Genomic DNA, 139,551 nt, shown 5'->3' with positions numbered 1-139,551 from the left:
GGGTGTGCCTCCCTGCTTGGGACATCTCTCCATTCGCCCCCACCTAGCCTTCTGACTCAAGTCAGTGCAGCTTCTCTGCTCCGCTTCTAGAAATTGTCACCGGCATGAAGTTCACCTATGACTGCCGTCACTTGATCACAGTATCCGGAGACAGGTGGGAAAGGCCTAGAGGCTGCCCCTGACTGGCCTCCCTTTGGGAGTGGGTGGGACCTGCACTGTGGGGAGAGCAGGGACTTAGAGACTGGGAACACCGGCCTCACAACCTGCCTGTGCAGAGCGCTTCCAAGGGCAGCTTTCTCTCTCTTTGGACAGCATGCACCTTGGTGTCACACCCAACCCTGAGTTCAAGTCCCAGACCTGTCACTTACTTATTTGTGACCTCAAGTGGGTCATTTCCCCTCTCTGAGCCTTCATTTGCGCCTTTGTAAGAGAGTTGCTACCATCTACCTTGAAAATTATATGATGAGAATCAAATGAGATGATCATATGTCATTGTGATATATTTCTTTATATAAATTATATAATATAATAAATAAAAATAAATTTCTTAGCACGTAGTTGGTACCCAAGGAATTCCCTTTAGTCACTCCCTTCAACTTACTACAGTCTTCCCTCACATTTCCCTTGAGGACAGGCTCTGGTTTTCTGGGGTGCCCTGGAGCCCACCCCGGGTGTAGACCTGACATGGTCTGGAGCCCCTGCACGAAGCCGATGGCTGTGTTTTCTGGGAGGTGCCAGGAAATGTGGTCTTGGCTGGACTGACCCAAGTGGTTTCAGAGTCAGATGACACCCATGTCACTGTTCTCCTTCCACATCTTTCTGGCCTCTACAGCTGTGTGTTCATCTGGCACCTGGGCCCAGAGATCACCAACTGCATGAAGCAGCACTTGCTGGAAATTGACCATCGGGAGCAGCAGCAGCAGAACACAAAGGATGGGAAGTGGAGCAGCCACCCCAGGTCCTAGCAGCCAGCTGTACACCCCCCCATCTGTCCGTCCCCAGAGGAAGATTATCCTGCCCTAGACCCCAAGATGTGTGATGTGAGGGACAGAGCCGTAGCCAAGACAGCCCTGGGCCCTGCCTTTTGTGCACTCACAGCCTAGGCTGGGAGATGGACTTGGAATACAGAGTTACAATAACACATGAGAAGGGTTTTGGAGAGGAAAAGCAAAATACTTGGAGAGGCTATGAGCACTGGTGTGGGGAGCCCAGGAGGCTCTGGGGGTGGGAGTGGGGGTCAGAGAAGGTTCCGGTGGCATTGAGATGTCTTCTTACTCTTTAAAGTTTTTATGCTGTAAGACCACTTTTATTTGGAGTGAATTCAGGCTCTAGTTTTTTATTTGGGATTTAGGTTTGGAAGTCTCAGTTTTATTGGGAGATTGTGGGATTTTTTCTCTCTCCTGCCCCTGGAGCTGTTCCTGCCTGTCTGTCTTAAAGCTTTATCATTGCCTCCCTGTGGGAACCAGGCCTTGACAGATGATGCCTGTCCTACAGTGGCTCCTGGTTTTGAATCTCACACCCCACCCTGGAGCGGAGCAGCGTCCTGGCTCCAGTGCCCACCTCGCGTCAAGCATGTTTTAGTCTTCTGTACTCCAAAGGAGCTAAAATCCTGTTACCCCACTCCTTTCCAAAACAGAATCCAGCAGCTCAGTACTCAAATCCCACTATCTGCTTTGTTGTTGTTTTTTATCCTCACCCAAGGACATTTTTCCATTTTTTGTTCAGATAGAGTGGGAGGAAGAGAGAGAGAGAGAGAGAAACATTGATGTGAAAGGGACATATCAAGCGGTTGCCACCCGCACGACCCAACCAGGGCCAGGGACAAACTGCAACCGAGGTACGTGCCCTTACCAGGAACTGAACCCGGGTCTCTCTGGACTACAGGCCGACGCTCTAACTGCTGAGCCAAACCTGCCAGGGCTGCTTTGCTTTTCAAAGATCCCATTGTTGTGGCCCTTGGAGAGTTTCTTATTTTTGGAGCCCAGACTTCCTTTTATTTCATTTATTATGTTGATATATTTCTAGCAGAGTGGGTGTGGCAAGTGAGACCTCCCAGCACCATCTTGACCAGAAGTCAGTAATATGTTCATGTGGAACCTACCTAGCCCAGGGCCCTGGCCCTAGGCAGGTCCCTCTAGCACCCCAATTACCTATTTCCCTCCTTGATTTCTTCATTCCTGGCTTCAGGCAGGACACATATGCATCATCGCCCAGCAAGATTTGTTCCCTAAGCCCTGGAGAGCAGACAGAGGATGAGCTGGAGGAAGAGTGTGAACCTGAAGAATTGTTGAAGACACCATCCAAAGAGAGCTTGGATCCAGGTTGGGAAAGGTGCCCACCCAAAGAAGCCCTCTTGACCTCTGTTAGTGTAGGAGCCATTGCTGTTTTCAGCCACTACTTTGTTTGCATGCCTGGCACATATTGATAGCAACCTGGCTGTCATTGCTTCAGCTGGATAGAGAATGTATTGGTTCATGTACTTGAAAATTTGAGAGGATTGGCTTCAGGCTTAGCTGGATACAGGTAGTCAGGTGGTTCAAGGATGTATTTTTCTCTCTCTCTTGGATCTACTTTTCTCCATATTGGCTTTGCCATCAGGCAGACTCTTCCTTTCCTGGGAGAGGGGTAAAAAGAGAATTTTCCAGAAAAAAACAGAGCATGTTAACCAGAAAACAGAACAGATTTGGTAGTTCAGGCAAAAGGGAGAGTAGTAGCGTAATGACTTTATAGAAGACCAGGCTCTCTATAAATTTCTGCCTCTCTGCATATTGCCTTAGCATAGGCCCTCATGGTTGCAAGATGGCTGCTTACTCCCAGGCATCAGAAGCATGGTTAAATAGGACATTTCCTCCTAGAATCCCTTTTAGAAAGGAACCTTTTCCCAGAAGCCCCTGACAGAATCCTCTCAGGTCCTTCTAGCCATGATTGCTCCAGCTTTGAGAGAGGCTGGGAACAGTGATTAGCAGTAGGTGCTTTTAGTGTGGGTGGTGGGCTCCAGCAACAAGGGCCAACAGGCACAGGCCAACTGGATGGCTGATGGGTAGGCAACGGCAGTACAGAAATTCAACCTTAGGGAAATCAGGATAAGTTAATTTTCTTTGTCACCACTGTCACTCCTGATCTGTGTCCTCTCCAGGTGTGAATCCTGAATGGCCTTTTCATGAACATTAATATACATATGTACATATCCATACAAAACATATTTATGTCCATAAGTTGTATTATACTACAGATATCATTCTGTATATTTTTCCTCTCAAAAGTATCTTAATCCACCTGTATGTTGGTGGGTGCAAAGCAGAAGCCTCCCTCTTTTAACCAGTAGTATAGTAAGGTATTTTAAGTAGTTATTCTCTCTGGGTGGGCTTTTAGGCTTTTTCTAACTTTATACTGTTGTAAAGGAGACTGCTGACCGGTCCTAGGCCTCCTCCTTGGGCATGTGTGAGAGATTCTCCAGGACGGAGGCCGAGGGCTGGTACTGCTGGGCCCTAGGGTTAGTACACTTTTTTTTTTTTTAATTAAAAAAAAATATATATATATATATTTTTTTTTATGGATTTTAGAGAAAGAGGAAGTGAGAGGGAGAGAGAGAGAGAAACATTGATGAGAAAGAACATCGATTGGCTGCCTCCTGCATGCCCCTCACTGGGGACTGGGCCCACAACCTGAACATGTGTCCTGACCGGGAATCGAACCAGTGACCTCTTGGTGCATGGGTCGACACTTAACCACTGAGTAACACCAGCCGGACAGTACACTTTTTCTTTTAAAAGAGAACCCCAGCCCTGGCCAGTTTTTCTCAGTGGTTAGAGCGTCGGCCTGCAGTCCAGAGAGACCCGGGTTCAGTTCCCGCTAAGGGCACGTACCTCAGTTGCAGTTTGTCCCTGGCCCTGGTTGGTTGTGCGGTTGGTGGCCTCTCGATGTGTCCCTTTCACATCGATGTTTCTCTCTCTCTCTCTCTCTCTCTCTCTCTCTCTCTCTCTCCCTCTCCCTCTCCCTCTCCCTCTCCCTCTCCCTCTCCCTCCCTCCCACTCTATCTGAACAAAAAATGGAAAAATGTCCTCAGGTGAGGATAAAAAAATAAAAGGGAACCCCTGCTCAGCCGGTGTGGCTCAGTGGTTGAGTATCGACCCATGCACCAAGAAGTCACTGGTTTCATTGTGGGCCTTCCTCTCTCTAAAAATCAGTAAAGAAAAAAATAAAGAGAACCCCAAGAGCCCTCTAAATCCAGTACTGCCTCACCCAGCAGTCAGTATTAAATCCTTCCTTCCCCCATGCTTTTGCCAGCAATTGATTGTATGAAGCATTTTAATTTTGGTCAAATCTTAAGGGTAAAACTATCCCATTGTGTAAAAGTGCGTTTCCCTGAGTTAGTGAGGTTGAGCATCTTTTGACATGTCTGTGGGCTTTATATTATCTGTTTGGAGAATTGCCTGTTTATGTATGCTGCCTATTTGTCTTTTGGGTTGTTTATTCTCTCTTCATGGATTCTATGTGTCTTTTCAGATCCTCAGTGCCTGCTGACCAATGGCAAGCTGCCACTCTGGGCAAAGCGGCTGGTGAGTCAGCTTGGAGACTGATGCCTAAGGGCTGGCAAAGTAGGGGTACCCTCCTCCATGCTCTTGTTTCTTTTAGGAGCCTTTTGACCTCTCCATTTTTCTCTTTTCCCTGGAGAACCCCATCACCCTTCTAGTCTTAGCTTACATAGCCCTTTATGCAACATGTATTTATTAAGCACCTACTGTCTGCTAGGCATTGTTCTGGCCATTAGACACAGCAGTGAACAAGGCAGACAAAATCTCTGCCTTCACAAGCTCATTTTCTTGTGTGGGAGATGGACAACATCCACAGCAAACTATTTTGGGAGCTATGGAGGGAAAAAATTGCGAAGGAAAATAATAGAGTTGAATGAATGATTGTTATCTTGGACTAGGACCTGGTGGGTTAGAAGCTGGTAGCAGAATCTTAAACCCTACATTGGAGGGTTTATTTCAGGAACAACATCAGACCTCAGATCAAAGCATGCAGGGAAACACCCCCTGCCATCCCCTTCTCTGAGCCCAGGTCAGGACATCTGGCCCCCAAGCTTCCCCTTATCAGTGTATATTACAATGGGAATTACATTCAACAAAAAATCACTGTACACTTAACTCTTGCAGGCTTTGTTCTAAGTCTTTTACATGAATTATCTCATTTAATTCTCATTGAGGTAGGGGCTTTCCTTTTCCCCATTTCACAAATAGGGAAAATGAGGCCCAGAGAGTTTAAATAACTTGTTCAGGGTCACACAGCTAGGAATGAAAGGACATGGGATCGACCCTAGGCAGGCTGGCTCCAGACGCTGAGTTCTCAATCATCCACCCTCCACTGTCTCTCGAGCAGTAGTCTTGGTAGTAGGTGGCAGTGGGCTGGACCAGGGTTGGAGGGGAAGTGGCCGTATCTTGGATGTATGGATGGCAAAGCCGACAGATTTTGCTGAAGAAATGCAATGTGGAGTATGAGGGACAGAATAAGAGAGAGGAATGAGCCTGGCCAGTATGGCTCAGTGGCTGAACACCAACCCGTGCACCAAGAGGTCGCCGGTTCGATTCCCGGTCAGGGCACATGCCCAGGTTGTGGGCCAAAATCCCAGTAGGGGGCATGCAGGAGGCGGCCAGTTGATGTTCTGTTTCATCGATGTTTCTGTCTCCCTCTCCTTTCCTCTCTCTCTAAAATCAATAAAGAAAAAAAAAATTTTTTTTAAGAAGAGGAATAAAAGATAACCTTAAGGTTTGGGGCCTGAGCAATTGGAAAGAATAGCTGAGATAGAGAAGGCTTAGGAAAAGCAGGTTTGGGGGAAGATCAGTTTTCAACATGTTCGCTTTGACATACCCACTAAACATCCACGTGGAGCTGTAGAGCAGTTGCACGTACACTTCTAAAGTTTAAGAGCAAGGCTTAGGCTAGAGATCGAAGTGTGGAAGTTATTTCTGAGTAGTGTTTAAAGCCCAGAGACTGGATGAGGTCCATGCAGTGTCCCTGGCCCTTGTTGGAGTTGGTGATCACTTGGCTGGCTGCCTGACCATCTCATCACCCTCAGCTAGGAGATGATGATGTGGTGGATGGCTCAGCCTTCCGCACCAAGCACAGCTACCAGCCACACGGCCGCTGGGCGGAGCGGGCTGACCAGGAGCCCCTCAAGACCATCCTCGATGTCCGTGACCTGGACTGCTACTTTACCCCTTTGAAGTCTGACAGCCTGGAGGACTCTGTTCTGGATACAGTGGAGCCGCAGAGCCTGGCAGGCCTGCTGAATGAGGTAAGGACTTCCTGCCTCAGCACTCTCATTTTGAAAATAGGGTTGACTGTCCCACTCCAGGGATGCGGGAGGATTACCTGAGATGGTAGAGGGCAGGAGGGTGAGCCCCAGGCCTGGTGCACAGTGAGACTTCCTAGGGCAGACCAGGAATCTAGGAAGTGGGTCACTTTGGAGCCCAGCCCTACCTCTTCCCAGCTGTGTGAATTAGAGCAAGGCTTGCCTCTCTGGCCTTCCATCTTTAAAAATATATAGATGTTCTTTTAAAAAGATGACCAAAAAGATCTCTAAAAATGGTTATTTTAAAATAGCCCTCAGGCCCTGTCCAGTTTGGCTCAATGGTTAGAGCGTTGGCCTGCAGATCAATGAGTCCTGGGTTCAGTTTCAGCCAAGCACACGTACCTCTGGGTGTGATTCGTCCCTGGTCCTGGTCGGGGTCGTGTGGGAGGCAACCAGTCAATGTTTCTCTCTCTCACTCTCTCCCTCCCTCCTTCCCACTCTCTCTAAAAATAAATGGGAAAATGTCATTGGTTGAGGATTTTTTAAAAGCCCTCAGAGCCCGGCTGGTGTGGCTCAGTGGATTGAGCGTTGGTCCCTGGACTGAGAGGTCCCGGTTCAATTCCTAGTCAGGGCACATGCCCAGGTTGTGGGCTCGATTCCCAGTAGGGGGTATGCAGTAGGCAGCCAATTGATGCTTCTTTCTCTCTCTTCCTTTTTCTCTAAAAAAAAGTATAAATAAATAAATAGCCCTCAGAGGCCAGGCCAGAGTGGCTCAGTTGATTGAGCGTCATCCTGTGCACAAAAAGTTGCTGGTACAATTCCCGGTCAAGGCACATTCCTGGGTTGTGGGTTTGATTCCCCAGTCGAACATACGGAAGGCAACCGATTGATGTTACTCTCTCACATCGATGTTTCTCTCTCCGTCTCTGTTTCTGTCTCTCTCTCTAAGCATGTCCATGGGTGAATATTAAAGAGAAAAAAAATAGCCCTGGCCGGTTTTGCTCAGTGGTTAGAGCATCGGCCTGCGGTCCAGAGAGACCTGGGTTTAGTTCCCGCTAAGGGCATGTACCTTGGTTACAGTTTGTCCCCGGCCCTGGTTGTCGTGCGGGTGGCAACCACTCGATGTGTCCCTTTCACGTCAATGTTTCTCTCTCTCTCTTCCTCTCTCTCCCTCCCACTCTATCTGAACAAAAGTTTAAAAATGTCCTCGGGTGAGGATAAAAAAAAATAGCTGGCCAGTGTGCCTCTGGTTGAGCATCGACCCATGCACCAAGAGGTCACCAGTTCGATCCCCAGTCAGGGCACATGCACAGGTTTTGGGCCCGATCCCCAGGGGGGGCATGCAGGAGGCAGCCAATTGGTGTTTCTATCTCTGTCTCCCTCTCTCTCTCTCTCTCTAAAATCAATAAAGAAAAAATATATATTTTTAAAAAATCCCTCAGAGGACTTTTACAGGAATCCAGTGCTAAGAATAGGGCCTGGGTTCCCTTAAAGGTGCTGAAGCAATTTTAGCTCTTATTTTCCAAATAAAATTCTTCTTTATCCTATAATAATTTTTTTTTATTGTAGCATAATATACATGCAGTTGTGTGTACAGATGTTAGGTAAATAGCTTGATGAGCCCTGGCCAGTTTGGCTCAGCGGTTAGAGCGTCGGCCTGCGGTCCGGAAAGACCCGGGTTCGGTTCCCGCTAAGGGCACGTACTTCGGTTGCAGTTTGTCCCCAGCCTTGGTTGGTCGTGCTGGTGGCAGCCACTCGATGTGTCCCTTCACGTCGATGTTTCTCTCTCTCTCTCCCTTCCTCTCCCTCCCTCCCACTCTATCTGTACAAAAAAAAAAAAGGAAAAAATGTCCTCGGGTGAGGATTAAAAAAAAGTAAATAGCTTGATGAATTGTTACCTATGAATATATATATGCAAATGCATCACGAAGGTAAAAATATAGAGCATTTTCTACCTCCAGGAAGACCCCTGTGCCCCTCCAGTCTGTACTTCCACCCAAGGTAACCAGCATTCTGACCTCTCGCACCATGGACTGGTTTGCCTGTTTTTGAACTTCACCTGAATAGATGCTTAGAGGGTTGGAGCCATACCTTTTCCTTATTTGTAAAGTGGCTGACGATAATACAGTTGGGCACGGAGTGAGCTCATGGTGAACAGAAGGCTTGGGCCCAGGCCCTGGTGCACAGTGAGCATCCAACAAAGGGGGCTGCCATTATCTCTGACTTTTATTTATTTATTTATTTATTTACTTACGATTTTTATCCTCACCTGATCTCTGACTTCTATTTATTTATTTATTTATTTATTTATTTATGATTTTTATCCTCACCTGAGGACATTTTCTGTTTTTGGTTCAGGTATAGTGGGAGAGAGGTGAGAGGAAGAGAGAGAGAGAAACATCGATGTGAAAGGGACACATCGAGTGGCTGCCACCTGCACGACCAACCAGGGCTGGGGACAAACTGCAACCAAGGTACGCACCCCTAGCGGGAACCAAACCCAGGTCTCTCTGGACCGCAGGCCTACGCTCTAACCTCAGAGCCAAACTGGCCTGGGCTTTATTTTTAATGTATTGATTTTTTTAGAGAGAGAAGAAGAGAGAGATAAAAACATCGATGTGAGAGAAAAACATCAATTGGCCGCCTCCTGCATGGCCCCTACTGGGAATTGAGCCCACAATCTGAGCGTGTGCCCTGACCAGGAATTGAACCAGGACCTCTCAGTCCATGGGACAATGCTTAATCCACTGAGTGCACACTGGCCAGGCCCCGACTTCTTTACTGTAACACTTAGAAGCTTGCAAGGGTCCTGGTTGCCACAGCTGCCTCAGATGGCTGTGCCTCTTCAGCCCACTGTCAGAAAGTCCCCAGGAAGATAGCTATAGGAATCCCTCCTTCCTGTCCCTTCAGGAGTCCTCTGAAGCCAGAGAGGCGGAGTTAACAGTCCTAGGGACAGACAGGTGAGTGTCCTTTGCACCAAGGGGAGCCTTAGTTGGAGAGAAGAAGCCTCAGCTGATAGGCACACTCTGGAAGAACTCTCCCAGTGGGCCTGTGGGAGTGGGGAGAAAGGGGTATGGCCCAGATGGAGCAGGAGCCCAGCTCTATAGCCTGTTTCCACTGTTCCAGGTGGAAATGCAGGGGACTCCTGGGGGAAGGGAGTTCTTGGAGGGGGTAGGGGAGGCGGGGGCAGATGCCTCAGGGTTCTGGGTAGGGACCACTTGTTTACTAACTAGTATGTTCTGGTTCCCTTGCCCCGCCCCTGTGGGCACTGCAGCAAGTATGGCTCAGAAGAGGTGGAGGTGGAGTCTGGAGACCAGCAAAGTGACTGCTATCTCAGAGTCTCCTCCATGGACTTGAAGGATCAGAGCAAACTTGAGGGTGAGTGATGGCCAGACAAGGACCCTGCTGTAGTCTGTTTGTCCTGCTAAGCCTCTTTCTGGGCACTGATGATGACCTTGACCCAGTCTTCCTGAAACTCAAGAGTCTGTCACAAAAGACAGACATGGTCCTTGATGTTACCAGAGGATTCTGGAGCCCAGCTGCCCACTGATAGTGGCCCAGCTCTGGCACTTCCTCCATGTGTAACCTTGTTGGTCCATAAAAATAGGGAGTGGGTATTATCATCCCCATTCTCCAGATGAGGAAACTGGAGCCCAGAGAAACTGAGCCACTTACCTGACCCACTCAAAAAGGGCCTGGCTGTGGGCTCCTGACTCCCCCTACTTCTCCTTTAGATTCAGGGGATTCGGAGGCCTACTTGGAGTGTACTTTCGCCACCATCCATTCCTCCCCTCCACAGCTGGACCCAGACCCTCGGTTTGACAGGACAATGACCCCCATACCAGGTAAGCGGGCCAAATGCAAGGAAAGGAAATGTATGGTCTGGCTTATGGGATGGTCATAATACATCAACACTGGCCCGACATCAGTCCTACATTTGGTGCCCACTGCACCTCACCTGGAAGACAGTCATTAGTTTCAGCCTGGTGACAACAGGGTGTGTGCCGGGCAAGTCCCGCTGTCTCCATTAAGTGCCTGGCATCTTTGTCAGGGTGTCTGCCATGACTAACAGGGTGGAAGGTTCTTTCCTGCCTGCCCCCTCTGCTTCTCCACAGAATGCCCAGGAACCGCAGAAGAGTTGTCTCGGCCTGAGGTGGCAAGCATATCCAGTGGCTCCCTGCCCCAGACCCCTGAGCAAGAGAAGTTTCTTCGGTACCACTTTGAGACGCTTACTGACACACACCCTGATGGTAGGGCCCTCCCCCTCTCGGCCTACCTGGGTGGGCCATCCAGTGCTAGGCACAGTGTGGGTATCTCTGGATTAGGGCTTTCCCCAGCAGGGCTGGTAAGGGTGGTTGGAGGGCATGTTTTATCTTAAGGACTGAGATGCACCGTTTTTTATTTATTTATTTATTTATTTTTGTCTTTATTAATTTTTAGAGGAACAGAGAGGGAGAGAGATAGAAACATCGATGAGAGAGAACATTGATTGGTTGCCTCCTGCATGCTCCCCACTGGGGATCAGGCCCACAACCTGGGCATGTGCCCTGACTGGGAATCAAACCGGCGACCTCTTGGTGCATGGGTCCATGCTCAACCACTGAGCCACACCAGCTAGGCTGAGCTGCACAGTTTTCTCTTCCTGCTCCACTTGCTCTGTGTTGTTTATTGACGGGGGTTTCTGAGGCTCTGCCTGCTGCTCTATGGGTCTGCTCAGACCTAGATCCTACATTTGGCATGTACCTAGGATGGCTAGAGGGATTCTGAGGTCTCCCTTGGCATCTCCCCCCAGAGCCCTTTCACAGATCTCTACGAGATGTGACGGCCTCTGCGGATGAGGACTTTTTTAATCCCCGGCTTAGCATCTCAGCCCAGTTCCTCTCACGCCTCCAGAAGACATCCAGGTAGGAGTTGGTGAACTAGTGAATCTTCCCGCTTTCTGTATTCCCCCAGCATGGGGCTGTGTATCTCAAGCACACCCAGGGCAGACACAACTGCCTGGTTTCCTCCCCACAGGCTCAACCACACCTCTTCCCAGCTGCCCCTGCACCTTGTGGAGTCCCCAGAGGTCGAACTCACGGACCTCGGGGGGAAACAGCCCAGAGCAGAGCCCCTGAGAGCAGGTACTGGCTGCGCCTTCCCAGGCAGGACCAACGTGAGTACTTGGACCACCTCCTTGGGACATAGTGCTGGGAGCCAGGAGGCCTCGTCCTCACCTCATGGCTTTGCTTGCAGGTCCTCTCTGGGGGGAAAGCGAAAGAGTCCCCTGACACCCCGGAGGCCTGGTGCCCACTGAGTAAGTGTCACCATCCCTAGTAAACAGCCCTGGGTTTCTCAGCAAATGGCCTTGGGTGCCCAGCTGAACCATGGGTGGGGATGGACAGGGTCCACTCAGACCTTGCAGCCGTCCTGGGGTGGGGCCCTGTCTGTCAGTTCTGTGGCTTGGATGTGAAAGTGAATACGCTGCTTCCTTTATAACCCCCTGCCTCACAGGTCTGGCTTCCTGTGTCGCCCCCTCCTCAGCGCTGCCCACAGACAGGAAACCTCAGCCACCCTCAGCCCTGCCCACTCCAGGCCTCCACTCCCCCTCTACCGGCTCCTGCATGGAGGCCACTGCCAGCTCCCGTGCCAAGATGTCACACAGCATCTCCCTTGAGGACAGTGAGGACTCTGTCCTAGCAGAGTTGAGCAGACCTCTCTGTAGGCCCTCATCCTTGGGGAAGCTGGCCTCCCTGGACCAGGAGCTTCAGCCTATCACCACGACGGCAGCACCCAACTCTGACAGCAAGGGCCAAGAGCCCGCCCTGCCCTCCCGGGGCAAACATGAAGCTCGGGCCAGCCTCAGACAGACTCTGTCAAGTGTCTGTAACAGGCTGCTACTGCTCCCACCCCCCGTGGAACCACCCACTTCTTGTGTCTGGTCCCAGGAACCTGTGGCCACCCAGCCCAATATCACGGTCACAACAGCTAGCGTCCTGGCTCCCAGTCCCGCAGATGTGAGCCCCCTGAGGCTCCAGAACTCCACCTTTCTTCCAAGGCTCCTGACCCCTGAGCCCCTCAAAACCCCTACTCACCCCAACAGCCCCCCACTTCCAGAGGCCATGTCTGGCAACATCACCTCCCTCCTGGAGCTCACCCCTGGTGAGTATGACCCTTGGGATAAGGGGTTGTCTCCTAAGCTCATCGCATGTAACAGCTGCAAAGGTAGGCACTTGACCTGGCCACAGGGGCTGTGCCATTCATTTATTCTTTACCAGACTATTTTGTGAGCACTTTGTATATGTTGGGCTTTTAGTTCTAGGCCCTGAGGACATGGATGCGATGAGGTAGTAAACAAGATGTCAGAGAACTGACACCATAACTGACCCCAAACTAAATCTATGAGGAAAGTGTTAAGTGATATGTGCTGAAGAGAAAAATGAAGAGAAAGGGTTTAGGGAGTGAGAAGTGGGGGCAATTACTACAGTTTAAAACAGGATGATGAGAAAAGGCTTCAGAGAGAAGGTGGTATTTGAGCAGAGACCTGTAGGAGGGGAGGGAAGGGAGCCTTGGAGACCGAGCCTTGCCAGGCAGAGGGACAACAGTTGGGATCATCCCAGCCACCCTGGCCTCTCTTAGACCAGTTATAAAGTAGAGGTGTCTTTCTCATTTTCTCCCCTCTACCCATAGATGCGCTCGGTGTGGTCCGGGACAGCCCTGGACACTGGCGGGAGCCTGGGCTGCCAGCCAGGATCCTGTCCCCAGCTGTTCCCCTTGAGCTGAGCAGTGTGGGGACCATTGTGCACAAACTGCAGACTGCCTTCCAAGAAGCCTTGGACCTTTACCACCTGGTAAGCCAAGCCCTAAAGTCAGGGGAAAGGGCTGAGGGTGCCTTGGGACTGCCTGGCCTGGGTGGGTCCTAACAAGGTTGGCACCCCTTGCAGATGGTCTCCAGTGATCAGCTGAGTACCAAGCATCGGCAGGCACAGACTGAGCTGGCCTCCACCTTCCTTTGGATCCACAGCCAGTTAGAGGCCAATGACTGGCTAGTTGGGAGTGATGTGGCCCCAGCCCAGGCCCTGCCCAGCCCTGGTCTCCCCTCCCCACCCACATTGTGCCCCCTGGCCAGCCCAGATTTGCGTGCCCTGCTGGAACACTACTCGGAGCTGCTGGTGCAGGCCGTGCGGAAGAAGGCACAGGGGGACTGAGGGCCAGCAGCCCTGCTGTTTTCTGATGCAACAGCTATTTTAAGCAAATAAACTGACAACTTAGAGGAATGGTTCCTGTGCCTGTCCCGGCACACTCACAAAGCCCCCTTCAGGTGAAGCAGGGAGGGAGGAAGGAGAGCAATGCTCTGGTGGACCAGCCCAGAGAACTCGTGTAAGCCCTGGTGCTGGGCCCTGTTCTCACAGTGTCAGTGGGGACACGGGACCAACATTTTTGGAACTGCAGTGATGATGATCCCAGCACCTTGTTCCCATGTCACTTATCCCTAGCCCACTGAGCTGCTGAGGGATCACTTGTGGTCCTTGCCCAGTGGGGCCCAACTGCACCAGAGAGGGACCAGTCTTTCTTTCATACTTTCTACTGATGTCCAAGAACGCACTGGAGCTGCTGTGGTCACCATGTGCCAGACCCTGAGCACCGCTGCACATATTTTCACACCACTGGTCCCTGGGCCAGGCCCATGCTGGTCCTCTGAGGTCCAGGCTTTTGTCCCCATCTGCAGCAGGGGAAATGAGGAGAGACAAATAGGCTTATTCACTGGACAATCCTGGCAGCATGCCCAGGCCACCCAGAAACTGGGACAGTCGTTCTTTCCTCAGCAGGAGGACTGTCCAGCTTCAGTGTCGCATGAGCTCCCAGTACTGACACCAGCTTCTCCAGGCAGCGGGCATCTAGCCACGTAGCATGTCTTCTGAGAGGGCCACCCTTGTGACTATAAAAGCCCCCACTGTCCCAAGTGTATAAAAAGGAAGCCAGCAGGGGTGGGCCTTCTAAAGCACTGTCCTACCATGTGGCTGCTGTGGCTTGCACCCCCACTTGCCTGGGTACCTCCCTGTTCTGTTTGATGGTCATAGCCCACCAGAACAGGCTAGAGAGAACCAGTGTCTTGCCCAGGGTCCCATAGAGCTGAGACTCTCAACCTAGGCTTCCTTGGTGGCGGAGCCAGACCCTACAACACAAGGACATGGCCCACTGTTGCCTCCCTAAACATTGATAGACATCAGAACCAGTCATGCAGTTAAAAAGAAATCCTGCCCTGGCCAGTTTGCTTAGTGGTTAGAGCATCAGCCTGCGGTCCACAGAGACCCGGGTTCGGTTCCCGCTAAGGGCATGTACCTTGGCTGCAGTTTGTCCCCAGCCCTGGTTGGGTTGTGTGGGTGGCGGCCACTCGATGTGTCCCTTTCACGTCGATGTTTCTCTCCATTTTTCCTTCCCACTCTATCTGAACCAAAAATGGAAAAATGTCCTCGGGTGAGGATTTAAAAAAAAAAAAGAAATCCTGCCGGCGCCCAGGTTCCTATCACTGTTCTACATGTTAGGGGTAGAGTGAGGAACAGGAAAAGTGAAGCATCTGCCCTTATGGCATTCACCTTCTAGAAAGCAAAACACAAAAATTAAAACGATGACTGTGTAACGAATAAGCTGAGGGAATTCACCGCGCTGGTGGAAGTGTCAGAGAAGCCTTTCTGAGTGACATTTGAGCTGAGGCTTGGTGGAGGGCACAGGCCATGTGGACATCTCAGGAAAGTGTCTAGGCAGACAGAACAGCTAGTGCAAAGGCCCCATGGGAGGACCAAAGGTACATGTAGGAATAACGACAAAGCCAGGCCAGCTGGAATAGAGTGAGCGGGGGGAGAGGCAGTGGGAGGAAGGATGGGATCGCTCTAGGCAGAGCCTTGTTGCTTCACGTTTAAATCCAAGAAACATCCACGACGCAACCCCCCCCCCAATAAAGTTCCTCTTCCTGCCTTAGTGAGCCCAAGTGGTCCAGGGCTCGTAACTGGACTGCACCTCTGCCAGGAGGCTCTTTGTCCAGGCCCATAGGCCACCCCTAAAAGACTGGAGATCCATTCTTGCTTCTGCCTAGCTTGGCAACAGTCAACCTAAGATCCCTGAGGCAAGGTTTGGCATCCAGGCCCCTGGACACCTAGGAGACCAACTTGAGGCTCTATCCTTCGTGAAAATTACCCACTTTTACCCTGTATTACAGTTAAGCCTTCAACTCCATGGAGCAAACACCTGGCTTATGGGGGAGTAAGCTTAGGGACACTTGTTACTCTTGATTATGTTTGTGCTCTATCACCCTGGATGAGCCTGAGTTTCACCCTCCAGCTTATGCCCTCACAATTGCAACATGTCTGCCACGCACTCAGCAGTTTACCCCTACCCGCCAGCAGCAAAGGCATGAGGCAAGGCAGCTGCCAGGGTGGTGGGGAAAAATGTGCAAAGCCTTCCTAGAGGCCTTCCCCTCAGAGCAGTCACCGGCAGTGGGAATGGAGATTGCTTTTATTTGCTGGGACCAGCTATCTCGCCTGTGCTGGACACGCCGCTTAAACAAAATTGCGTTCTCAGTGCAAAAGGAGGTGGGCTGGTAGTTCGAGAATCCAGTATGTCTGCCACTCTCCACTTTCTAATGCCAGGCCCTTTAGCCCTAGAAGGACCAGACTTTCTCTTGGTTAAGAAACTATTGCTGCCCTGGCCGGTTTGGCTCAGCGGTTGGAGCGTTGGCCTGCAGTACAGAGAGACCCGGGTTCGGTTCCCGCTAAGGGCACGTACCTCGGTTGCAGTTTGTCCCCGGCCCTGGTTGGTCGTGCGGGTGGCAGCCACTCGATGTGTCCCTTCACATTGATGCTTCTCTCTCTCTCTCTTCCTCTCTCTCCCTCCTGCTCTATCTGAACAAAAAATGGAAAAATGTCCTCGGGTGAGGATAAAAAAAAAAACAAAACTGCTGATGAATGTGTATGCAGGCAGTTTATGGACCAACAGGATCTCAGCGGGAAGAGCCAGCATGTTCACGTGGGATATTTCAGAGTTTAGTGAAGGAATAATTGGCAAAGGAGTGGGCAGTCCTGGTACCAGAGGAGAGCTGTCACACACCCCCACCCTAGACCACGAGGCACAAGGACATGAAACCCAGAAGAGCAAATCCAGGAGAGAGGGCTGCCCTGAGGGGAGGGCAACCCCACAGGAAGGAAATTGGAATTCCTTCCTACATCTGCAGGGCTTTCCATTGTTACACCCTCCTGGAAGCCAGAGGGCAGAAGAGCCCAGGTGATGCTGCCCACCCAGGTTGGTTTTGCGGGTGGCAGCCACTCGATGTGTCCCTTTCACATCGATGTTTCCCTCTCTCTCTTCCTCTCTCTCCCTCCCACTCTGTACAAAAAATGTCCTCGGGTGAGGATAAAAAAAAAAAGAGAGACGTGTTGGGCATGGAGAACTGGGCACCTGAGCAGAAACAAAATGGCTCCCTCATTCACCAGCTCATTCTTTAGTGCAACCAGCTCATTTTTTAGTGCAACCTGGCCCCTGCACTTTGCATCGGACAGCTCCGAGATCCTGGGCTGCCAGGCATACTAGTCATGGCCACGTGAAATCTCAACAATTGTGAGATGGTGACACAAAACCCCAGTGGAATACTATACAGCTGTAAAAATAGGGGGAAGGAACTCACCCTTTGCAACAGCATGGATGGGCCTAGAGATTATTATGCTAAACGAAATAAGCCAGTCAGAAAAAAAAACAAATACTATACGTGGAATCCACAAAATAAATTGAGGAACAAATTAGAACCAGAGGCATGGATACATGTAACAGATTGACACATCGCAGAGGGAAGGGGGTTGGGCAACTGGATAAAAGAAGGTGAAGAGATTAGCCAAAGGATATATATGCATAGCCCATGGACATAGACAACAGGGTGGTGATGGCTGGGGGAAGGGGAGGAAGGAGCTGGGTGGAGGTGGGCAAAGGGAGGGAAAATGGGGGACATCTGTAACAGTGTCAACAATTTAAAAACATTTCACAGATGGGTCCATTGAAACTAAGATGCTTGCCTAGCCACCCCACTCCTCAAGATCCCCTAACAACTCCTCTGCTGATAATGTCTGCTGCATGCCAGGTCCCAGGCTCAGCATTCTCTCCACATGATCTGCATGGATCTTCAACACAAACCAGAGACAGGGAGTCTCATTAGTCCCAGATCCTGCAGAGATAGAGTAGCAAAGCTCTGGGCTAGCAGACTCGGTGCTTCTGCCTTCCCCAAATGAGTCAGCAGGACTCTCGGGAATGTGAAGAAATACTGCTGCTTTCACCTCTAAGCCTTTGTCCAGTAGACTGTTCTGCCTGGAACCTCTCCCTTTCCCCCAACCCTCTTCCTACAGGGCTCATACCCAAGAAGTCAGCCCTCAACCCTTAGGCAGGATCAGGACACCCCCACCCCCCGGGTTCTCCCCATCACAGTTTGGATCACTCTGCCTGTGCCTCCTGCAATATGCCATGATCATGCTGGGCAGTCACTGGTGTGTCTTCTCCAAGGACTAAGCTTTGTGTTTATTTTCAGTGTTGAGTTAGACCTGGTCTATAATTGGAGTTCAGAGAATTGTTGACTGAATAAATAAGTGAAAGTAACTGCATGAGAAATGTTCAAAATCCTTAATCCCTCCTTAAAAGGCCAAAGACCAATCTAGAACACAGCCTGGCCAGAGTGCCAAGATAAGGTCCTTGGAGCCCCCAGCTGTTTCTAGAATGTGGGAGATGGGGAGAAGTGTCCCAGGCAGTCACCAGGAGCTGCACTATCAACAGACCAGTATTTTAATATCTGCTACACCTGAACAGTGTGCTTCTGGCTGAACATCAGTTCTGGACATCCAAGGACCAGAGAGGTGGATCTCCTGCTTGAAGATGCGCAGCCTGGATCTTCTTCACTCTGTCCTTCTTAGACCCTGTTGTCCCTCCGTCCGCTGGAGCAAGTAATCACAGTCACTCCCTCCCTTGTTTCCTTAGACAGCTGCTGTGATTTGAATAACCAAGCAGGCTGCTGGATGCCCAGTAGTGACTGATTTGCCTGGCAAATAGACCCTTAGGTCCTTCGCTGTTAGTACTATGGGAAGACACTCCTGGGGTCTCTGTGTCCTCTCCCAAACCCCAAAAGCTGCCTAGGCTGCAGCCTTGCCCTTGCTTGACCTCCTTGGGGAATCCTAGAGCTCGTCTACCCCTGGAGGCTGGAGAGTGCCCTCAGGAACCTGTCAGAGGGGGAGGAATGGTGGGCCCCAAGGCAGAGGTAACTGGAGCCAGCTAAATCTGCTCTCTGGGCCTGTCATGAAATTTGCATGGAGAAAATGAGGCTACTTCATGGCTGCCCCTCCCTTTCCACCTGGGATAGTCATCCTGGGCTAACAGCAGGTGGAGGAGGCAGCCCCAGTGTGTATGTGTGTGTGTGTGTGGTGTATCTTACAGTTCCTGGAGGTGATGCCCCGTGCCTTCCTGGTCAGGAGTAGGCGTCTGGAACCACCCAATTGGGGCCACCTGCCTGACCAGCTCCGGGGAGACACTTATGTCCCAGGTGGGCCCATCACTAGGCCTGGAGGTAAGGGGAAGTGAAGACACAAAGCATCACCATCTGGCTTCTCTTCTCAGACTGCAGCAGCCTGGAGGGGCCATCGGCACACCAATCTTCCGGCCCTGGGAACTCTTGGGCAGCGGTGAGTCTGCAGGTGGTCCACAGACCCTGCTCAGCCTCAACAGAACCTGACTGCCCCTTACTCCTCCAGCCTCAGGATTTCTCCACCCATTCTTTCTTTCCTTTCTTAGTAGTGAGCTGTTAAGCCTCATCCCAAGCACAGTTTCCTACCCTCAGGGATCTCTCTGTCCTGTGGGGCAGAACAGAATTCAAGCCAACAAGTGGATGTTGATTTGCTTTATGTCAGAGGATCAGGCAAAGTGACAAGGAGCAGGATGTGAAGGGGGATGAGACTGGGGCCTTTCAGAAGGGATATTCTGTGCATGCACTGGAGGACAGCGCTGACCAAATGTAAATGCACTCAAGGTTACTTCAGTATTTACTGAGAGCCAGGAACTGTTCTAGGCAATGGGTATTTAGCAGGGGTGACAAAAATTCCTTCCTTCCTGGAGTTTATAATCTGGTGGGGCTGTAAGTATAAACAGTAAAATTAGAAAAATGTGTCGGAAGATAGTATGTACTATGAAGAAATAAAAGTAAGGTAAGGGCGCCCTGACCGGTTTGGCTCAGCGGTTAGAGCATTGGCCTGTGGTCCAGACAGAACTGGGTTCGGTTCCCGTTAAGGGCCCGTACCTCAGTTGCAGTTTGTCCCCAGCCCTGGTTAGTCATGCAGGTGGCAGCCACTTGATGCCTCCCTTTCACATCGATGTTTCTCTCTCTCCCTCCCACTCTATCTGAACAAAAAATGGAAAAAATGTCCTCAGATGAGGATAAAAAAAAAAAGGTAGGGCAATGGGGCCTGGCCAGGGAAGACCTTGGAGAAAGTATGGCATTTGCACAAATAGTCTCTAGCCTTCCCAGACTTCCCTAGTTCCAAGTTCTAGGCACTGCGTTTGCTTATGTATGTGTGTGTGTGTGTGTCTAACTCCAATGTCCCTCCCACAGCCCATGAAGGACACTTTGGTCACCACTCCCAGGGACCCTGGGATGCTCAGCTGCCCGTTCTGCCCCAAGGCTTTCCCGCTGCAGCGCATGCTGACAAGGCACCTCAAGTGCCATAGCCCTGTGCGTCGCCACATGTGCTGCTGTTGTGGCAAAGGCTTTCATGACGCCTTTGACCTCAAGCGCCACATGAGGACTCACACTGGTGAGCAGTGGCAAGGACATGGAGGGGCTCCTGGGCTCGCAGTGGGGATGGAACAAAATGGAGGAAGGTGTTCTATGGGTCGAGTTCTCGTTTGTGTTTGTGGGGCAGAGACTCAGCTTGGAACACCACGTACGGAAGGAGCTGGGTGTAAGGCAGCGCTGGGGTAGGGGTGCAGAGTGAAGACAGGTGCTGGTTACAGAATTCAGGTCCCAGATTGAAAGGTACAAGGGAAAGCCTCCCTCCACCCTCTTGGCTCCAGGGGAACGAACATCCTAGTGAGAATAAGGACACAGGTGTCTGGCCCATGAATGCACTGAGGCTGCAGATGGCGGGATGTCGGCAGAGTATGCAAAACTTGGAATAGGAATGGAGGAATGCTCACAGGGCAAGGTGGGTTGGCTCTGGTCGGGGTCATTGCCCTGTCTGTCCTTTCTGCCTCCATCTCTTTGCCTAGGGATCCGCCCATTCCACTGTGGAGCTTGCAGAAAAGCATTTACACAGCGCTGCTCACTTGAAACGCATCTTGCCAAGGTGCATGGGCAGCCAGCCAGCTACACTTACCGTGAGCGCCGTGAGAAGTTGCACGTGTGTGAAGACTGTGGCTTCACCAGCTCAAGGCCTGATACTTACCTGCAGCACTGTGCCCTGCACCGCTCTGCTTAAGACAGTGCACCCTGTGTCCAACCCACGAGAAGCAAATAAACACAGGACATGCACACACAAAACAGAGCATTTATTACACTTGGGGTAGGGTGGTTCACTCGGTCCAGCGGTGGCCGCAATGAGGGGCCGTGCACACGTAGTACAAGCGCATGGCATCCTGGCAGAAAGGATGCATGGTTAGGAAGGGTCTATCCCCTAGAGAGGGCCCAACATGGAACCTCCATCCAACAGAGCCTCACCCCCCAAAAAACAGACAAGGAGGCCTTCCCCATTGGTAAGGGCCCAACTGAGGACACCAGGAAGGGCAGACTCCCCTCAATATTGGTATCCCTGCCCCTAGGAAGGACCAAACACAGGATATCCAGAAAGTTCTTCATGCCACTCACCTCTGCACGGGCACTGTGCGACTGGAAGAATACTGCCTCCTTGTGGCCGCACCTGAGGGAACAGTCAGCTACTCAGGCTATCATACCTTCCCTCTTGCTCCTCCACTCTCTGCCGGGTGAGGACGAGCCACTCTCCCTCCCGAATACAGGTGCGCGCTCACTTTTGGCACGGGTGGTCCTCGGTCCTCGGCAACGTGGGGTCTTGGGACACGTCAGCGATGATCTGGGTTAGTTCGCTGAGGGAGAAGAGAATGAACAATTATGCTCTGATAGGGGGGTCCTACAACCCTGTCCCTAGAGTCGGGTCCTACACTTACTCTACTTCGTGCGTGATTTTGTTGACATAGATGCAGCTGTTGTCGGCTTCCTGCTGGTAATCACAATTCCGGCACTGCGGGAGGGCGAACGTGGCAGGAAGGGGGTCACGAGAGATCCCCGATGGGACTGGGAAGGCAGGGTCTCCCCCGAAGAGGGTGATTAGGGGATGGAGTCTCGAGGTGGGGACAATGAGGTGCATGGGGAATCACCTCGGGGCAGGGAAAGACGGGGAAGTCGGATTCATTTCAGGACAGAAGAGACCAGGGCCAGTCGAGGCGGAACGGGGAGTAGGGGTCACGTGGAGTAGGACAGGGCCACGATGGGAACGGGTTGACCTGTGGGGAAGACCGGACCACCCGCGGGCTCACCGCGTAGAGCAGAATGCGGTTCTCCTTGTCCTCCTTGGGGTAAAGCATGTTGTTACTGTGGGGTGGGGGAGGTCAGAGGTCAGTCCTGGGGCCATTACATGCTCCCCTGGCACCTCTGTGGACCCGGCCTCACCATTCCTGGCAGAAGCGAATACCCACAAAGCCCGGCTCGTAGGTCCCGTCCGGTTCCATAGTCCGCCACAACTCGCCCAGCTTTCCTCGTTTGCTCCGCCTCACGACGGATCGCGGGAAGGGTCAGTTCTAGTGGCTTCGCCTAAAGAGGGGCGGAGCGCACCTAAGTAATGGCTGCTAGCGGCTTTGTGCTCGGCTCTCTGCGCTGAGATTTGATTCAATTTTTTTGTAGCATAAATTAATTGCTTCCGACCTGTGGGCCTCGCTCCCCCAATTTATAGAATAGTATAGTACGAGAGCCGGGACTAGGACGCGTCATGTAACTCAAACAAGCACTGCGCATAAATGAAGAAGCCATTGCTATGGGGGGGGGGAGCCAGTGCACATGCGCGAGTTTACCCTCCGCGGCGTGTGTAACTCCTGCCAGTCGTTCCTCTCGGCTTCAGCCTTCACCAGCCCGATCCGTCTCCCGGACTGCTATTGGAAGGACTGCACCAAGTCAGGCCTCTCAGGATTGGCTGGACCTCCCTAAGAATACGGGGGAGTTTCCGGCGGTGAGCAGGCAGCGGAGATTGGCGAACCCACCCTGCAGGAAAGCGAGGATTGGCTATTTCGGGAGCAGGGGGTGGGGGCTAATAGTCCAGAAGCGGTAGCGGCGGCGGCGGCGGCGACAGAGCCGGTGTGAGGTGGAAAAGTGGGCTGCAGACCCAGCCGGAGCGCGGCAAGATGGAGGTGACCGGGCTCTCGGCGCCCACAGTGACCGTTTTCATCAGCAGCTCTCTAAACACCTTTCGCTCCGAGAAGCGGTACAGTCGCAGCCTCACGATAGCTGAATTCAAGGTGTGACCGTGGGGCGGGGTCCGGAGGGGCGGGGCAAAGAAGAAATGGAGGGGCTTCTGGATTGCAGGGAGAGAGGCCAGAAATAAACCGAGGTTGCCGAGATTGGGGGCCCGACCACAGCAGGGTGGGTCCAGAGGGAGCCGGAGGTTCCAGAGAAGGGGCCAGAGCCTGGGAAAATCAGAGCTTTCAGAGGACGGGAACCAGAGCAGAGGGGGCAGGGCCACGATAACCAATTGAATCCTAAAATGATGGATTTGTTAGAGGAGCGAAGATGGAGGGATGGTTATTGATACAAGGGGCGGAGAGTCAGGGCAGACAGCCTTCCTCCTCTCCAACCTCTCCCCATCCCTTACTCCTCGCAGTGTAAGCTAGAGCTGGTGGTGGGCAGCCCTGCCTCTTGCATGGAACTGGAGCTGTACGGAGCTGACGAGAAGTTGTATGGGAAGCTGGATCAAGAGGATGCACTACTGGGCTCCTACCCCGTTGATGACGGCTGCCGCATCCATGTGAGACCTCCCGACCTGGGATCCCTCCTCTCCATTTATTTATTATTAACAGATGCTTGCCACACTTTGCCCTATGTGATAACCAAGAGAGGTCCCCATGGAGCCTCGAGTTCAGTATGGAGAGAGACAGACCCGTCACTGGACAGTATCAGCCAGAGTGGTTTGGCTGGGGCAAGCCCAGGGTACTGGGGACCATCTGGGATTATCAGAAGGGGCTTTCTGAAAGAAGAGATGCCTAAGCTGAGACGTGAAGGATGAGGAAAGGACGACTCAGGAGAAGAGGTGGGAAGGGCATGCCAGCTGGAGGAAGCAGAGTGTACAGAGGCCTAGAGTGTGAGGTGGGTCAGGGTGAACGCAGAGATGTGGTGGGAGAAGCTAGAACACAAAGGACCTCAGCATGCATCAGCTCACATCATCTCTGTCCGCAATCCTCCCCCTACTCTGCTTCCTGCCATAGTCCTCAGATGTCTCGGCAGATCAGCCCTGCATGTACTATCCCCTATACCTGAATGGTTCTTTCTCTATGCTCACATGGCTCACTCCTTCCTTCCAATCTTTACTTAAATGTCAACTTTGGAGTGTGAGGCCTTCACTGGCTCCAGTGTAACCTTTAAACCTCTTCCTCTTTCTCTTTATTTGATTTTTGTCCTTAGCTCTCATCATCCTGTGATGTACTGCATTTTTTCTTAGCACCTGGAACGATGCCTGGCACTGTTGGATAATGAGTTGAGTCCGTAAAATCAGATTTGGAAGATAGTGTAAATAACCCTATTTTGCAGAAGAGAAAACTTAGCTTTAAGATGGAATTTACTCTCCTAAGGAGGAACTATAGCTGGAATTTTTTTTTTCTCACCCAAGGACATTTTTGCATCTATCTTCAGACAGAGCAGGAGGGAGAGAGGTGGGAAGAGAGAGAGAGAAACATCGACGTGAGAAAGACACATCGAGTGGTCGCCACCCACACGACCCCAACCAGGGCCGGGGACAAACTGCAACCGAGGTATGCACCCCCAGCAGGAACCAAACCCAGGACCCTCTGGTCCACAGGCTGACACTGTAACCGCTGAGCCAAACTGTCCAGGGTTATAGCTGGAATTTTTACCTCAGTATGCATGTCTCCAGAAGTCATTGTGCCGAGAGATCTGGTTCTTTTATTTTTTGTCTCTTTCATTTATTTAGTAACTGTTCATTGGGCATCTGTGTTACACCAGGGTTATAGCCGTGAACCAAGTCTAAGAAGGTCTCTATTTAGCTCTGTCCTGTGTGAGATAGATGTGAGCTAACTATTCACAAGAACAAATAGGGTCATGAGATGAAGACCATGTAGGAGACCGAGGAATTGGAGGGACATGACCCATCGGTGAGGACTTCGTAGAGGGGGTGCTGCCTTAGCAGAGCCCTGAAGGATAGGAAGAGTTAACAGAAGAAAGGAAGAGAGTGCTCCAGGAGAAGGGCACAGCATGTGCAAACGCTCTGAGATGGGAGGGAGCATGGTGGGTACAAAGGACTGAAGAGTGGCCGCTCCTATGGCAGAGGGAAGTGGGAGCCAAGGGAGGACTCAGTCCGGAGAGCCCTGGTCTGAGTGAAGTGTTCACAGGCTCTCATGACGTGTGGGGAACAGACTGTAGCAGACTGTGGAGGGTAAAAGGAGTAGGGAGGCGAGGGAGGGGGCAGCTTCCATAGTCCAGATGATGTGGTAGGGTCAGGAATGTGGGTCAGCATTATATGGATAGACCACAGCACTGAAACTGGGCTGCCCTGGGCAGCCTCAGCCTAGGGGTGCTGGAGGGCCAGGCATGGACAGTGGCATCCTCAAACGGGTGGTTTTCCTTTATGGCTTCAGGTATAGACAGACCTCTTACTTCTGAGGCTATTCAAGGAAGGTTTCCCAGAGGTGGAGCCTCTGGGGAATTTTTATTTGTTCTAAAACTTTTTCTGTTTATAAATATTACTTGTATTTATAGCTTAAAATGACAGCATCCTCAAACTTACAAAAATCCTTAATAAAGAAAGTAGAAATTCTTAGTGATCCTTCATCAGAGATAAGAGCCATTTCTCTTTTGGTATGTTAGCTCAGTGGTTCAGGCCAAACACCTCTAGTTGTATCCACTGCCCCACTCGGGCCCAGCCTCCATCCTCTCCTTCCTGGATATCAAAACCGCCTCTGTCTCCTGCTCCCATTCCGGCCCCCACACTCTGTTCTCCACACACAGCCAGAGGGAGCCTATGAACTGGGGTCAGGTCAAGCCCTCCTGGCTGAGCCTCCCTGACTGTATCTCATTCCAGCTGAAAGCAAAACCTATTGATCTGTTATGTCTCCCACTCTCCGTGGTATTTCTCTATATCGAACTTTGTTATTGTTTGTGTCTAATATACATACCTGTGTATTTGTTTATGGTTGGTCTCCCACCAGGCGTTTATCTATTTTTGCACTGCATCCCTAGCAGCCAGCATAGAGCCAACTGGGTGCCTTGAAAGAGCTCAGCAAGCAATGAGTTAATGAACCTTGAGGGTGGTACAGGAAGAAATGTTCCATGGTCTGGACGTTGAGGGCAGCTTAAGAGGATCTCAGAGGCCCAGAGAGAACATGTACACTGCCTATTTGGTTCGTGAGCAAGACCGAGCTCAGCGATGTTGATGCCAGCGTGTGGGGCAGATCGAGCCTTCAGGGTTTGAATAGGGGAGAGGAAAGGGAGATGACTACTGTAGACACCTGCTCTCCTCCCTTCTGCCGGTCTCGGGATGAGAGGAGGCTGGGGTAAAGTGAGGGGAGAATGTAGTTTTCTTTAGACGGGAGAGACTTAAGTCTATGGATGCTCCAATGTGCAACTGTATCACCACCCTAGCACCCCAAGCCTCCCTGACCAGATCCTGATCCCCTCTGACCGCTCCTGTCATTCCAGGTCATTGACCACAGCGGTGCTTGCCTTGGGGAGTATGAGGATGTATCCAAGGTGGAGAAATACCAGATCTCACAAGAAGCCTATGACCAGAGGCAAGGTATGGGGCACATGGGGATAAATGAGGGCTTGTGGAGGCCAAAAGGAGTGTGTGCAAGTAGGTGGATGGTGGTGTTGGGGGGCAGAAATCGACAGGGACATTGGGGGGAAATGGGTGGTGGGAGCAGATAGGCAGGGGAGGGGGGGTGAGGTTGGTGGGACAGATGAGGGTATAGGAGAGCAGTAGGTGTGGAAAGGGCATAGGGTGCTAATGAGAGCTGGGAGGTGTGAGGGACTGTGGGCAGGAGACAGATGCACAGGAAAGTGGAGGGGGCATTAGAGGGAGGTCGGAGGTGTGAGGGATCAGGTGTGAGGAGAGTGCTCAGGGTCACATGGGACAGAGCATGGGAGAATATGTGGAGTAGACAGGGCAGTGTGGTGATCAGTACAGACACGAGGAAGATGAGGAGGGACTCGGGATGGATGGAGGTGAATGTGATACTGAAGGGATGTGGGAAGATGGGGTGATGTGAGACTGGAGACACGAATCTTCCCTTTAGTTTCTGGGTTATGGGGAGGCACCAGGGAGCCTTGGGAGAGGCCAGGGCTGTGGTGGGAGATTTAGGGGGCTTGGATGACAGCCCTTTGACACCTAGAACAGAAGAGTTTCTCCATGATTGTTAGCCCTGTGTGAGTGGAAGGTTATCTCATTAGGCCAGAGGCCCTACCAGGGAGACTAAGTCTGACCCCCATCACCCAACCCACTCACAGACACAGTCCGCTCCTTCCTGAAGCGCAGCAAGCTAGGCCGATACAATGAAGAGGAGCGGGCACAGCAAGAGGCTGAGACCACCCAGCGCCTCGAGGAGGAGAAGGCCCAGGCCAGTGCCATCCCCGTGGGTAGCCGCTGCGAGGTGCGGGCGCCTGGGCAGCCCTCTCGCCGGGGCATCGTCATGTATGTAGGTATGTGGCCCACTGAGGTCTTATGCCCTGCCCTGCCTTGCCTGATGGGGGCAATGCTGGGGAGACTGGGAAGCAGGGGCAGAATGATCTGGGTTGTGTTAGAGCAGTGGTTCTCAACCTGTGGGTCACGACCCCTTTGGGGGTCGAACGACCCTTTCACAGGGGTCACCTAAGACATAACAGTAGCAGAATTACAGTTATGAAGTAGCAACCAAAATAATTTTATGGTTGGGGGTCACCACAACATGAGGAACTGTATTAAAGAGTCGTGGCATTAGGAAGATTGAGAAGCACTGTGATAGAGGAAGTGGAGGCCAGAGTGGTTAATTCTGAGGCAAAAGTAGTCAGAGCTAGGCTGGGGAAACACAGGATTTTTAGGGCTGCGATGGGGAAAGCACGGGTCGGAGTGATCAGGGCAGGGATGAAGGAAGCGTAGGAGACTGAGCTGAGAGGAAGTACCAGACCTCCGCGAGAGTAATCCAGAGTGCTTCCTGGGGCAAGGACTATGAAGGAAAGACAGAAGTGAGCCAGGTGAGAAGGGGGGATGAGTGTTCCAGCCAGAGGCAGCAGTGAGTTCAAAAGCTGTGAGCAGGAACTAACTCGACCTGTTGAGTTAGGAATCAGCATGGCCAGTAGGAAGTGAGCGAGGGGACGGTAAGAAGTGAGGTCAGGAGCATGCTCAGGGCTGCACCATGCATGGCTTTGTAGACAGTAAAGAGTGGGCTTTATTTATTAAATTAAAAAAATTTTTTTTAATTTATTGATTTCAGAGAGAGAGAAAAAGGGAGAGGGAGATAGAAACATCAATGAGAGAAAACATGGATTGGCTGCCTCCTGCATGCCCCCCACTGGGGATTTGGCTCACAACCTGGGCATGTGCCCTGACCGGGAATTGAACCGGCGACCTCTTGGTGCATGGGTCAACGCTCAACCACTGAGCCACACCGGCCGGGCAGGGTTTTATCTTTTATAACAACGTTGTTGAGTTATATAATTCATATATCATAAAACTCACCCATTTAAATAATACATTATTCATTCATTGGTTTTTAGTGTGTTCACAGAATTGTACAAACACCACAGTCAATTTTAGAACATTTTCATCACCCCAAAAAGAAACCTCGTTACCACTAGCTGCCACTCCTCATTTCTGAAACCCCATCTCCCCTAGTTCTAGGCAGCCACTGTGGAGTTGCCTATTCTGGATGTTTTGTGTAAATGGATTCATACTATATCATGTGGTCTCTGTGACTGCCTTCTTTCACTTAGCATAATGTTTTCAAGGTTCGTTCATGTTGTAGCATGTATCAGTACTTCATTTCTTTTTATTGCCAAACAATCGCATTGCATGGATAGACCACGTTTTATTTATTGATTCATCACAGTTGACGGACATTTGAGTCTTTTCCATTTTTATTTTATTTTTTATCCTCACCTGAGGACATTTTACCATTTTTGCTCAGACAGAGTGGGAGGGAGAGAGAGAGGAAGAGAGAAACATCGACGTGGAAGGAGCACATCTAGTGGCTGCCTCTCGCACAACCCCAACCGGGGCCGGGGACAAACTGCAAGCGAGGTACGTGCCCTAACCGCTGAGCCAAACTGGCCAGGGCGAGTCTTTTCCACTTTTTGACTCTTACAACTAATGTTGCTGTGTACATTCTTGTATAAGTTTTTGTGTGGACATATATTTTCCTTTCTCTATACCTAAGAGTGGAATTGCTGGGTCAAATGGGGACTCTCTGTTTGACCTTTGAGAAACTGCCACCCTGTTTTCTACAACGGCTGCAATTTCTCCACATCCTCTCCAACACTTACTATTTTTTGATGATAGTTATTCTAATGGGTATGAAGTGGTAAAGCATTATGGGTTTGACTTGCAATTCTTTGATAGCTAATGATGTTGAGCATCTATTCATGTACTTAATTATAATCAGTCTATCTTTAGAGAAATATATATTCAGATCCTTTTTGTCTGTTTTTAAATTGTGTTGTTTGTCTTTTTGTGGTTGAGCTGTGTATTAGTTTGCTGGGACTGCCATAACAAAGTATCACACACTTATCCGGCTGGTGTGGCTCAGTGGTTGAGCATCAACCCATGCACCAAGAGGTCGCCGGTTCGAGTCCCGGTCAGGACACATGCCCAGGTTGTGGGCCAAATCTCCAGTGGGGAGCATGCGGGAGGCAGCCAGTTGATGTTCTTTCTCATTGATGTTTCTCTCTCACTTCCTCTCTCTCTAAAATCAATAAAGGAAAAAGAAATTAAAAACAAACAAAAAAAGTGTCACATACTGGATCACTTAAACAACAGAAATTTATTTCTCACAGTTCTGGAGGCTGAAAGTCCAAGATCAAGGCCTTGGCAGGTTTGGTTTCTCCCAAGGCCTATCTTTGGCTTGTAGAAGACCACCTCCTCGCTGTATCTTCACATGGTCTTTCCTCTGTGTGCATGCCTATCTCTGGTGTCTCTCTGTGTCCAGATTTCTTCCTATAAGGACACCAGTCAGATTTAACCTAATCACATAATAACTTAATCATTTTAACTTTATCACTTCTTTAAAGGCCCTACCTCCAAATATAGTCATTTTCTGAGGTACAGGGGTTGGGCTTCAACATGTGAATTTTGGGGGACACAATTCAGCCCATGACAGGTTTTAAAAGTTCTTTATATATTCTAGATACAATTCCCTTATTAAATAGATGATTCACAAACGTTTTCTCCCATTCTGTGGGTTGGTTGTCTTTTTACTTTCTTGATAGTGTCCTTTGAAGCACAATATTTTTTTCTTTTTATGAAGTTCAGTTTATATGTTTTTTCTTTTGTTGCTTGTGCTTTTGGTATTATAGCTAAGAAACCAATGCCTAACACAAGTCACAAAGATTTACGTCTATATTTTCTCCTAAGAGTTTTATTTATTTGTTTTTTCAAATCTCAGCTGATTTTTTTCTTCATTTTTTTCATTACCATTTATCCCCTTGTACACCTTCCCTCCTCCTCCTCCCCCCTTTCTAAGAGTGTTATAGTGTTACATCTTACACTTAGGTCTCGGATGACCATTTTGTGTTAATTTTTGTGTATAGTGTGAGGTAGGAGTCCAGCTTCATTCTCTTGCATGTGGGTATCTATTTGTCCCAGCATTATTTGTTGAAAAGACTATTATTTTCTCATTGAATTGTCTTGGTACCCTTGTCAGAAATCATTTGACCATAAGCAGTGTGGATTTTGTGCTGAGTGGGATGAGCGGCCTTTGAGGAATTTGGGTCAAGGTAATGGTGCTATTTCCCTTTGATTTTTACAAAGACCCCTTTGGCTGGGAGCGTCGAATGAATAGGGGGTCAGGGATAGGAGCAGGGAGACCAGTGAAGGGGGCTACCATGTCAGTCTGGGCAGGAGCTGGCGGTGTTCCGAGTAAGGAGTGGTTTCGCCAAGACGGGCTTTAGATTCAGTGGGCAGGCAGGAGTCTGGGATGAGCTGCGTCTGGAGGTTTCATTGGAATTTCTCCCCTGGGCAGGACTCACAGATTTCAAGCCTGGCTACTGGATCGGCGTCCGCTTCGATGAACCACTAGGGAAAAACGATGGCAGGTAATAAGTCTTCCCACTCCGGCGTCTGTGTGAATGTCTGTGGGCATGTTGTGTAAGTGCCTGCATGTACTACTGAGTGAGCCTGTCCATCCTGGCATCTGGGGAGGGAGCCATATTGGGAGCCCTCTGACCTCTGCCTTTTCCGTTGTGTCCGGCAGTGTGAATGGGAAACGCTACTTCGAATGCCAGCCCAAGTATGGTGCCTTCTTCAAGCCGTCAGTTGTGACCGTGGGGGATTTCCCTGAGGAGGACTATGGGTTGGATGAGATGTGATGCTCAAGGAAGGGCATCCTCTTGATCCAGCTAACTCGCCCACTTATTTGCCCCTCCCTTTGTATGCCCATGGCTCCCTTCCCCTGACCCTGTTTTTATTTTATTCACTTTGTACTTGCCATGGATTTTTGAGACTTGTGTATTAAATTTGCCAGACCTAGCCCTGGCCGAGTAGCTCAGTTGGTTAGAGGGCCATTCCCATATACCAAGGTTGTGGGTTTGATCACCAGTCAAGGCACATACAGGGGTCAACCAATGAATACATGAATAAGTGGAACAGCAAATCGACGTTTCTCTCTCTTCCCCTCTCCCTTCCTTCCTCTCTCTCTCAAATAATAAATAATTTTTAAAAACTTTTTTTTCAATCGCTAAACCTGGGAAGCCTTTGGCGGACTCAGTGATCCTAGGAAGGGCTGGGGGCAGTTGGGTAGGCGAGGGTGAAATGGGGGGCTGAGCAAAGTAGAGGTTGGGCAGGCTGAGGCTTTATCCCCTGGCTGGTAGCTGGAGGTCCATGAGACTCCTCTTCGTCCTTTACTGGCTAACATAATATTCTGCTGCTATGACAAATAGGTCCAAAATAATAGTGGCTTTCACAAGATTGAAGTTTATTTTTCTCCATGTAAAATCTTATGTGATCATGAGAGCTAATATGGTGGCCCTTCCATGTCAGAGGCCAGTCTTCATCTCCATGTATCCTGTTGCTCTCCCATCCCTCCTCATGAGTCCCACCCATCTGCTCCTGGCACCAAGATCAGGGAGGAGGGGATACCCCTTGCCTTTAGAAATATATATGTACAACCCAAAACTTGTTCCTATTTCATTGGCCAGAATTTTGTGTCATGGCCCTTGTAACTGTAAAGGAGGCTGGGAAATGTTTTTATTCTGGCAGCCATGTTCCTAGCTAAATATCAGAAGTTCCTATACTATAGAAGCTGGGGAGAAGGGATGTTGGGGGTCAGCAAGTAGTTCTACCATAGTCCCTATGGGTGGGAGAACCTTACCTGTTCACTTAATACAGTTGACCCTTGAACAACAAGGGTCTGACCTGTGCAGATCTTTTTCAATAAATACTGTAAATGATTTTCTCTTCCTTATTACTTTCTTAACATTTTTCTTTTTCTAGCTTTATTATAAGAAAACAGCATATGATACATATATAAAATGTGCGTTGCCTGGCTGGAGGGCTCAGTTGGTTGTGCTTTATCCTGTGCACCGAAAGGTTGCTGGTTTGATTCCGGGTCAGGGCAACGTAAGAAGCATTCAAACCTGTAGATAATTGTTATGAGTTTATTTGAGCCAAACTGAGGATAGTTGCCGGGAAGTAAAATCTCAACAGATTGGGAAAATGGCCGTTTTGCACCTTATTTTATACATTACAATGAAAAGAGGAGGCATAAGTGGGTTACATGAAATCCTTTGGTGATAGATTAGGGAGGCAGGAGAAAGCAAAGGGTGGGGGAAACTCTGGGATTGGATAAAAAGTAAAATAGACACATACTTTTTACATAGGTGGGTCCAGGATGGTTAACAGTCAACAATTAAGTTGGCAACAATAACAATGAGGATTTTTGGTCTCCACCTTGTTATGCCAGTGGGTTCTGGAAAAAGAGACGTTACCTTGACATTCATTCTAAAGGTATGTTAGCATTCATGCAAAAAAAAACAATAGACAAGCTGAATTAAGGTCAAGATTGACTTTTGTGAGGAATGATTCTAGCCTAAGACATGACTATCTGCCATGAACTGCTTTTAGTTAAAATGTTTTTGGTTCTTTTTGTTTCTATTCCTCACCCAAGGATATTTTTCTATTTTATCATCAGATAGAGTGGGAGGAAAGGAAGGAGAGCGGACAGAAAGAAACATCAACGTGATAGAGCCACATCGGCTGGTTGCCTCCCACACGACCTGACCAGGGCCGGGGACAAATCACATCTAAGGTATGTGCCCTTGACCGGAACCAGACCTGCGACTCTGGTCCGAGGGCTGACACTAACCACTGAGCCAAATCAGCCAGGGCAGTTAAAATGGTTTAATTTCAGACCATCCTGTTGGGGGCCACGGGAACAGCACCAGGTGTTAGACTGGTGGGGTCAGACTAGACCTGGGTTCAGCAACCTTGGCACTTGAGTTCTGGCTAGGAAAGAATTCAGAGCCAAGACTCAAAGTATATGAGAACATTTATTTGGAAAGTCATAGAGATAGAAGATGTAATTTATAGAAGAAATGGGTTTAGGAAACAAGTTATAGAGGTAAAGAAAGGGCTCTTGGAGCTTGGGAGTGAGAAGGGGGGGGGGGGGGGGCGGGCGCTGGACATGCTCCCTGGAGGGAGAGGGTGCTGCTGGGTCCTCTGTTGTAAAGGTTTTAAGGGAGGAGATTTTAGGGGTGTCCCAGGGGAAGATCTCAATAGAATATTCAGCAGCTTTCTAGATGTGTCCTTTGGGGAGGGGGCAGGGTAGTGTCTCCACTGATTGATTGGTCAGGGCCAAGGCAGGGGGTCATTGTTCAATGTGGCTAGTCCTGAGGTCAGCACGGAGTTGCTTGTTTGGTTTTGCTGCTTTTCTAAGCAAGGATATGAAATACAACTGAGGCCCCTAAGGAGGAAAAGTCTGGGGTTCCAAACCACAAGACCAAGGATATGCTAGGGGAAGAAAGGTCACCCTGGGGTCGAGGTCCCACCCTACAGTTGTCCTGTGCTAGGCACCCGGGGCTTTCCTCCCGGGTGACCTTCTGTACCTGACCATTGTCCTTGCTCTGCTCATGTCTAACTGCCGACCACAATCCTGTTTGGTTACTTCAGGTCTCCGAGTTTGTAAGGCTGCCACACAGGCCTCCCCTGAACTTGTCAGGTTTAGTTTGTGGCCCCTTTTCATCCACAGAAACTGACACCTGCTGTGTGAAAGTTGACCACAGTTGGGGATTACAGACTCACTTTACAGAATGACCTAGCGCTTAATCTTTACGGTATCAGGGAGCCCAGAAGGGGACAGTGGTCAGTGTGTTAACAGTAATACCATCTGCTATAACAAATACCCCCTCTCGCACAGTCTGGTGTAGGGGTTCTGGTTGATTGGCAGCAACCTCCAGTGTTGCTTCACACACCCAGACTTTGTCCCGGGGCCCCATCATTTCCACGTGCTCAGAATTATCTGCTTCCAGCTAGCAGAGGACAGTGCGGAGAAAGTTCATCGTGCTATTTCATAGCCTGTTGTACACATTTCACTTCTGCTCATACTGTGTCCACCCTAGATGAAAAGTGCGCTTAGGAACATACTCCTAGTTTTTTCCCACTATGAAAAAAGACCGTGGGCCTGGCCGGTTTGGCACAGAGATTAGAGCATCGGCCGGTGGACCAGACAGGCCCGGGTTCGGTTCCCACTAGGGGCACAAACCTCCGTTGCAGTTTGTCCCCGGCCCCCGGTTGGGGTTGTGTGGGTGGCAACTACCTCGATGTGTCTCTCTTACATCGATGTTTCTCTCTCTCCTCCTCCCTCTCTCCCTCCCACTCTATCTGAGGATAAATACAAAAATGTCCTCGGGTGAGGATTTAAAAAAAAGAGACGATGGATTTTGGTGGGCCCAGCCTTGACTACACTCTACCTGTCACCAGATCTATGACTTCGGGGGAAGCAGCAGGAAGAGGTGGGATTTCCTTCCACTGGACCCATTAAATCCTGGCCCCCAACAACTGCCCTTACCTAACCTGCACCCTCCACCACCCTCTCCTTAATCCTCAGCTCAGTGCAGATAGAAGACTGAATGTCCAACCCGCCCTACAGTTTTTGAGCCCCTGTTGTATGTCAGGCCTGGTGCTGAGAACACACTCATGAATTGGACATGGTCCTTTACTTGGGAGTTGAAGGCAGACTAACATAATTTCCGAATGTTGCCTATTTATTTATTATGTATTTACTTCTGGCTGTTATTTCATTATGAGTAAAATTGCTGGCAGTGGGGGAGGGAGAACAAAACCACCAAATCTGCGGGATGGTGCTGGTACTAAGGGATGAGTGTGGGAGACATGTGAATAGGAGTCACAGGAACAAAAGGGCTTTGTAGGTCTGCAGTAATCCTTTCCATGATTCCTGCCAGCAGAAACTTGATCCCTGTGCTAAACACAAATTTAGGCTGAATGCAATCTTTGCCCTGGAGCTGGGCTAAATCGCCAGCTCAGACAAACTAATGGCCCACTTAAGTTGATTCAGGTACCAATTTACACACTTGGGATGTCATTAGGTTAAGAGGTGATGTAACCTTAGCGAAGACAGCGCACGCTCTGAAACTGGACAGCCTGCTCAGGTCAAACCCCAGCTCTGTCACTCGCCAGCTGGCAGACAGAACAAGTAAGTATTCTTTTTGGATTTCAGCTTTATTCCTACAAATGGGGGCAGATAATAGTACTTACCTCAAATGATTGTTGTGAGCATTAAAGAGCTAATAAATATAAAGTGCTTAAATTCAGAGCCAGGCACATAGGTAAATGCTTCCCCAGTATTAGCTGTAGGTATGAAAATGATTATATATTACAGTCCACAGTTACTAGGCTGGCTTTCATTTAATCCTCACAGCGGGCGCTGCACCCGATTTCTTCACCGTTTCCCCTCCCATCCCACCTTTCCTGGCTCAGGTCCCAGGTCTGGTCACCCTCGCGGAAAGGGAGTCTCTTATAGACCACGGAGGGCACTAGCCTTCCAAGTCCTTGACACCTCCACGTTCCCAGCCTCTGCAGTCTCAGCTGCCACATGGGGGAGCCCTCGACCCCGGTGCATTGTCTTGCATAGGGCGGTGGCTCCAGCCAGGCACCTGATTGAATTTTCTAGAAATCCCTGTGATACCCTCAGCCTCACCTGGTTCAAGTTTAGAAGCAGAGGTTTTGCCTCCCTCCCTGAGGCGCTGGGAACTGTGGGGTGAAGGGATCTGGCTCCCAGGCCGAGGGTGGGGGGCCGCCGGCACTGCTGTCAGCCAGCAACTCCATCAGAGAGTGGGAACGGATGTTTTGTTTGTCAGGGTTCTATCTAGATATTTACCGCATTCGAAATTAAAAATATAAACCATTACATAAATAAAGCTAACATTAACTTAAAAAAAAATAAAGTGACTTTAAGAGGAAAAAGTTAACTTGAAAATAGAAGAATGGCATTTTTTTACATTTTCAAAATCTTTGTAATGTCTGGCTTAAGAGAAGATAGTTGAATTCTCATATCTGCTTCTGCATACGAACTACTGAATATTTTCATGTAGCCTCTGGAAAACTCTGCACCCTCGTGAAAGAATGAGAGTAAAAAAGGAAAAGAAGTCTGTCTTGCTGTTATGAAAATAGTTTTAACTTCAAAGACACCCTGACAGGTTGCAAGGACTCCAGTGTTTGAATAGCCAGACATTCCCCGTGACACTCCTGATTTCTTTCTGGTTTCTGCCGTGTTAGGACATATGAGAACACAGAGCCCACTTCTCTACTTGGGTCCAGTGGACTGGATCTGCTGGACCTGTCAGGACCTGACTGGGATGCAGAAACCACTCCTATATTAGAACAGAGGGACATTCACACGTGGAGGTGGTTATGCGGTAGATGGAGGAGCTGAGGGGCCAAACAGGAGCTGGTGAAACAACTGGAAATTAGCAGTGGGAAGCTGCTGCCACTTGGCTGGAGGAACAAAGGTAGGTGGTAGTGTCACCAGAGCCCAGAGATGGGATCATCTGGTACAAACTGGAAACACAATGGGATTGTCTGGCTAGGGGGAACCGGAACTGTGGAAGAGCCACAACCAAAGGGAGAAAGAGGAGAATTACTCTGGCCTCTTCCTCCCAGTTTCCCATTGGCTAAACCCCAGGTGGATGCAGATGGAGGGAGAGGATGCAGCCAGAAAGGGGAGGGCGTAGAACAGGCCTGGGTGTAAATACAACCCACAGCAACAGAGCATGATTCCCCAGTTCACCCGAGTTCCCACCCTGCCCTGTTGTCCCACACCAGGTCCGGCTCACTGATTTACATTACATATCTGGCTGCTTTAGGATTAGAGTTAGGAGTTCAATTTGCAACCCCTGTTGTGGTTTTATTTTATTTATTTATTTTTTTATCCTCACCCGAGGACATTTTTCCATATTTTGTTCAGATAGAGTGGGAGGGAGGGAGAGAGAAACATCGACGTGAAAGGGACACATCGAGTGGTTGCCACCCTCATAACCCAACCAGGGCTGGGGACAAACTGCAACCGAGGTACATGCCCTTAGCGGGAACCGAACCCGGGTCTCTCTGTACCGCAGGCCGATGCTCTAACCTATGAGCCAAACCAGCCAGGGCCCTGTTGTAGTTTTAAAATATGTCCACAGCCCTGGCTGGTTTGGCTCAGCAGTGGAGTGTCAGCCTGCGGGTTGAAGGGTCAAAAGGTCGAGGGTTGGATTCCTAGCCAAGGGCACATGCCTGGGTTTCAGGTTTGATCTCCGTCCCAGGGTCAGGGGTCATGCTGGAGACAGCCAATCAGTATGTCTCTCTCATGGCAATGTTTCCCTCCCTCCTTCCCACTCTATCTAAAAATCAGTGGAGAGCCCTGGCCAGTTTGGCTCAGCGGTTAGAGCATCGGCCTGCAGTCCGGAGAGACCCGGGTTCGGTTCCCGCTGAGGGCACGTACTTCGGTTGCAGTTTGTCCCCGGCCCTGGTTGGTCGTGTGGGTGGCAGCTACTCGATGTGTCCCTTCACGTCGATGTTTCTCTCTCTCTCTCCTTCCTCTCTCTCCCTCCCACTCTATCTGTACAAAAAATGGAAAAATATCCTCGGGTGAGGATAAAAATAAATAAAAAAATAAAAAAAAATCAGTGGAGAAAATACCCTCGGATGAGGATTAACAACAACCACAAAATATATATGCCCACAAATTCTTTGACACATCTCTGTTTAAGAGCCCTCCCCTTGAATGTGGGCTGGACTTAGTGCCTTGCTTCTAATGAATAGAACATGGCAGAAGTAATGGTGTATGACTTCTAAGACCAGGTCATAAAAGGCATTGCATCTTTATCCTTGATGTCTCTCTTGGATCACTTGCTCTGAGGAAAGCCAGCTTCCCCTTTTGTGGTTACACTCAAGCAGCTCTATAGAGAAGTCCACATGGTGAGAAACTGAGGCCCGCCAAGTCGGCAAGGCCTCCTGCCAACAGCCTGTGAATGGGCCAGCTTGAAGACTGATCCTCCAACCCTAGTCAAGCCATGAGGTGACTGCCTCCTGACCAAAACCTTGACTGCATCCTCATGAGAGATCCTGAACCAGAACCACGCAGTTAGGCCATTCCTGAATTCCAGAGCCACAGAAAATGTGAGGTAAGTATTATTTTTTAAAATATGTTTTTATTGATATTTTAGAGAAGAAGGGAAAGAGATAGAAACATCGATATGAGAGATACATCGATTGATTGCCTCCTGCACGCCCCCTACTGGGAATCAAGCCCACAACCTGGGCATTTGCCCGGACTAGGAATTGAATGGGGACCTCTCAGTCCATGGGATGACACTCAATCCACTGAGCCACACTGGCTGGGCGAGGTATTATTTTAAGCTGATGAGGAATTTGGGAAGGGCTTGGCTTGGGATCTCTCTCATGTGTTTCAGCCAGAAGTTGGCTGTGGTTGGAGTCATCTCAAGGCTTGACTAGGCTGGATATCTAAAGTGACTCAGCAACTTGGTGGGCTATTGGCTGGGAGCTCAGTCAGGACTTTAATTAGAGCATGTCTCATGGCCTTTCCAGCAAGGCAGTCTCAGGGTAATTGGATTTTGTACGTGATAGCCAGCTTCCTCCAAAATGAATGTTCTAGGAGAACCGGGCAAAAGCTGCATGGCCTTTTCTGACCCAGCCTTGGAAGTCACATAATATCACTTCTGCTGCTGTCTATTGATCACAGTGATCACAAACCCACCCAAGTCAAGAGGAGGCTATATAAATCCCAATTCTTGATTGAATGTCAAATCCTTGATGGTCCCACCACAGCCCTGGCCAGTTTGGTTCAGTGGTTGGAGCATCGGCCTCTGGACCAGAGTCCCAGGTTTGGTTCCCGCTAGGGGCATGTACCAGAAAAAAACAACACACACAGAAAAACAGTCCCACCTTGCTGTACAGAACATTCCTTAAGGCACTAACTTGGGTCCTTTCCTCTCCTCATTACACACATTCTTCTCTGATCTATTCTTGTGACTGATACAGGATTAAGGAAATGTTTTCTGGCTACCTCTGTGCTTTGCAGAAGAAGGGACTACCTGATTTTCACAATATAAACAGTCATAATGCTAGCATGGGGTCTGGCACATTGTATTCATTCACCCATTCATTCAGTCGTTCATTCATTCATGCATTCAACATATTTACTGAGATCCTGCCACATGCCAGGCACCTCTCTAGGTACTGTGGCTACAGCCATGACCCAAACAGACAAAATCCCTGTTTTCATGGAGCTTATGTAAAGTGTGGTTTTAGTGTAAGAACAATCTACTGGATAATGTAACAGAAAAGTTGGCCAGACTAGAAAATGTAAGAATTTACAATAGGATAGAAGCACTGTGTCATATCACTTCGATTGATCTCTCACCTATTTGGAGGAAAATATCAATTTGGAACCTCATCTTACACGATATACCAAAATAAATTTAAGTTGTATTAGAATAATATGTGTGTGGGGCGGGGGGAATAGAGTGGGAGGAAGAGAGAGAGAGAGAGAGAGAAACATCAACTTGAAAGGGACACATTGAGTGGTTGCCACCCACATGACCCAACCAGGGCTGAGGACAAACTGCAACTGAGGTACGTGCCCTTAGCGGGAACTGAACCGGGTCTCTCCAGACCGCAGGCCGATGCTCTAACCACTGAGCAAAACCAGCCAGGGCAAAAAGCTAAAGATTAAAAAAATTTTTTTTTCTTTGATTTTTATTGATTTTTTAAAATATGTTTTCATTGCTTTTTTGTTTTAGAGAGAGGATGGGGGAGAGAGAGAGGCACATCGTTGTGAGAGACAAACATTGATCAGCTGCCTCCTGCACGTCCCCCACCGGGGATTGGGCCCACAACCTGGGCATATGCCCTGACCAGGAATCAAACCAGCAACCTCTTGGTGCATGGGTTGATGCGCAACCACTAAGCAACACTGGATGCGCAAAAGCTAAAGGTTTTCACCAGCAAATATGGAATGACCTCTGTATAGGGAAATATTTTCTGAATTTCAATGTAGTGGGGAAACAAACCACCAAGAAAAAGATTGATGAATTTGGCCTGTACAAAAACCAGAATATTTTTTAGGTTTTGTTGATTTGATTTGATTTTTAATGATTTTTTTTTTTAATCCTCACCTGAGGATATTTTTCCATTGATTTTTAGATAGAGTGGTAGGGAGGGAAGGAGAGAAGGAAAGAGAGAGAAAGAGAAACATCGATGTGAGAGACACACATTGATTGGTTGCCTTCTGCATCAGTGACCCTGACTGGGGCTGGGGATGGAAACTGCAACCCAGGTACGTGCCCTTGACTGGGAATTGAACCCAACACCCTTTGGTCCACGGTTCCACGCTCTAAAACCACTGAGCCAAACCAGCCAGGGTTGGACCGGGATTTAAACCATTGCCTTTCCTGGACCTCCAGCTTGCAGACAGCTGATTGTGTGACTTCTCAACCAACATAATCACCTGAGCCATTTCATTATAGTAAATCTCTTTCTCTGTCTTTCACTATAGCCTGTGGTTCTTTATCTGAAGAACCCTGAGTAATATATACCATCTAAGGGAGGGCAGTAATCCAGATTAGTCATCACATAACTATTTAGCATCAACCATGCTTGGGTTTGGAACTGCCTCTACCATCTCCTCGGGCAATTGACTCCACCTCGCTGAACCTCCACTTCCTCTCATGTTAATTCCTTTCTCAGGGTTGTGAGAGGCCTTGCAACACATACCTGTAAAGCAGTTATCCCAGCCTGTTCCCATCAAGCCCTTGGGTTTATTAATTGGCAAGGGTTTATTAATTGGTAGGGTTGCAAAATTAACATCACTGAGGCAGAAAATTATGAGGATTAGAAGCACGAGCTACAATGCCAGGCTTCCTGGATCTGAATCTTGGCTCTGGCACTTACTAGCTGTGTGATTTTGGACAACTAATTCCATGTCTCTAGTTTCCTCATGGGCATCATAATAACTCAGTGGTTGTCAACCTTCCTAATGCTGCCACCCTTTAATACAGTTCCTCATGTTGTGATGACTGCCAACCACAAAATTACTTTCGTTGCTACTTCATAACTGTAATTTTGCTAATGTTATGTTTTAGGCGACCCCTGTGAAAGGGTCATTCAACCCCCAAAGGGGTCGTGACCCACAGGTTGAGAACCGCTGTAATAACTTATACCTGCATCAGTCAGAATAGGCTAGGTTAAACTGTGGTTAGGCCAGTAGATCTTAGTGGACCAACACCTCAAAATTTATTTCTTGCTCATAAAACAGGCACATGTCCACCATGTCATGGCTCATTGTTCCAGCTAGCTTCCTTCGTGTGCCACCTCTACACTTGCATAGCTCCCAAGGCTGTCTAGGCAGGGAATGAGCATCCTGCACTGGCTTTTAAATGCTACTACTAGAAAGTGACACCACCAACATTTCCATTCACATTTTATTGGCCAAAGCAAGTCACATTAACCATGCCCGAGTTCAAGGAGTCTGGAAGATGGTGGAAGACTGGTAATGCTTGTTGTACTATCTCGTTGATGGCGCTAAAAATTCGATGAGAAATTCCACACAAAACATTTCATTCATTCAACAAATGTTTGTGTACCTAAGACGTGCTGAGCATTGTTCTAGGAATTGGGTAGATAGCAATGAACAAGACATACAGAAATCCCTGCCCTGGAGGAGCTCACATTCTAGTGGGTGAGAGACAAGAAACTAGGGTGGTGAGTTGGGAAATGTGGGGGTTAAATCGGAGATCTGAGAGGACCTCCCTGAGATCACTAAATGTATAGATTTGAGGCCGTGAGGTGGGGCTAGAGAGGGCCTCAGTAATGGAGTAATGGCTCGCAAGTGTGCCGGGAAAGGGGCTGCTGAGATATTGCTGTGTTTGCAGAGCCTCTTACTCTTGTCTGTGTTCCACTGGGAACATCCAGGTCAAGCTGGTCATTTTTTTTTTCTTTATTGAATTTTTAGAGAGAGAAAGGGAGAGGGAGAGAGAGAAACATGGATGAGAGAGAACATCAATTGGCTGCCTCCTACATGCCCCCCACTGGTGATTGGGCCCACAACCTGGGCATGTGCCCTGACCAGGAATTGAACTGGCGACCTCTTGGTGTATGGGTCAATGCTCAACCATTGAGCCACACTGGCCGGCAGGCTTCTCATTTTCTTAAGAGGGTAGAGATAAAAGCAGAGGTGAGAGGACAGCAAACTAGGGACTTGGTGCACATGGTGAGAACTTTGACTTATATCTGAATCTGGAGTGAGGTGGAGTCACAGGAGGGCTGAGCTCATAGGACCCTGATCACAGGCCCCCTCTTGCTGCATGTGGGAAGCCGACTGTCCAGCAGAGACAGGAGCAGATGGGGAGGAGGTTACTGTGATATCCAAGAAGGAGGATGGAGGCTGGGCCAGGGTGGGGCAGAGGAGGGGGAGAAGAGTTTAGATTCTGCAGGTAGACTCAAAGAGGTTTGCTGACAGGTTGGAGTGGATGTGAAAGAGAGGTCAAGGACAACCCTGCGGTGTTTGGCTTCAGTCACTGGAAAGACAGAGGTGCCATTAACCTAGATGGGGAAGGAAGAGTGAGCAGGTTTGGGAAGGTCAGTTTACAATGTGTGAAGCTTGAGACACCTCTAAGACCCCTATGGAGATAGTGAGTAGGATGCAGAAGCCTGGAGATGTCTGGGCTGAAGATAGAAATTTGGATATTGATAGCCTAAAGATGGAATTTAAGCCATGCATGTGAAGGAGATGCCAGGGTTAAGAGGGCAGGCAGGCAGACCTGGATGACAGTATGATTGTAATATGATTGAGAAAGTACAAGTTACAAGCATATTAACTGGAAGCTGCCCTAGTCTCACATGGGGGTGGAGACAGGGAGGGCTCCCAGAAGAGGTGACTCCTGACACCCAAAACCTGCGTAACTACAAACCAGGCAAAAGAAGTGAGGTGGAGTGTTCTAGGGAGAGGGCACAGCCCATGTGAAGGCCTGGCAGCAAGTGAACCCGGGAGAGGGCACAGAACAGAAGTTGCTCAGTCTGGCAGGGATGGGGTGTGTCAAGAAGGAAATCTGGATTAGTCATCACCATAAGTTTAGGCAAGCCAAGCCCAGGTTCAGACCTGGTCCTGACACCCTCTGTGACCTCAGGCAAGTTACCCTGCCTTCAGATCTTCCATTGTCTCTCCTGTTAGTTCCTGCTCCACACACAAGGTTTGCCTAGCAGTTTCTTGCCTTGGTCCCAGCAAGCTCTTGGTAGCATTGGCCTTGACTATAGGTTTTATCTGTTTTGATCTTGTTACCTAAACTATTATCATATTAATTATATGATTGAAGAATCAGTGCATTAGATTAGTAGTTAAGAGTACAAGCTAGAGCCCTGGCCGGTTTGGCTCAGCGGTTAGAGCACCAGCCCACAGAAGAGAAAGTCCTGGGTTCGGTTACCGCTAAGGGGATGTACCTTGGTTGTAGTTAGTCCCGGGCCTGGTTGGGGTCATGTGGGTGGCAGCCAGTCCATATGTCTCTCTCACGTCGATATGTCTCTCTCACGTCGATGTTTCTCTCTTTCTCTCTTCCCCCCTCTCTCCCTTTCACTCTATCTGAACATAAATGCAAAAATGCCCTCAGGTGAGGATTAAAAAAAAGTACAAGCTAGGGAAGTTTAACCTCAGTCAGTTTACTTATTTGTAAAATGGAGACAATATATAGACCCTTATGAAGACATATGAGCTGATATATGTAGAGCTTAGGAGAGTTTTTGTTTGTTTTTTATCCTCACCTGAGGACATTTTTTTCCATTTTTTGTTCAGATAGAGTGGGAGGGAGAGAGAGGAAGAGAGAGAGAGAGAAACATCGACGTGAAAGGGACAATCGAGTGGCTGCCACCCGCATGACCCAACCAGGGCCGGGGACAAACTGCAACCGAGGTACGAGCCCTTAGCGGGAACCAAACCCAATAAGGGTCTCTCTGGACCACAGGCTGATGCTCTAACCGCTGAGCCAAACCAGCCAGGGCAGGAGAGTTATTTTGAACAGTATTATCTAAGAATGGACAAGAGTCAGCCACATGAGGAATCCAGGTGGGCTCCAGGAGAAGGAACAGCATGGGTATAGACACAGCATAAGAGCTACTAAGCCTTAATCAATTATAATAGGGGCTTAGTGAGGGGGTCATGGGCACCTTTGTTCCCATTTTACAAATTAGAAAATCATCGCTCAGAGATTTCAAGTCCCTGTTTGGGTATGCCACAGCTAACAAGAGCAGGGTGTTACAGTGGGATCACGAAAGAGGACAGACGGATCAGGTACAGTAATTAAACTGAATTAGCAGAGGACTCAGCACTCTCTCGATGCTGAGCCCCAGCCAGTATTCTACAGCATATTTATTGAGTAAAGTTACAATGCAGGCATTCAGTCAATCACTAAAGAAGTTAAATACCTTTGCAATAACAATCCCTCCAGGACTACCTGTTCTATTCATAACTCAACCATTTATATAAAGAATAGCAGTTCCCGGGGCCAGGCAATACCACCTGTTCTTGGCAGTTTACCTCCAAGGAGTCTATGTGCTCACGTGCAAGCTCCAGCAGACCCAGGTGTCCGGCCCTGCCTTCTCCAAGGAACTCCTCCACCCTGTTCTTGTTTACCATGAGTTAATGACCCAGTTCAAACCAAGTCCTGTCCTGAGTTCACCACAGCAGAGTCTGGATTCAACCTCAAGCCAATCCAGCCTCCAGGGAGAGGTTAAGGGCCAGACAAGCCAAACTGCCTGGAAGCTAGACTTAGCTCCTTGTGAAGAGCCTGAAAGCCCGGCCGGTGTAGCTCACTGGTTCAGCGAAGACCCAGACACCAAGAGGTCGCCAGTTACATTCCTGGTCAGGGCACATGCCCAGGTTGTGGGCCCGATCCCTGGTGGGGGGCATGCAGAACGTGGCCAACCGATGTCACCAATGTTTCTGTCTCTCTCTCCCTCTCCCTTTCTCTCTCTCTAGAATCAATAAAGAAAAAATATTTTAAAAAGTAAAGAAAAGCCCCCCAAAATACTGGGTGTGCACAGGTTGGAGACTGGAACCAGAGAGCAAGGGAAAGGGCTCAAAGGCCGCTGGAGTTGTGACTTTTCCTCCGAGTTTCGTCATTCCCCACCCACCACCCAACCAGGCCTAGTCCAGTGGACTGTTTCTATGTCCAGGCCCGTCTAGAGACGGGACACTGAGGTGACACTTTGGCGACCCTGACTGAGAGGGTAAAGGAATGCGGATGCAGGAGGCCAAGTCCTACCCAGTATGTGCGCCCTCCTGCTGCTGCAAGGTCCTGGGAAACCTAGTCTAGCCTAAGACAGACCCGGGCACTTGTCCCCGGATCGCGAACCAAATAAAATCCGGGTTCTCCAGATGCTGTCGCGACAAGGCCAGGATAGGGGCCGAGAGCCAAGAGTCCCGTTTGGAGCGGGCCGAAAACCCTATCCGTAGCCGGGTCGAGACCGGCTTCGGGGAGAAAATTCAAACAACCTACGAGGTCACCTTGGAGTTATTGTCCCCGCACGTGTTCACCCAGCTTGGATTGGTGTTGGGAGACCTCAAACCAATGAAATCGGCGCCGGGCCTCAGTTGGCGGCGCCGGAAGCATGCTGGACGAGGCCGGAGCGGCCACGGCCAGTTAACAGGGACGAGCCCGCGCGCGCAGGCGCAGTGTGCAGGCGGCGGTAGGACCGCGCGGACGCCGGCTGGGTGGCCCGCCGAGGTTATCCGGGTGGAAGCCGCCTGAGTCACGAGCCCCGCCCTAGGGAGCCGGACGCAGCCAGAAGCCCCGGAGCAGCATAGAGCAGCGGACCGGCGGACCTGTGAGAGGCGGTGAGCGCCCAGGCCAGACCACCCCTTGCTTGTACTTCGTAATCCCGGCCTTCACGGCCCCAGACCCGACGAGATCCTAAAGTCCCGGCTTCAGGGGTCCTCCAGACTTACGATCTGAGATTCGAACCTCCAGACCTGTCCTGCCTCCACTCTCGGTTTCATTAAAATACGAGCCCACGGATTTGAGAGGTACCCTGTAAATTGTGCCCTGGGGGGAGGGTATTCCAGAACCACGATCCTAGGTCCGTGTTCCCAGTTCTAATGGGGAACCCCGTTATCCCAGGCCCGGGTCATACACCTGCGATCACAGACCCAGCAGCGACACTGTCCCCCGCTGCTGGGGGTATCTAGACTCTCAAGCCCACAGCCTGAATTTCCAAAACCCTGTCCCGGGGCCTCCAGGCCGAGAATCTGTTCCGTCGCGTTCCTGACCCGCCCAAGACCTATAGTCCAGTCCTGGGGCTCCGATTCGAGTGCCCAGACACATGAAGGATGTCTTACACTAACGTGGGGTCCCCTAGGGCCCCACCAGACTGCACCCCTGCCCTTCATGATACCTATGTGTAGACTCAATCTAGGGTCACTCAAGCCTAACTGGGGGGGACACTTTGAATCCCGAGGGCGTTTCCTCTGTCCCTATCGCGGCCACCCAAGAACTGCCCTCCCCCAGAAGCCCAGGCCCCCTCCCGGAGGCCTCACGTCCAGCTGGAGGCCCCACGTCCAGCTGCCTGCAATTTTTATATTAATGGGGAGGAGGTGGGCTCGGGGCGAGGCTGCCACCTAACCCCTGTTTTCTCCTTAGGAATCTTGAGTCGCAGCCATGTTCCTGGTTAACTCGTTCTTGAAGGGCGGCGGTGGCGGCGGCGGGGGAGGCGGGGGCCTGGGCGGGGGCCTGGGGAACGTGCTCGGAGGCCTGATCAGCGGAGCCGGCGGCGGCGGCGGCGGCGGCGGTGGTGGTGGCGGCGGCGGCGGCGGCGGCGGAACTGCCATGCGCATCTTGGGCGGGGTCATTAGTGCCATCAGGTAGGGCGGGGCTTGAGGGGGCGGGTCCTAACGTTGGAGACTTGTCCAGCAAGAATAGAATGGGGTAACCTGAAGTCTGACCCGGAGCCTTAATTAGGCTGGGCCGGGCCTGGGCTGGGAAGCGGGCCTTGAGGGGGCGGCCCCTAAAGAGGTTGACCGCAGTCCATGGGGGCGGGGCTTCACCTGGAGGGGTCGCAGTCTGTGGGTGGGTCTCAGAGGGGTTTTGGAAGGTGGGGCTTACTAGGGCTGGACTCCGCTAACCTGGGAACGAACGTTAAGGGGGCGGAGCCAGTGATTCTTGGTGTCAATTGATGGGGGCAAGGCTTGTTTTATGGGCCCTGCCGCGCGGCAGTCCTAGTCCTGGGTGGGTCTATGAGACGGTGCCCCCAGAAGAGGCCCAGGCCTACTGGGGTAAGGGAGTGGTCTTGAAGGGGCTCAGCCTGGCTGGGAACTGGCTGGATTAAAATAGAACAACGGCCCCGCCGGTGTGGCTCAGTGGATTGAGCGTTGTCCCATGGACTGAGAGGTCCCAGTTGGATTGCTGGTCAGGGCACATGCCCAGGTTGCGAGCTCAGTCCCCAGTTTGGGACGTGCAGGAAGCAGCTGAACGATGTTTCTCTTCCTTCCTCTCTCAAAAATCAATAAAAACATTTTTGTAAAAAAAGAAAAACTTGCCCTGGCCGGTTTGGCTCAGCGGTTAGAGTGATGGCCTGCGGTCCTGAGAGACCCAGGTTCGGTTTCCGCTAAGGGCACGTACCTAGGTTGCAGTTTGTCCCCGGCCCTGATTGGGTCGTATGGGTGGCGACCACTCGATGTGTCCCTTTCACATCAATGATGTTTCTCTCTCTCTCTCTCCCTCCCACTCTATCTGAACAAAATATCAAAAAATGTCCTCGAATGAGGATTAAAAAAAAAGAAACACTTCATGGTTAAGATTGTTTACTTAGCTAATTAGGGTCCTAATTAGCCTTGGCCACTGAGCAGTGATCCCTCCAAGCGGCAGGAACTAATGGAGCTGTGGTGGGATACTGGGAAGACACAAGCGTTCAGGGAGCCCTAGTGATGAAATAGGTTCCTAGACAGATGGGATCTGAGGGGTTGGGGTCCCGGAGAAGCTGGGGCAATACTTTTATGAAGTGAGACCTCGAAGGGGCTGGATCTACTGAGAGAGCTGCCATTGAGCAGGTGTGCTCTAGTTGGAGTGAAGCCTACCTTGAGGTCAGGCTTCTGAGTTTCCTCGTGGGTGCAACCAGGGCGGCAAGGATAGGGACAGGTGTGGACAAGGACAGATAAGGCAGGTGGAAGGAACAGGTAGGGAGGATGGCAGTCTGGGGTTTGGGGGATTTGGGATGTGGGGGCTGTTGCTGCCTATTGGAGGCCCTGCTCCCTGGAGCTAATTCCCGTTTCCTTCCAGCGAGGCAGCTGCGCAGTATAACCCAGAGCCTCAGGTAAGCTGCCCTCCCCAACCTGAGACCTTTCTTCCCACTCTGAGGCCTTTTCCCGCACTGCTCCTTGTCCCTTTGGAGGAGCCCCACCCCTTCTCCATCTTATGAGATCCCTCTTATTAAGTCTCTCCATTGTCATGTCCACAAATTTAACTATTCCCTATTCATTGACCACCTCTCATTCCTTTGATCACTCAGCTACCCAGTCCACTGACTTTACCACCTAGGGCACCTCTCCCCACCCCTCACCCTACCTTCTCTGAGATCTTCTCCCTCTGCAGCCCCCACCCACCCATTACTCCAACGTCGAGGCAAATGAGAGTGAGGAGGTCCGGCAGTTCCGGAGGCTCTTTGCCCAGCTGGCTGGAGAAGTAAGTAACCTGGGGTCCTCAGATCTGTCCTAATTCTTCCATACTTTCCCTTGGGTGGCCCTTGCACACACACTCAACCATGGCAATCTCAAAGTTCCTATCCTCCTTCTTGATACACCCAAACCCTTTTCAGTCACCCCTGATCCACCCCAAACTTCCCTGCAGGACATGGAGGTCAGCGCAACAGAACTCATGAACATTCTCAACAAGGTTGTGACCCGACGTAAGTGTCTGGGGTCAACACATAGGGCAGGTTTAGAGGTATAGCAGCTGGGGTAGCTGTGACCTCTGGCCTCTGACCTTCATTCAACCTTTCCCCTACAGACCCTGATTTGAAGACTGATGGCTTTGGCCTTGACACGTGTCGCAGCATGGTGGCCGTGATGGATGTATCCTTGAGGGCAGCCTGGAAGAGGCCTTAAGTGAGGAAGGAATTTAATGAGAGCAGGAGTGGGAGCCAGGGTATAGCTTTCATACCCACAGACATGGACAGAAATTCATTAGAACACACACCTACCTATAGATGTGTGGCAATCAATAATAACATCAGCTGTCATAGCTGGCACTTACATGTACTTCACAGCCATCCTGTTAGACATATACAATTATTATATTCCGTTCTATAGGTAAAGAAACTTGTCAGAGAGAGGCAGTCATTTGAAGTTATTAGTAAAGAATAAGTGTCTGGATAGGAATTTGAACTCTAGGTCTTTTGGGCTTGAGAACCCAAGCCTATAACTGCCATAGGTATGCCCATGTGCGCATACACATGCACACACACGGGCACATCCATATACATGAAGATGTGTGATGACATATCCACAGGAACACATATCTATTTGCACATGTGCCAGTCATTAGCTAATCTTGGATATGTCCACACTCAGCATATAAGGTCAGTGTAGACACATACATATCTATTCATATCATGTGATCACATACATGTATGGCTGAGGGTTAAACAATTCTGACTCTGTCCCTTAGCAAATTTACTGAGCCTCTCTGTGCTTCAATCTGCCTACCTGTAAAATGGGATGAATGATAATGGTGATATCAAATTAGAGTTACGCCCTGGCCAGTTTGGCTCAGCGGTTGGAGCGTCGGCCTGCAGTACAGAGAAATTAGAGTTACATGCAAAAGATTTACATGTTAGGTGTTACTATGATCTTATACAGGTAGATTTTTTAGCTCTGAATCTATTTCTGTCTCTATGACTGGGCAATAATAGTGGCGGGGCTGGTGTCTTGAGGATTTAGTGAGGAAAGTTATGTTCTGAGAAGCTTAAAACTGTCCGATGTCTACTAGGTAATCTGGTAAGTCTTGGCCTTAGTTGTTATTGAGAATTTTTGAAGTGCCAGCTCCTGAGCTAAGTAAGGGCTTTCTGCCAATATCTCATTCCGCTCTGATCACTACCCAGCAGGTATTCACCACTGTCACTTCATTTTCTTAGAGCTCTAAGGTGCTCCTGTTTTGTATGTGTTGTAACATTTAGGAAACAATATTTTATTTTATTTTTATATATATATTTATTTATTTTTATTCTCACCCGAGGACATTTTTCCATTTTTTGTTTTGTTTTGTTGTTCAGATAGAGAGGGGTGGGGGGAAGAGAGAGAGAAAGAGAAACATCGATGTGAAAGGAACACATCGAGTAGCTGCCTCCCGCGTGACCCCAACCAGGGCCAGGGAAGAATCAAAATGAAGGTACGTGCCATTGACTGGAATCAAACCCGCAACTCATTGGTTGATGGGCCAACGCTCTAACCGCTGAGCCAAACCGGCCAGGGCAGAAATCATATCTTATATGATTTTATAATTGAGAATTTTATATATGAAGAATTAGCAACTGTTTTCAGGTGAGAAACTTGTAGTATGAAAAAATTTATTATAATTCCACATGATTATGTTTAAAGAGAGTCCTAACCATTTAGAAACATAAAGTGGCTCTGGCTGGGTAGCTCAGTGGGTTAGAACATTGTCCTGATAGGCCAAGGTTGCAGGTTTGATCACCAGTCAGGGCACATACAAGAAGCAACCAAAATAACAAAACTGATGTTTTTCTCTCTCCCTCCCTCCCTTCCTCTAAAATCAATCAATAAGAAACATAAAGTAGCCCTGGCCTGTTTGGCTCAGCGGTTAGAGCGTCGACCTGCGGTCCTGAGAGACCCGGGTTCGGTTCCCGCTAAGGGCATGTACCTCGGTTGCAGTTTGTCCCTGGCCCTGGTCGGTCGTGCGGGTGGCAGCCACTCGATGTGTTCCTTTCACATCGATGTTTCTCTCTCTCTCTGTTCCTCTCTCTCCCTCCCACTCTACCTGAACAAAAAATGAAAAAATGTCCTCAGGTGAGGATTAAAAAAAAAAAAAAAAGAAACATAAAGTAAAATATGTATGGATAAAACAAGAAATAGCACCTACCCAAGGTGACATGACTTGGTCCTGGCCGGTTTGGCTCAGCGGTTAGAGCAAACTGCCTGAAGTCCAGAGAGACCCAGGTTCAGTTCCTGCTAAGGGGGTGTACCTCGGTTGCAGTCTGTCCCCAGCCCTGGTTGGTTGTGCGGGTGGCACCCACTCGATATGTCCCTTTCACATTGATGTTTCTCTCTCTCTCTCTTCCTCTCTCTCCCTCCCACTGTATCTGAACGAAAAATGGAAAAAAATGTCCTCGGGTGAGGATAAAAAAAAAATTATAAATTCCAAGGTGACATGACTCGGATGAGACAGGAGCTGGGGTTTGAGCCCATGTTTCCCTGCTTGGCAGTTATCATCATGGTGTACACAGGGTGCACAATGCATGTAATTTGGTACAGCTTTCCTTAACACCCTTCTGCCAGAGTGACACAACAGGCAAGCTGGGTTTTGAGGAATTCAAGTATTTGTGGAACAACATCAAAAAGTGGCAGGTATGTGGTGACCTCTGAAACTCCTAGCACAGACTTATAAGCCATGGAGATGCTGTGCCCCATGATGCTCATTTGATCCCTGACCTCCCTGTCTCCACAGGCCATATACAAACAGTTTGACGTTGACCGTTCAGGGACCATTAGCAGCAGTGAACTTCCAGGGGCCTTTGAAGCGGCAGGTATGGCTGGTGGGGACATGGTGGGGCTGGGGGTGGGGTTGGTGAGGGAGCCCCCACTGAGCTGGTCTGAGCCTGAATCCTGGGGCTGGGAGAGGGTTGGGCTATGTGGCCCCCACACCTGAGAGACTAAATCATTGTCAGGGTTCCACCTAAATGAGCATCTCTACAACATGATCATCCGACGCTACTCGGATGAGGCAGGGAACATGGATTTTGACAACTTCATCAGCTGCCTGGTCAGGCTGGATGCCATGTTCCGTGAGTAATACCCCAGCTCTCTTCCTGGGGGGTGGATTTTATTTGTTCAGCTTCCATTGGCTAAGGTCTTTGAGCCTAACCCTGAGGTGGGCAATGGTAGGGGCACTGCAGTGACCGAAACAGCCCCAGATCCTGCCTTCATGTCACTCACAGTCCAGGGGAGGAGAGGCAAACCATCAGACAGTGACAGCTCAGAATGGTTGCTGCTGGGATAGGGGGAAAGCTCAGGGAAGAGTGATGGGGTTTGTGAGGGAAAACTCAGGGCAGAGTGGGTTTAGATTTGTGACTGGGGAAGCTCTGAGGGATCAAGGAGGGACTCCTGGAGGAAGGCACATGTGAACTGACCTTAGGGGTGAGGAGTGACCCCAGAGAGAGTGGGGATGCGTGTTGCAGTGGGAACAGCCTATGCAAAGGCCTAGAAAGGAAAAGGAAGATGGTGCTTTTGGTGTTTTTTGTTGAACTCAGGTCAGCATGTTGAAGAGGGGGTGGGATAGTGAGACACAAGGTTGTGAGGAGGGGATAATAGGGACTTGATCGTGAAGGCTCTTTTGAACATTGATGCACTGAATCTTTAAGATCGCTCTGAGAGCCCTGGCCAGTTTGGCTTAGCGGTTAGAGCATCAGCCTGCGGTCCAGAGAGACCCGGGTTCGGTTCCCGCATGTACCTCAGTTGCAGTTTGTCCCTGGCCCTGGTTGGTCGTGCGGGTGGCAGCCACTTGATGTGTCCCTTTCACATCGATGTTTCTCTCTCTCTCTCTCTCTCTTCCTCTCTCTCCCTCCCACTCTATCTGTACAAAAAATGGAAAAATGTCCTCGGGTGAGGATTAAAAAAAAAAAAAAGATCGCTCTGAGAAGTGGGAATTATTGTCCTCATTTTATGGAAGAGGAACCTAGGGTTCAAGGAGGCAAAATTGCTTACAGCCAGTCAGCAAAGAAGTTGCAAAGCCAGAATTTGAACTCGGACCAGTTTGAGAAAGTTGAGTGAAAAGAAGCAAGATCAGTGGGCACACAGGGCTGTGAATGCCAGTTTTTAGGGGTGCTCAGACACTAGTAAGGGCATTGGAGAGCCATAGCAGGTTGTAGGCAGGGAAGGGGCAGGTGTGGCTTTGCTCTCCTGACCTCCCAAGAGGCCAGGGAGGACAACACACTGAGAGCATAGGTAGAGGAAAAGGGACAGGGATGTCAGGGATGTGAAGGGAAGGTGGGAGTGGACAATAGGGCCGATAATGCCAGAAGTCACATCTGAGAAATGTCCATTGGGTTTATCAGCAGTGAGTGTATCGTCCAGGACACCAGGACATCTGAGGACTGTAACAGTGCAGAATGAGAGAGAGGAAACAAAGGCAGTGTGGGCACCTGTTTGCCCAGGTTTGACTGTGGGTGGGGAACATAGAGTGAAGTTCCAGGGCAGGAGTGGGAACCATGCCAGACTAAGGCAGGAAGCGGAGCCTGCGTAGACCCTTTTCAATAGTCTGTCTAGGCCGGAACTGGAGGGCTTAGAGGTTGGTGGGAGGCCGCGACTTTGGCAGAGGGTGATGAGGGGTGGGGGCGCACAGGTGTTTGGAGGCCATCATTGAGGTGGGTAGTAGCCCGGGTTTCAATCTCAATGTCCTCACTTTCTCATTGTGTGACCTGGAGCACAACACTTTTCTGTGCCAACTTTTAAAATGACACTCACCTCACATAATTGGATTAAACGTGTTTGTGCAATGCTTGGCACAAAGTACTAAATAAAGTACTAGCAACTATTATCATCCCATATATTTTTATCCTAAAAGGCAACCGCGCCCCACCCCCTAATACTTCCCCTCTCCCCTAGGTGCCTTCAAATCTCTTGATAAGGATGGCACTGGACAAATTCAGGTGAACATCCAGGAGGTAAGAACTCCCATCCTGGGATGTGGGTTCCTAGCAGGGGCCCCTCCCTTTAGCTCTGAACTGGGCTCCCTCCTTCCTATTTTCCCCGCAAACCGTGGGTGAGGGCAGAGAGGGCTCCTGGTATTCCCACGTCTCCTCCTCACTCTCTGTGCCCTTCTCTCCCCAGTGGCTGCAGCTGACTATGTATTCCTGAATGGGAACCCCAGACTTCTCTCCTCGTCACCTCACTGTAGGTGTCACCTTGGACTTTTTGGTCTCTCCCGGGGCTGATCCTGTCTGCAGTCATGTCTTCGTGGGTCCTGCTGACCCACCAGCTATTCTGTTCTCCCAGCGGTTGGCAACTAGCTTCTCAGACAACAGCTAGGGTTCCACGTGTCCCAACATGCCATGCCCCAAGTTACCCCCGACACTCTAACACCCTGCCCCGTGCGTCACTCCACCCTCGGCACACACATTTTACATCCACTCCATAACCCTTCTCGTGCATCTGTGCCAAGTTGTGTCACTTCCACACCCCAAGGGCCCTTCTCTGTGTTCTGGGAGGATCACCCCAATCCCTGTGTACCCTGGCACACCTGTTCACTTAACCATCCAGGCAGCTGAACTCCAGGCCATAGGCCCACATGCGCAGTGCCTTTGTATTCTGCTCCCAGCCTACTAGGCCCTGGAGGAAATAAATGCACCCCAGTTGCTACTCTGAGATCTACCTCCTGTTCTGCAAGTTGAGGGGTGGCTCCGGCTCTGTCTGGGGGTAGAGGGAGACTGAATCCTGCTGGTGGAGTGGGGGTGATTTCGTGGGCTTTTGTGTCTATCCCCAAGGCTGGCTCTGAATATCTCTCACACTGGATCCCAGTTGAACTGTAGCCTCATTTTTGCCAAGATGCTTCAGAGATTCTGTGAAGCTGAGACTGGGACCCAGAGGCCTCTCTGGTCATGCTGCAAAAGCAGGGCTGGTGGGAAGTGTCAGTGTCGCCCCTGGTTCTGTCTCCCAAGGTCATGTTTGTCCCACTCTCATCTATGCATGAGTTTGTTCCTTACTTGCCCCTGCCTGTTTTGCCAGGACCATGCTTAGCGTCTTCCTACCCACCGCCCCCCAGCCTCTCAAGGAAGAGGGGCTGCTATCTCAGGATACATATCCCTGTCCCACTTGAGGATCCCACTTCAGGTCCTCAAGCCTAAGGGGTGGCCTGGAGGTGCTGTTTGGGTTCCCCAGCCCCTCTGGGAGGGCTGAGAGGCAGTGACATCCGAGGAATAGTCCTGGTCTAGAATGAGGGACTCAAGGCTGGCGCAGTGGGCTCCATAGGACAGAGTGCTTGTTAGTGGGAGGACAGGCTGAGGGGCACACAGAGGCCAGAGCTGGGCTGGATTCCCCAAGAAGCCAGCATATTTATTGATGTTTACTCAAGTCCTTCAGGTCTTGCAGGCTTCTTGTTCTCACTTCTTGTGGGGGACAGAAGCCCAGCCAAGGCAATACAGGCTGTAGACGGTGCCTAGGGAGGGAGTGTGGGGAAACGGAATGAGACCCTAATAGTTTCCCTGAACTCTATTTTGGGCTTTTAAGCCCCACTGCAGACTGGCCAATCGCCAGTCTGGATCCCAGCCCCAGTTCAGGCTCCCTCCCCAAACTGCACTTCAAGTGGGGAATCCCTGGTCCTTGATCAAGATCAGGCACTGAGCTTTGTACCCGGCTCCTGCCAAGGCCCCAGACCCTCTCCTGTGACAGGAGCCCAGCTCCAGGGAGCTCCCTCACTATTTGCTAAACTGAACTCCAGTGCCGTCCCCAAACCTGGCCAGCTCAGAACCCAATCCCAGCCCGGGAACCAGCCCCTTTCCACACTCCCGCTCGAGCCCGCCTCCTGCTGCTGAGGCCGAGCCGGCCCTGCACTCACCTCCCACACACAGCGCCATGGTCACTCGGTACAGAATGCCGTCGGTTCCCCCGCCCTTCAAGTGCACCGGGAGGTCATTGTCCGCCTGATGTTGGGGGCGTCCAATAAGAGGGGGGCTGGCTGTTGCGAAGACGGTATCCCCCACCTCCCTCGATCGACCTTGCGGCCCCGGCCCTCACCTCGCCCCGACCCCGCTCCGCCTACCTGGAAGAGTTTCTGTTTCTCTGCCACTCGGTTCTCCAAGCGGGTCCGGGCGGTAGAGCTGAAGGAGCGAATCAGTGCCTGGGAGACCTGGGGGACAGCGGTGGGTGGGCATTAGAGCACCCGGGGAGGCGGCCCCAAGTGGGTCCAGCGGAGGGGTCACCGGAACGGCCCTATGCCTTGGGAGCTTCCCAAAGGCCAGATCGAACTGCCAGCAGGAGTGGGGTAGGGCGTGCTGTCAAGAAAGACCCCGAAGGGGACCCGCGCCCAGGGGGTCTGCTTGGAAGTTAGCAGGCTGTCCAGACCGCCCTGGAGGAGCAGCGGGCCTAAAAGGGAGGCTCAGTTCCCTGGATTCATGGGAGAAGCCCCGGTCCCGGGAATGTTGGAACTAGATCCGAGGTACTCAGTGCGGTTTCCAGACAGCCTGAGAAGTCCGGGGAAGGGAAAGGGTGTTAGATTCCCGGTGCCTGGGTCCGGGGGTGTTAGGGAGTCTCGGGCGAAGGGAAGAAGTAGAAACCCCGGGGCATTGGGCCATGTTAGTATCTGAGAAGCCCTTGGATTGGGGGTCCCGGGCTGTTTAGGAGGAAGACTCGAACCCTGAAGGGGGCTCAGGTTACAAGGCCCCAGATCCCGGGACCTTTAGAGAGTCTCGTATTGGGGTGAAGGCTTCTGGGGTGGGGGCCCTCACCCGTATGGCCCTCATTCTGCGTCCTCTTCGGCTGGAGTCACCTCCCCTCTCCGGCAAGGACAAACAGTGGCCTCCCCTCTCTGGGAATCCCAGGCCACGCCCCCCGAGCCTCCCGCAGCCCGGGGCCGCGCGAAGAGGGGTGGAGCCGGGAAAAGCCTGTGGCCAGGTTCCGATTGGTAGGAGCAGGCGCTCCAACCCCGCCTCCGCGCCAACTGCTTGGGGCATCCAGCCGTTACTCATCTCAGAATCTCTATTGGTCCAAGTGGAGAGGAAAGCGGTACAGGGGAATCGATTTTTTTGGTTTGTTTCCGCGGAGATATCCTCCCGGAGCAAGTGCATTTTCTTTCCCGGTCTCTCGGATCTCCTCCCACCCGGATCGGTACTGCAGGGCGAGCGAGGGCGCAGGTAAACCGGGGCTCGAGCTGCTGCTTATCTGCTCGGACCGAGTGATTGCACTTCTGAGCCTCAGTACTCTTATCTGTAACGTGGGACTAAGAATCTTAAATGCTTGTTGAGAGCATTAAATAACCTATATTGAGCATAGCTGAACTAACAATTACGGCGGAGCCAGTAACTATTGCACAGACACAGGTAAGAGCTGTTATTTTATATTCCAGCGGCAAGGTTCATATATAAAATATTTTTGTACTTAGTTTTATCATGGAAATTCTCAAACTGAGAAAGCAGAGAAAGGTATAATGAACTCCCATTCTTGGATCCGCTACCTGCTTCAACAGTTATCACCATTTATAGTGTTTTTCACGTACCCCCCCACACAACTCTGTGCTGGAGGGCTGGCCTCTATTTATTGAGGGAAGACAATTGATATGCCATGTTGATGTTCGGTTTTAGACCCAGCTTTCTGGTGGCAAATAAGAGATGATGAGGGCGGAATTAAGGCAATATTTAAAATTATAACAATGCCCAGCTGGTGTGGCTTAGTGGTTGAGCACTGACCCATGCCCCAAGAAGTCACCAGTTCGATTCCCGGTCAGGGCACATGTCCAGGTAGTGGGCCTGATCCCCAGTGGGGACATGCAGGAGGCAGCCAGTCAATGTTTCTATCTCTTTCTCCCTCTCCCTTCCTCTCTCTGAAATTAAAAAAAAATTATAACAATGGCCCAGCCCTTGTAGTTCAGTGGTTGATCGTGGACCCATGCTCCAAGAAGTTGCTCAGTTCCATTCCCAGTCAGGGCACATGCCCAGGTTGTGGGCCCAATCCCCAGTGGGGGGCATGCAGGAGGTGGCCAGTGGATGTTCTCTCTCATCCATGTTTCTATCTCTCTCCCTTCTCTCTCTCTCTAGTATCAATAAAGAAAAAAATTATAATAGTGATAAAAAATACTGATTATACAAATAAGACATTTCTAAATTATTAATGAATATAATTATTAAATAACTTGGTAATAATGATAGGAATAACAAATGTTATCTATATAATGTTACATATATCATTCATATTACATAATGAATATAATTAATTATTAAATAACTTGGTGATGATATTAAATAGCAATGATTCCCCCTCATATTTGTGATTTCTTTTACCTTGCCCTTTTTTCACCCTGGTGCATACAACCTTCTAACATACTACAAAATTTACTCAGTTTGTTGGTCTCTCTTCCCCTGTTGATATGCAACCTCCAAGAAAGTGGGGCTTTTTGTTTGTCTAGTTTATTGCTGTATCCCCAGTGCTTAGAATAGTGCCTGGCACATGGTAGGTGCTCCATAAATATTGAACTGAGTTGAAATAAATGTGCTCAACCCTTACTATGCCCCAGGCACGTTCTAAGCATATATAATTTATATCCTCACAACAAAGCTACTGCCTGGAAACAAATTATGAAACTAGTTTAAGGTCACACTGCAAACAAAATAGCAGAACTTGGATTTTAACTCAGGAATTCTGGCTACAGGGCCTATTACTCCAAAGTACCTTTCTTATGGTACTCAGGAAAGGGGTATGTGTATTTTAGAAATGTCCTACTGGGTAGAAGCAAACTATCAGGGATAGGAAGGCCAAGGATAATCCCTAGGCATTTGGCTTTGGGAACTGGGTGAGCAATAGGGCTGTTTGTTAAGAGAAGACAGAGAGGAATTTATTAATGGGACTAGGAACAGCTCAGTTTAAGTATGTCTGCAATTTAAGTAACTTTGAATTGTTATGTAATAACAAATTTTTTCCTCTCTGAGTTGAGGCTTATTGTGATGGAATTTCTAGTAGGTGCTTCACATTTGTTTTCGAAACTCCATGAGGTACTATTATGAGCCCAAAACTAAAGCTTAAGAACCTAGGTTATCACCTACCTAGTGATAAGAGTCTAGATTTGATCTAAAGCTAATATTTGAAAAGTAGAAGATAAGGTACCAGAAGTCTTAGCTGCCAGCTGTTTCTGGCTTGGGAGACAAGGCAGACTATGGCATCATTAATCAAGATATATTAGAAATATGAAAGAAAATGAAGATTTTGCAGCTATCAAATAGGGAGAGTGGAATTTAAAATCTGGTTTCAGATATTGCATTTGAGGTGCTGGAGAAACATCTAGGTGGAGAATACAGTCAGCTGTTGCATCATTAATGTTTCTTATGAATCTAACAAAGATGCGATATCAAACATTATTTCCAAAATTAAAATATGTAGATTCTTTGGAATGACTTGTGAAATTCTTCTTCAGCTAGAGTTTAAGGCATGGTGATTCTAAGTGTGGAATTTCCTATCTAATACCTATTTTTTTTCTGTAAAGTTTCCCACCTACATATTCTTGCCACAAAAATATTCTATCATTTGCCTAATTTTAACTCATTCAGTGACTATCTGACTGTTTTCAAGGAGCAAAGAAACAAATGCAATTTTCAATATATCAGAGATTTAGAATTATGGTAAGAGATGTACCAATTCAGCCCTGGCTAGTTTTGCTCAGTGGTTAAAGCATCAGCCCGTGGACCAGAGAGTCCTGGGTTCGGTTCCCGCTAAGGGCATATACCTCGGTTGCAGTTTGTCCCCGGCCCTAGTTGGGGTCGTGTGGGTGGCAGCCAGTCAACGTGTCTCTCACATCGACGTTTCTCTCTCTCTTCCTCCTTCTCTCCCTCCCACTCTATCTGAGGATGAAAGCAAAAATGTTGAGTGAGGATAAAAAAAAAAAAGAGTTGTACCAATTCAGTTAAATTTTTAATTTAATACAAACAACAAAAAAACCTTCACCTTTCACAATTGTACCTGAAAAAATTTTTTTGACTAGAGAGAACTTTGGGGGAAAAAATCTTCCTAGAGAAACCTTTTCCTAAACTTCTAATTCTCTTAATATATATGAAACAACTTTTTCTGCAATCACAATGAGTATCATAGTATCAAACCAGATTTTGGTAGAAACTTTTATTATTCTCCCTACTAAAGGCTCATAAGAATTGTACATTCTTACTGATACTTTTTTTTAAAAGTTTCTTTTAGAGGTAATTACTGAAATATTTACAGATGTCATCATATGATATCTGAATTCTGCTTTCAAAAGAATCCAGTGGAAGAGGAAGTGGGCATGAGTATAGACAAAATAAGACTGGCCATGGGTTGATGGCTTTTATAGCAGGGTGATGAGAATATAATGTATTACACTTTCTACTTTTGTGTGCTTAATAAAGTATGAAGTTTTTAAACCTAAGAAGCTGAAAAGAAATATGCAAAAATGATAACACTATTGGTTGAGGGAAGGCACTAAAAATGTTTTTCCTTAATTTTCTATGTTCTCTGTATTATTTTATTTGAGCCTTTTTACTTTTCATAAGGACAAAACAAAAAACATTTTTTTTCTTTTATTGATTTTTAGAGAGAGAGGAAGGGAGAGGGAGAGAGAGATAGAAATATCAATGAGAGAAAACATCAACTGGCTGCCTCCTGCATGCCCTCCACTGGGGATTTGGCCCACAACCTGGGCATGTGCTCCGACCAGGAATCGAACAGGCGACCTCTTGGTGCATGGGTCAATGCTCAACCACTTAGCCACACTGGCCAGACAAAATGTGTATGTTTCTTAAAAATATCCAACCAGGAGAGGGAGTTTGCACTCCTAGCAATCCAATTGTGGTTTCCAAATACCATTTGGGAAAGTACTAAAATATCAGAAATAACGAGAACTCCTTGGAAATGGCTACTTTGAGGTGAGAGGCAGGAAATGAATAAGATGAGCCTGGCACACCTTGTGGCAGAGAGCAAGGAAGTGATTAAAGACTTCTGTGATCATCTCAAAAGGATATAGGAGTCAAACATGGAACAATGTGAACATCAATGAGGTTATGGATTTAAGCATATTAAATATACTTCACTCCCCTCCTCCCAACTCACTGGTTACCATGGCAAAATGGTAGGGAACCAACTCATTATTTTGAAAACCAATAAAGAGTAAGAAAGAGAAGCATTTATCCTGCCGTTCCTTTCTGTACTGTGGATAACCAAATGATAGTTGAAGGGAAGTTTTCTGTCATAAAAATACTCTAGCTAACAAAGGTAGAATAAATAATAGGATATCATTTTGCAATCCCTAATGAATAGATTTATCAATTGAATATCAGTGGCTGCTAAATCATAAAAAGAAAGACACTAGATATTATGTCTCTTAATATTAATCACCTGGAAGTGGTTTTAATAAGAAAATTGAATCTCAATCTGATTCAGCTTCTAATACCAATTAATAGGAAATACCAGGGATAGAGGAGCATGTTAAACCACACCACAGGATGCAGCCAACAAAAAGCAGGCACTGGAAATTCTATAAGGCAAACAACGTTGTTTCTCCAAAAAATACATTGCAAGAAAAAAAAAAGATGAGGGAGAATGCACAGATTGAGGCTTGAGACTTAAGAGACATGACAATCAACTGCAATTTGTGCACAATATTTGGTTTTTTAAAATTGACATTTTATAAAATAATTAGAAAACCCTATCAGATATGTAATGGCCTTAAGACAGTATTGTCAATTCTTGTGTTTGTCTTTTCTAATTTTTTTAAAAAATTATTTTTATTTATTTTTGTTACAGATGTTTCTCCTTTTTCCCCCATTGACACCCTCCTCCTGATCCTCCACCCCCCACCCCATCTCCAGAGTACTGTCAATTTTTTTAAGGACCGAAAATCTTTCCGAAAGTTGTGATATATTTTAGAGATACATACTGAGATATTTATGGATGAAATAATATATTTGGGATTTATTTCAATAACATGGAGGTGGAAGGGGAGAGTAAGATTACAGATAAAACAAGACTGGCCATGAGCTGATAATTATTGAAGCTAGTGATGGGGGAATTGGGCTACATTAGAATATTCTATGTATTTTTACATATGTTCACATTTTTCACAATAAGGTTAAAAAAGGTATATACATTTTGATCTAGTACTTCCACTTCTAGAGGTTTATGTGCAAAGATATTTATTATAGGATTGTTGGAAAGAGAAAAAATAATTTAAAAAGGTTTAAAATGATGAAATACACACATGATGGAATACTATGCAGCTGTTAAAAATAAGGCAACTATATTGCCCTGGCCAGTTTGGCTCAGCGGTTGGAGAGTCCGCCTGCGGTCCGGAGAGACCCGGGTTCGGTTCCCGCTAAGGGTATGTACCTCGGTTGCAGTTTGTCCCCGGCCCTGGTTGGTCGTGCGGGTGGCAGCCACTTGATGTGTCCCTTTCACGTCGATGTTTCCCTCTCTCTCTCTTCCTCTCTCTCCCTCCCACTCTGTCTGTACAAAAAATGGAAAAATGTCCTCAGATGAGGATTAAAAAAAATAAATATATAAAAAAAAAGGCAACTATATATGTATTGATATGGTCCAATCTTTATGGTGTAGGATAAGTAAAAATAGCAATGTATAGAGATTTGCTACCATTTGTGTAAAACTTTTTTAAAAATATTTTTATTGATTTTTTAGAGAGGAAGGGAGAGATAGAAACATCGATGTGAGAGAAACACCAATTGGCTGCCTCCTGCATGTTCCCCACCAGGGATCCAGCCCGCAACCTGGGCATGTGCCCTGACTGGGGATCGAACTGGCGACCTCCCCATGCATGGGTCAACACTCACAACCACTGAGCCACACAGGCTGGGCATAAGGGCTTTTTAATATTTGATATATTCACAAAGCCCTCCTCTCATATGAATTCCTTAAGAGTTAATTAATGATAATAACAAATATTTTTTCAGCATAGGCTTTATATAAAATATCTGACAGTCCTCACAAAAACTCTATTAGGTAGGTATAATTATCATGCTTAAAAATAAGTAAACTGAAGAACAGGGACATTGCAGAATTTGCCCTACGCTATACCGTCAGTAACGCAGAAATGAGGTAATGTTCAGTAAGGTAGATGCCACGGCAAAAGGCACATTCACAAAATATTTTAATAGGGTTATTTTCTATTAGCAATTCTCAGAAGTTTAATACATTATTAGTGGTAACAAGTCTTTTTACATTCATATTAATATTTTTTTCACTGTATGTTCTCTGATACATAGTAAACAATGAGTGTGAGGCAAAAGGAATTCCTCATTTATTACATTTTCTTCTGGTGAGTTGTCTGATGTTCCACAATGAACTGACAAAAGAAGGTTGTCTGATATTACACTACATTAGGCATTATCTAATATTAAGTCAGCTGCGAAGTCCCTCCATATGAAGGATTTCCTACACCCCTAATATTCAAAGCTTTCTAACCGGTATGGATTCTGTAGTGTTCAATGAGCTGTGCACCCAGAATAAAGGCCTGCCCACATTCTCTACATTCATAAGGTTTGATACCAGGATGAATTCTCTGATGTTCAGTAAGTTGTGAACTACGAATAAAGGCCATTCCACATTCCCTACATTGGTAGGGTTTCTCACAAGTATGGATTCGCTGATGATGAGTCAGTTGTGAAACACGAATAAAGGCTTTCCCACATTCCTTACATTTGTAGGGTTTGTCACCAGTATGAATTCTTTGATGTTGAATAAGGTAGGAACTACGACTAAAGGCCTTCCCACAGTCCTTACATTCATAGGGTCTGTCACCAGTATGAACTCTCTGATGTCGAGTAAGCTGAGCATGCTGTCTAAAGGCCTTTCCACATTCCTTACATTCATAAGGTTTCTCCCCAGAATGAATTCTTTGATGTCGAGTAACTTCTGAGCTATGAATAAAGCCCTTTCCACATTCCTTACATTCGTAGGGTTTCTCACCAGTATGAATTCTCTGATGGACAGTAAGTTGTGAATGCTGTCTAAAGGCCTTCCCACATTCTTTACACTGATAGGGTCTAGCACCTGTATGAATTCTCCGATGAACAGTAAGTTGTGAGCCACGAATAAAAGCCTTCCCACAATCTTTACATACATAAGGTTTCTCACCTGTATGAGTTCTTTGATGCAGAATAAGTTGTGAATGCTGTCTAAAGGTCTTTCCACATTGCTTACATTCATAGGGTTTGACACCAGTATGGAGTCTCTGATGCAGAGTAAGTTCTGAAGTACGACCAAAGGCCTTCCCACATTCCTTACAGTCATAAGGTTTCTCACCTGTATGGATTCTCTGATGTTGAACAAGGTGGGAGGCTCGACTAAAGGCCTTCCCACATTCCTTACATTCAAAGGGCTTTTCGCCAGTATGAGTTTTCTGATGTTGAATAAGGTGTGAGCCACGGCTAAATGCTTTCCCACATTCGTTGCATTCAATCAGTTTCTTGCCAGTCTCCTTGCTCTGATGTAGAGTGAGGGACGTATGATGCTCAAAGGGGGGTATGTTTTCATAGGTGATTTTCACTTGCTTGAAATAGCATTTCTGATTTACTTGTTGTCTTTCAAACTGGCGTTCGTATTCCCAGTCTTCTCTAAAACTAGAGCTCTCAAAACCACAGCATTTAAGGTTTTCCATTAGCTCCCAGTTGAATGGCTCTACTTCAAAAATATCTTTTTGTGGAAATTTCTCACGCCTGGACTCCAAATCTGAAAAAAATACCCCCCAAAAATTAATACAAGTGTCCTCTTCTAGAAGAAATAAAAAAAAAAATTCTACAGTAGCCTAAAGAGATAAAATGAAAGTAATAACCATCAAAGGTGGATGGTTTGTATTGAGGTAGGACAGAAAGAAGGTAGGGACAACTCCCTCGGCGGAATGAGGAAGTAGGAGTGGACATCACAGGCCCACAGTGCTAGTCCTCTCACCAGAGCCCCGGCCTCCAAGCACGATTGACGGGAAACAGTTAATGGCAGGAAACTACTTCAGCAGTCGAAGAAGTCAACAACAAGGGCTGGCTGAAACCAGATCAATCCAAGATGGACGAAAAATTGACCAGATAAAGACCCAAAGATTGTTACACCATTATTATAATTAAAATGGATACCACTCGTAGAGAGCGGTTGAGGGGAGGAACACCGTGACACTTTCTGAATGAACCATCTTAGGGACCAGGCCCCTCCCAACCAGAAGGCGGAGTCAAAATTTGGCACCACAAAGTTCAGAAACAACCTAACCTTGGAAACACATAAAATCCCAAGAATTTACTGACCCGGTGTGCACCTCACTCGCAAGTTCCCCCACATCCACTTGGACATGTACTTTTGCTTCTTTCACAGCGGCGCCCTGAGACTTGCAACCAGGGGAGCAGCAGGCGGCTCAACCCCTACCCCATCTCCAGAAATCCACATGCTAGCCTCTGTCTCTACTTGAACAAAACTTGCTTTTGCTCTCACTTGAACTCATTATTTTTTTTTTTCTTTATCCTCACCCGAGGACATTTTTTTTTGACATTTTGTTCAGATAGAGTGGGAGAGAGAGAGAGAAACATTGATGTGAAGGGACACATCGAGTGGCTGCCACCCACACAACCAACCAGGGCCAGGACAAACTGCAACCGAGGTACGTGCCCTTAGCAGGAACCGAACCCAGGTCTCTCAGGACCGCAGGCCGACACTCTAACCACTGAGCCAAACCGGCCAGGGCTCGAACTCATTCTTGAAGTCTTTCCTATGCGAGTCAAGAACCTGGAGGTCCTGGACTGTGCTGGGGCAGAACCAGCCCCTGGCATGGAACCAGTCTGTTGCCAATATGTCTCAGATATCATTGTGCAATTTCTGAAAAGCACATGAAAGCACAAATATGCGAGCTTATATGGTGCCAGAAGGACACAAAACATTAAATTAGGGGTTCTCAATTTCGCTAGGGATAGGAATCATCCAGGAGACCTGTTAAAAATACAAATGTGCAAGAACCACCCTAGACTGAGTCAAAATCTACAGGAGTAACTCTAAGGCACGTGTGTGCATGCACCTGTGTATACACACATATCTCTCTATATATATTTTAAAAGTTATATGTATTTTGGTTGAAGTAAGATTCATATAACATAAAAAGTCTCCATTTAGCCTGGTCGCTGTGGCTCAGTGGTTGAGCGTTGACCAAAGCACCAAGAGGTTGCCGGTTTGATTCCTGGTCAGGACACATGCCCAGGTTGTGGGCCAAATCCCCAGTGGGGGGCATGCAGGAGGCAGCCAATCCATGTTCTCTCTCATCGATGCTTCTATCTCTCTCTCCAAAATCAATAAAGGGAAAAAAAGACACAAAACTGTTTCTCAAGAACAGATAAAAATCTTTTTCTTTTAAATCCTCACCCGAGGATATTTTTCCATTTATCTTCAGATAGAGAGGGAGGGAGGGAAGAGAGAGAGAGAGATTGATGTGAGAGAGACACATCGATTGGCTGCTTCTCGCACGATCCTGACCAGGGCTGGGAACCGAAATGCAGCCAAAGTACGTGTCCTTGGCCAGAATTGAACCTGCAACTCTTTGGTTTGAGGGCAGACGCTCTAACCGCTGAGCCAAACCGGCCAGAACAAATAAAAATCTTAAAGTCGCAGCCACCTAAAAAAATCATCTTAATTTAATTACAACCATTATAAATTAATGTTCCTTTTTTCCCGTACTTATCTCATGGCTAACATAATTTAATATATATACACATATATATGTTTTTATTGATTTTTTAGAGAGAAAGGGAGATATAGAAACATGGATGTGAGAACACCAATTGGCTGCCTCATACATGACCCCTACTGGGGATCAAGCCTGCAACCCAGGCATGTGCCCTGACCTGGAATTGAACTGGGACCTCTCAGTCCATGGGACGACTCTCAATCCACTGAGTCATACCGGCAGGGCTCATGTCTCAGGCTTTTATTTTCCTTAGTTTTTGGTAGGGCTTTGAGGGGAGTTTCCTGACAAGAACTCAAGTTACCATTTGATAACTCATCCACTGGGCTAGTATTCCCAATGACCTTCCCACTGCATCAACCCTTGCTCACCTGGGCATCTTGGTCCTGTTATATCATTTGTAATCATCCAGGGTTCTTTCCCTTGCTCCAATAAGGAGATGACATCAGGCTTAGAAATGGAAAGTCCTGTTTATAGGAAGAGAAATGGAAAATGATCATGCTGTTCCAAAATCCAAACCTAGTCTCTTGGTCACCAAGAATGAGAGGCAATTACATAAATGAAGGCGTGATGGTTGTCCAAAGGATGGGAAGATGGGGATGCCAATGGAACGACCCAATTCCACTTCCAAAAAGCACAAAACAATTCTTTTGGGAACAGAGAGCAGAAATTCAGCTAGTAACTTGTAAGTCTCCCTAGAAATTCACCACAAAGAAAACAGAAATTCCAGAAGGCTACTCTTGAAATATTCGGAATAGATAACTATAGTGCTGATTCTCCATCTGCCCTCTCTTTCCCCCTCTAATCCACCCCTTGCTGTTCCTGACTCTGCTCTGTGCTCTGGACAGCTTGTCTGCAAAGAACTGCATTAGCCCTGGCCGGTTTTCTCAGTGGTTAGAGCATTGGCCCGCAGACCAGAGAGTCCCGGGTTCAGTTCCCACTAAGGGCACGTACCTCGGTTGCAGTTTGTCCCCAGCCCCGGATCGGGTCGTGTGGGTGGCAACCAGTCGATCAGTCTCTTTCTCATCGATGTTTCTCTCTCCCTCTTCCCTCCTCTCGCCCTCCCACTCTATCTGAAGATAAATGCAAAAATGTCCTCGGGTGAGGATAAAAATAATTAAAATAAAGAAAAATACATATTAAAAAAAAAGAACTGTATTATACTGGCCCCATCAGTTTTCATTGGGTTTGGCAGATGGAAATCATCAGCAGGAGATCAGCAGGCAGAAGGAGACAGAGTTTCTTCCTCCTCTGACCCGGGAGTTCTGGAAGTAGCTTTAGTTGCTGCCAGCCAGGCCCTCCTCCGTGACTTTAGCTCTCATGACCTTCCAGGGGCAGTGTTTCCTCTCTTTACCTCTTCTGGACAGAGGTGGTAACAGCCTCCCACCGTTGTGGTTCCTGGGAGCCTCGTTTCCATCTGGCCCTATATTATACAATATCCTTACCTAGTGAAACCAAGTTACCAAAGTTCTCCAAAGTCACATCCCTGTACAAGTTCCTTTGGGCAGGATCCAGATACTTCCATTCTTCCTGAGAGAACTCTACGGCCACATCCCTGAATGTCACCAATCCCTGAAACAATAAACCCATTAGTTACTAATAAATCAAAGGACTTTTAAAATTTTTTTCACTTATTACATTTTCAAAATACACAAAAGTATAGAGAATAGTGTAATGACCCCATAAATCCATCACTCTGCTTCAACAATTAACAAGAGTTTGCAAATCTTGTTTCCTCTCTTCCCTTCCATTTTCTACTCCTGGTGTATTTTGGGCAAATCCCACGTACCAAACATCACAGTATTTCACTCACAAATACTTTAGTATCTAACAGATTCGATTTTTTTTAAAGCACAACAAGAATAACATTACCATACTTAGTAACATTAACAATAATTCCCTAATAACCAGATCAAGTTTCAAATTGCCCCAACTTTCTCAAAAGTGATTTTTTACTGTTGGTTTGTTCAAATCAGGATTCAAACACGACCCACACATTGTGTTTAGTTGATAGGTTTCCTGAAGTCTCTCAAATCTCTAACAGCCCCCAAAGGCCCTTTAACATTAAAAAAAAATTTATTTTCTTTATTGATTTTAGAGAGAGAGGGAGAGAAATAGAAACATCGATGAGAGAGAACATCGACTGGCCACCTCCTGCATGCCCCCCACAACCTAGATTGGGCCCACAACCTGGACATGTGCCCTGACCCGGAACTGAACTCGCGACCTCTTGGTGCATGGGTCGATGCTCAACCACTGAGCCAAACCGGCCGAGTGCCTTTTAAAATTTTTATTGCTATCTATTAAAGAAACATTTGAGTCAGCAGAATTTCCCACATTTTGGATTTAGCTGACTGCATCTTCATGATGTAGTTTAACATGTCCTACTTTCATGTGTTCTGTGAATGGTGGTTAGATCTGGAGGCCTGACTGACAGTATTTTTTGAGGAGGCATGAATATATTAGAGGTAGTACTGTGTACTTCCTTAAGTGTCCCAATAGGAGGCACATAATGACTGGTTGTCCCAATTTTGATATGGTTAAAATTGATGAGTAGGTTCAGGTTTTAACAACCTGATCCATCCAGGAAATTACTTTTAAGATGAGGAGAGAAGCATGTTGTAGGAAGGAGGTGATCAAGCAAGCGAGCTGGGGCTGAATGCCTATGTGATAAAGGAAGTACAGGAAGCAAATTTATGTGACTGAAGAACTACAGGCTTTTGAATATTCCTGGGGCTACAGATAAAAAAGACCCTTCAGACAGCTGGATTCTCTTCTGTTGTCCACAAGGTCTGTGAATAAGCAGAATCTAGCTAAGTGGGGTCTTATAAATAAAAAAATAACAAAACACACAGCAAATATGGGCCTAGCAAATAATAAAGTCTTTAAAAATGCATCCCTTTTGCCTTGGCTGGTATGGCTCAGTGGCCCACAGACTGAAGGGTCACAAGTCTGAGTCCCAGTCAAGGGCACATACCTGGGTTCCAGGTTCGATCCCCTGCATCAGTCCAGGTCATGCCAGAGGCAACCAATTGATGCGTCTCTCTCACATCAATATCTCTCTCTCTCTCTCTCCCTCTCTTCCCTTCCATTCTATTTTTAAAAATCAACGGAGCCCTGGCCAGTTTGGCTCAGCGGTTAGAGCATCGACCTGCGGTCCAGAGACCTGGGTTCGGTTCCCACTAAGGGCACATACCTCGGTTGCAGTTTGTCCCTGGCCCTGGTTGGGTCATGTGGATGGCAACCATTCAATGTGTCCCTTTCACATCGATGTTTCTCTCTCTCTTCCTCCCACTCTATCTGAACAAAAAATGGAAAAATGTCCTCAGGTGAGGATAAAAAAAAAAAAATCAACGGAAAAATAGTCTCGGGTGAGGATTAACAAAAACAACAAAAAATAAAAATGCATCCCTTTTTATCACTTTTTCTCCCTTTAGATAAAAAAGAATCCAAAAAGTCTTACAAATCTCTAACTTAAAATATAGGATTTACAGAGGTTTTAAATCTATCCCAAAGACTCTGGGTCCTAAGAAGTCTGTGGATCTCAACCTAGGTTATACCTTCCTCTTCAGGATGCACTTGGGACCATGCAAAGGGTGAACTAATTGTCACAGTGTTGGTGGAGGTTTGGCTGGTGGGGGTGGGGACAGTTTGCTACTGACATTAATGGCTGGCTGGAATCAGGAATGTTAAGTGTACTTAATTATTTGTACTTATTATCTGTACCCATGACAGTCCCATACAACAAAGAACTATACTGCTGAAAACGACCAGTGTTCCCATTGCTTCCATTTGCTAAACATCGTAAACAATTTTTGTTTAAGGCAAATTTTATAATAAACACAGTTTTTTTTGTTGTTGCATTAATCCTCACCCGAGGATGTTTTTCTATTGAGTTTTAGATAGAGTGTAGGGGGGTAACCATTGACTGGTTGCCTCCTGCACGAATCCGACTGGGGCCAGGGATGGAACCTGCAACCTAGGTATGTGCCTTTGATGGGATTCGAACCTGCAACCCTTTGGTCCATGGGCCAATGCTCTAACCACTGAGAAAACTGGCCAGGGCTAAACACAGGGATTTTTTACTTGCTACATAATATTTCACTTTACACCTTGTAAGATAAAATCATTCCATTATTTTGAGGGCATTTAGCTTTAATAAGATTTGTGAAATCTTCACAGTTCATTATATATTGTGAATATTTATCATCCTTCACTGTCTACTTTTCTTTGTTCCTGAAATAATAAAGGGTATACCTCAGTCACATAAATGTGGCCCACAACCAACACATATTGGTCAACCTCAAAATGGACCATTTAGAGTTATCCATCTGTCATAAATTCGCTTGCAAGACCAAAGAACTTTGACAGCATAAAATATTTTATGATTTTCAAATAGAACAAAGGGAAATTACTCAGGTTAATGAAAAAGATCAGTTATCATATCTCTGAACCCTTGCAACCATGGTTCTAATAAAGGAGGCTCTCAAGAGAATATATTTCTGCTCCACTGGTGCTCTGTTAAAAGCACCATGCAGCCCTGGCCGGTTTGGCTCAGCGGTTACAGCGTCGGTCCGTGGACCAATGAATCGCCGGTTTGATTCTGATCAAGGGCACGTACCTCGGTTGTGGTTAGTCCCAGGCCCCAATTGGGGTCCTGCAGGAGGCAGCCGGTCAACGTGTCTCTCACACATCGATGTCTCTCTCTCTCTCTCCCTCCCTCCCACTCTATCTGAAAATAAATGGAAAATATATCCTCCGGTGAGGATGAAAAAAAAAAAGCACCATGCACATGTGTGAACACTGTCAGAGAGGGCCACTAAGGGAAATGAGGCACCATCATTCATTCCCTGGAATGGAAGAACTGGGAACAAGTTACTGAATGGGGCTCAGCCGAGACAGGGAAGTTAAGGATAAAGAACACAAATGTTCATATAATCTGGAGGGAAGACAGGTTATTTCAAGGATAGAAGGAATTTCAACTTACCTGGGCCATGGCTTTTAGAACTACCTGACCTGCTCAGATTTCTCTAGGTTCTTCTCTTGGACAAGTACAGAGTCCTGAAAAAAGCAGAGTAGGGGGACAAGGGGCAAATCTCTCAGAAATTGAGCTTGTCTCAGCAATCTTAAATAGATGAGCTGAAAAACAACTGAACTTCCAGTGTTCCTGCTCTGCTTCCCCTGTCTTCCCCTGGTCTTGCCACATAACACTAATGCTAAGAACTACAGAGTTAATAAAACCCAGCTTCTCCTTAAACCCTAGGAAAACCAAAAGATAAGGTCAAGGCAGATGTACGCCAGCACCGACACAGAATCTGTGCACCTTAGCAGGAGGGATTCTGGCCTGAATAGTCCCTCATCTTGTTTCTGCTAGTCCATAACCTGGATAGGACCTAGCTAGCTCCCACCTGTTCCAAGCAGACCTTCCTCTGCAGCTGTAGCAAGGAGGATCATAACTCAGACACACCCATTTTACCCTCTAAGAACGAGGAGAGTGGCAGCATAGCATACCTGTGCAGGCCAGGCCTTATGGAAAAGACATTCTCAGACAAAGTCTTCCAGCTTCTGTGGGCTCAACAGGCAAAAGCTCTTGGGTACCTCTTTGGCTTTACTTTCTCTTTCTAAGTCCAAAAGGGGGCCATGCCACCCATACCAAAGGCTTCATCAAAGCCTCCAGCCCCAGCTGGGCTCACTTGGACAGGAGCGAGAAAACCACAGTAATATAAGCATCTTACAGGCATACCTGCACATTCAGAATAGTGACCTGACTGGGAACTCAATTTGTTGCAGCCTCTTAGCAGAACACTTCTTATTTTCCATTTAAACCTTCCCTATTGCTTTCCTGCAGAACATCACTTCCTCCCTGGCTGGCTGTTACTGAGGCTGGAGTTCTGTGGAGAATGGCCTGTTCCTCCAGGTAATGAGATATCAGGCGTTTTAAGGAGGGTGGCAAGGCTGATTTGAATTAGAAGGACAAGAAGCTTCTGACACCCGTGGTGGGGGTGTCAGAAGGAAAACTAATGGAATCAATGGGATGGTGTCAAAGAAAATGTCCCATAAGTTATAGAACATGATGTGGGACCTAAAAATCAGAGAATTTTAATAGACAGGAAAGGGACAGAAGGGCATTCTGAGCAGAGTGAAGAGCAGTGGCAAAACAGTGGACCAAGTATATGGTGTGTTTGAGGAGCAGGGGACAATTCAGAATGACTTGTATAGTTTGGGAAAGGTCTAGACCAGTGGGTGATAGCCAACAAACTTTATGTGACGATGGAAATTTGTACTGTCAATAATATAGCCATCAGCCCTGGCCGGTTTGGCTCAGCGGTTAGAGCGTTGGCCTGCGGTCCCGAGAGACCCGGGTTCGGTTCCTGCTAAGGGCACGTACCTCGGTTGCAGTTTGTCCCTGGCCCCGGTTGGGTCGTGTGGGTGGCAGCCACTCGATGTGTCCCTTTCACGTCGATGTTTCTCTCTCTCTCTCCCTCCCACTCTATCTGAACAAAAAATGGAAAAATGTCCTCAGTTGAGGAAAAAAAAAATAATGTAGCCATCAGCCACATGGGGCTAGTATGACTGAGGAACTAAATTTTTTATGTAATTTAGGTTTAATTAATCCAAATTTAAATTTAATTCGTTCTAGAACCTAGAGGAAGATAATGCTGGAGATGACATTAGGGGTTGGAAAATGAAGGTGTATGAATGAAATAAAATAACTATAAGAGCAAGGACCAGGTCTCATCATCACTGTGACTGACACTTGCCATGGTGTCTGAAGGCTGCAGGTGACCAATGAATACTGATAAAATAGATAAAAGTTTGGTTTTCAGTCATTAATAAATGGAAGGCCACTAAAGAATTTTAAAAAGTGAAAGGCCAATATGACCAGATTGTTTCACTGCAGAAGAGTAAAATTGAAGTCAGGAATATCAACTGAAAGGTGCTTGTACTTTCCCAAGCAAACCAAGGATCTGACCCCAGGATAGCTAGTGACAGTGGAAATGAGATGGAAGGGAATGAATTCAGGTGTAGAAAGGAAGTAAAACCAGCCCTGGCTGGTGTGGCTTGGTTGGTTGAGCATCATTCCATGCACCCAAAGGTCACCGGTTCAATTCCCAGTCAGGGTACATGGATATTTCTCTCTCTCTCCCCTTACGCTCTCTCTCAAATCAATAAAAACATATTTTAAAAAATAAAAGTAAACAAGTAAAATCAACAGTCTCTGGCATCTAATTGGATATGGAGGCAGAGAGAGAAAGAAGAGTCAGGAATTCTCTCATATTTACTAAGTTCCTACCTCAACTGGCATTTCCCTATTTGTGAGGAAGATAATAAATCCAGTCCCTATCCCAGTAAATCTCACATTGGAAATAGGCAGTAGCAAATACACTGATATTCCTCTTTATATGCCAGGTGGCCAACGTTCTATGGAGAAAAATAAAGAGTTTGGGGGGAATGTAGGGTAGCCTGAGAAAGTTTTTCATTGAGCAGATGACATACAAGAATGGAGTGACATATGATCTCACTTATTTGTGGAATATAATGAACATAACAGTCGGAGGAATGGGGTAGTCCCAGAGATGTGGAAGTGGGGTACAGACTGACAATCCCCAGAAGAGGAGGTGGTGGGGGGAGGGAAGAGATAAACCACAGAACTTATATGCATGTATGCATGAACAATGGACATGGACAACAAAGCTGGGGACAGGGCGGGGAGGGAGAGGGAATCAGTGGGGGAAAAAGGAGAAACATCTGTAACAAAAATAAATTAATTAATTAATAAAAAAATAAAAATAAAAAAAAGAATGGAGTGAGTGAGGAATGCAAATTTCTAGGGGAGGTACATTCCTAGCAAAGGGAACAGCAATTGCAAAGGCCTCAAGGCAGGCGCAGGCTTTCTTTGATCAAAAGAGGAAGGAGACCAGACTGGCTGGAATGAAGTAGATGAGAGAAAAAGGGTCAGAGGCTCATCTGGGTCAGAGAAGTGGCTGGAAGCAGGGTCACATGGGGCTTGTGTATCATTGTAAGAACTTGGGTTTTCACTCTTAGGTAAAACAGGAAGTTACTGAAATGTTTTAGGCCAAGGAATGTCATAACCTGATTTACATTTAAAAGGATCACTCATGGAAAATGGACTACTAAAGAGGATAAGGGGGTAAGGAAAGCAGGGAGACCAGTGAGGTTACTGCAGCAATCCAGGCAACGGGTGGGTGTGGTTTGCATTAGGGTGGTGGTTGTGGAGGTAATGAGAACTGATCAGCATCTAGAAATTCTCTGAAGGTAGAGCTGACAGGATTTGCTAAGTGTAGGTATATAAGAAAATAAAGCCAAGATGACACTAAGATTTTTGGCTTTAGCAATTAGAAGTATAAGGTTGCCTTTTTTTTTTTTTTTTTTGGTACGTGCCCCTAGCAGGAACCAAACCTGTGAATCTCTGGTCTGCAGGCCCAAACCTGTGAATCTCTGGTCTGCAGGCCGATGCTCCAACCGCTGAGCCAAACTGGCCAGGGTGAGGTTGCCATTTTTTTTAACACAAAGGACTGTGAGAGGAACGGGTTTGGAGATGAAAGAGGCAGGAAAGAATAATAGAGAACTAATCATAGTGGGGTACTAGCCATAATTATAAGAAATGTTAAACACCTTGCTCTGTTCATTGTGATTGTTTTATTCTGATAAGAGAAATTCCATTCTGACCTGGCTGGGAGTTGTACTGTGAGTTTCCCTCAGGAATGCTGTCCTTTCTCCTTATCTGAGAACAAAGGAAAACTAACAACCTTGGAGCCCTGGAGGCAGTGCACTGGAGACAACCCTTCCTGGTCCCCAGCCCACATTACTTCCCCATGCTGGTAATGTGGAACCGGTTTACCCATTGTTATTGATTTTTAGGGAGAAAGGAAAGGAGAGGGAGGGAGAGAGAAATACTGGTGAGAGAGAACATCTATTGGCCACCTCCTGCATGTCCTCACTGGGGATCAGGCCCACAACCTGGGCATATGCCCTGACCGGGAATCGAACAGGCGACCTCTTGGTGCATGGGTAGATGCTCCACTACTGAGCCATACCGGCTGGGGGTGAGTTCTGTTTTAGACCTTAATACTTGAGAAGCTGAGTTAAGAGTATATAGGAACTCTATTTTTGCAACAGTTTTAAGTCTAAAACTAATTCAAAATGAAAAGTTAAAAAAATTTTTTAAAATGAACATTAGGTGTGCAGGAGGCAGGGAGGCCTTTCAGTTCACCTCCAGGGCATCCAGTCATTTACTCCAATGGCACATACTGGAGATCAGGTCATGTTGGCAGGGGGAGGGATGGTGGTGGTCTCTCTTAGGCAAGGAGTTTCAGAAGAAGTAAAGAAGAGCACATCTCAGAAAACAAGAAGGGTTTCAGGGAAAGAAGAAAACATGATGCACTTTGAAATTGGCTTTTGGATGTTAGGTAGCAATTCTTTCCTTTTCTTCTCAACACCTCTCTTGAAGAAGAGTGAAGAAAAAGGAAACGACATTTTTGAAGGGTCCTCTCCTTACCCTCCCACAGGGATGGAGGTCAGGGAAGACCTGCCATCCTGCCCAATCCCAGTGTTACACTTTAAGGCTGAGGTTCTCACTGTCTAGGGCCACAATCGGCCCTAATTTCACAGGTTCTGCAGTGATCAGAGCACTAGAGTCACAGGCACCTCACACTCACACAATCTGTGCTACACAAATGGTCAGTGTCACAGAAACACAACCACACATCCACTCGAGACACACAGGACACAATCACACAGTCATAGACACCTCCACACCGTTACACACAGTCATAGTCTCACACCTACTAAAAAGACACAAAGTCACACAATCTCACCACTGTGACACAGTCACTCTCATATAGTCACCTACTTCCTAAACCCACACCCACAAATTCCCCACACAGTCACAATTACTCACTTAGAGGATACACACAATTACAGGCACTCGACCCTGACCAACTCAGTGTTAACCAGTCACAATTCAACATTCACTCCAGAGAGACACAGCCGCACACAGGCATAGCCATACCATACCCCACGGGACACAAATGTGATATACACATAGTGTCACCACACAGTCACAGACACAAGGCAGTAGCCCATGGTACCACACACGGTCACAATTATCACGAAACCATACACCCACCTTGGAGACATGCAATCATAACTCAGATACCCGCACCCATCATATATTTACAACTGTACACACCTCCAAGAACAAGGCGTGTGGTCTTACATACACTACGGGGACACAGTCACAAGGACCCAACCACACTCCAACACAGTATCACACATGGTTACAAAAACACAACCAAACACATACCCTGAAGACAGGCGACCACAACCGTACACTCACAGGGACCCAACCACAGCCACAAAACACTCATTCAGAATCGGCCATTCTCAGACCGCTACCGCCAGCGAGCAAAGAGACCTGAAGCTCTGGACACGCCCCATTCCCGCCCCGGATTCTCAGACCCCTCACCTTCTGCCTCCCCTTGGTACCGTCCGGGTCCCCGCGGAGCTAACGATCTCGCCACCACGTTGAGAGACGTAACGTCAGGCCGCTGTGGACTCTGGGAAACGTAGTCCAGCTCCCGACCAGCCAGACAAGATGGCGTCCTCGTACTTCGGAATTTGATCTTGGCTCCTTTGACACTGCGCTCAGGAGACTTCAAAAAGGGAGTTCCCGTTCCAAACCTCCCACCAGGCTGGAGCTGACCTTTCTCCAAGGTAGGACTACTCACTGCAAGAGCGCCATAATCACAGAAAAAGGCAGCCAAGTTCGCATAGGAGAGACAGAGGCCGAGTGTCAACCAGCAAAGCCTTAAGGGAAATGTAGTCCAAGGCCGGAAAATCAGCGTTGAGGTTGGTAGAAAGTAATTAGAGCCCACGCTGGGTCTGGCCTGGGTGACGGTACGTGCTGCGCCGCGGAGACTTGTGGGATTGTTTAGTAGCCCTCCGAATGCGCAGGCGCAACACACCGAGTGGACATTTTGGTCTTTGTCCGCTGGTCAGTCGGCCCCTGGGTCCACGTGGCGCGAAAGTAGGAGGTGGGATGTGGGCGTCTTGGGTCGGTCGGGTACGGGAGGTTGAAGGGGAGGATTTCGGATCTATTGGGGTGCGGCGCGGAGGAAGGGGAGTGGGTTTAAGAGCTGCTCGGCTGCCTGTGGGGTGGGGTTGGAGGGCCTCTGAGGAAGGTTCGAACGTGTGTGATCCTCAATTTGACTAGATGTTTGAGGTTATTGAGTGAGAAACTGGTTGCAGGATTGTGTAAGGATGCGTCTGAGGGGGAGCTCTAGGGGGACAGCATTGAGGTAATAACATTTGAGCAGCCTTTCCCTTGTGGAAAGTGTTGATAACGGTGCCGTCTTCCTGAAACATCAGTTTTACTTGACGATTTGAAGGGGGGAGGAGCTAAGTGATAAATAATTTTAAAATGGATTTTTATATAAAAACTCATTTCTTTTTTATTGGGGTAGAATGCGAATGACCATGATTTCATTTGTGTAAGCGACCAAGTATGTTTGAAAGGAATTTTCTGCTTGAGAGAGCCTGTTTCAGACGGTCTCAGATTCCCCTGATTTTGGGGGTACTTAAATAGGGCTGCTATTAAGTCCTAGACTAAGTATCAGCGTTGCGCTTTGAGAAGCGGTGTCGCACAGCACAGAAAGCCCAGGATTAGGGAGTCAAGGGTTTGGGGTCCTACGTTAAACAGTTACTTCCGTTCTTTTAAGAAAACTTAGTTGTTGCAACTTTCATCCACCCAATCTAGTCTGGACTAGATTCTGGGTGTTTTGACTCCTAAATCAATCTAGGGGTTCTCAGATTGTATAGATTTTGTGAAGTAATGGAGAAAATTGTTTGCAAAGATGCTTTTTGTAAGGAACCCACCACCCACCCAGTTATCCTTCACATAATTTTTAGTAATAAGAAAGTTAAAGTTATTGGGTACCACATTAAAATAGACGAGCGGTTAGAAGATATAATAGAAGGAACCACTATTTAAAAGAGCAATAAAATATTGAGAGATGAACTTAAGAAATAGGCAAAACTATTAGAAAATAACTTTAAAATACTAAAGGGCATAACACGATGTGTACAAATAGATATATACCATGTTTTCAATAGGAAGATGTAAAGAAGTATGCAAACTTAAGTTTATTAATTTAATGTGATCCTAATAAAAGTATTTACAGTTTGCCCTGGCCAGTTTGGCTCAGCAGTTAGAGCTTCTGCCCCAGGACCAAAGGGTCACAGGATCCATTCTAGTCAAGGGCACATAACTCAGTTTGGGTTTGGTCCCAGCTCTGGTTCCAGGTCTGCGTTAGGCAGCCAATTGATGTGCCTCTCTCACATGGCTGTTTTTCTCTCCCTCCCTCCCACTCTGTCTGAAGATAAGGGGGAAAATATCCTCCGGTAAGAATTTTTTTAAAAAGCATTACAGTTTTTTTCTCCCCTTTGTAACTAGATAAGCTGATTCTGCACTTCATATGGAAAACTAGACAAGCTAGAATAGATAGTAAAGCTGAAAAAGAAAAGCAGTTGTGTGGGAACATAAGAGCCCACTGTTAACATATTTGAAAATATAAGTCCTTGGAAATTTGAATAGTATTAGTATTAGCATGAAGCCGGCCTAGAAAGGACAATTCAGCAATATCTATAATAACTACAAATGTATTTTTTTTTTGAGCCAGCTATTTCATATCTGGAAATAAATCCCACAAATTTATTTGTATTTGCATTAAATGATTGCTCATTGCAGTAATGTTTGGCATAGGAAAAGATTAAAAACAATTCTTACCCATCATTTGGAGACTGGATAAAATAATGGTACATCTATACAACAGAATAATATACAGCTGTACAAAAGAATGAAGAGGAAGTTTTCTGTATACTGACACTTGAAATAACTCCAAAAATAGGTTAAGTGAAAAAAGCAAGATCCAGAATGTATAGTATGCTTCATCTGAAGTAAGAAACAGGAGAAATAAGAATATATATTTGTATTTGTTTCCTATAAAAAAGACTCAAAGTACTCTGGCCACTGTGGCTCAGTGGTTGAACATCGACTCATGCACCAGGAGGTCGCTGGTTCAATTCCCTGTCAGGGTCAGGGCACATGCCCAGCTTATGGGCCCAGTTCTCATTGGGGGGCACGCAGGAGGCAGCCAGTCGATGTTCTCTGTCATTGATGTTTCTCCCTCCCTCTCCCTCTCCCTTTCTCTCTCTCTAAAATCAATTAAAAAGCCCTGGCCGGTTTGGCTTAGCAGCTAGAGTGTTGGCCTGTGGTCCAAAGAGACCCGGGTTCAGTTCCTGCTAAGGGCACATACCTCGGTTGCAGTTTGTCCCTGGCCAGTTGGGTTGTGCAGGTGGCAGCCACTCAATGTGTCCCTTTCACATGGATGTTTCTCTCTCTCCCTCCCACTCTATCTGAACAAAAAATGGAAAAATGTTCTCGGGTGAGGATTTAAAAAAAACAACAAAAAAACCCCCTCATTCCCTGGCTAGTTTGGCTCAGCATTTAGAGCACTGGCCCACGAACCGGAGAGTCCTGGGTTCGGTTCCTGCTAAGGGCACGTACTTTGGTTGCAGTTTGTCCCCAGTCTCGGTTGGGGTAATGTGGGTGGCAACCATTCGATGTGTCACTCTCATGTCAATTCATTCTCTCTCTCTCTCTCTCTCTCTCTCTCTCTGTCTCTCCTTTCTCCCTCCAGCGCTCTCTGAAGATAAATGCAAAAAAATGTCCTCAGGTGAGGATAAAAGAAAACAAACATACAAAAAAACCTCAAGATACACAAGACAGAAGTGGCTGTCTTTGTTGGGGGTAGTAGTACAGGCATAGATAGGGCAAAGTCAACTACCTTTTAATGTTTGTTTTCTAACTATATGAATTTAGTATATTCAAAAGTCAAAGTGTTTTTGTTTGTTGTTTTTTTTTTTGGAATTTTAAAAATATGAAGTTGATTTTATTACAAATTATAGATGCACACATTAGAAAGTTGTTTTACTTGGACCCTTTACAAAAAATATTAATTTTGCCAAATCTGGGATATTGGCAGTGTAAAAGTCTTAAACTAACTTTAAAGCTAATAAATCAAAGGTACAGTATTTACAAATTTAAAATAACTAGTTTTCACAGGACATTAAGAGGTGCTTTGTAAATAAGGTATTATTAACTTAGATTCAAAACTCTCAAGAAATGATATAACCAAGAATAAAGCCCTTGATTAGTTACAACCCATCAATTCCTAAGATGCTATTTTCCATAAGAATAGTTATAATTATAAAATCTAACTCCCAGACCTTAAGAATGAGCGATTGATGAACCAAGATTCTGGACTTGATCAAAAAAATATAGGAAACCAAAGAAGGGATAGAATTGATGAAAAAAAGTACTTGTAATGCAGTTACACTATAGTAAATTATTACTCATGGTTCAAAATCGGGTCACTCAAGTCTCTTACCCCAAATTAATTTCAAATTTCTGACAAGTGATAATATGCTGTTTCCATATATAAACTGCTAATATCCAGTATTTGTCAAAAGGAGGCGACTGTTGTCTATCACAGTATCCACTTTCCAGTGGTGTCTGCAAATAGTAACAAAGTCTTAACCATAAGTTATAGAAATTAGTCACAGGAGTGCAAAAAGTCCCTGGAGAGTAGTCCAACTAACAATTACAAATATAAGGAAACATTTTACAAAGTTTTATTACTATGAAGATGGTTTCCTATTTGTTCAAACTTTGAAGAATTTTTCTTGGGAAACAAACTATAAGTAACAGTGCAGTTTTAGGCATTAGTAAGTATGTCTGGTTTCAGTACAGTCAGGTTAATACATAAATACTTTAGAAACAGAGAACTTCACATTAATGGAAAAATCCAAGTTTCTCACGTAACCATTCTTCAGTTAGGTCTTCGATTTCTTATTTCAAATACCTTGGTTAGTTCAGCTGTTTGGACTAGTTTATTCTTACTCCCAGCATACATCATCTGTTGTTCAGGCTTACATCCAACAGGACTTGAGAAAATAAAACAGGATATGAGACTCTTCCATCATCATGTTGATATTTATAACTATAGACAATGAAGCGAGGTTGTCCTTCAGGTAGTTCATCTTTTAAATGCCCTCAGGCTCTTCATCCAGTACCACCAGGCGTTTATCCTTATCAATCTTCGTTATAATGGCAGCATTGTTTGTTTCTTGGGAAAACAAAACTTTCTCCATTTTTCCACTAAATCTTCAGCAATGTCACGAACCACCAAAGACTCCCTCATTTTCCTCCTGGCATTCTGCAGCCTCTGGCCTTCCCTTGGGCCCCTTTAAGAATGACCTTTTGTTTGTTTTTTAAAAGGAGGAAATAGGCCTTGGAGTCAGGCTGCCTCTTAACTCCTTCCTTTGCCACATTGTACCTCAGTGACCTTAGGTACTTAAACCTTGTGCCTCAGTTTCTCATTTTGTAATACAGAGTTTCTCATCTCCTAATAGTATTTGATTCACAGGGTGGTTGTGCAGTTTATGGAATTCTAAATTCTATAGAATAGTGCCTGGTATGTAGCAAGTACTGGATTAATGTTAAATAGTACTGTTATTACTAGTTGCAAAATAATACCTCCTCGGAAACAGTATAGTCATTTGTACTGTTTCTGTTAGAAATTTCTGAGAGGTTCAGATGGGTAGATGCTCTTATTTCCATTTTTAAACATTGTTGGGTGGGAGCATTTCTTTTTAATAATGGAATGAGGAAGTTAGCTTTCTGTGTTCAAGTTACATTCATCTTAGAAACTCACCACCACCGCCTTCATGAAGTTTGTTCTTTGCTTTCTATGATGGTTCCTTTCTCATGGCCCTAATTCAGAACTTCTGATGTTTTTTTGTGTGTTTTTTTAATCCTCACTTGAGGACATTTTTCCATTGATTTCTAGATAGAATGGAAGGGAGGGAGGGAGGGAGAGAGGAAGAGAGAGAGAGAAAGAAATAGAGAGAGAAAGAGAAACATCGATATGGGAGAGATACATCGATTGGTTGCCTGCCACGGGATCCCTACCAGGGCCAGGGATTGAACCTGCAACCCAGGTACATGCTTTTGACCGGGAATAGAAACCGAGACTCTTCAGTCCACAGGCCAACACTCTAACCAATGAGGCAAACCAGCCAGGGCTGTTATTGAGGCTTTGTAATTTTGTTTTATTATCTGTTATAGCTAGTTTCTTATTGCTTGTTGTTTGCAGAATTTCCTAGTTATTCTTGCTTGTTTGTTTTTCTATGTAAACTTTTGAATCAGCTTGTTCCGGGGGGATAAAAACCCTTATTTTTATTGGTATTGCATTAAACTTATAAAATAATTTAGGGAAAAGGGATATTAGAACTTTATGATATTAAATGTTCCTATCCATGTACATGATATGCTTAGTTTCCTTTTAGGTCCTCTGGAGTGTTTAAAATTGTCTTTATGGCCCTGGCCGGTTTGGTCAGCGATTAGAGCGTCGGCCTGCGGTCCAGAGAGACCTGGGTTCGGTTCCCGCTAAGGGCACGTACCTCAGTTGCAGTTTGTCCCCGGCCTTGGTTGGTCGTGTGGGTGGCAGCCACTCGATATGTCCCTTTCACGTCGATGTTTCTCTCTCTCTCTTCCTCTCTTTCCCTCCCACTCTATCTGAACAAAAAATGGAAAAATGTCCTCTAGTGAGGATAAAAAATGAAAATAAAAAAAATAAAATTGTCTTTATGTGTTTTGGACACTTCTTAGTAAGTTTGTTTCTAGGTACTTTATCTCTTTTTTAAAAATGTTTTTATTGATTTTTTTAGAGGGAGGGAGAGAGAGATAGAAACATCTATGTGAGAAACACCAATCGGCTGCCTCCTGCATGCCCCCTACTGGTGATTGAGCCCACAACCTGAGTATGTACCTTGACCAGGAATCAAACCCTCAACTTCTTGGTACATGGGTTGATGCTCAACCACTGAGCTACACCGGCCACGTGGAAGCTTGTTTGTTTCTATAAATTAGTTTTATTCCCTGCTTAACGTACTGAACAGTTGTTTATATTAAATAGTAATTGAGAGAATGGGCATTCTGTCTTTATTTAGAATTTAATAGAAATGCCTCCAGTGTTTTTGCATTAGATAAGATGATGGCTTTTGTGGTCAGATATAGACTATAATTATCTATATAGCAGTATAGATTATTCATGCTGCCTGGATCTCTGGGGATGTGAGTAGAAACAGAAAGCTTAAGGCTGAGGCCACTGCTGTGTCTCAGATACAACAACCAGGAAAAGTCATGTTAATCAAGGGGGGGGGGAACCCCTCCAAACTGTGATACTGCAGTCTTTAAAAAAAAATCAAACAGAAAATAAGATGTCCATTCTTACTGTTTTCATTCCTTTCCCAACTCTTTTTTCTTTATGCAGTTCTTGTTTGTTTATTTTTGTTCTTTTTATAACTTTACTTGTTTCTTAAAGTTTTTTTGTTTTTTTTCCAATAATCCTCACGCAAGGACATTTTTTCCATTTTTTGTTCAGATAGAGTGGGAGGGAGAAAGAGAGAGAGAAACATCGATGTGAAAGGGACACATTGAGTGGCTGCCACCCGCATGATCAACCAGGGCCGGGGACAGACGGCAACCGAGGTATGTGCCCTTAGCGGAACTGAACCCAGGTGTCTCTGGACCGCAGGCCGTTGCTCTAACCACTGAACCAAACCGGCCAGGGCATGTTTCATTTTTGATCTGCTTTGTGGCAGTATTTTTCAATGAGTTTATTTAATTGTTGGAAATTTATGCTGTTTATTTTCATTGTTTATTATAGTATCCTGTCATGGACACAGGTTATTTTGTGTTAATCATGTTTGTATCAGATACATTTTCCACTGAATATTAGGAAAAATGAGGCATAGTATCATTGTTTTTTTGGTTTTTTTTTATCCTCATCGAGGACACTTTTCCATTTTTTGTTCAGATAGAGAGGGAGAGAAAGAGAGAGAGAAACATCGACGTGAAAGGGACACATCGAGTGGCTGCCACCCGCACTGCCCATCCAGGGCCAGTGACAAACTGCAACCAAGGTACGTGCCTTTGCGGGAACCGAACCCTGGTCTCTCTGGATCACAGGCTGATGCTCTAACTGCTGAGCAAAACCAGCCAGGGACATAGTATCATTCCATGGTTCAAAGATTACCTGCCTCTTCTAGTTTTTTGTTTTTTGTTTAGCTTTTTAAAATTTTTTATCTTTAGATAGAGTGGGAGGGAGAGAGAAACATCAATGTAAGAGGGACACATAGACTGGTTGCCTCTCGCACAACTCCAACCAGGGCCAGGGACGAACCACAACTGAGGTACGTGCTCTTGACCAGAATCAAACCCACGACCCTTTGGTCCACAGGCTGATGTTCTAAACGCTGAGCCAAACAGGCCAGGGCCTTCCTGTTATTCTTGACGTTGGTATGGTTTTCAAAAAGGAGTAGTATTTGAAAGATTCAAAACTAAGCAGCCACAATGTTCCTGTGAAACTTTTTCTTGCCTCCTTGATATCCCTCGGATTCTCTCTGTCCTTGACCATCTTTTTTTTTTTAATATCCTCACTCGAGGATATTTTTCCATTTTTTGTACAGATAGAATGGGGGAGAGAGAGAGAGAAACATCGACGTGAAAGGACACATCGAGTGGCTGCCACCCACACAACCAACCAGGGTCGGGGACAAACTGCAACCAAAGTATGTGCCCTTAGCGGGAACCGAACCCGGATCTCTCCGGACCGCAGGCCGACGCTCTAACCACTGAGCCAAACTGGCCAGGACTCTTTTTTTTTTTTTTTTTTAATCCTCACTCAACATTTTGTCATTTTTTGTTCAGATATAGTGGGAGGGGGAGAGAGAGAGAGAGAGAGACATCGACGTGAAAGGGACACATCGAGTGGCTGCCACCCGCATGACCCAACCAGGGCCTGGGACAAACTGCAACTGAGATATGTGTCCTTAGCAGGAACTGAACCTGGGTCTCTCTGGACCGAAGGCCGACGCCCTAACCGCTGAGCCAAATCGGCCAGGGCTTTGACCATCCTTTTCACATAACATGTATATTCTTTTGTTTTTATTTTATTTTTTTTTTTGTTAATCCTCACCCACGGATATGTTTTCTTTGAAAAATTTTTTTTTGAGAGAGAGAAACATCGATTAGTTGCCTTCCATACACACCCCGACTGGGGATCAAACTCATAACCTTTTGGTGTATGGGACAACTCTCCAACCACCTGAGCTACCCGGCCAGGGCAATGTGTGTATTTTCTGTAAGTAGTCACAGTAACATTCCATCTGTGTCTTCAGCAGCAATGATATTCTGACACATGACAAATTCCCATGTCAATTCTAGGCCTGTTCTGAACTCCTTATCTACATATACAATTGCTTAATGGATATATCTGCTTGTATTTTTCATGTAAACCTGACATTCTGCATTTCCTAAATACAAACTTGATCTTTTTATAGGTTGTCTTCAGCCAACTTGCCCTTTCATGTTTCTCTCCGTGTACATCACTGTTTAAATAAGGCTCTAAGCCTTCCATCTCTGTCATACCCCAGTATAAATTGGTGACCAAGTTTTTTCAAGTGTAGATAGTATATATGTAACTAGTAACTTAAGATTTTCTAAAAAGAATTTTGCTTTTTAAATATGATTTTAACATAATGGAAAAGTTAGAATAGTACAGAGAAGTCCCATATACCCTTCACCCTAATTCATCCATCATTCACATTTTGTTTTTTCACCTTAATTTTCCTTCTCTCTTTCTCTCAGTATGTATTTGTGTAATTTTTTTTTCTGAAGCATTTGAGACTAAGTTGCATACCTGCTCCCTTTATTTCTAAATACTTCAGCATGATTTTTTAAGAACAAGGACATTCTTTTTTATAACCATAGTACAGTAGTCAAACTCAGAAAATTGAACATTGATATGTTGCTATCATTTAATCCAGGCCATATTCAGATTTTGTCAGTTGTCCTTATAATGACCTTAAAAGTGGTTTTTGAATGAATGGATGAACATATTTACAGGACATTTCTAATATATAGTTTCACTCAGAATATAATGCAAAGTAAATATTAGGATTCCAGGAACTTTTTGAGGTTTTTAAAAAAAAATTATTGAATATTGTCAGAACAACTTCCTACCCATTGTATCCATGTGGCTTAGTTCTGATAGACATATGTTGTTGTAGTCATAGCTATGAGTATTGAATTTATCCAGGAATAAAGACCACAGTTAAAATCCTCTCAAGAACTTGTGCATGAGTGTGGTACTAGAGAAAATAACTTAGTCAGGAAAGGTATGAACATCTTTCCTATGTAAGTAAAGTTCTGAAAGTAAAGGTCCTTTCTTTGCCCATTTCAGATGTGTGGAGGCTTAAATGGTTTAATGAATATGGCCTTGGAATTCAGAATTCAAATAGTCTTAGTCCCTTTGCTCGTATAATTGTACTTTAATCTTTAAGGCAAAAGGTCATTACTTTGTTCTTTTTTATAGGTCCCCTTTCTTGTGCATCCCTGGAAATTGCGCCTTCCTCATCTCTCAGAAGGCCCTGAGACCCCAGGGCTCAGCCTGAGTTCTAGGATGGAATTTTTGGACACAGCATTAACCTTCTAGTGGTGTGTCATTTCCCCAATAGCAGATTATATAAATTGACCAAGCTGTTCATGATTCTTTGTTGAAGCAAAAAGACAAATTGAATGGTGGAGAAAGAAGTGGAAAGGACATTTGTCCAGGTGAGTGAATGACAACTAGACGGGTTGCAATTGTTCAGTAAGCATTGACACCTGAAATGCTTTTGAAGATTTTTTCTTACAGGTCCTATTCTTAGAGTATCACTTGGTATGAATCTTTTAGATACTTAAATGTCATTTCCAGTCATTTTTTCTGTTTCTGTACTCCTGTAATTAGATTCTAGAGGACCAGGTTCCCTATTATTTTTTTCTTTTTAAATCCTCACCTGAGGATATTTTTCTATTTATCATCAGATAGAGTAGGAGGGAGCGAGAGAGAGAAACATTGATGTGAGAGACAGTTGACTGGTTGCCTCCTGCAGGACCCTACCAGGGCTGGGGAGGAACTGCAACTGAAGTATGTGCCCTTGACCAGAATCGAACTGCAGGCCAATACTCTAATTGCTGAGCTAAACCAGCCAGGGCTCCCCTATTATCTTTAATTTGAATGTCCACACTTTTACTTCATGTATACTGCCTCTGTGTAATTGTTCTCTCTTTCATTGATTCCCTCAGTATCATATCCCCCAATGTGTATAGACGTCTTTCTTCATGCATTTTCTTTTATAGGTTTTGAGTCTTTACATACTATCTGACATTTTGTTTTGATTTTTTAAATTACTGACCACTTTCTCTTATTCTTTCAGTGGTTAAATGCTTCAGAATTGAATTTTACATCTATAATTATATTTCCTGTTGTCTTACCCACCTCCCCCATTATGTATCAACAAGCTGCTTCCCTCCCTTCTGCCCTCATGTACATCTCCTATTTGCCACTTAGGTTGTATCCAGGCTTATGCTATTGAAGACAAAGTGCATATACTTGTTTATATTGCTTTGCAGAGATATGCAGGTACAACTATATAATAATTTACTCCAAGTGGAAACACTGAGTAAAGTTATATTTATAGATTTAATAGAAATAGCACATTGTTCTCAAAAGAAGTAAGCCAATTTACATTTATACCAATGTGATATATTTATATTTTCAACAAGACATTTAAGAAAAGATTTAGCCTGGACAGTGTGTCTTAGTGGTTGAGCATCAACCACCAAGAGGTCACCATTTCGATCTCCGGTCAGGGCACATGCCTAGGTTGTAGGCTAGTCCCCAGCGGGGAGCATGCAGGAGGTGGCCAATCAATGTTTTCTCTTGATGTTTCATCTCTCCCTCTCCCTTCCTCTGTGAAATTAATAAAGAAAAATTAAAAAGAAAATAAGTTGGCAGGGGCGGGCAAGGGTAGGAGAGTAATTGGAGGCTATTGCAGTAATCTAGGTAAAATGGTTGTAATTGAAATAGTGACAAGTAATCAGATTCTTAAGATACATTAAAGGAAAAGCTGACAGGATTGATTGATGACTCCATGGTTTTAACTAAAAGAATGACTTATCATTTACTGAAATAGGAAGACTTCAGTAATTTTGGAGATAGATCAAGAGTTTTCTTTTGGACTTGTTACTTGTGATATATCTACTGATCATCTAGTGCACATTCAAATAGGCAGTTGGATATACAAGTCAGGGATTTAGGGAGATAGAAAGTTGTGACCTTTTATAACAGTATACTTAAAAGCTGCTTTATAAAGTGATGGTGTCTCTGCATTTCCTTGCCCACTTCTACTTTTCCTACTATTCAGGGTTGCCAGTGGGCCCACCATGTCTCCTTTATTCATTTGACATTCTTGGATTCTGTTGTTATAAACAAGGAGGCTTAAATGGCTCTTGAGGCTATGCCTTATGTTTTTGGAGAACATTGTGCATGAGAGCTCTTCCTAAAAATAGTAGTGGCAGCTGCCCATGCACAACCTTTCTCAGAAAACATTGGTATTATAGCTAATTCCTGCTCTTACAAACAATGCAGTTTTCTTTTCTTTTTTTTTCTTTTTTCTTTTTCCTCCACAGACATGAAAAGTAGGCAGAGATGTCTTTATTTTACCATTTTATAAGAAAGTATTTATGTGATGTTTGAGCTACTCCTCTAGGAAGTCTCCTACTTTTGCTTCATTGGTGCTTTTAAGACCAGAGATGTTGCTTTATCTTTCTGTTATTCCATCTTTTGCTTTTTTTTCCCCTTCTGTCCTCTTGCTGGAGGTGGCTCTTAGAACACCGTATTCTGCCTTTCCCCCTTTCCTGTATAAATTCATTCTCAGAGATGACTCATCCACTCTGAAGTTAGAAGTGATTTTTTTTATAATGTAAATTTTTATTTTGGCATCTCCAACCTTTTTGTCTTGCCTGTCATAATATTACCTACTTATAGAATAAACACCTAACTGACTTCATTGTATCAGAGAGTGAAATCATTAATATCCTACTCAAATGAGAGATTTCAGCTCATTATTTTTAGGTCCAGAGATCACTTTAAACCAGTTTCATATTTTGTCTGGGTTATTTCTTTTCCTTACAGCCCTTGCGATATGATCAGTCAAGCCATTAAAAAGGTAAACTTTAGTCTCATCACAAAAGTATATATTAACCATGTGAGTATAACTGAATATATTTCGTTCTTTCCATAAAATTCTTTGAGCCCTGGCCGGTTTGGCTCAGCGGTCGGAGCGTCGGCTCGCAGTCTAGAGACCCAGGTTTGGTTCTCGCTAAGGGCACATACCTCGGTTGCAGTTTGTTCCCGGCCCCAGTTAGGGTTGTGTGGGTGGCGACCACTCGATGTTTCTCTCTCTCTCTCTCTCTTTCTCTCTTTCTCCTTCTCTCCCTCTCACTCTATGAATGCAGAAAGTGTCCTCAGGTGAGGATTTAAAAAAAAAAAAAATTCTTTGAATCTTGGTTTTTGGTTATGCTCTACCTATTTGGGTCCTATATCATTTAAACGTGTTACTTCCTCTTTTATTTATGTCTCTTCTGATCATGCTACTTAACATTTTCCACAGAAATTCAGAGTTCTTAGTAAATGCTATCATGTATTTCCATAATGTGATGTCTGAAGTGTATATTATAAACCTGTTGAAAGGAAGGCCCATGTTTTATTCTGTCTGCAGCTTTTATCACATATGAAGTACTTGTTAAATAATCTATACATTAATTATTGTGGAAGGATTTGTTTATCAATTCTTTTTCAGTTTTTTTTAACTGTAGACTTTTTTTATCCTCACACCAGGATATTTTTCATTGTTTTTTTTTTCTTCTTCTTTTTTTCTTTTTTAGATAGAGTGGGAGGGAGGGAAGGATGAGAGAGAGTGATAGTGAGAGAGAAACATCAATGTGAGAGAGACACATTGATTGGTTGCCTCCAGCATAACCCCGACTGGGGCCTGGTATTGAACCTACAGCTGAGGTGCTTGCCCTTGACAAGGGAATAGAACCCGAGATTCTTTGGTCCACAGGCTGATGCTCTAACCACTTAGCAAAACTGGCCAGGGTAACTGTAGAAGTTTTGGGGTATGTATGCTTTTATCGATTTGAGAGAAACATTGATGTGTGAGAGAAGCATTGATAGGTTGCCTCCCCTACATGCCCCAATCAGGACTTGAATCTGAAACCTTGGTATGTGCCCTGGTCGGGAATCGAACCCATGACCTTTTGGTGCATGGGACAATGCTCCAACCAACTGAGCCACACTGGCCAGGGCCTCAATTCTTCTGTATTATAAAATTTCAAACATTAAAAACATTGAAGGAATAGTGATCTTTTATATGCTCACCACATAGATTCAGTAATTAATATTTTAGCAACTTTGTTTTATACATCAGATCCCTGTGCATGGGTATTGTGTTCTGAAACATGACACTTCACTCCAAAAAATTAAGTATGGCCCTGGCTGGTTTGGCTCAGCGGTTAAAGCGTCAGCCTGCAGTCCAGAGAGATCCAAGTTCAGTTCCCGCTAAGGGCATGCATGCACCTCAGTTGCAGTTTGTCCCCGGCCCTGGTTGCGTTGTACGGGTGGCAGCCATTCGATGTGCCCCTTTCACGTCGATGTTTCTCTCTCTTTGTTTCTTCCTCTCTCTCCCTCCCACTCTATCTGAACAAAAAATGGAAAAATGTTCTCAGGTGAGGATTAAAAAAAAATTTTTTTTTAATTGAGTATGCATTTTATAAAAATAGTGGCATCTTGCTATATAACCAAAATACCATTATCATACCTTAAACAATTAGCCATAATTCCCTAATATTGCATAATATTCAGTCTACATTTCTTCAATTATTTCCCAAACACCTTCTATAGCATTTTTTTATTGTTTTTTAAAATTTTATTGATTTTTTAGTTGTTTTTTTTAAGTTGAATTTTAGAGAGAGAGAAACACTGATGTGAGAGATACACCAATCAGCTGCCTTGTGCAGGCCCCGCACTGGGGACTGACCCCACAACCCAGGCATGTGCACTAACCAGGAATTGAACCGGGACCTCTGAGTTCATGGGACAGTGTTCAGTCCACTGAGCATTTATTAAAGTGCCAGAATTCAGTCAAGGTTTAAACTTTGAATTTGTCTTTTTCATCTTTAAAATGTGTACTGTCATCCCGTTCTTTTGTCCCTCTTTGATATTGCTTCTGATGATTTAAAATATATATATACTGCCCAGCTGGTGTGGTTTAGTGGTTGAGCATCGCCCCATGCACCAGGAGGTTTTCAGTGCAATTCCGGTCAGGGCACATGCCCAGGTTGTGGGCCTAGTCCCCATTGGGGGCATGCAGGAGGCGGCCAGTTGATGTTCTCTCTTCGTCTCCCTTCTTCTCTCTCTAACTCAAAGAAAAAATAAATAAATAAAAAATATATACTGTCAGCCATTCAAAGAAAAGAGTAGAACCATTAATGCAATCTAGCATCTCAGGCTGTGTTAAGACTTAACTGATTAGAAATTTGGGTTTAAAAATATTTCATATGAAACACTTATTTTAGGAAAAGTGAATCTGATTGTGATTCAAAGTTCAGGGAAAGATGTTTATAAATAAGAGACAAGAGTGGAGAAGTCTTTTTAGGATCATGTTACTGGAGCTGCTTCTAGGTTTATAGATTCAAAGAAAGAATGAGGGGTCAGAAGTACATGAGGAACGTGAGGTGTATGAATGTGACTCTTTTATTACGTATTTAAAATGTTTGGCAGACTTCCTCAGGGTTTAATTTCTGCTTAGAGTGCTCTTAGCTATAAGGAACCCTCTTTTCCTTCATGTCTTGAATTTTGCCTTCTTAGCAGTCACTCTTATCTAAGATTGAAATTCTTTACCCCTTCCCTAATTTTTTCATACTAGTAAGAACTTTTTTTTTTTTTTAATTCTCACCTGAGGATATTTTTTCCCTTTATCTTCAGATAGAATGGGAGGGAGGGAAACAGAAAGAGAGAGAGAAACATCGATGTGATAGACACACATCTACTGGCTGCCTCCCACATAACCCTGACCAGGGCTGGGGACCAAACTGCAACTGAAGTATGTGCCCTTGACCGGAATCGAACCTGCGACTCTTTGGTCCGTGGGCCGAGCCTCTAACTGCTGAGCCAAACCGGCCATGGCCATAGTTAGAACTTTTTAAAAATCCATCTCCTCTGTTTGTTTATTATTTATCTCTATCCACTAGAACAGTGGTTCTCAACCTTCCTAATGCCATGGCCCTTTAATACAGTTCCTCATGTTGTGGTGAGCCCCAACCATAAAATTATTTTTGTTGTTACTTCATAACTGTAATTTTGCTACTGTTATGTCTTAGGCAACCCCTGTGAGAGGGTCATTTGACCCCCAAAGGGGTCGTGACCCACAGGTTGAGAACCGCTGCACTAGAATATAAACTTGATGAGGGCAGAGAATTTTGTCAGTCTTGTTCAATACTATTTAGAGCTTAGAACTATGCCAGGCACATATTAAGGAGAGAAAGAAGTATTTGTTGAATGAATAATGAGAAGTGTTTTGAGCAACAGTTCTCAAACTTTTTGGTCTCTTTACTTTTTTTTTAATCCTCACCTGAGGATATTTTTCCATTCATCTTCAGATAGAGTGAGAGAGAGAGAAACATCAATGCGAGAGAGACATCAATTGGTTGCCTCCCACATGACCCCAACCAGGGCCAGGGACCAAATCACAACTGAGGTATGTGCCCTTGACTGGAGTTGAACCTGCCACTCTTCAGTCCGTGGGCCGATGGTCTAACTGCTGAGCAAAACTCTCCAGGGGACTTTTTTTTTTTTTTTTTTTTTATAGCTTTATTGAGATATAATTCACATAACACACAGTCTATCCTTTCAGGGTATACAGTTCAGTGGTTTTTAGTATATTAAATTCACAAAGTTGTGTAGCCATCGCCGTTAAGTTTCAAAACATTTTTATTACCACTAAAGGAAACCCTGTATCCATTAGTAGTAATCTTTACATCATTATTATTATTATTATTATTATTATTATTATTATTCTTTTTTTAATCCTCATGTGTGGATATATTCTTACTGATTTTTTGAGTCAGAGAGAGAGCGAGAGAGGGAGAAAGAAACATCGCTCGGTTGACTCCCAGACCCTTCCTGACCAGGGATCAAATGGCAGCCTAGGTTTGTGCCCTGACAGGGAATTGAACCCAAAACCTTTTGGTGCATGGGATGATGCTCATACCAACAGAATCACCTGGCCAAGGCTAATCTTTACATTCTTAAAATATGAGGACCCGCTAAAGAGCTTTGATTTATATGGATTTTAGTATTAATTTACCTTATTTAAAAGTAAAATTGAGAAACTTGGAAACATTTATTAACTTATTTTAAAATACCACAAATAATCCCATTAAATATAAATATTACTTCTTAAAAATTTTTTTAATTTATTCATTGATTTGAGACAGAGAAAGAAAGAGAGGGAGAGAAACACCAGTTTGTTGTTCCGCTTATTTATACATTTATTGATGGATTTTTTTATGTGCCCTGACCGGAGCTGGAACCTGCAACCTTGGCATATCAGGGCAACCTTCCAAACAACTGAGCTACCAGACCAGGGCCAATTATATTGTATTTCTTTTTTTTTTTTATCCTCACCTGAGGACATTTTTCTATTTTTTGTTCAGGTAGAGTGAGAGGGGAGAGAGGAAGAGAGAGAGAAACATCGATGTGAAAGGGACACATCGAGTGGCTGCCACCCACACAACCAACCAGGGCCGGGGACAAACTGCAACCGAGGTACATGCCCCCAGCGGGAACCAAACCCGGGTCTCGGGACCGCAGGCCGACGCTCTAACCAATGAGCAAAACCGGCCAGGGCTGTTTTGTTTTTTTGTTTTTTGTACAGATAGAATGGGAGGGAGAGAGAGGAAGGGAGAGAGAGTGAGAAACATCGACGTGAAGGGACACATCGAGTGGCTGCCACCCGCACGACCCAACCAGGGCCGGGGACAAACTGCAACCGAGGTACGTGCCCCTAGCGGGAACCGAACCCAGGTCTTTCTGGACTGCAGGCCAATGCTCTAACTGCTGAGCCAAACCAGCCAGTGCAAGGGAGAAGTATTTTAAAATAGCTTGTACAGGTAATTGTGGTATTTTTTGGTACTCCAACACTTGACAATTGGTCATTTTTATTTTCAAGATCAGCCTCAATGTGGAATTTGAAATATTATCAAATTGATTCATTCTTTTACAGGAAATCCATGTCTTAAACATGGTCTGTCTTAAACTTTGAATGGATCTCTTACCCATACATAACTTTGTAACATCATGCATTAGTCAGTTGAGTTATGTAGATCTTTTAAATGTAGACATATCTCATTATGTAACATCAAAACATTGTATTTTGTTAACATCACCACCAGTCTCATTAGAAAAGCCTTTTAAGTATTTGGAAGCTATCAATCTTGTGGAAGATACCGATTTTCCAAAATTCTAATTTTTTCTTGAAAACTCAAATTTTATCATTGGCAACATATAGTGTATTTTTCTTTTTCTTTAAAGGATTGTCTTTTGTTTATTCTGAAGGTAGTACCTAACAAAGCGTACCCAATTCTGAATAATCATAGTTTTTAAGGCAGTGATTTGTTAATTTGTTTAAAGCAAATAAATGGTGCCCATGAAAAAGTAGCTAGTTTAACTTACAACTTAAATTATTTGCCCAAGCCCTGGCTGGTTTTTCTCAGTGGTTAGAGCATCGGCTCATGGACCAAAGAGTTGTGGGTTCGATTCCAGTTAAGGGCACGTGCCTCGGTTGTAGTTCATTACCCGGCCCTGGTCAGGTAGTGTGGGAGGCAACCAGTCGATGTGTCTCTCTCACATCCATGTTTCTCTCTCTGTCTCTCCCTCCCACTCTGTCAGAAAATAAAAGGAAAAATATCCTCGGGTGAGGATTAAAAAAAAAAAAATTGCCAACAGAAGTATATGTATATAATTATTTATATATAATATTTGCTTTTCACAGAACTGATTTTTACCATACTTATTGCTTGGTTTTCTGTATTTAGCACAGACTCTCTTGAACTTGCCTCAGAATAGTTAAAAGCTCTCTCAGTACTACTTTCTACATTGTTGAACATTGGGAAATATCTATTTTTTCCTTTCAAGATACTACTCCTAGAGTTTTTGTCCTCTTTCTTCAATCTAGGCTGGCTGTATTCTTTATTTTTTTAAATTTATTGATTTGAGAGAGAGATAAATATCTATTTGTTGCTCCATTCATCTTTACCCTCATTAGTTGATTCCTCTATGTGCCCCGACCAAGGATCAAACCCACAACTGTGGCGTATCAGGACAATGTTCCAACCAACTGAGCTACTAGGTCAGGACTAAGCTGGCTGTATTCTGACCTGATAGCACTTATCTTTTATTTTTTTCTTTATTGATTTTTGTTTTTATTTTTTATTCTCACCCAAGGACGTTATTGTATTTATCTTTAGATAGAGTGGGGGGGGGCATTGATGTGAGAGAGATACATCGACTGGTTGCCACCCACATGACCCCAACCAGGGGAGGGGCAAACTGCAACCAAGGTACGTTGCCTTTAGCGGGAACTGAATCCACGGGCTGACGCTTTAACTGCTGAGTGAAACCAGCCAGGGCTCTTTATTGATTTTTAGAGAGAGAGGAAAGGAGAGGGAGGGAGAGATTCGAACGTCAATTGGCTGCCTCCTGGACACCCCCCACTGGGGATTTGACCCACAACCTGGGTATGTGCTCCAACAGGGAATCGAACTGCTGACCTCCTTGTATGGGTTGATGCTCAACCACTGAGCCATACTGGCCAGCATATCTCTTAACAGCTTTTCATCACCACTATAGAAATTTACTCAGCTTTTATATGTATTACCTTGGTTTAATCCTCTGAATTTGTCTTCTGAAAGCTTCTGCCAAGAAATAATACTTGTCACTTGTGCTTATATTTCTATGACCAAACAAAGCACCTAGCCATGCCTGAGTTTGCTAGGTGAAACAATGTAATTTTTCTGCATTAAGAAGACCCTGTTAGGCTGGCCAGTGTGGATCAGTGGATTGAGCATCAGTCCCATGGATTCGATTCCCCGTCAGGGCACATACCTAGGTTGCAGGCTCGATCCCCAGTAAGGGACATACAGGAGGCAGCTGATCAATGTATTTCTCTCACATTGATGTTTCTCTCTCTGCCCCACTTCCTCTTTCTCTGAAAAATCAATAAAAACTTTTTTTTTTTTTAAAAGAAGACCCTGTTATTGATGAGTAGTAATACAGTCTACTTCAGCTTCCCCTGCTCTCTGCAGTCTAATTTCTAAGGGAACTTTTCCTTTCTGTTTCTTGCTTACAAAATTCTGTTTGTTTCACTGATAAATATTTTCTCATACTGTCCGTGATTGGTTTTAGGGGTGTGTGGTTGTTTGCTTTTCCTTTTATTTCCTTGAGAGTTTTTTTTTCTCTTGATGTTGATATTTCATGTTAATGGGATTAGCCGAGTGTGTGTGGGTTGTTGGTTGCACAATCATATTTAGGAATGATTCACTAAACTCTTTTCTCTTTGGGTGGTTCTTGTTCTCTGATAGGCTTTAGTGAATGAAAAGAAAAATGCCCCAAGGTCTCCTCCTTGCAGAAAGATTATACTGCTTTTACTCAAGAAGTTAGGTGTAGACAGGTCCTTTGTTATGGCAAAAGAAATGAATACAAGCAACAAGTATTATCTTGAAGGGGCATGCTACTGCGGGTTTTTGTAACTCTTTCATTTTTTCCAGAGAAAGATCCTTTTATATTCTGCTCACAGGTGTGTTTGTACCTGATTGCCAACATTTTATGTGTGTGAGCTCCAGCATGGTGCAGAAGGTGTCACATTGATTTCAGTATATTGATTTCAGTATATTACCTTTTCTGTAACATATCTTGCTGGGTGTTCCCTGAGTCTGGAGCTTCTCTGATTAAATTTCTGCAAAGTATAACTTCCATTTCATATAAAGGAATGGTCCTTTGTCCTCATCACTGGGAGAGTAGAGGTCCAACTGCACCTTATACTAATTTTGTTTTTTATCCTCACGCGAGGACATTTTTTGCATTTATCTTCAGATAGAGCGGAAGGTAGAGAGAGAGAAACATCAATGTGAGAGAGACACATTGACCAGCTGCCGCCCACACAACCCCAACTGGGGCCGGGGACAAACCGCAACCAAGGTACATGCCCTTAGCGGGAACCGAACCCAGGACTCTCCGGTCCGTGGGCCATGCTCTAACCATTGAGCAAAACTGGCCAGGGCTATACTAATTTTTTTTTTTTTTGGTCACCATCCTTTATTTCTTGTTTTGAGGTACTTGATTTCCCTCCATTTTCTGACTCTTGTTGATATTTTGTGGCACAAATTGGCTTGCTTGACCTTGCTATCCTCTTTTGCAGTCTCTTTATGTTACTTGAACTTCCTCAGATCTTCTGTGTGTTGCAAATCTTTCATTTGCATTATGTTATCAAAAAATGTGTTAATGTCTGTGTATACTGATGTCTCCTATTATAATATCATATCCCTCTTTTTTGTGTGTGAGTCTGGGCCATTTTCCTTTTTATCATTTAATGGAGTTTAGGGAGGAAGCAATTATCGGTTATTCCTTTCCCTTTCTTAGGCATCACAGGTAGACTTTCTCAATTTTATGTGGTCATCTTTTTATGCTATTTATTAATTCCTCAGTGTTTGTTACATTTATTGCTGAATTATAAAATGAGAAAGGTTATTTTTCAAGAGTGATCTAAGCTTTGTGTACTGAAGAATGTTACTTTTCTACCCAGATATCCTTTACAAAGTTTAACTTCTCAAAATTTAGTTGGAGACATTGGTCATGAAGCTTCTCTTTCATACTGTGAAATAGGCTAGCAGAATTAATCTCAAAAAGCATCTGAAATTTTATGCCATCCACAGTACTAAGCACTTTATACATTAACACCTTTAAATGATGATTGTTCTCCATTTTAGAAGAAGCCTGAGAAGATGATGAGCAGATAAAGACGCAACAAAATTTGGGAAGCCAGTTGCATCCATCTTCAGTAAAGTACAAACTGAGGAAAAAAGCAGTGAATATAAGAAAGTTGGATAAATACTTCTTCTGATCTCAGACCTTATATCTTTTAAGGCAAATTCTTTTCAACACCTATAAAGAGTTTCAAAAACAATTTAGACTTAATCATGAGGGACATTGTGTAGGAATGAATCATCAATTTTATTGATTTGGAAATCCTGCCACAGCTAAGTCCTTATGGTAATAACCCTCTTTAAGTGTAAATCAGAGTGGAAATGCCTTCAGTTAAAAAAGTTTGAACCCTATCAGATACCAGAACATTCATACTAGATTCATACTCTATGAAGTTATTGAATGTGGGAAAATTTTCACTTCATGTGTCACACCTTGTGAAATGTAGAAGTGAGGCTGGATATAAGCCCTGTGTTTCTAAGGAATATTGAAAAGCCTTTAGCTAGATGACATTTCATTGAGCAGAAGAGAATTCATACTGAAGAGAAACCAATGAATTAACAAAGTTCACTGAGTATTGGAATATTTATACTTGGAGAGAGAGCTATAAGCTCAGAATGATAAAGTTTTCTCACACCTATCCTTTACTTTACATTTGATAGGTCACACACAGAGAAGTCCTACTAATGTAAGAAATGTGGAAATACTTTCAGGTAAAAGTAAATCCTCATTCCTCAAAAAATTCATACTGGAGAGAAAACTTGTGAATGTGGGAAAGCTTCCATTCAGATGTCACACCTCAGTCAGCAGAGAATTTGTAGTGGGGAAAACCCCTTTGCCTGTAAGGTATGTGGGAAAGTCTTCAGCCACAAATCAAATCTCACTGAACACGAGCATTTTCATAATAGAGAGAAACCTTTTGAATGTAATGAATGTGGAAAAGCCTTCAGCCAAAAGCAGTATGTCATTAAACATCAGAACACCCATACTGGAGAGAAGCTTTTTGAATGTAATGAATGTGGAAAATCCTTCAGCCAGAAGGAAAACCTCCTTACCCATCAGAAAATTCACACCGGAGAAAAACCTTTTCAGTGTAAGGATTGTGGGAAAGCTTTCATTCAGAAGTCAAACCTCATCAGACACCAGAGAACTCACACAGGAGAGAAGCCCTTTGTGTGTAAGGAGTGTGGGAAAACCTTCAGTGGGAAATCAAACCTTACTGAGCATGAGAAAATTCATATAGGAGAGAAACCCTTTAAATGCAGTGAATGTGGAACAGCTTTTGGCCAGAAGAAGTACCTCATAAAACATCAAAACATTCACACTGGAGAGAAACCCTATGAATGTAACGAATGTGGAAAAGCCTTCTCTCAACGAACATCACTTATTGTACATGTGAGAATTCATTCAGGTGATAAGCCTTATGAATGTAATGTATGTGGGAAAGCCTTCTCTCAAAGCTCATCTCTTACTGTGCATGCGAGAAGCCATACAGGTGAGAAGCCCTATGGATGTAATGAATGTGGGAAAGCCTTCTCTCAGTTCTCAACCCTTGCTTTGCATTTGAGAATACACACAGGTAAGAAGCCTTATCAATGTAGTGAATGTGGAAAAGCTTTCAGCCAGAAGTCACACCACATTAGACACCAGAAAATTCATACTCATTAAAAACCTTGTAAATATCTTGAAAATTGGAAAGCATTCATGAGGAATTTATTCCTCATAACAAGCACATCAGAAGTTATCATTCTGAAGGAAAGCGTCACAAGTGAGGTTAACAAAAACTAAAAACTTGTGGGACACCAGAGAATATGATTCATACTGGAGAGAAAGACGTTATAAAAATCCTGTGCCCAACAAAAACCTACAGCAAATATAATGCTGAAACTGTAGGCGCATTTCCACTAAAATTCGGAATAGGAAACATGCTTGTTATCATCCTGTCTGCCTAGATCTGGAGATCTTCACCAGTGTAATAAGAAAAATAAGTTGTTAAGTATTGGAAAGGAAAATAACTTTGTGGTATTGTTTTAGCAGAACAGAAGACATTCTGGAAATACCTATGCATTTATTAGAATTTAGAGTAGGATAGAAATGGCGTCAGACGGTGGGAAGAGAATGGGACTGTTTAAAAAGTGATTTGGAGATAATTTGTTCTCCGAGGGGGAAAAAAAGACCATGAACTATGCACAAAGGTAAGATCTACAAGGATTAAAAACAGGAATATGAAAAAGCTATATACTAAAATGGTTATGACCTTGGGAGTAGGGAAACATTCCTTATAATGAATTGAAAAATATCTGGCATTTCTACTCTGAGTTTGTATGCTTAGGAAATATATTATTGACTGTGGCATGACTTGTAGTGGCCATAAATTGAAAACAAATGCCCATCAGGAATAAAGTAGAAAGTACTTGTGATGGGAATACCATGTATCTGTAACAAATAAGATCTACAAGTATTACAGAGAAAGGTATCACAAATGTTGAGGAAAAATGAAGTCGCGGAATGACACAACTAATACCGTGACATTTTTGTAGATTTGAATTAAAACTTTCATCACAAAATTTAGTACTGTATATTGATAACAGATACATATAGGAATGTATGTTTTAAAAAGGTTTTTGAAATGGATTGGAATGATACAGACCAACTCTTGATAGTAATTGCCTGTAAAGAGTTGGACGGGAAGGGGATGAGTGTGGGAGGGATGGAGTGGGGATTCGTTAAAGGGGACTTCACTTTTTATATGTAAACATTTCTCTTGAAAACGAGAGAGACTGCAAGTAAATATATATATATCAAAGTACTGGATAGTTCTGGATTGTGGTAAATGGATATCTTGTCTTATTTTTTTGTACTTTTCTGTATTTTTAAATTTTCTCATTTAATAAGGATGGGGGTGAGGATGGGAACACTAGCTATAGAAGTCATGTTCCAATGGATTTATTCCTAATCAAATGCTAAACTTTTTATAGAAAATATTTCTAAAATTTTATCAATGAGTGGATGAACTTGTTCTCTATGTAGTATGAAATTATCTATTTTATTAAAATTTAAAAATGATAGCATAATCCAAATCTGTTTAATTTATTTTTACATGTCAGTGTGTACTTAATGGTTGCTCTACATATTTCTAACATTTTGCAACATTTAAGCTTAGAAAATTTTGAGAATTTTTAGTTAAATAAGGATACACACACAGACTTCATATAACTTGTCTTTTTAGATAAATTTTCTGGAATGTCAAATGTCCTGTCTGTAAATTTTCATGGGAATAGTATATGCATTAAAAATAAGTTTCTGGTTGTATTATTTTAAAAATAAAACCATTCAACTGTCCACAACTTTCACAGTTTGAGTTAAATGCTAACATCTGGATCTTGGTTATAAACTGCAAACTATTTTATTCTTCCCAGTACTTGGACCTCCCCCAGCTTTATTGAGATGTAATTGACAAATAAAATTGTAAGATATTTAAAGTGTTTGATGTGATGATTTCACATACATATGCATTGTGAAGGGAATTTTCCCACCAAGTTACTGTTTGTTTCTTTTACAGAGATGTAGAGGATGGGGGTGGGTATGAGAAAACTGGTTCAGACCCTGAACAGAATTCTATTGTGTAAACCAATCCTTCCTGCGGATGGTTTTTCTTTGGTCCATATTTGCAGTGTAACTTGATAAAAATGGTATTAAAGGTTTTCGTGAATAATGGTGAACATCAACACAACATTTGAGGTTTATTTCAAAAGCTGCTTTAAAAAAAGCTTTTAAATTTGTTAAGTACCACAGCATTATTATGTATTTTTTTGTTAGCCTTTTTGGGGGAATGACCATGAATTATAAATTTAGTAATCTAAATGAAACTTAGTCCTTTTAAAAAGGATGTTATATACCAAATCTAAGAAAGTGCACCATCATTAAAACTTACCTGCATTTAATCACCCACAGGAAAACAGATTTTAGTCAAAAGATAGGTTTCCCTAAACTATTTTATTTTTTCTTTATTGATTTTTAGAGAGATGGAGGGAGAGGGAGATATAAACATCAACTGTCCGTCTCCTGCATGCCTCCCACTGGGGATTGGGCCCACAATCTGGGTATGTGCCCTGAACAGGAATCAAATTGGTGACCTCTTGGTGCATGGGTTGACACTTAACCACTGAACCACACTGACCAGGCCCTAAACTTTTTTTCTCCTTAAAATTTTCTTTTTCACTTTTTCCCTTTTTTTTTATTAGTCATTCTTTAAATGCCCAAGCACCCAGCTGGTTCTCTCACTCCCAAGGTCACACCCTCCTTACCCTGTCCCCCACCTTGCTCTCTTCCCCTGCCCTAGCCCAAAGGCAGTCTTGGGAGGAGGCTGGGAGGGAGCTGGAGGCAGGAAGGTATAACATTGGACAGACAGCTTGTTTGGTTGGGGAAGAGAATAGGAAGGGTAGGTTCTTAGAGACCATTTTCAATACCAAATACCCAGCCCTATTCCCAGCCCCTTTCAAATCATTCCCGTAGTCCAGCTCCTCTCTGCCCTGCATCCAGTACCAAACGGTGTGGCCCTTACACCACTGCTACCCCTCCACATACATCCCTGACCTCAGCCTGCCCCCTGAACCTCCCTCTGATGGGCATTCCTGGACCCATTAGCTCCTTGGAGCTATCGAGGATGAAAGTGCAGGGATACCCACCCCTCATCCCTGTAAGGTAAGTGCCATTAATGAGCCACTGGAACCCTGCAGAGGTGAGACAGGTGTGGGCTGGGGGGCAGTAAGGTGATGGTAAAGAGAGCAGTTTTCTTTCCAGGCCCATAGTCTCTAAGGCCCCCTTTGCCCAATATCCCCCAAGAATCCCAGGGGAAGGTTCTCAGCCCCCCCAGACAGCTCTCCAGCTTCACGCTCTTGATTGCTTCTTCAATTCCCAGAAACTCCTGAACTCCAGTTTAGAGTTGTTACAGCTGCCCAGATTGGCGATTCTCTCTTCAAGCCCACAGTTGCTTGTCATAAAGGTGAGGCAGCTGCTGGGTCACCAGATACTGTAGTTCGGAGGGGGTCAGCATCTCCTTCCCACCTTCCACCACTGAGTACTGGTGGAAGTTCTTGAGGGTCTCAGTGGCCCTCTCCACATCACTGAACTCCTGGTCATCCTCGGTAATGGCTGACCGACACTGTCCCATAGTGCCTGGTGTGCCTGTCCTTTGGTGAGGGTTCTACAGCCTGACCCGGAGGAGCCAATGGCTCATGATCTGCCTGCTGACACCCTCTGAGACAGGACAGGATCAATATAATTTTTTAAATGTTTTTTTTTTTAATTTTTTTTTTTAGAGAGAAACACCAATGAGAGAGAAACTGATTGGTTGCCTCCTGCACATTCCCTACTGGGGACTGGCCCACAACCCAGGCATATACCCTGACTGGGAATTGAACCAGTGACCTCTTGGTGTATGAGTCAATGCTCACCCACTGAGCCATACCAGCTGGGCATCTCCTTAATCTCTTATGCTTCACTTAGTGCTGAACTCTGCTTTTATGTTTGTGCAGCTTTGGGGTCAGCAGAATAAATTGTGTGACTGAAAACAAAGCCAGGAAATACCTTAATGTGTATTTATGGGCCATGGCCCGGGCCCCGCGCCCCTTCCCAGAAAGACTGGTTGTGTTGTCCTATAGAAGAAGGTTGAATCTGATACAGAATCATTTTACTCAGAGTCTCAGAAGGCAGATGATCTGGACCTTTTAAGTACATCTATCTTACTCTATCCTAATTGACAGAATGTGGATATAAGCGACTTGAGTATTGAACACCTAAATTGTCAGTCAAGATTTATAAGATATATGCTGGTTGGAGGAATCAACTTTAGGGCCAGTTTGTGTTAGCTGGGTAGAGTTCATTCATATATGGAGCCAGGGAATTCCTGGTAATGCTGTATCAGGAATCTTGTAAAAAATATTCATAGCAAAACAAGAAAATACTGGTGACCAGACTAAAACATACCAAAGGTTAAATACTTATGCAAAAGAGCTTTTTATATAAATGTTTTAACTAAAGGAATAGTGAATATCAAACAATGACAATGTCTATTTTGTGGAGTTAAAAGATCTAAAATGTTGAGAAACAAACTTGGGAGTTACTGGATTAAAGCAGCGATTTTCAACCTGTGTTCTGCAAGAGGCACACTTGGTGTGCTGCAAGAATTTAAAGAAATTTAAATCTATATTATTGAAAGTATTACAACTATCCCCCACACACACTGACACCCTCCTGCCTGCTCCTACCTGCCCCCACCTTCACTGCACTGTTGTCTGTGTCCTTTGTTTATGCATAATTGCATATAAGTTCTTTGGTTTATTTCTTCCTTCTCCCCAAATCCCCTTTCCTCTGAGGTTTGTCAGTCTGTTCTCTACCTCCATGTCTCTCGATCTGTTTTGTTCGTCAGCTTATTTTGTTCATTATATTCCACAAATAAGTGAGACCATGTGATACTTGTGTTTCTATGACTGGCTTGTTTCACTTGGGTAGAGATCTTTCTTATAGCTGCATGGTATTCCATTGTGTAAATGTACCACACCGTTTTTATCCACTCATCTACTGATGGACACTTGGGCTGTTCCCAGATTTTAGCTATTGTAAATAGCACCGCTATGAACATAGGTGGTATTTTTTTCTGATTGGTGTTTCAGGCATCTTAGGATATATTTCTAGAAGTGGGATCACTGGGTCAAATGGCATTTCAATTTTTAATGAAACACTATATTGTTTTCCATAGTGGCTGCACCAGTCACTGTATTCCCACCAGCATTGTACTAGGGTTCCCTTTTCTCCACATCCTCAACAATACTTGTTTGATGATTTGTTGATAGTAGCCATTCTGGCAGGTGTGAGGTGATTGATACTTCATAGTTGTTTTAATTTAAAAACTGGTGATTAGTGACATTGAGCATTTTTTCATGTTTCTTGGCCATTTGTCCTTTTTGAAGATGTGTCCGTTCAGGTCCTCTGCCCTTTTTTTTATCCTCACCTGAGGACGTTTTTTGTATTTATTTTCAAATAGAGTGGGAGGGAGAGAGGGAGGGAGAGAGAAACATCGACGTGAGAGACACATCGACTGGTTGCCACCTATACAACCCTAACCGGGGCCAGAGACAAACTGCAACTGAGGTAGGTACTTGCCCTTAGCGGGAACCAAACTCTGGTCCGCAGGCTGACACTCTAACTGCTGTGTCAAACTGGTCAGGGCCTTCCCCCCTTCCTTTTTCATCCTTACCTAAGGATATTTCTTTTTCTTCCATTGACTTTTAGATAGAGTAGGAGGCAGGAAGGGAGAAAGGGGGAGAGAAACTCAATGTGAGAGAGACACATAGACTGGTTGCCTCCTGCAGGGCACCAACAGGGGCTGGGAATCAAATCTGCCACCCAGGTATGTGACTTTGGTAATCAAACCTGTGACTCTTTGGTCTGCAGGCCGATGCTGTAACTGCCGAGCCAAACCAGCCAGGGCTCTGCCCATTTTTTAACTGAATTGTCTTCCTTTTGTTGAGTTGTATGAGTACTTTATATATTTGAAAATTAAATCCCTTGTCTGATGTGTTGTAGATAAATATTTTCCCATATAGTGGGTTCCCTTTTCATTTTGATGGTGGTTTATTTTGCTGGGCAGAAGCTTTTTAGTTTGATGAAGTCCCATTTATTAATTTTATCCTTTCTCTTGCCCTAGGTGATGTATCAGTGAAAATTCTGCTTCGTGTAATGTCTGAGATTTTGCTGCCTACATTTTTTCTTTTTTATCCTCACCCGAGGACATTTTTCCATTTTTTGTTCACATAGCGTGGGAGAGAGAGAGAGGAAGAGAGAGAAACATTGACGTGAAAGGGACACATTGAGTGGCTGCCACACGCACAACCAACCAGGGCTGGGGACAAACTGCAACTGAGGTACACGCCCTTAGCGGGAACCAAACCCGGGTCTCTCTGGACCTCAGGCTGATGCTCTAACCGCTGAGCCAAACCGGCCAGGGCTGCCTACATTTTCTTATAGGATTTTTATGGTTACATGACTTACATTTAAGTCTTTTATCCATTTTGAGTTTATTCTTGTGTATGGTGTTAAATTGGTGGTCTAATTTCAAATTTTGCATGTACCTGTCCAGTTTTCCCAACACCATTTATTTTTATTTTATTTATTTATTTTTTAATCCTCACCCGAGGACATTTTTCCATTTTTTGTACAGATAGAGTGGGAGGGAGAGAGAGAGAGAGAGAAATATCGATGTGAAAGGGACACATCGAGTGGCTGCCACCCGCACAACCAACCAGGGCCGGGGACAAACTGCAACCGAGGTACATGCCCTTAGCGGGAACCGAACCCGGGTCTCTCCGGACCGCAGGCCAATGCTCTAACTGCTGAGCCAAACTGGCCAGGGCCCAACACCATTTATTGACGGGACTGTCTTTACTCCATTGTATGCTCTTCTCTCCTATGTCAAATATTGAACATAATGTCTTAGGTTGATTTCTGGGTTCTCTTTTCTATTCCATTGATCTATATGCCTGTTCTTGTGCCAGTACCAGGCTATTTTGATTATAATGGCTTTGTAGTATAACCTGCACCTTATAAAAATATCACCGTCACCTAAAAGAGATTTGGCTAGTACCATCCCCAGAGGTGGCACCATGAGTAGTTTCGGGTGTATCTCCAGTCTCCACCTCTTATTCTCTCTGTCTCTGTCAAATACACTCATTTACACATGTTTGTCTACTTGTTGAAATCATATGTATATGGTATAAAAGGTGGGTTTTTGGCCCTGGCCAGTTTGGCTCAGCGGTTAGAGCGTCAGCCTGTGGTCCAGAGAGACCCGGGTTCGGTTCCCGCTAAGGGCATGTACCTCGGTTGCAGTTTGTCCCAGGTCCTGATTGGGTCGTGCAGGTGGCAACCACTTGATGTGTCACTTTCACGTTGATGTTTCTCTCTCTCATCCTCTCTCCCCTTCCCACTCTATCTGAACAAAAAAATGAAAAAAAGTCCTGGGGTGAGGATAAAAAAAAAATGGTGGTTTCTGAATGTAGATGAATGGTCCAGATGTCATACTTAAGAGGACCCCTGAAGTCTTCATCTGTTGGCATGTTGAGATTCCTGCACCCACTTTAGCAGTGCGCAGCTTCATTCTTCCATGTGGACCAGGATTGATAGAGCCAACTCCTCTCCATGGACATTAAGGTGTTTTTTTTGCCCCCAATTCCTGGCTATTTTTCACTGGTGCTCTGATGGATAAATCTCAAACATACATCTTTGAAATATTGTACAAGAATTTCTGTGTGGTAACCTCCTAGGATGAGCACGGCCAAGCGAAGGTGAGCACCGGTGGAATTTTGACAGCTCCTGCACACTGTTCTCCCAGAGAAGAGGCCTTTCTCAATTCTCTCCAGGATATCTACTGGGGCCTCTGCATTTTCACTTTGTTCCCAGAACTGGCCACCCACTTGTCTAGAAACATGCCAGTCTGATGGCGACAATACTCTCTTCACAGTGTTTACAGTGTGTGTGTTCCCGTCAGAGAGGTCAGGCACCTCTGAGACATACTGGTGTGTGCACTGCTTCTCACTGGAAGTGCATATGCTTGCTTGTTGTCTCTTTTTAAAACACTGACTTTGGAGAGTTTTCTGCATCATAGGGATATTAAACCTTTCCCTGGCCTTGGGTTGTAAGGAATGCATTCCAGTTGTGGTTTGTCTTTCTATCTTTCTCCATTTTTCTTGTTTTTGTTTTGAGCACAGTACTAGCCAGTCATTTGCTGACTGGCTGGCTCCTGGCTCTGGGGTCACACATCACAGTGGTCTTTACCCTCAGACTGTGCACATACTAACTAGAAGGGCTTCTTTCTTTGTATCTAATTGTCAATTCATCCAGGATTTTCCTTTCAAATAACAAAAATGCTAGTTTAAATAAATAAAAAACAAAACAAAACAAATTAATGAGCCCCTTCTTGAAATATGTGAGCAGCCACAAAAAAAGGCAACTGTGGTAAAATTCCTCTTATATAAAACATCCAGAATAGAGAAAGGAACACAGACAGCAGACTACAGGTTGCCAAGGGCTGGGGAAGGGAGGAATGGGGGAGTGATTGCTTCCGGTAAAGGATTTCCATTTGGGAAGATAAAATATTCTGCAAACACTTATGGTGATGTTTTCTCGGCCTCATGAATATACACAATACTTATGACGTCCAATTTAAAACAAAAACAAATGTTATTATATGTAATTTACAACCTGAAATAAATGAAAACATGTAACACGTAAAACAAAAACCCCAGAGTGGGTGCTGGGTAATGCGCCAGCTCCAGGTCCCCCGCAGGAGCCAGTGCAGGTACAGGTGATCATTCTCCCAAAAGTAGGGCAGGTACGCTAAATGTCGCAAGGTCAGAGTCACACACCACAGAACAAATGGTCCACAACACACAGCAACAAGCCCGCAATGATAAGCACCCCATATTCGCACACAGGGCTCAGTGTCACCATCTTTCACACAGTCCCACAACCTCCCCAATTCAGGCCGCTCCGCCGGAAGACTCGGCTCTGCAAGGGCCTCGGGCCTCGACTTAGGCCTTTCGGTTCTCGTGGGGCTGCAACCTGCACAGCTGAGCCGGTCCCCCGGAGGCCCACGCGCTCCCCACCTCGCTGTTCTGACGGTCCCACCAGGCATGAAGGCCGTTCGAGCTCGTTAGAAAAGAGCGACGGGCCGCCAGGCCCTCTGGGAAATGTAGTCCAGCGGGGGACCCACGGCCAGTTTCCCTTGGCGCCCTGCCTGAGCCTACCCGAAACAACTGCTCCTACGACTCAGCGTCTGGTTGGGTCTCAGAAACGCGACTTGAAGCAGCAGGGGGCCAGTGGGCCGGGCCTCGGGAGCCGGCGGCCTCACACTCTCGCGGGAAATGCAAGAAGCCTCCTAGCCGGAATTGAAGAGGGCGCGAGGCCTTGTGGGAGGTGCTGTGCCGCGGTCCCTCCGCGGGGAAGCAAGGGCGGAGGATGCTTCTACGTTCCGGGCGCCTGGCCCGGGCCTTTCTTCCGGTCGCCGTCACCTAGAAACGGCCCGCTGGATGTGCATTCAGGCGTTTACCGCAGGTGACGCTGCTGCGTTCCTGTAGCAGGGCGTGGAGGGGGGCTGGGCTGTACCGTCGCAGCTGCTCACGGGACGAAGCCGCTAAGGAAGCCCCGAGTGTCCAGAGTAAGGGCAGTGCAGTGCTCGGCTTGAGAGGACGCTCCTGGAGTATGGTTGGAGTTGTTGGACGAAGAAACGGGCAGGAGTTAGTGTGTGTGTGATTATGATGATGTGTGTGAGAATGATGGTGTGTGGAGTGTGGTAGTAATTGTGTGTGTGTCATGGTCACGTTAGTAGCTGTGTGTGATTGTGATGACTTGAGCGGTGTTGTCTGAGTGATTGTCATGAAAGGTCTGTGGTGAGGTGTTTGTGATATGCAGTGGGTCTTCTCTTAACTTGTGTTGAAGTCTTTGTAGGCTTTGTTATACTTGATAACTCTTGAAAACAATTTTCTGTAGTTTTTGGTTTCAAGTGGTTGCTTCCCCATTGGCCACTCCTTAGTCTACTTTCTACTTAGTCTACTTTCTACTGGCCCCCGCCCCGGAAGTTTTTGGAACTGTTCTGTTGCTTTCCAGTTTTCCTAGGTGAACTTTTGCAGATTCATTATCTCATCATCATATGACTTTTATTAGATGTATTGGTTACTTAATTGCCATGATAATAATGCTGCCTGGCAAACCGCTTCTAGACTCAGTGGCGTACAACAGCAAACATTTATCCTCATGCTCACTCTGTATTCAGCTTATCTAGATTGGGCTTGGCAGAATGGCTGGGCTGCAGGATGAATTCTGATCTACTCCACATGTGTTCTAATCTTCAGCTCAAGTGATTACTAGGACGTTTTTCTCTTCTTGGAACACCAGAGCACAAGACAGTATACAAAAACGCCCTGAAAACCTCTGCTTCCAACCACAGTGAGAAGGCAAGACAGTTACATGGCAAAGAGTGTGAATGTATAATCCTATTGGTGCGTGTGTGTGTGTGTGTGAGAGAGAGAGAGAGAGAGAGAGAGAGAGAGAGAAAACAATTGGGACCAAGATCCCACATTAAGAAACACGCCTCTTTATGCTGGTGAATGCCTTTTTTTTTTTAATCTCTCTCGAGGACATTTTTTCATTTTTGTTCAGATAGAGTGGGAGGAAGAGAGAGAGAAACATCAACGTGAAAGGGACACATCAAGTGGCTGCCACCCGCACGACCCTACCAGGGCCAGGGACAAACTGCAACCAAGGTACATACTCCTAGTGGGAACCGAACCTGGGTCTCTCTGGACCGCAGGCCGACACTCTAACCACTGAGCCAAATCAGCTAGGGCTGGTGAATTCCTTTTAATTGAAGTTCTTTGTCTTATAATACTGCTTTTCAGGTTCTGTTATTGTGTTTTTTAGGAATGTCATTTCCAACTCCTTCCCTTTATGTGTGTATGCTTCTGGTATGTTTCCTGTAAAGAACATATTGCTGAACTTTTCCCTTTTACCCATTTGACTGTTATTTATTTTTTATCCTCACCCGAGGACATTTTTTGATATTTTGTTCAGATAGAGTGGGAGGGAGGGAGGAAGGGGGGGAGAGAGAGAGAGAAACATTGATGTGAGAGAGACACATAGACTGGTTGCCACCCATACAACCCCAACCGGGACCGGGGATAAATTGCAACCAAGGTACGTGCCCTTAGCGGGAACTAAACCCGGGTCTCTCTGGTCTGCGGGCCAACGCTCTAACCACTGAGCCAAACCTGCCAGGGCTAATAGGTGATTTTAATTCACTTAACATTTATTGCAATTGCTGACATAAATTTGTTTTGTTTTTATTTATTATGCCGTTTTTCTTGTGCAGGTTAACTTTATCTCTTTTTCCTTTCCCATTGCTTTGGTTTCTTTTCTTATCCTTGACTTTTTAACATGTATGCTTAAAAAAACTCAAACCTACACAAGACTTTAGAACACTTTCACTACAGACAACTCACCCATTTCTATATTGTCTGATATATTTCTTCTAATTTTAAAAACCTCAAGTTAGTAGTAATAGTATATATATAACAAACACATAACATAAAATTTACCATTTTAATATCTGTTCATTGCAGCATTATTCATAATAGCCAAGATATGGGAACATATCTATCAACAGATAAATAAGTAAAGAAAATGTGTTATGAACATAAAATGGATTATTTTTCAGCCTTTTTAAGACAGAAGAAAATCATGCCTTTTGTGACAATATGGATGAACCTTGAGGATAGTATGCTAAGTGAAGTAAGCCAATCACAGGACAAAAACTACATGATTCCATTTATATGAGATTTGTAAAATAGACTCAAAAAGGCAGAGAGTAGAATGCTGGTTGCCAGAGGTTGGGGGAAGAGTGATACAGGGAATTGTTTTTCAGTGGGTGCAAAGTTTCTGTTATGCAAGATGAATAAGTTCTAGAGATCTGTACAACACAGTTACTGTATTAACAGGACAAGATTATGCACTGTAATATGTGTTAAGCGAACAGATCTCATGGTCTTACAAAACAAAAACCCCACTGCTATTTTATTCTCTTTTTTAATGTTCTTATTTTTTATTTTTTTATCCTCACCCAAGGACATTTTTGCAATTTTTGTACAGATAGAGTGGGAGGGAGAGAGAGAGAGAGAGAAACATCGACGTGAAAGGGACACATCGAGTGGCTGCCACCCACACGACCGACCAGGGCCGGGGACAAACTGCAACCGAAGTACGTGCCCTTAGCGGGAACCGAACCCGGGTCTCTCCAGACCGCAGGCCAACGCTCTAACCGCTGAGCCAAACCGGCCAGGGCTCTTACTTTATTTTATTATTATTTTTTTAATTTTCACCCAAGGATATTTTTTTCCATTGGTTTTTAGAGACAGTAAAAGGGAGGGAGGGAGGGGGAGAGAGGGAAGAGGAGGAGAGAGAGAGAGAGAAACAATGTGAGAGAGACACACATTGATTGGTTACCTCCTGCATTTGCTCTGAGCAGGCCCTGGGATTGAACCTGCAACCCATATATGTGCCCTTGACCAGGAATCGAACCCTGACCTTTTGGTGTATGGACCAACACTCTAACCATTGAGCCCCACTGGCCAGGGCTTATTATTAAAAATTTTTTTCTTTTTAAAAAATATGTTTTTAGCCCTGGCCGGTTTGGCTCAGCGGTTAGAGCGTCGGCCTGCGGTCCTGAGAGACCCAGGTTCGGTTCCCGCTAAGGGCGCGTACCTTGGTTGCAGTTTGTCCCCGGCCCTGGTCGGTTGTGCGGGTGGCAGCCATTCGATGTGTTCCTTTCACATCGATGTTTCTCTCTCTCTCTCTGTTCCTCTCTCTCCCTCCCACTCTACCTGAACAAACAAACAAACAAAAAATCAATAAAGAAAAAAAAAAAAAAAATATGTTTTTAGTCCTGGCCAGTTTTGCTCAGTGGTTAGGGCGTTTGCCCGGGTTCTGTTCCCACTAAGGGCACGTACTTTGGTTGCAGTTTGTCCCCAGCCCTGGGTGGGGTTGTATGGGTGGCAGCCAATTGATGTGTGACACATCCATTTTCTCTCTCTCTCTTCCTCCCTCTCTCCCTCTCGCTGTATCTGAAGATGAATGCAAAAATGTCCTCGGGTGAGTATTTTAAAAATATATATATGTTTTTATTGATTTTATAGAGAGAAGGGAAGGAAGAGAGAGAGAGAAACATCAATGTGGGAGAGACATCAATTGGCTGTCTCCTGCACGCCCCCTACAGGGAATCAAGCCTGCAACCTGGGCAAGTGCTGTGACTGGGAATCCAGCTGGGACCTCTCAGTCCATGGGACTGACACTCAATCACCTGCCAGGCTATTTTTTTCTTTTTAAATTAGATCTTTTAACATTTCTTGGAGGTAACGAATTTCTTTAGCTTTTTCTTGTCTGGGAAGCTTTATATTTCTCCTTTAATTAAATTAAACTAATTAATTAAAATTTTTCTTGTTAATCCTCACCCGAGGATATTTTTTCCATTGACTTTTAGAGAGAGTGGAAGGTAGGGAGGGGAGGGGAAAAAGAAAGAGAGAGAGAGAGAAACATCCATGTGAGAGAAACACATTGATTGGTTGTCTCCCCCAACCTCCCCACCAGGGCCAGGGTTTGAAACTGAAACCCAGATATGTGCCCTCGACTGAGAATTGAACCTACGACCCTTTGGTGTGTGAGCCAGTGCTCAAAACTCTGATCCACACTGGACAGTGTTCCTTTAATTTAATTTATTTTTATAAATATGTTTTTGTTGATTTTTTTTTTATATTTATTTTTATCCTCACCTGAGGACATTTTTCCATTTTTTATTTAGATAGAGTGGGAGAGAGAGAGAGAGAAACATTGACATGAAAGGGACACATCGAGTAGCTCCTACCCGCATGACCCAACCAGGGCCAGGGATAAACTACAGCTGAGGTACATGCCCTTAGCAGGAACCAAACCCAGGTCTCTCTGGACCGCAGGCCAACGCTCTAACCACTGAGCCAAACCCTCCAGGGCTCTTTTTGCTGATTTGTTAGAGAAATAGAAACATTGATGTGAAAGAGAAACATCCATTGCTACCTCCTGCACGCCCCCTACTGGGGATCGAGCCTGCAACCTGGGCATGCTCCCTGACTGGGAATCGAATTGGGACCTCTCAGTCTATGGGACAAAGCTCAATCCACTGAGCCACACCTGCCAGGCTGTACATGGGCTTTTATTTTTTTTATTATTTAAAAAAAGTTTTTTTTTCCTTTATTGATTTTAGAGAGAGAGGAAGTGAGAAGAAGAGAGAGAAACATCAATGAGAGAGTACGTTGATTGGCCACCTCCTGCATGCCCCCCACTGGAGACCTGGCTCACAACCTGGGCATGTGCCCCGACTCAGAATCAAACCAGTGACCTCTTGGTGCACGGGTCAATGCTCAACTACTGAGCCATACGGGCTGGGCTCAATTACATTACTTTAAAATGCCATTAGAGCCCTGACCAGTTTGGCTCAGTGGTTAGAGTGTTGGCCTGCAGGACGAAGGGTCCCCGGTTTGATTCCTGGTCAAAAGCATGTATCTGGGTTGCAGGTTCAATCCCCAGCCGCAGTTGGGGTAGAGCAGGAGGCAACTGATCAGTGTGTCTGTCTCACATTGATGTTTTTCTCTGTCTCTGTGTCTCTCTCACTCTTACTCCCTCCCTCCCTTCCACTCTATCTGAAAATCAATGGAAAAATATTCTCAGGTGAGGATTAACAACAACAAAACATCATTAGAATGACTGAATTCCATTTCAGTATTTGAATGTTCCACAATGCCTATAACTTGTCTCTAATCAAAGTTTTTCTTCCAATTCTTTACAGTGCTTCATAAATGATTTAATCCTTAAATCTTTGTTGTTATATATGTAAGATAGATCCTATTAGGAATAAAATAGCAGGATTTTAGGGAAATACTATATCGTCAATGGATTCATTGGGCACCCTAAACCTAGCCCTCTTGAAATTCCCATCGGACCCTACATAATTAAATTAGTCATTTTTAGTCAGATGTACATTTCTGTGTCTCTATAGTCTGGTGGTGATTAACACTTCTCAGTACTCTAGTCTCATAGCCAGCTGGTGCTGAAGATTTCTATACTCCTTTTTCTGGAGTTCTGAAGTAAATCTGTTTTATTTCTCTTCCCTCAGCTTGGCATTCTGAGGACTCAGTCCTTTTTGAGGAAGAAGAGGATATGACTAAGTCTCTTGTAAGTTTTAAGTATTTATTTCTTTCCTGTATTATTTTGCAGTGCAATACCTTAACCTACCAGTAATTTGGGAAAAACTAAATTGTTGAAAATCAAAGTAAGGAAAATAACAGGTAGATATCAGAAACAGGTTTATACAGTTGGCAAAGTTGAGTTCAAATTTGAAAATAATCTGGAGAAACAAAAGCAAACTGGGACACAAAGTCTGTTTTATCATTTGTACTGTTTATGAGGAAAAACTCAAAGTTAAGGAAAAAGCTTTTCATTGCTACTTAAGTAAAAAAAAAAAATCCAAAATAATTCCATAATTCTTCCAATTTCAAGGTCAGTTTTTTTATTTTTATTTATTTTTATTTATTAATTTTAGAGAGAGAGGAAGGGAGAGGGAGAAAGATAGAAACATCGATGAGAGAGAACGTCGATTGGCCGCCTCCTGCAGGCCCCCTCTGGGGATTTGGCCCACAACCTGGGCATGTACCGTGCCCAGGAATTGAACCAGCAACCTCTTGGTGCATGGGTCGACACTCAATCACTGAGCCACACTGGCTGGGCTCAATGTCAGTTTTTTTTAAATGTCTCCTTGGTCAAAGATTAAAATCTAACAATGTTTGGAACAATAAATAGAACACATCTTTCAAATTATCCTACATATATATTTTCTTCAGTGGAGATTTTTTATAACTTAAGCTAAAATACATACTAACATTCTATGGCAAAATCTTGTTATTCTGGTCCAGCCAGTGTGGCTCAGTGGTTGAGCGTTGACCCATGCACCAAAAGGTTACTGGTTTGATTCCCAGTCAGGGCACATGCTCAGGTTGTGGTCTCAATTCCCAGTGGGGAGCATGCAGGAGGTGGCCAGTCAATGTTCTCTCTCATCGATGTTTCTATCTCTCTTTCCTTCTTACTTCCTCTCTCGCTAAAATCAATAAAGGAAAAAAAAAATCTTGTCATTCTGGTATCCACAGTTCTCCACATCTTTTGTTGTTGTTGTTGTTCATTCCATTGTGTATATGTTCCACATCTTCTTTATCCAGTCATCTATCAAAGGATACTGGTTGTTTTCATGTCTTGGCCACCATGAATAACGCTGCCATGAACAAAGTGGTGCATCTATATCTTTGTGAATAAATGTTTTCAAATTTTTTCAGGTAGATACCCAGAAGAGGGGTTGTTGGGTCATATGCTAACTCTATGCTTAATTTTTTGAGGAACTTCTATACTGTTTTTCATACTGGTAGTACCAGTTTACATTCTCACCAGTAGTGAATGGGGGCTCCCTTCTCCACAACCTAACAGTTGTTATTACTTGTCTTGCTGATAATAGCCATTCTAACTACCTCATACATGTAGTTTTGATTTGCATTTCCCTAATAACTAGTGAAGTTGAGCATCTTTTCATATATCTGTGGGCTATTTGTATGTCTTCTTGGGAGCAGTGTCTGTCTGTTCAGTTCCTCAGCTCGTTTTTAATCGGATTGTTTTGTTGTGGAGTTCATTTATTTATTTATTTATTTATTTATTTATTTATTTATTTATGTATGTATTTTCTTTCTTTTATTGATTTTAGAGAGAGAGGAAGGGAGAGGGAGAGAAATAGAAACATTGATGAGAGAACATCGATTGGCGGCCTCCTGCATGCTCCCCACTGGGGATTTTGGCCTACAACCTGGGCATGTGCCCTGACCGGGAATCAAACTAGTAACCTCTTGGTGCATGGGTCGACGCTTAACCACTGAGCCACACTGGTCGGGCACTTATTTCTTTATTTGGATATTGACTTTTTTTTGTTTGTTTTTTTTTATCCTCACCCGAGGACATTTTTCCATTTTTTTTTGTTCAGGTAGAGTAGGAGGGGGAGAGAGGAACAGAGAGAGAGAGAAACATCAACGTGAAGGGACACATCGAGTGGCTGCCACCCGCACGACTGACCAGAGCCGGGGACAAACTGCAACCGAGGTACATGCCCTTAGCGGGAACCGAACCCGGGTCTCTCGGGACCGCAGGCCGACGCTCTAACCGCTGAGCCAAACCGGCCAGGGCGGATATTGACGTTTTTAAGTGGGGAGGAAGAGTATATGGTCAAATAACATTGTTTTTTAAAAATTTGTCATTTGGCCCTGGCAAGTTTGGCTCAGTGGTTAGAGCGTTGACCCGCGGACCAGAGAGCCCGGGGTTCGGTTCCCGCTAAGGGCACGTACTTTCGTTGCAGTTTGTCTCTGATCCCGGTTGGAGTTGTGTGGGTGGCAACCAGTTGATGTGTCTCTTTCACATCGATGTTTTTCTCTCTCTCTGTTCCTCCCTCCCTCCCTTTTTCCCTCTTGTTCTCCCTCCTGCTGTATCTGAAGATGAATGCAAAAATGTCCTCAGGTGAGGTTTAAAAAAAAATTGTCATTTGTTTCTTGGCTTGTTACACCACTCTCATGATACTAATTCTAATGCTATAATTGTAAATAAAACAAACAAGAAACAAAAACCCGAGTCTCTTTCTTTGATGCTTAGCTGTTGATTCTGTCCTTGACCCTTTACCCACTATGTATGTTCTCTACAACCACACAGCCATGGATTCAGCTCCCAGATTTAGGATGGTGGCTAACAAATTCTCATCTTCTTTCTTCATATCTCTAATTGCATTGTGGGCCTTTCCATTTGTAAGTCCTATAGAAATTTCAAATTTGCACATTCAAATTTTCAAACTTCTCTTTTTTTCTCCCTTATTTCTTTTCCCTCCCACACTTTCTTTATGTTTCCTTTCTCACTGGATCACATGATCACTTGGACAGGTTCTGAGCCAATTACGTGAGTCATGTCTAATTCTTCCATCTCAGTCATAGACCACTACAAATTAATGACTACTGTCTCCAGTTTAATGCATAATAACTGATGAATTCATAAGTTTACTGACTAAATAATAAATATAATCTTACTGTATATTTCTACCATGGTTTGTTTTCTCCCAGCGTTTAATAAAGATTAGGTAAAGATGAAGACGTAATATACACTTTTTAAAAAAAATTTATTTTAATTTTGTTACAGATGTTTCTCCTTTTTTACCCCATTGACACCCTCCTCCCCATCCCCCTCTCCCCATCCCCGGCTTTGTTGTCCACGTCCACTGGTTTATGCATACATGCATATAAGTTCTGTGGTTTATCTTCTCCCTCCCCCCACCATCCCCTCTTCCAAGCTTAATATACACTTTTTAATGAATTTGAATTCCTGAATACTAGCTAAATGGATTCTTACATGTTTGACCACTGTGTTTAATTTTGATGACTTTATATTAACTAGGGTTGTGCTTTTACAGGAAACAGTGACATTTAAGGATGTGGCTGTGGACCTTACTGAGGAGGAATGGCAGCAAATGAAACCTGCGCAGAGGAACTTGTACCGGGATGTGATGCTGGAGAACTATAGCAACCTAGTCACAGTGGGTAAGGGTAGCTTTGCAATTTTACATGGAATTCCTTCCCATTTTTAAAAATGTGTGATGACTTTATCTTGGCAGACAAATCTAGCCTTCCCTTTCTTCACATGATTGTAGGTACTTGTCTTCAGGGCGAATTACCTTGTCTCACTGTGGAAGTTCCTCAAGACCCCAGGATTCAGGTTCTCTCCAGCATTAACATCTAAATCCTTTGCTGTTTCCCCTAATAGGTTATCAAGTCACCAAACCAGATGTGATCTTCAGGTTGGAACAGGAAGAGGAGCCATGGGTGATGGAGAAAGAAATGTGTGGGAGGCATTGTCCAGGTGAATATGTGAGAAGGCAGCTCTAAATGAGAAAGCCACATAGCAGTTGTTCAGGGGGTTGACATCATTTCACATTTTCCAAGCTTTTCTTTAAAGGCTATAGTCTACTAGAGTGACACGTGGTATGAATGGAATGGATATCTGTGATATTTCCAGATGCCATTTTCTACCTATATTGAAGCCATCTTCCTTTTTTAAATTTAGAGGGCCTGTAGCCCCATCTGATTTTATGATGCCCATCTTCCCTAATTTATTTACATCCTTACTTTTAGGATTATTGTTCTGCTCTATGATCCTTAAACTCTCTCTCTCTATTGTATTCATTTTCTTGTGCGTTCAGTATTTTATGGATGTATAGCTATTTTAAAAACGTGTTTGACCCTGGCCGGTTTGGCTCAGTGGTTGGAGTGTCGGCCTGCAGTCCAGGGAGACCCGGGTTCGGTTCCTGTTGAGGGCGCGTGCCTCGGTTGCAGTTTGTCCCCATTCGGTGTATCCCTTTCACGTCCATGTTTCTCTCTCTTCCTCTCTCTCCCTCCCACTCTACCTGAACAACAACAACAACAAAATGTTTGTTTCACACTTTGATTCCTTTTCTTTCTTTTTTGAAAAGTCTCAGACATGTGTATTATAACAGCACTCCCACTTCCCATCGTACATTACAACTTTCACAGTCCCATGTAGCTTCTGGCTTAGAAATTGGTGACTCCTTCCTGCCTATTCCCACCGTCCATTTCTTTAATTTTTGAAAATATAATATACGTATACTTGTTTAAATATAAATGGTCCAAAAGATACATTGAGAAGTTGGTCTCCCTCTTATCCTTGACGTTCAGTCTCTTTATTTGCCTGTTGTATGCACTTCTTTTTCAGGGTTATGCTGGCTATTCTTGATTGTTATTTTACCATATGAATTTTAATTTCTTTTTTTTTTATCCTCACCCGAGGACACTTTTTCATTCTTTGTTCAGATAGAGCAGGAGGAAGAGAGAGAGAGAGAGAAACATCGATGTGAAAGGGACACATCGAGTGGCTGCCACCCGCACCACCAACCAGGGCCGGGGACAAACTGCAACCGAGGTACATGCCCTTAGCGGGAACCGAACCCAGGTCTCTCTGGACCGCAGGCCAATGCTCTAACCGCTGAGCCAAACCGGCCAGGGCTACCATATGAATTTTAGATTCAACTCTATTTCCAGAGAAAAAATTGTTGGACTTTTTATTGGGAATGAGTTAGATATATAAATTAGCTTTCAGAGCTTTGACATCTTTATAATGTTGAGGTTGGACACCTTTTTTTTTTTATCCTCACCCGAGGACATTTTTCCATTTTTTGTTCAGATAGAGTGGGAGGGAGGGAGAGAGAGAGAGAGAGAAACATCGACGTGAAATGGACACATCGAGTGGCTGCCACCCTCACAACAACCAGGGCCAGGGACAAACTGCAACCAAGGTATGCGCGCTTAGTGGGAACTGAACCCGGGTTTCTCTGGACCGCAGGCTGATGCTCTAACCACTGAGCCAAACCGGCCAGGGCGAGGTTGGACATCTTTATAATGTCTAATATGCGTTGTCGTTTTATCTACTTTTTGTGTCTTTCAGAAACACTTTCCAAGTTTTCCCTTTATAGTTTTAGTACCTTTCTTTTTTTTTTCTTTAAATTTTTTGTTGAAACTATTGCAGATGTCCCCCATAACTCCCCCTTGCCCACCTCCACCAAACCCCAACCCTTGGCCTATACCACACTATTGTCTGTGTCCATGGGCTGTACGTATATGTTCTTTAGCTAATCCCTTCACCTTCCCTTATCCATTCCCCACTACCACCCTCTCCTCTCACATTCGTCAGTCTTTTCCATGTATCCATGCCTGTGGTTCTATTTTGTTCTTCAGGTTTTTTTTTCTCATTAGATTCTACATGTTAATGAGATCATATGGTATTTGTCTTTCTGTAACTGGCTTATTTCACTTAGCATAATAATTTCCAGGTTCATATGTGCTGCTCCAAAGGGTAAGAGTTAATTCCTTTTTTATAGCTGCATACTATTTCACTGTGTAAATGTACTACAGCCTTTTTTTTTTTTTTTTTTTTTAATCCTCACCCGAGGATATTTCTCCATTTTTTGTACAGATAGAGTGGGAGGGAGAGTGAGGAAGGGAGAGAGAGAGAGAAACATCGATGTGAAAGGGACACATCGAGTGGCTGCCACCCGCACGACCAACCAGGGCCGGGGACAAGCTGTAACCGAAGTACGTGCCCTTAGCGGGAACCGAACCCGGGTCTCTCCGGACCGCAGGCCGACGCTCTAACCGCTGAGCCAAACTGGCCAGGGCACTACAGCCTTTTTATCCACTCATTCACTGATGGGCACTTGGGCTCTTTTCAGATCTTGCCTATTGTAAATAAAAGTGCTATGAACATAAGGATACATATATTCTTTCTGTTTAGTGTATCTGGATTCTTAGGATATATACCAAGAAATGGGATCGCTGAGTCAAAAGGCAGTTCCATTTTTAATTTTTTGAGGAAACTCCATACTGTATTACACAATGGCTGCAGTAGTCTGCATTCCCACGAATAGTACACTAGGATTCTATTTTCTCCACATCCTCGCCAGCACTTGTTGTTTGTTGATTTATTGATAGTAGCCATTCTGACAGGTGTGAAGTGATACCTGATTGTAGTTTTAACTTGCATCTCCCTGATGATTAGTGACCTTGGGCACTTTTTCATATGTTTAGTGGCCATCTATATATTCCCTTTGGAGAGGTATCTAGTCAGATCCTTTGCTCATTTTTTAATTGGATTGTTTATCTTGCTGGTGTTGAGTTGTATAAGATTTTTATATATTTTGAAGATTAACTCCTTATCAGATGAATCAATGGCAAATATGTTCTCCTATTCAGTGAGTTCCCTTTTCATTTTGTTGATTGTTTCTTTTGCTTGGAAGAAGCTTTTTGGTTTCATGTAGTCCCATTTGCTTATTTTTCCTGTATTTCCCTTGCCCTTGGAGACATATTAGCAAAAATATTGCTCTGAGGGATATCTGAGATTTTACTGCCTATGTTTACTTATAGAATTTTTATGGTTTTGTCACTTACATTTAAGTGTTTTATCCATTTTGAGTTTATTCTTGTGTATGGTGTAAGTTGGTTGTCTAGTTGCATTTTTTTTTTTTGTATGTCCCGCTCCAATTTTCCAAACACCATTTTTGAAGACTGTTTTTACTCCATTTATGCTTTTGCCTTCTTTGTGAAATATTAATTGACCATAAAGGTGTGGGTTGATTTCTAGTCTCTCTGTTCTGTTTCATTGATCTATATGCCTGTTCTTGTGCCAATACTAGACTGCTTTGATTACAGTGGCTTTGTAGTATAATTTAATATCTGGTATTGTGATTCCTTTATCTTCGTACTTCTTTCTCAAGATTGCTGAGGCTCTTTGTGTTCTTTTTTACTTCCATATACATTTTGGGAATATTTGTTCTTGATCTACCATTGGTGTTTTAATAGGGATTGTGTTGAATCTAAAGATTGCTTTGGGTATTATGGACGTTTTAATGATGTTAATTCTTCCAATCTATGAACATGGTATATGCTTCCACTTGTTTCCATTTTCCTCTTTTCTTTCTCCAGTGTCGCATAGTTTTCCAAGTACAGGTTTTTTGCCTCTTTGGTTAAGTCTATTCCTGGGTACCTTTATTTTAAAATTTTTTTTGTTTTTATCCTCACTCAAGAACATTTTTGCACTTATCTTCAGATAGAATGGGAGGGAGAGAAGGAGGAAGAGAGAGAGAGAGAGAAACATCTCTTATAGAGAGACACATCGGCTGGTTGCCACCCACATGACGTCAACAGGGGCCAGGGATGAACTGCAACAACGAGGTACATGCCCTTACCGGGAAACAAACCTGGGACTCTCTGGCCTGTGGGCCGATATTCTAACTGCTGAGCCAAACTGGCCAGGACTGTGCCTTTATTTTTTGTTGCAATATTAAATGGGATTATTTTCTTAAAATTTTTTTTTTTTCTTCATTGATTTTAAAGAGATAGGAAGGGAGAGGGAGAGAGAGAGAGAAACATCGAGGCGAGAGAACATTGATTGGCTGCCTCCTGCATGCTTCCCACTGGGGATTAGGCCCACAACCTGGGCATGTGCCCTGACCAGGAATTGAACCAGCAACCTCTTGGTACATGGGTTGATGCTCAACCACTGATCCATACTGGCCAGGCTCTTAGTTTGTTATCAGTGCAAAAATTGCCAATGATTTCCGGATATTAATTTTGTATCCTGCTACTTTGCCAAATTCATTTGTTAAAACTAGTGGTTTTTTGGTGGAGTGTTTAGCGTGTTCTATGTATAATATCATGACATTTGTGAATAATGACAGATTTACTTTCTCCTTTACAGTTAGTGTGCCTTTTATTTCTTCTTCTTTTCTGATTTCTGTGCCTGGGACTTCCAGTACTGTGTTGAATAAGAGTACTGAAAGTGGCCATCCATGTCTTGTTTCTGACTTAAGGTAAATGCTTTTAGTTTTTTCCTCACAATAGTTTGTATTTCTGTGATGTCAGTTGTTACCTCTCCTCTTTCATTTCTGATTTTGTTTATTTGGGTCCTTTCTCTTTGTTTCTTGGTGAATCTGGCTTAAGTTCATCAATTGTGTTTGTCTTTCAAAAAACCAGCCCTTAGTTTCATTGATCTTATGTATTGTTTTTTTTTAGACTTGATTTCATTTAGTTACACATTGATCTTTATTGTTATTTTTCTTCTGCTTACTCTGGGATTCTCTTATTGTTCCTTTTCTTTTTTAGTTATTTTCAGTATAGGCTTAGATTGTTTATTTGATATTTTTCTTGCTTCTGGAGTTAGGCCTGTAGTGCTGTGAACTTCCCTCTCAGGACTGCTTTCTCTGTGTCCCATAGATTTTGGGTGTTTGTGTGTTAATTTTCATTTGTTTCCAGGAATTGTTTATTTCTTTCTTGATCTCATTGGTAACCAATTCATTGTTTAATAACATACTATGTAATGTTCATGTGTTTGAATTTTTTTTATTGTGGTTGATTTCTAGTTTTATGCCACGGTGGTCAGAAAAGATTCTTGATATGATTTCAGTCTTCTTAAATTTATTGAGATTTCTTTTGTGTGCTAACATGTGGTCTGTCTTTGAGAATGTTTCATGTGTACTTGGGAAGAATGTATATTTTGCAGCGTGTAGGTGAAATGTTCTGCAAACATCAATTAAATCTATCTGATCTTGTGTCATTAAATGTTGCTGTTTCTTTGGGTTTTTTTTGTTTTTTTTTAATTCTCACCCGAAGACATTTTTCCATTTTTTTGTTCAGGTAGAGTGGGAGGGAGGGAGAGGAACAGAGAGAGAGGAGAGAGAAACATCGATGTGAAGGGACACATCGAGTGGCTGCCACCCACACGGTCAACTATGGCCAGGGACAAACTACAACCGAGGTATGTGCCCTTAGCGGGAACCGAACCCGGGTCTCTCTGGACCGCAGGCCGACGCTCTAACCGCTGAGCCAAACCGGCCAGGGCTGCTGTTTCTTTGTTGATATTTTGTCTGGAAGATCTATTCAGTGATGTCAGTGGGGTGTTAAAGTCCCCTACTATAACTGTATTGCTGTCAGTCTTTCCCTTTAAGTCCCTTAAGACCTTTTAAAATATATATATATATATATATATATATATTTTTAAATATATATATGTGTATATATATATATATATATATTTTTTTTTTTTTGGCCCTCCTATATTGGGTGCATATATCCTTTTGTTGGATTGATCATTTTAGTATTATGTAGTGACTTTCTTACTTTCTTGTTATGGCCTATTTTTTGGAGTCTTTTTTAAGTATTGTTACCCCAGCTTTTTGTTTTTGTTTCCATTTGTTTGTTATATTTTTTTCCATCCCTTCACTTTCATCCTGTGTGAGTCTTTTGTTCTGAGGTGGGTCTCTTGTAGACAGCATACACAGGATGTCCCAACAATGTATGCAGGGTGTCTGTAGATTCTATTACATTTTGAAAATGAAATGTATTTTAATAAACCTTGGCTTTATAATGATTCAAAGTTGTGTATACATTTTGGGGGACACCCTATATATATGCATCATGTTTTTTTAAATTCTCACCTGAGGACATTTTTGCATTTATCTTCAGATAGACAGGGAGGGAGAGATGGAGGAAGAAAGAGAGAGAAACATCGATGTGAGAGAGACACATCGAGTGGTTGCCACCCACACGACCTTAACTGAGGCCGGGGACATACTGCAACCGAGGCACGTGCCTTTATTGGGAACCGAACCCAGGTCTCTCTGGACTGCGGGCTGACCCTCTAACCACTGAGCAAAACTGACCAGGGCTCTTTTTTTCCTTATTGGTTTTTTAGAGAGAGAGAAATGGAGAGGGAGAGAGAGATAGAAACATCAATGAGAGAGTATATCAATTGGCTGCTTCCTGCATGGCCCACAACCTGGGCATGTTCCCTAACCACGAATCGAACCAGCGATCTCTTGGTGCATGGGTCGATGCTCAACCACTGAGCCACACCGGCCAGGCACATCATGTTTTCTTATCCATTCAGGTACCCTGTGTTTTTACAATTTTTTTTTCCTTTATGGATTTTAGAGAGAGAAAATGAGAAGGAGAGAGAGATAGAAACATCGATAAGAGAAAACATCGATTGGCTGTCTCCTGCATTCCCTCACTGGGGTTGGGCCCACCACCTGGGCATATGTCCTGACCGGGACTCGAACCAGCGACCTCTTAGTGCATGAGTCAACACTAAACCACTGAGCCACACTGGCCAGACACCCTGTGTTTTTTGATTGGAGCATTTAACCCATTTACATCTAAGGTTATGTGGCCCCTTTGTTTTAATCAAGTCTGGTTGCTATTAGCCCATTTCTGCATTGGGTTAACCCACAGGCTGGCTGACTGTGGGGATCAACCCTGACCACAGTGTAGGAACTGCTCTGCAGGTGCAGACCAGACAAAGTGGAATTTGCCTTATCAGGGCCTGGGGCCTACTGAGATCTCCCTTTGTATATGCTCCTTATGAAGCTAAATGGATTCTGCTCTGATATTTTCTGAAACTGGCCTGTGGGTGGGTGTTATCTGCGACCTCTTGGGAGAGACTCTGGTGCAGTCCAATGTCAGATGCTGCCTGTGACTGGCCCTGGGCAACCTGTTTGGAGCTACACAACGATCCACAGTTTGTGATTAATTCTGCTGGGCCTGGGTGTGCACAGGAAGGACCAAGTTGTATGCCAAGGCTGGTTTTTATCAGCACCAGTCCTGGGGCAGAACAGCAAAAGTCCCAAGGCACTCCAAAATCAGCCTCCATCTGCCTTCTCTTGCCTCTGCCTGCTGGCTACCTGTTAGGCTCAGTCACTGAAAGAGCTTCTGGCACTACTCAAGTTGCAAGAGGTAGGTTCTCAGTGAGTCCCCAGGTAGGGGCAAGTGGTGTTCACCTTACTGATGCATGTTCAGTCTTGGTGCCAGTGCTAGGTCTGAGGCCACTCAGCAAATGTCTCATGGTATACCAAGTCTAGCTGCCACCTTTGTGTTGGGGCAGGGTCTCGGGGAGTTGTAAGGGTAATGCCAGCAGAGTTTATCAGGTCCAAACAGATCAAGATTTGGCCTTGTAAAGGGAGGGCTTTGCTCTGGTCGGGAATGTGAGGGAAAAATGCACCACATCCTAGAACTACACAACTCAGTCGGCCCCAGATTCCGCAGGGTGCCCCAGACCAGAGCCCACCAGTCTCAGCAGGGTGGGGTGTGGGAGTTGGAAGGGTCGGGCTAGGAGATCTCCCCGTGAGGTGGAGGTGCTGATCAGGCTTGGGGAATGTGGGGGGAGTGTCTCCTGCTCAGAGCCACACAACTCAGTCACTGACACCCCTTGAGTCTGCCCAGACCTCTGCACCCCAGCCCAGGCAGCTTACTCCTCAGCAGGCCATGAGCTCTGCAGGGTGGGGAACAAGGAGTCCAGAGGGGGCTGTTGCATTCTCCCAGGCTGATGCTGGAAGGGGAGGAGTGCTCCACCAAGAAAGATGGCCTCTGCGTGTGGTAGAAGGACTCAGCTCAGGGATTTTGTCGGCTGTCCCTTCAGCTCTTTCCCCAGAGTTACAGACCCCAGTCTCTACTCTCCTGACTCTAGTCTGTTCTTCCCTCTCTTCATGGAGCCCAGGGTGAGTTGCTACAAATGAGAGTTTGTGCATTGGCCCTCTGAGGGTGTGCCTGTGTCTAGCAGTTAATGCCTCTCCCTGGCAGACAGAATCCCTGCTGATTTTGACAGCCAGATGTTTAGTGGGCACCTCTTCTTGGCTCTGGGGTTCTAGGCTGGGGAGCCTGGCTTGGGGTTGAGACTCCACACTCCTCAGGGGAACCTTTGCTGCCGAGATATCCCTCCGGAATATGAGCCACCACCCATGGGAGCGGGGCCAACTCTTTTTCCATCTCTGCTCTTTCTTCCAGTCTTAATGTGGGTTCTTCTGTAACTCCTTGACTACAAGACTTCCATTCATCTAGTTTTTAGTTGGTTATTCAGGTTTATTTTTATATATTTTAGTTGTAATTTCAGTTTGGTCCTGGGAGGAGATGAATGTACCTTCCACCTATTCCGTCACCGTCTTGGATCCTCTGTCTGATCCTCTATTCTTTTACTTTTGTTCTTATGGAATTTTAGGGAGTAGGAGAAAATAAATGTATATTTAATCCACTTTGATAATCAATAATTGTTTATTCTATCCTCTAGTTGTTTGGATTCCTGTCCATCAGTTATGTATTTGTCCTTTTATCTTAACTATTCTATTTATCTTACTGATTTCTACATTTTTTTTTATGTTTTAGTTTTGTTTTTTGTTTTTTGTTTTTCCTTGCCCAAGGACATTTTTTTGCATTTATCTTCAGATAGAGTGGAAGGAGGGGAGAGGGAAGAAGAGAGAGAGAGAAAGATCAATGTGAGAGAGACATATTGACTGGTTGCCACCCACATAACCCCAACCAGGGCTGGGGACAAACTGCAACCAAGGCACATGCCCTTAGCGGGAACCAAACCCGGGACTCTCCGGTCCGTGGGCCGACACTCCAACCACTGAGCCATACTGGCCAGGGCTGATTTCTACATTTTTTAAGTATATTTTTAACTCAATCAAAGCTATTGTGTTTATAAATGTTAGTTTTCCTTCCGTAATATTTTCCACAGGAGTTAACTTCTCAAACCTGATGAACTAGGGACATTTGCATTTTGGGTTTTTTTTTCATATTGGGAGGCTAGAACCAAAACAGAGATCAACCCCACATGCAGATTTCTGAAATGTTATCGATACTGTAGTAGCAGAAAAATTGAAAAGTAGTAATTTTTGGTCCTCCATTTTAGAAATTTGGGACGTTGATGAACATATCAAGAAGCATCAGGAAACACTTTTAAAGAAAGTCACATTCATCTCCGAGAAAACTCTGATGATGGAACACATCACTGAATGTAAAAAAGTTACAAAACTATATCCTCTGAGTTCAGACATTGTTACTTCAAGACAAAGCTTCTGTGAATGTGACTCACTTGATAAGGGTTTGGAACATAATTTAGACTTACTTAGTTATGAGAAAGGCTGTATAAGAGAAAAAAATTATGAATGTAGTAACTATGGGAAACCTACTCACTGCTCATCCAGTGTTGTAACCTCCTTTAAGTGTAATCAGTGTGGACAAGACTTCAGTCATAAATTTGACCTCATCCGACATGAGAGAATACATGCTGGAGAAAAACCCTATGAATGCAAAGTATGTGGAAAAGCCTTCAGCAGGAAGGAAAATCTTATTACACATCAAAAAATTCATACTGGGGAAAAACCATATAAGTGTAATGAATGTGGAAAAGCTTTCATTCAGATGTCAAACCTTATTAGACATCAGAGGATTCACACAGGGGAGAAACCTTATGCATGTAAGGATTGCTGGAAAGCCTTCAGTCAGAAATCAAATCTCATTGAACATGGGAGAATTCATACCGGAGAAAAACCCTATGAATGTAAGGAATGTGGGAAATCTTTCAGCCAGAAACAAAATCTTATTGAGCATGAGAAAATTCATACTGGGGAGAAACCTTATGCATGTAATGAATGTGGTAGAGCTTTTTCTCGAATGTCATCTGTTACTTTACACATGAGAAGTCACACAGGGGAGAAGCCCTATAAATGCAACAAATGTGGGAAAGCCTTCTCCCAATGCTCAGTATTTATTATACATATGAGAAGTCACACAGGCGAGAAACCCTATGTATGTAGTGAATGTGGGAAAGAATTCTCTCAAAGTTCTTCCCTTACTGTACATAGGAGAAATCACACAGCTGAGAAACCATATGAATGTAATGAATGTGGAAAAGCCTTCAGTCGGAAAGAAAATCTCGTTACACATCAGAAAATTCATACCGGAGAGAAACCATATGAATGTAATGAATGTGGGAAGGCGTTTATTCAGATGTCAAACCTCATTCGACACCAGAGAATTCATACGGGTGAGAAGCCCTATGCATGTACTGTATGTGGGAAAGCCTTTAGTCAGAAGTCCAATCTCACTGAACATGAGAAAGTTCATACTGGAGAGAAGCCCTATCATTGTAATCAGTGTGGAAAAGCTTTCAGTCAGAGACAGAATCTTCTTGAGCATGAAAAGATTCATACTGGTGAAAAACCATTTAAATGTAATGAATGTGATAAAGCCTTCTCTCGCATTTCATCCCTTACTCTTCATGTGAGAAATCATACAGGGGAGAAACCGTATGAATGTAATAAATGTGGAAAAGCCTTCTCTCAATGCTCATTACTTATTATACATATGAGAAGCCATACTGGCGAGAAACCCTTTGAATGTAATGAATGTGGGAAAGCATTTTCTCAAAGAGCATCCCTCTCTATACATAAGAGAGGTCACATAGGTGAGAAATTCTGAGTATAAATGAGGGAAGACCTCTTAAGTTCAACCTATGCTCTACTTAACTCATAAAATATCTTGGCATAAAAAATGAATAAGATCTTTATGGAAGAATTGTAAAGCTTTACTGAAGGACATAAGACTTGAATAAAAGAGAGAGAAATGCCATGTGTATAGATGGAAAAATACATTATCATAAAAATGTCAGTTCTCCTAAAATTAATGAATGGACTTAATATAGTTCTAAGTATCTAACAAGAATTTTCTAGGATCTTTACAAAATTATTCTAAAATTTATGTGAAATAGAAATTTATGGATTGCTGAGACAATTTTTAAAAAGAACAGAAGACATAACTCCTACCATATACTACACATAAAGTTATGGTCATTAAATAGTGTGTGGTATCAATGCATGAATAGGTAAGTAAACAGATTTTAAATAATAGAGTGCCTAGGAATAAACCAATGAATATATGTGAAATTAGTATATATTAGACATCATGAATCAATTGGGAAATGATGGCTAGTCAATAGAAATTATTGCAGTATTTGACCCTCCATATTGAGGGAAATAAAATTACATACAACCCTGCAACATATAAAAAAAACAATTCCAAAGGATTTGAACACTGGAATGAGGAAAGCCAAACTCTGAAATTCTTGGAAGGAAATGCAGGATATTGTATATGACTTTGAGTCAGGGAAGCATTTTTTAAAAAGCAAAAGGACCCTATAGTTCTACTTCTGGATATACAGTCTAAAAATATGCATAAGAAATATACAGATGCCTGAATTGAAACAGCCTAAATTTTGATGGGGTAACAGATGAATAAAATATGACATATTCAAATAGTGGAATAGTAAACAGCAGTTAAAAGCAATGGACTAGATCTGTATTTTGTAACATGGGTTGTTATCTAAAACAATGTTGAGTGAAAAACATGTCAAGATCCATGTTGTAAATTGGAATGAAATCATTCATAAAGAACAGAATTATATTGTTATTAAAATATGTTATGTACCATAAAATGAACTAGAAGAATACCTACCAAATTACTGTTGTCACTGGCAGGAGATTAGGATTAAGGGTATTGATTAAAGGGAGCTTTTAGTTTTACTTGTAATTTCTATGCCTTAAAAAAAAGACTGATAGTATATAAAATAATTCTTAAAAATTAATGATACTCAACGGTAATATGAATGCATTGTCATAATAGTGTTTTTGTAGTTATTTCTCAATTTATGGGCTAAAGGAAGCCCATAACGGGGAAAATGTTATGGTGGATTCATATTTCCTTATTAGACACTAAACTATTTTCTAAAATGTATTTCCCGAAAATTAGTAATTAGAAGTGATAGTCGGGGACCACTTTGTAAAGCATATAATTAACCACTATGCTGTACACCTGAAACTAATGCAAAATATTACTGAATGTAAACTATAATTGAAAAATAAAATTTTAAAAAGAAAAGTGATAGTCCTATTTACTATGTAATATAAAATTATCGTTTTTTTAAAATCAATTTTATGATGCTTTTTTACATTATAACATTTCTGAAGTTGGGACTTATCTTTCAGTCAGTTGTATTTGTGTCTTAGGTTCAAGTAATATGTAAGTTACTTATTAAAAATGTGATAATCCATGCCCTGGTTGGTTTGGCTCAGCAGTTAGAGCGTCAACCTGCAGTCCAGAGAGACCCGGGTTCGGTTCTCGCTAAGGGCACATACCTCAATTGCAGTTCGTCCCTGGCCCTGGTGGGGTTGTGCGGGAGGCAGCCATTGATTTGTTTCTTTCACATCGATGTTTCTCTCTCTCTCTCTCTCTCTTCCTCTCCTTCCCACTCTAGCTGAACAAAAAATGGAAACATATCCTCGGGTAAGGATTAAAAAAAAAAAAAGTGATAATCTAATGGAAGTGTGACAAATCTAATGTGATTTTGTATACTCTTTTACGGCATCATGGTCAATTAATGATTTCTACTCTCTCACTGTGTCTTGCATTATCTGACAACTAATTTGTGGGATTCATCTCTAATTGCAATATGATTTGAGTCATGTGGAGGGAGTAAGGTTTTCCTAAGAAAGTGACTCAGCAGTAATACTTTTCTTGCCCTACAAGTTTCTATACAGCCAGCATAGGCATTAATATAATTGTTAATTATTTACAATATTTTGAAATGAGAAAGCCTTTTTTTAGGCAGCCATAAGTAATTGTGTAAAACTGCCTCACACTTTTTTAAAAAATTATTTTTAGTAACTTATTTTTGTTACAGATGTTTCTCTTTTTTCCCCCATTGACGCCCTCCTCCCCATCCCCCCCACCTGGTCCCCAGGTTTGTTGTCTATGTCCATGGTTACATATACATGCTTATAAGTTCTGTGGTTTATTTCTTCCCTTCACCCCACCCCCTCTTCTGAGATTTGTCAGTCTGTACCCTACTTCTGTGTCTCTGGATCTATTTTGTTCATCAGTTTGTTTTGTTCATTATATTCCATAGATAAAGTGAGATTATGTGATATTTGCCTTTCTCTGCCTGGCTTGTTTCGCTTAGAATAATACTATCCAGGTTCCTCCACGTTGTCTCAAAGGATAGGAGATCCTTCTTTCTGTCCTGGCCGGTTTGGCTCAGCAGTTGGAGCGTCGGTCTGCGGTCTAGAGGAGATCCTTCTTTCTCACAGCTGCATAGTATTCCAGTGTGTATATATGTACCACAGCTTTTTTATCTACTCATCTACTGAGGGACACTTGGGCTGTTTCCAGATCCTAGCTATTGTAAATAGTGCTGCTATGAACATAGGGGTACATATATTCTTTCTGATTGGTGTTTCAGGCTTCTTAGGGAATATTCCTAGAAGTGGGGTCACTGGGTCAAATGGCAGTTCAATTTTTAATTTTTTGAGGTTACACCATAGGGTTTTCCATAGTGGCTGCACCAGTCTGCATTCCCACCAGCAGTGTACTAGAGTCCCCTTTTCTCCACACCCTCGCCAGCACTTGTTTAATGATTTGTTGATGGCGGCCATTCTGACAGGTGTGAGGTGATACCTCAGCTTCACTCTTTTTTTGACGTATTTTTATTGTTGACACTGTTACAGATGTCCTCATCTCTCCCCCCCTTTGCCCACCTCTACCCAGTACCTGCCCCCCTTCCCTCTGGCCGTTACCTCACTGTTGTCTGTCTGTAGGTTATGGATATATGTTCTTTGGCTAACCCACATTCATTCATTTAGTCCAGCAGTTCTCAACTGTGGGTCAAGACCCCTTTGGGGGTCAAATGACCCTTTCACCGGGGTCACCTAAGACCATCAGAAAACATATTTCTGATGGTGATTCATAACAGTATGAAGTAGCAACGAAAATAATTTTATGGTTGGGGGTCACCACAACATGAGGAACTGTATTAAAGGGTCACGGCATTAGGAAGATTGAGAACCACTGATCTAGTCCCTCCTCCCCCCTCCACTCTTTGACACCACTCTTAGTAATATTTTTTTGTCTCCTCAGGCAAGGGAAACAAAAGAATAAATAAACAAGTTGGACTACATACATCAACCTAAAATGCTTTTGTACAGCCAAAAAAAAAACAATCAACAAAATGAAAAGACAACCTACTGAACAGAATATACAAAATATATAACAAGCCCTGACCTGCTTGGCTCAGCGGTTAGAGCATTGGCCTGCGGTCTGGGGAGACCCGGGTTCAGTTCCCGCTAAGGGCACGTACCTCGTTTGCAGTTTGTCCCCGGCCCTGGTTGGGGTAGTATGGGTGGCAACCAGTCGATGTGTCTCTCTCACATCAATGTTTCTCTCTCTTTTCCTCCCTCTCTCCCTCCCACTCTATCTGAGGATAAATGCAAAAATGTCCTCGGGTGAGGATAAAAAAAATAAAATAGACAGCGGACCTGGATAGACGTTTCTCCAGTGAACAGAGATGTCCAACAGATATATGGAAAGATTCTCAACATCACTAATAATCATGAAAATGCAAATTAAAGCCATAATGAGATATCATCACATGAGTCAGAATGGCTATCATAATAATAAACGAGTGTTGGCGAGAACATGAATAATAAGCCCTGTGCACTGTTGGTGGAATTGCAAATAGATGCAGGCACTGTGGAAGCAGTATGGGTGTTTTTCAAAAAATTAAAAATAGAACTACTTTGTGACCCAGAAATTTCACTTCTGGATATTTATCTGAAGAAACCCAAAACGCTAATTTGAAAAGATATATGCATGTCTGTTTATTGCAGCAATATTTACAGTAGCCAGGACACGGAAGCAACCAAAGTGTCCATCAATGAATGAATGGATAAAGTAGTAGTACAGCCCTGGCCAGTTTGGCTCAGCGGTTAGAGTGTTGGCCCGCAGACCAATGAGTCCCGAGTTCAATTCCATTCAGGGGCACGTACCTCGGTTGTGGTTCGTCCTCAGCCCTGATGTGTCCCTTTCACATCGATGTTTCCGCTCTCTCCCTCCCACTCTATCTGAACAAAAATGGAAAAATGTGGGGGGTGGGGAAGGAGGGTGTCAATGGGGGAAAAAAGAGAAACATCTGTAACAAAAATAAGTTAATAAAAATAATTTTAAAAAAAAAGTGAATCAGTTTTACATAATTACTTATGGCTGCCTAAAAAAAAGGCTTTCTCATTTCAAAATATGGTAAATAATTCACAATTGTGGGACAATTACAAAATGTGTAACAAGCATGTAATTGGAATACCAGGGGGAAAGAAAGAGATAAAGGGACAGAAGAAATATTTAAAATAATAATGGCTCAGCATTTTCCTAAATTAAGAACACAAAACTACAGATCCAGGAGGCTCAGGGGAAAGCGGATATAATAACAAATCTATACCTGTGTATATCGTATTGACATCGGAGAAAGCCAAACATAAAAAGAAAATCTTTTTTAAATTTTTTTATCCTCACCCAAGGACATTTTTGCATTTATCCTCAGAGAGAGCTGGAGGGAGAGAGGAAAAGAGAGAGAGAGAAACATCGATGTGAGAGAGACACATCGACTGATTGCCACCCATGCAACCCCAACTGGGGCCAGGGACGAACTGCAACCGAGGCACGTGCCCTTAGTGGGAACCGAACCTGGAACTCTCTGGACCGCAGGCCGGCACTCTAACTGCTGAGCCAAACCAGCCAGGGCTAAAAAGAATCTTGAAAGAAACCAGGATGGGAGTAGGCGGGACACCTTTCTATAGAGGAACAAAGATAACAATTACATTGGACTTCTCTTTGGAAACCAGGTAAGCAAGTAGAATACTGTGAAACAAAATAATGATGGGAATATCTATAATTTTATATCTAGTGAAATCATCCCTCAAAATGACAAAGAAATACTTTTTCAGAGAACAAAACAGAAGGAATTTGTTGCCAGCAGACGTGCCTTGCAAGAAATGTTCAAAGAGCCCTGGCCGGTTTAGCTCAGCAGTTAGAGCCTTGGCCCATGGACCAGAGAGACCCAGGTTCAGTTCTCGCTAAGGGCACGTACCTCGGTTGCAGTTTGTCCCTGGCTCCTGTTGGGGTTGTGTGGGTGGCAACCCCTCAATGTGTCTCTCTCACATTGATGTTTCTCTCTCCCTCCTTCTCTCCCTCCCAGTCTGTCTGAAAGATGAATACAAAAATGTCCTCGAGTGAGGATAAAAAAGAAAAAAGAAATGTTCAAAGAAGTTCCCTTGAGAAAAGAAAAATTGTATAAGAAGGAAGCTTCCTGAAGGGTGTTAGAGCAAGAATAAAGATAAAGTAAAATCTTTAATTTTTTAATTGATCTAATAGATAACCATGAAAATAATACAATAGTAAGGCACTGGAATTATTATAGCATATGAATAAGTAAAATCAATTACAGCAATGTTATAAAAGATGGTAGAGAAAAATTGGGAAAACTCGGCAATACCTGTAAAGCAGTATACAGTTATTTGAAAGTAGACATAGATTAATTGCAAATGTATATTTAAAACTCTAGGGCAACCACTAAAAATTTTTAAAGAATTATAATTGATGCACTATGAGTAAAGAGAAAATAGAACAATAGCAAATACTCAAAACCAGAAAAGGCAGAAAAAGGAGGGGAAAGGAAAAGAGTTAAAAACTGAGTGCACTAAATGTAAAACAGTTACACTAACAGTAATATTTACAGTATATTAACAGATACATTAACAGTAATATTAATTGAACAGTTACATTAAAAGTAATATTAATCCTGCCCTGGCTGGTTTGGTTCAGCAGTTAGAGTGTTAGCCCTCAGACCAAAGTGTCGCAGGTTCAATTCCGGTCAAGGGCATGTACCTCAGTTGCAGTTCGGTCCCCAGCCCTGGTTGCGGTCATGTGGGAGGCAACCAATTAATGTGTCTCTCTCTCTTCAATGTTTCTCTATCTCTCTGCTCTCTCTTTCTCTTTCTCCCTCCCTCTCACTCTGTCTGAAGATAAATGGAAAAATATCCTCGGGTGAGGGTTTAAAAAAAAAACAAAAAACCTTACCAACTTCATAAAGCAGTTCCTTTTTCATACATCAAAAATGAACTATCAAAAAAATAAACTAAGGAGCCCTGGACGGTTTGGCTCAGCGGTTAGAGCGTCCGCCTGCGGTCCGGAGAGACCCCGGTTCGGTTCCCGCTAAGGGCACGTACCTCGGTTGCAGTTTGTCCCCGGCCCTGGTTGGTCGTGCGGGTGGCAGCCACTCGATGTGTTCCTTTCACATCGATGTTTCCCTCTCTCTCTCTCTTCCTCTCTCTCCCTCCCACTCTATCTGTACAAAAAATGGAAAAATGTCCTCGGGTGAGGATAAAAAAAATAATAATAATAAATAAAAAATAAACTAAGGAAACAATCCTATTTAGAATTGCATCAGTAAAATAAAATACTAGAAATAAATTGCACAAAGGATGTATAAGACCTGTACTCAGAAAATTGTAAGACACTAAAGAAAGAAATTGGAGAGGATACAAATAAATGGAAGCATATACCATGCTTATGAATAGGAATAATTATCATTGTTAAAATGTCCATACTACTCAAAGCAATCTATAGATTCAATGTAATTCCTAACAAATTACTAACGGTGTATTTTATAGAACAGGCAAATATTCCCAAAATTTATATGAAAGCACAAAAGACCCTGAATAGCCACAGAAATCTTGAGAAAGAACAAGGTTGGAAGGATTATGCTACCTGATATCAAACTACACTATAAGGCTCTAGTAATCAAAACAGCATGGCACTGGTGGGGAAAAAAAAGACATAAAGATGACCAGAACAGAATACAGAGCCCAGAAATAAACCAATTCCTATATGGTCAAATTTTTGACAGAGAAGGCAAGAACATACAATGGACTAAAGACAGACAACTCAATAAATGATGTTGAGAAAATTGGACAGATACATGCAAAAAATGAAACTAGCCTACTTTATTACACCATATACCAAAAAACTCAAAATGTATTAAAGACAATGTAAGACTCAAAACCATTAAACTCCAAAAAATAAAAATAAAAAACCCAAAATCATAGGCATTAAAATCTCAGACATTTCTCTTAGTAATATTTATTAGAGATTCACCCATGTTGCTATGTGTATCAGTCGTTTGTTTCTTTGTATTGCTGAGTAAGTATACCACATTTTGTTTATCAAATCACCTGTTGATGAAGAGTTAGAATGCTCTCCGTTTGAAACTCTTACAAATAAACCTACCATGAACATTTGGGTACAAGTCTTTTTATAGATCTGTGTTTTTATTTCTCTTGCATAAATACCTAGGAGTGGATAGTGCCTGGGTCCTATAGAAGGTATATGTTTACAGAAGTTCTTCATTTTTGATGCCATTAATTCAGTCCCAGTAGCGTCATTTTTCTTAGCTTGGTAAGCCAGGGAATATTAGCCACAGTTACAATTTATACTAATAACTTTGTGTGCCAACAAATGTAGTTGGACATCAGCTGCACCAGGCTTTATGCAGAGTGCCAGTGGAAAAGCCAAGGCAAAGCTTCAGCAGCTATTTCTGGGGCATAATTAATTACTGTTTTAGTGTTCTCAGGTAACCAGTTGCCATTTCTCCTCCAACTAAACTTAACAGCTGACAGCAACAGGAGCAATCATTTTATGTAATATTCCCAATATAGTCTTTGTTCAATTATGTTGGCAGAGGGTTGTAGTATGAGTGTGCACCATTCCAAAGTTGTTCCTCACCACTGATGAGACATGTGTGTTTATTAGAGAGGACCCAGTCAATACAAATTTGTTATATTAACCTCAACCTTTCTGAAATTTTACTTACTTATTGCATGTTAATCAACAACTGTCTGTGATCTTCTAGTGTCTAATATGTAAGTGTGATTTCTGCTATGTTTGGGACTTGCTAAAAAAGGATAAATACTGACAGTAAAGAATAAGCCATAAGGCCCTGGCCGGTTTGGCTCAGCGGTTGGAGCGTCGGCCTGCAGTCCTGAGAGACCTGGGTTCGGTTCCGGCTAAGGGCATGTACCTCGGTTGCAGTTTGTCCCCGGCCCTGGTCGGTTGTGAGGGTGGCAGCCACTCGATGTGTTCCTTTCACATCGGTGTTTCTCTCTCTCTCTCTGTTCCTCTCTCTCCCTCCCACTCTACCTGACAAAAAATGGAAAAATGTCCTCAGGTGAGGATAAAAAAAAAAAAGAAGAAGAAGAATAAGCCATAAGTGTTATCTAAAATATGAGACACCTGAACTGTTCTAATCTTTTTTTTGTAACTTCTTTTTTTTTCTCTCTCTCTCTATATATATATTTTTTAGAGAGATAGGGGGAGAGGGAGAGAGAGAGAGAGAGAGAGAGAGAGAAACATCAATGCGAGAGATGAACTGTTCTAATCTTTAAATTAAAATGATAAGTAAAGGTAGATACGAAAGTTAGTTCAGCTTTCAACAGAAGGCAGTAAGGCATGACCCATGGGATGCCTCATGCCCTCCAATGTTAGAGGTGAAAAAGAAGCACCTCTGAATAAAATAATTTATCTTTTACACTCTCTTAGTTAGGACACTGATCTGGTCATTAGTCATTTGGAGACATACAAGTGCCACAGGAGAGAAATTAGAGGAGG

The 139,551-nt window shown here is 44.7% G+C and overlaps 9 protein-coding genes and 2 pseudogenes across 21 annotated transcripts in view; 6 read left to right on the top strand and 5 right to left on the bottom strand.

Annotated features, from left to right (window-relative positions):
- Nucleotides 1-13,482, top strand: part of WDR62 (WD repeat domain 62) — a 48,919-nt gene extending 35,437 nt beyond the window's left edge. The window contains exons 18-32 of the mRNA XM_036274619.1: nt 91-154; nt 833-958; nt 2,188-2,321; nt 4,507-4,559; nt 6,080-6,297; nt 9,151-9,255; nt 9,570-9,673; nt 10,030-10,140; nt 10,411-10,545; nt 11,088-11,199; nt 11,312-11,450; nt 11,531-11,595; nt 11,751-12,436; nt 12,965-13,125; nt 13,219-13,482. Of these exons, the coding sequence (XP_036130512.1) occupies nt 91-154; nt 833-958; nt 2,188-2,321; nt 4,507-4,559; nt 6,080-6,297; nt 9,151-9,255; nt 9,570-9,673; nt 10,030-10,140; nt 10,411-10,545; nt 11,088-11,199; nt 11,312-11,450; nt 11,531-11,595; nt 11,751-12,436; nt 12,965-13,125; nt 13,219-13,482 (2,477 nt within the window). The remainder of the gene's footprint in view (nt 1-90; nt 155-832; nt 959-2,187; nt 2,322-4,506; nt 4,560-6,079; nt 6,298-9,150; nt 9,256-9,569; nt 9,674-10,029; nt 10,141-10,410; nt 10,546-11,087; nt 11,200-11,311; nt 11,451-11,530; nt 11,596-11,750; nt 12,437-12,964; nt 13,126-13,218) is intronic.
- A 5,255-nt stretch (nt 13,483-18,737) lies between these two features.
- Nucleotides 18,738-20,769, top strand: OVOL3 (ovo like zinc finger 3). The gene is made up of 4 exons (XM_036274724.1): nt 18,738-18,842; nt 18,917-18,993; nt 19,914-20,106; nt 20,561-20,769. The coding sequence occupies exons 1-4, from the start codon at nt 18,749-18,751 to the stop codon at nt 20,767-20,769; spliced, it is 573 nt and encodes a 190-aa protein (XP_036130617.1). The 5' UTR covers nt 18,738-18,748.
- Nucleotides 20,770-20,820: 51 nt separating this feature from the next.
- On the bottom strand, nt 20,821-22,440 carry POLR2I (RNA polymerase II subunit I). The gene is made up of 7 exons (XM_036274733.1): nt 22,373-22,440; nt 21,975-22,115; nt 21,842-21,896; nt 21,473-21,546; nt 21,317-21,391; nt 21,156-21,207; nt 20,821-20,926 (listed from the first exon to the last, which is right to left on the bottom strand). Exons 2-7 carry the CDS (start codon nt 22,031-22,033, stop codon nt 20,864-20,866), a joined length of 378 nt encoding a protein of 125 aa, XP_036130626.1. The 5' UTR covers nt 22,034-22,115; nt 22,373-22,440; the 3' UTR covers nt 20,821-20,863.
- Nucleotides 22,441-22,617: 177 nt separating this feature from the next.
- Nucleotides 22,618-31,321, top strand: TBCB (tubulin folding cofactor B). The gene is made up of 6 exons (XM_036274713.1): nt 22,618-22,813; nt 23,176-23,319; nt 26,223-26,319; nt 27,030-27,221; nt 30,734-30,806; nt 30,965-31,321. Exons 1-6 carry the CDS (start codon nt 22,700-22,702, stop codon nt 31,077-31,079), a joined length of 735 nt encoding a protein of 244 aa, XP_036130606.1. The 5' UTR covers nt 22,618-22,699; the 3' UTR covers nt 31,080-31,321.
- Nucleotides 31,322-46,021: 14,700 nt separating this feature from the next.
- Nucleotides 46,022-54,862, top strand: CAPNS1 (calpain small subunit 1). 2 transcript variants are annotated; one of them, XM_036274709.1, is made up of 11 exons: nt 46,022-46,108; nt 46,911-47,131; nt 48,546-48,579; nt 48,858-48,947; nt 49,113-49,170; nt 49,272-49,336; nt 51,779-51,847; nt 51,948-52,026; nt 52,168-52,284; nt 54,104-54,162; nt 54,329-54,862. In XM_036274709.1, the coding sequence occupies exons 2-11, from the start codon at nt 46,929-46,931 to the stop codon at nt 54,353-54,355; spliced, it is 801 nt and encodes a 266-aa protein (XP_036130602.1). In that variant the 5' UTR covers nt 46,022-46,108; nt 46,911-46,928; the 3' UTR covers nt 54,356-54,862. The 2 variants fall into 2 exon arrangements, with proteins under 2 accessions (XP_036130602.1, XP_036130601.1); XM_036274708.1 differs by having other exon boundaries at nt 46,037-46,297.
- A 649-nt stretch (nt 54,863-55,511) lies between these two features.
- Nucleotides 55,512-57,029, bottom strand: LOC118638661 (cytochrome c oxidase subunit 7A1, mitochondrial). Its single transcript, XM_036274747.1, has 4 exons — nt 56,941-57,029; nt 56,256-56,342; nt 56,052-56,136; nt 55,512-55,652 (listed from the first exon to the last, which is right to left on the bottom strand). Exons 1-4 carry the CDS (start codon nt 56,953-56,955, stop codon nt 55,597-55,599), a joined length of 243 nt encoding a protein of 80 aa, XP_036130640.1. The 5' UTR covers nt 56,956-57,029; the 3' UTR covers nt 55,512-55,596.
- A 6,286-nt stretch (nt 57,030-63,315) lies between these two features.
- Nucleotides 63,316-77,483, bottom strand: ZNF565 (zinc finger protein 565). Of its 4 annotated transcripts, XM_036274676.1 has the most exons (5): nt 77,380-77,483; nt 71,878-71,951; nt 68,336-68,462; nt 67,262-67,357; nt 63,316-64,906 (listed from the first exon to the last, which is right to left on the bottom strand). In XM_036274676.1, the coding sequence occupies exons 2-5, from the start codon at nt 71,884-71,886 to the stop codon at nt 63,636-63,638; spliced, it is 1,503 nt and encodes a 500-aa protein (XP_036130569.1). In that variant the 5' UTR covers nt 71,887-71,951; nt 77,380-77,483; the 3' UTR covers nt 63,316-63,635. The 4 variants fall into 4 exon arrangements, with proteins under 4 accessions (XP_036130569.1, XP_036130571.1, XP_036130573.1 ...); XM_036274678.1 differs by lacking the exons at nt 71,878-71,951; nt 77,380-77,483 and adding an exon at nt 67,446-67,537 and having other exon boundaries at nt 63,370-64,906; nt 68,336-68,437; XM_036274680.1 differs by lacking the exons at nt 68,336-68,462; nt 71,878-71,951; nt 77,380-77,483 and adding exons at nt 67,446-67,537; nt 68,245-68,296 and having other exon boundaries at nt 63,370-64,906.
- ZNF146 (zinc finger protein 146) lies at nt 72,787-102,444 on the top strand. 5 transcript variants are annotated; one of them, XM_036274706.1, is made up of 3 exons: nt 72,787-72,807; nt 87,413-87,651; nt 98,968-102,444. In XM_036274706.1, the coding sequence occupies exon 3, from the start codon at nt 99,752-99,754 to the stop codon at nt 100,628-100,630; it is 879 nt and encodes a 292-aa protein (XP_036130599.1). In that variant the 5' UTR covers nt 72,787-72,807; nt 87,413-87,651; nt 98,968-99,751; the 3' UTR covers nt 100,631-102,444. The 5 variants fall into 5 exon arrangements, 4 of the variants coding, with proteins under 4 accessions (XP_036130599.1, XP_036130596.1, XP_036130595.1 ...); XM_036274703.1 differs by lacking the exon at nt 72,787-72,807 and adding an exon at nt 77,518-77,627; XR_004961122.1 differs by lacking the exons at nt 72,787-72,807; nt 98,968-102,444 and adding exons at nt 77,868-77,947; nt 90,056-90,130.
- On the bottom strand, nt 81,766-82,174 carry LOC118638648 (annotated as a pseudogene).
- Nucleotides 102,445-103,676: 1,232 nt separating the features above from the next.
- LOC118638954 lies at nt 103,677-104,135 on the bottom strand (annotated as a pseudogene).
- A 5,881-nt stretch (nt 104,136-110,016) lies between these two features.
- On the top strand, nt 110,017-131,837 carry ZNF568 (zinc finger protein 568). Of its 5 annotated transcripts, none has more exons than XM_036274647.1 (6): nt 112,247-112,303; nt 113,638-113,659; nt 115,713-115,771; nt 119,079-119,205; nt 119,429-119,524; nt 128,915-131,837. In XM_036274647.1, exons 1-6 carry the CDS (start codon nt 112,253-112,255, stop codon nt 130,483-130,485), a joined length of 1,926 nt encoding a protein of 641 aa, XP_036130540.1. In that variant the 5' UTR covers nt 112,247-112,252; the 3' UTR covers nt 130,486-131,837. The 5 variants fall into 5 exon arrangements, with proteins under 5 accessions (XP_036130541.1, XP_036130543.1, XP_036130542.1 ...); XM_036274651.1 differs by having other exon boundaries at nt 112,277-112,303; nt 129,870-130,381; XM_036274648.1 differs by lacking the exons at nt 112,247-112,303; nt 113,638-113,659 and adding an exon at nt 110,017-110,071.
- The last annotated feature ends 7,714 nt before the right edge of the window (nt 131,838-139,551 follow it).

The sequence above is a fragment of the Molossus molossus genome, unplaced genomic scaffold, assembly GCF_014108415.1.
Source record: "Molossus molossus isolate mMolMol1 unplaced genomic scaffold, mMolMol1.p scaffold_m16_p_21, whole genome shotgun sequence".
Taxonomy (NCBI): Eukaryota; Metazoa; Chordata; class Mammalia; order Chiroptera; family Molossidae; genus Molossus; species Molossus molossus.
This window is presented reverse-complemented; position numbering and strand designations above follow the sequence as displayed.

Excerpts from the sequence above, each read along its gene's own strand:
- OVOL3 (XM_036274724.1), top strand. The coding sequence starts at position 18,749 with ATGCCCCGTGCCTTCCTGGTCAGGAGTAGGCGTCTGGAACCACCCAAT. Across the intron at positions 18,843-18,916 it reads GGGAGACACTTATGTCCCAG|ACTGCAGCAGCCTGGAGGGG; the intron begins GTGGGCCCATCA and ends TTCTCTTCTCAG. Across the intron at positions 20,107-20,560 it reads CCACATGAGGACTCACACTG|GGATCCGCCCATTCCACTGT; the intron begins GTGAGCAGTGGC and ends CTCTTTGCCTAG.
- CAPNS1 (XM_036274709.1), top strand. The coding sequence starts at position 46,929 with ATGTTCCTGGTTAACTCGTTCTTGAAGGGCGGCGGTGGCGGCGGCGGG. Across the intron at positions 52,027-52,167 it reads AGGGGCCTTTGAAGCGGCAG|GGTTCCACCTAAATGAGCAT; the intron begins GTATGGCTGGTG and ends AATCATTGTCAG. Across the intron at positions 52,285-54,103 it reads CAGGCTGGATGCCATGTTCC|GTGCCTTCAAATCTCTTGAT; the intron begins GTGAGTAATACC and ends CCTCTCCCCTAG.
- ZNF568 (XM_036274647.1), top strand. The coding sequence starts at position 112,253 with ATGCCTTTTGTGACAATATGGATGAACCTTGAGGATAGTATGCTAAGT. Across the intron at positions 112,304-113,637 it reads AGGATAGTATGCTAAGTGAA|ATGAATGCAAAAATGTCCTC; the intron begins GTAAGCCAATCA and ends CTGTATCTGAAG. Across the intron at positions 119,206-119,428 it reads TAGCAACCTAGTCACAGTGG|GTTATCAAGTCACCAAACCA; the intron begins GTAAGGGTAGCT and ends TTCCCCTAATAG.
- TBCB (XM_036274713.1), top strand. The coding sequence starts at position 22,700 with ATGGAGGTGACCGGGCTCTCGGCGCCCACAGTGACCGTTTTCATCAGC. Across the intron at positions 23,320-26,222 it reads ATGACGGCTGCCGCATCCAT|GTCATTGACCACAGCGGTGC; the intron begins GTGAGACCTCCC and ends CTGTCATTCCAG. Across the intron at positions 30,807-30,964 it reads CTAGGGAAAAACGATGGCAG|TGTGAATGGGAAACGCTACT; the intron begins GTAATAAGTCTT and ends TGTGTCCGGCAG.
- ZNF146 (XM_036274706.1), top strand. The coding sequence starts at position 99,752 with ATGTCACACCTCAGTCAGCAGAGAATTTGTAGTGGGGAAAACCCCTTT.
- LOC118638661 (XM_036274747.1), bottom strand. Across the intron at positions 56,137-56,255 it reads AGAAACAGAAACTCTTCCAG|GCGGACAATGACCTCCCGGT; the intron begins GTAGGCGGAGCG and ends CCCCAACATCAG. Across the intron at positions 55,653-56,051 it reads CATGGCGCTGTGTGTGGGAG|GCACCGTCTACAGCCTGTAT; the intron begins GTGAGTGCAGGG and ends CTCCCTCCCTAG.
- ZNF565 (XM_036274676.1), bottom strand. Across the intron at positions 67,358-68,335 it reads TGGTAACTTGGTTTCACTAG|GACTTTCCATTTCTAAGCCT; the intron begins GTAAGGATATTG and ends TCCTATAAACAG. Across the intron at positions 64,907-67,261 it reads AACAGGACCAAGATGCCCAG|ATTTGGAGTCCAGGCGTGAG; the intron begins GTGAGCAAGGGT and ends TATTTTTTTCAG.
- POLR2I (XM_036274733.1), bottom strand. The coding sequence starts at position 22,033 with ATGGAACCGGACGGGACCTACGAGCCGGGCTTTGTGGGTATTCGCTTC. Across the intron at positions 21,897-21,974 it reads ATTCGCTTCTGCCAGGAATG|TAACAACATGCTTTACCCCA; the intron begins GTGAGGCCGGGT and ends CCCACCCCACAG. Across the intron at positions 21,547-21,841 it reads ACCGCATTCTGCTCTACGCG|TGCCGGAATTGTGATTACCA; the intron begins GTGAGCCCGCGG and ends GCCCTCCCGCAG.